Source organism: Natator depressus, chromosome 15 (assembly GCF_965152275.1).
Source record: "Natator depressus isolate rNatDep1 chromosome 15, rNatDep2.hap1, whole genome shotgun sequence".
Lineage (NCBI taxonomy): Eukaryota > Metazoa > Chordata > Testudines > Cheloniidae > Natator > Natator depressus.
The window spans coordinates 1792293-1935756 of record NC_134248.1 but is presented as its reverse complement, the minus strand read 5'-3'; the positions used below and the strand labels follow the sequence as shown (position 1 = coordinate 1935756).

The following is a 143464-nucleotide window of genomic DNA, read 5'->3' as shown; positions in this document are numbered from 1 at the left end:
GCTTTTACTGGAGCAAAGTGCTGGCTGCTAGGGATGAGCCGCACCCCATGCAACACAGTGAGTCAACTCAAGCTGACACACTCCTGCTTCCTTTGGCAACCCTGAAGCCAAGGCCCTGGAGACAGCGAGAGGGATAAGGGATCCACTGGCCTCAGAGAACATACGAACGGCCAGACTGGGTCAGACCAAAGGTCCATCCAGGCCAGTATCCTGTCCACCGACAGTGGCCAATGGCAGGTGCCCCAGAGGGAGTGAACAGGACAGGGAATCATCAAGTGATCCGTCCCCTGTCGCCCATTCCCAGCTTCTGGCAAACAGAGGCTAGGGACAATTCAGAGTCTGTGAACCTGGGGTCTACGTGACAGGGAAGGAAGACGGGATAGAAAGTGGAGCAGGAGCAAGGACTGGGGAATGAATATGGAGCTGCAGAAGGAAGCTGAGAGGCAGAGCTGGGGCTCTCACATCAGCCTGCTGAGGGTCTCAAAGCACTTTGGAAACACACAGGAATGAGACCCCAAAGCTGAGCGAGGGGTGAGTCAGAATCCCCTCCCCTATTTTACAGACAGGGAAACTGAGGCACAAAAAGGGGAAGTGATTTGCCTAAGGTCACACAGAACCCAGGAGTCCTGACTCCCAGTCCTGTGCCTTATCCCCAAGGCCCTTCCCCTCCCTACCCAGGGGCCCGTACAAGGAACAGCTCCATCAGTCAACTCCGCTAGAACCTATCGCACAGGAGTGTGTGTGGGGGAGAGACACTCACGTCAGGCTGTTGTAAGCATCCAGGCATTCGGGCTTCACATTGTGAACTGCAGCAGGGAAACAGACAGAAAAGTCACATCAGCAGGGCAGAAATTCAGCCCCAAGCCCCAGGGAACACAAGGGCAGGGCTAAGAGCAGCCAGCCATCTTTCTGGGCTGGGCAAAGCGATATGCGGGTGTCTGGCCTCCATGCAGCTCTCACCCTCTGAGCAGTACACTGCTTTCATATACCCACCGCCCCCATGATTCTCTGCATAACCCGGGTTCTAACGCACAGCGGGGTCAGGCCCTGGAGACCAGGAACCAGCCTCTGACTTGGCACGACTGCCAGTCTCAGCTTCAAGATGACCAGGAAGTGAACAGCAGGGGGTGCTGCAGGGCAGGACTAAGGTGCATCGGGGGAGATGGGCAGGACTGGACAGCAGGGGCATGCAGGGCAGTGTGGTGCACCAGCAGAACCTGTGTGCGCGCATCCCCGAGAAGGTTTATTAACCTCCTGGGCCAGCTGGGTGATTTGCCAGTCAGATCCCCCTCCCACATCGCCCCTAGCTAAGAGGGCAGAGGAGCCCTCCACACCCCCCGCTAACACCCCCCACACAGGGCCAGCGTTAAACACACACAAGGCAAATATCTGCTTGGGGCCCTGCTACGCTGCAGCTCACTGCATGGCCCATCTCTCCTGCAACCGGGGGCAGGGGGGAGGCGTGGCGATGGAGGCGCTCTCCCAACGGGATTGGCCTGTGGGGGGCTCTCAAGGCCCACCGCCAGCAGATAGGAGCCCCACAAATGACAAGGCCATCCCTGAACACAGACCACCCTCCCTGACACTGGCGTGCAGATTGCAGTGGCCTGGAAAGGAACTCAGGAGAGGAGCCAAGGGAGGGATAAGGAGAGGGGCAGCTCACACTGGATCTTGTACAGGTTGCTGGTTTCTTTCTTCGACAAGAGTGTGGAATGAGCGTCTGTTCGGGGATCCACTTTGTGGACAAAGAGTGAGCGGAACCAGCTGCCCTCGTTGTCCCTGGAGTATCCCCTGGAAGAAGGCGCAGAGGTCAGCAATGGCCGAGATGGGCCGAGGCGTAGAAGGGAGTGAATACGGGGCTGCAGTCAGGCCCCCTCTCTCTGGCACCCACAGGCTGTCAACAGCAATAGGAGGCATCTGCCATGCACTGCTGGGTTCCCTCGCAGTCTAAAGTCACTGCCCCGATAGATGCCCTGGAGGACCGACCTACACCCTGCCAGAAGCATTGTCCCAGTAGCCAGGAGCAGGTAACTGAACAAGGCCAGATGAGGAAGAAAACCCATAACACAGCCACCTAACTGAACTAGTCTTGTTACCTGTGTAAGGAACCAGCCCTCTGAGAACACCGAAATCCTCAGGGGATCAGAGCGCAGGGCACTGGCAGCGAGCAACATGTATCCCTCCTCCGAACTGCCCTCCTCCCGGCATTCAGGAATTGGAATCCCCCACCCGCACTGGATCAGGCTGGCTCGCGCAGCACCTCCAGGGCACGCTGGCCTATTTGTTGACGCAGGGTTTTGCCAGAGGCGGGTAGGGTCCAAGGCTCTTTTCGAGGGGAATGTGCCGAATCCGCTACCTGACACTGAGGCTGTTTGCTGCTTTAGTCCGGGGGTTTTAATTGGGTCCACTTGCTTAGAGAGGAGGACAAGCGCATTTTCTCAACCAAAAACAGACAGACATCGATTGCCACAGGCTCAAAAATACTTACACGTAAAACACAGGAAGTAACATTTCTTCAAGGAACCCTTGGTAATTAACAATTGAGGTCCTAATAGCAAAGAACTGGGATTAAAAAATACCACAGGGTTTCAAAACTCCACTCCCCAGCGCCACCAGGAAGGGCAGCATCCCAGCCGAGGAGAATGCGAAGCACTAGCGTATGTGGGCTTGGCTGCTGCAGCCCCCTTTCGGAGTCTGACAGCAGAGGCCCTGCAGGCAAGGTCTGCGCGCCTGTCTAATCTTCAGGGAAACGAGCACTGCTTCCATGTGGTACGGCGTAGAGAGGCCTGTGCCAGAGACACTTATCAGGCTGCCCCTGTTCAAGCCCCTCGGACACAGGGGGCGCCACCTTTGGTCCAAGACCTGGTCTAATAAGCAACTGCACAGTGGCCTTTCCGAACTCTTCACCTGCACGGGCAAAGTAAGAGGCTGTCTCCAGGGCTGAACTCACAAGGGGGTGAAAGGTGCACACAAGTGGGATATGGGTACTCCTCTCAAAGTCTGCCCCTAATCCCAGCAATTCATCATTGGTGAAACAAATCAACAGTGTGGGAGTGAGAGCGACATCTATAGCGCTGTTGGGCTTCAGTGCTAATGACCCAGGAAGCACCTCTCTCTCTGAGCTATTGTTGCAGGCTGGCTGCAGACTCAGGAAGACAGTGCTGCATCAGGACATCTTTGGAAAGTTATCTTCACAACCATAAGGGCCGGAAATCTCCTGGAGGTGCCAGAGTAGTGGTGCCATGGTACACTGATGCAGACACAGATCCATCTCCCCCCGTCTGTCCCTCCCATGAAAATCAGCAGAGATGCACAATTTGTGCCTGGCAAGACCTTTGCCCCAATGCTACAATCTCTAGTAAAGCATTAACATCAGAGAGAAAGATAAATAACCCTTCTCCTGGCTTCAAACAAACCTCCCAGATGCTTTCTGAACATTTCAAACCTCCACTTGGCCCCCTCCTCCATCCTTCCACCCTCCGAATCCTAACAATCCAGAGCAGCCAGGAGTGACCCTCCACCGAGGGACTAAGCTGCCCATCAATCCCTTGCCACATCATTGTTACAAAGGGCTTTGAAATCTATCTGGATGGGCAGGATCATTTACTATTAACCTGGGGGCTCTATTCTGCTGCAGATCTGCTATGCCCAGCTTAGGGGCTGCAGGCCTTTCTCCTCTTACTCCTTTGATTTCAGTGCAATTACTCCAGACTTGGAGGGCAGAATCAGGCCCCTTGGTTTAAGTGTAAATGACCCCCGTGTTTCCAAGTCGGCTCCTAGAGGAGCCCCCATCTCTCCCGCTCCCCTCAATTGTATCAAACTCATGGAAATTGATTCATCCTCTCTCCTAACACTACAGTACCCTGGGACAAGAGCGCGTGGCGTGGCATGCCCTGCCCTCTGGGCCCAACCCTGGCTGCCTGGGCATTGGAGAAGGGGCCACTTGCAGCTAATTGTTGGCCTTTCAAGCATGCAGAGCTCAGTCCGAGCTTGGGGCTGCCCTTCCCCAGCCATTCAAACAGCTTCCTCCGACCCCCCAACTTAGTGTGGGCATTTTGCAAACTCAGATACTAAAGTGCCTTAGGAAAAAGAACAGGAGGACTTGTGGCACCTTAGAGACTAACCAATTTATTTGAGCATGAGCTTTCGTGAGCTACAGCTCACTTCATTGGATGCTCACGAAAGCTCATGCTCAAATAAATTGGTTAGTCTCTAAGGTGCCACAAGTACTCCTTTTCTTTTTGCAAATACAGACTAACACGGCTGTTACTCTGTAAAGTGCCTTAGGTAACCAGAGGACAAGGCTCCCAAGCCAAGAGCAAAAGGTCACAGTGATGGAGGGGAGAGACAATGGGGGTGCAGAGGTCCAGGGTAGGAGTGGGGAATGGGGAGGGAAGATGATGACACAGAGGCCAGGGCAGAGGTGAGAAAGGGCCCACAGTGGCGCTAATGAAGGGACAGGTGCGGGGATGATGGGGAGGGCCCGGTGTCCCAGGTGTGGAGAGGCCCTTGGGAGAAGCGATGGATGGAAAGGGACACAGATGGGGGACATTGGAAGGGGTGGCACAGGGGCCAGAAGCAATGGGGGTATGAGGGGCAGGGATGGAGAGGATGGACACATTGGGGGGCAGGGGCCTGGGGTAATGGCGGTATGGGGGCACAGGGGATGGACAGGTTGGGGGGCAGGGGCCAGAGGCGATGGGGGCGCCAGGGATGGACACATCGGGGCACAGGGGCCGGAAGCGATGGGGGCGCCGGGATGGACAGGTCGGGGCACAGGGGCCGGAGGCGATGGGGGTGCCGGGGATGGACACATTGGGGCACAGCGGCCCGAGGTGATGGGGACACAGGAGATGGACAGGTCGGGGCACAGGGGCTGGAGGCGATGGGGGCGTGGGGATGGACACATTGGGTGGGGCACAGGGGCCGGAAGCGATGGGGGCGCGGGGGATGGACACGTCAGGGCACAGTGGCCCGAGGTGATGGGGACACAGGGGATGGACACATCGGGGCACAGAGGCCGGAGGCGATGGGGGCGTGGGGATGGACACATTGGGGCAAAGGGGCCCGAGGTGATGGGGGCGCCGGGGATGGACACATTGGGGCACAGCGGCCCGAGGTGATGGGGACACGGGGATGGACAGGTCGGGGCACAGGGGCTGGAGGCGATGGGGGCGCGGGGGATGGACACTTCGGGGCTGGACGCGTCGGGGCACAGCGGCCCGAGGTGATGGGGACACAGGGGCTGGACACGTCGGGGCACAGGGGCTAGAGGCGATGGGGGCGTGGGGATGGACACATTGGGGCACAGGGGCCGGAGGCGATGGGGGCGCAGGGGATGGACACGTCGGCCCCACACCCCATTACCCCACGCCCCACCCCCAACGTGTCCATACCCAGCACCCCCAGCGCAAGAGGTCTGGAGAACGGGGCGCAGGAGCCGGAAGCGATGGGGACGCTGGGGATGGACACGTTGGGGGCGGGGCCTGGGGTAATGGTGTCCAAGGCAGAGGGGATGGACACATTGGGGCGCAGGGACCAGAGGCGATGGGGGTGCCAGGGATGGGCACAGCGGGGTGCAGGGGCCGGAGGCGATGGGGGCCGCCGGGCACGTCGGGGCGCGGGGGCCGGAGGCGATGGGGGCGCCGGGCACGTCGGGGCGTGGGGGCCGGAGGCGATGGGGGTGCCGGGGGTGCCGGGGACGGGCACGTCGGGGTCGCAGGGGACCGGGTCGAGAGGGGCGATGCCGGAGCCGGGGGCACGGGGCTCACCGGGCTCCGCTCAGGGCCAGGCAGGGTCCCCGCAGCAGCCGCCGCAGCGCCGGGCTCCCGCCCGCCCGCGTCGCCATCTTCGCGCTGCGGAGGCTCAGCCGCAGCCCGGCGGTGCGCGGGCCGGCGCGGGGAGGCGGGGCGGGGCGGGGCAGGGCAGGGCAGGAGGAGCCCGCAGCGCCCGAGCCCCTCAAATACCCTCCCCGCGCCCCATTGCCTTTCCTGGCGCAGCCCCACCCCGGCTTCCCCGCCGCCCCCCAGGGTTGCCATTCATAGCACAGACCCAAACATCCCAGCCCCACCCCTTCCCCAGGCCCCGCCCCCTCACGCCCCTTCCCCAGGCCCCGCCCCCTGGTCACGACATTCCCCCTCCCTCGGTGGTTCACTCGCTTTCACTGGGCTGGGGCTGGGGCAGGGGGTTAGGGTTACCTGGCACAGCTCCCGGTCAGCGGTGCAGCGGGTCCAAAGCAGGCTCCCTGCCTGTCCTGGCACCACGCTGCGCCCCAGAAGTGGCCAGCAGATCCGGCTCCTAGGCGGAGGCGCGGCAGGCGGCTTTGCACGCTGCTCTCAGGCCCCCCCCCCCAGCTCCCATTGGCCAATGGGAGTGGGGAGCCAGTGCTCGGGGCAGCACGTGGAGCCCCGTGGCCCCTCCCAACCTAGGAGCCGGATCTGCTGGCCGCTTCCAGGGCACAGTGCGGTGCCAGGAGAGGTCGGGACTAGCCTGCCTTAGCCCCACAGCACCGGACTGGACTTTTAATGGCCCGGTCGGTAGTGCTCACTGGAGCCGCCAGGGTCCCTTTTCGACAGGGTGTTCCAGTTGAAAACTCGACACCTGGCAACCCTACCCCCCACCACCCCATTCGACTCCTACACACTCCCTGTCCCTAGCAGCCTCCTGCCCCCACCTCTCCCCTCCCTGCCTGGGTTATACAAACCTTTGTCTCACCAGGGCTTTCTTATCCTTCCCCAAAGCACCAAGCCTGGGTCCCCTCCCCCTGCTCAGTCCCGCCTGCCTTAGGCTGTTCCATTCCCTATTCTGCCCACCTGTGACCTTGCAGCACCTAATCCCCAGAGCCACAGTGCAGCAAAGGGGTCAGGGTGACCAGATACAAGTGTGAACAATAGGGACAGGGGTTGCAGGTAATAGGTGCCTATATAAGAAAAAGCCCAAAACCCCCTTGGGACTGCCACCTGATGTGCCAAGACTACTTCTGCTCCTGCTTTCCTGTCCTGTCAGCTTAGGACTTCGGTGCCCTGCCTGGTTTGAGCCAGACCCGGTAGCCTGCTGCAAACTCAGACCCAGGTCTGAACCACGTCCCCTAACAGCTGTAGGCTTAATTGAAAGCAGCTTAAAAAGAGTTCCTGCCTTTAACACTCAGATGCCCAACTCCCAATGAGGTCCAAACCCTAAATAAATCAGTTTTACCCTGTATAAAGCGTATACAGGGTAAACTCATAAATTGTTCGCCCTCTATAACACTGATAGAGAGATATGCACAGCTGTCCCCCCCAAGTATTAATACATACTCTGGGTTAATTAATAAGTAAAAAGTGGTTTTATTAAATAGAGAAAGTAGGATTTAAGTGGTTCCAAGTAGTAACAGACAGAACAAAGTGAATTACCAAGCAAAATAAAATAAAACCCGCAAGTCTATGTCTAATCAAACTGAATACAGATAAAACCTCACCAGTTGCAGTAAGCTTTCTTTTACAGACTAGTCTCCTTCTAGTCTGAGTCCAGCAATCACTCATATCCCCTGTAGTTACTGTCCTTTGTTCCAGTTTCTTTAAGGTATCCTTGGGGGTGGAGAGGCTCTCTCTTTAGCCAGCTGAAGACAAAATGGAGAGGTCTCCCAGGGGTTTAAATAGACTTGCTCTTGTGGCTGGAGACCCCCTCCTCTCTCCTATGCAAAGTCCAGATACAAAATAGAGTGATACATGCATACAAATAGGATTAATAGATTCAGTAGATCATAACCTTTACAGAGATATGTTACATGGCATATGTAGCATAAATCACATTCTAGTTATGTCATATATACATTCATAAGTATATTTCCATAAAGCCTTATGGCGGGCACCGTCACAGTGACCAGATACAAGTGTGAACAATTGGAAAAGGGGTGTGGGTAATATGTGCCTATATAAGAAAAAGCCCTGAATATATTGGGACTGTAACTATAAAATCAGGACATAAAAGCAGCCTGTGGGCAGAAAATCCACTCCACCAGCCCTCCACAATACCAGGAGAATGGAAATGCTCAGAAAACTTCTCCAGACCCCATTCCATCTTGCATTCCGGCTGTGCAACCGCACCAAGCCCAGCAAGGTTACTCGAGTCCTCATTTCGAATTCAGCCTTGCCGCTGGACCTCTGTTCAGTGTTGGTGATGCATGAACCAGAATAGCCTCTAGCTCCCTCTGCTGGAGCTGAGCTGGCTGCAGGGCTCACAGGTCAAAAAGTAGTGAACCCTTACACTTGTACCTCCTGTGTGTGCAGATGTTTCTGAACATGAACCAGGCAGATCTGCTGAGTTAGAAGGTGACAGTATACTTACCTTGTGAGAGTAAAGCCACACTTGAAGATGATCAAACATACCCTAGACCCCAGTTCTGCACAGATCCACGTGGTCAGTGTGATATTCTATACCTTGGGGGAGCACCCTGTAACCCCCATATTCCTTATTTATATATAATTGTGATATTGGATATAAAGCAAGACGTGAGGTATCAGGAGAAAGGTTATGATCTGCTGAAAGTCACTGTTGTATCTAAATATGTATATCATTAATGCACATGAAGTTATGAGATTGTGTTGTATGGTTGTCACTAAAATATGCTGTAAATTGGAGAATCGGCCACATGTTAGTTCCACAGAGACAACAGCAAGGAAAGTAAACAATGCCCAGGAGGGTGTTGAACAACCATCAACAGCCATTGTCCAGCAAGGGAGCTACAATGCAATGACTCACCTGCATAAGGCCACCCCAGGGAATTGCTCAACCTTGCCTGGGGACTTAGAATCATAGAATCATAGAATATCAGGGTTGGAAGGGACCTCAGGAGGTCATCTAGTCCAACCCCCTGCTCAAAGCAGGACCAATCCCCAATCAAATCATCCCAGCCAGGGCTTTGTCAAGCCTGACCTTAAAAAATTCCAAGGAAGGAGATTCCACCACCTCCCTAGGCAACGCATTCCAGTGTTTCACCACCCTCCTAGTGAAAAAGTTTTTCCTAATATCCAACCTAAACCTCCCCCACTGCAACTTGAGACCATTACTCCTTGTCCTGTCATCTTCTACCACTGAGAATAGTCTAGAACCATCCTCTCTGGAACCACCTCTCAGGTAGCTGAAAGCAGCTATCAAATCCCCCCTCATTCTTCTCTTCTGCAGACTAAACAATCCCAGTTCCCTCAGCCTCTCCTCATAAGTCATGTGTTCCAGACCCCTAATCATTTTTGTTGCCCTTCGCTGGACTCTCTCCAATTTATCCACATCCTTCTTGTAGTGTGGGGCCCAAAACTGGACACAGTACTCCAGATGAGGCCTCACCAATGTCAAATAGAGGGGAACGATCACGTCCTTTGATCTGCTCGCTATGCCCCTACTTATACATCCCAAAATGCCATTGGCCTTCTTGGCAACAAGGGCACACTGCTGACTCATATCCAGATTCTTGTCCACTGTAACCCCTAGGTCCTTTTCCGCAGAACTGCTGCCTAGCCATTTGGTCCCTAGTCTGTAGCTGTGCATTGGGTTCTTCCGTCCTAAGTGCAGGACCCTGCACTTATCCTTATTGAACCTCATCAGGTTTCTTTTGGCCCAATCCTCCAATTTGTCTAGGTCCCTCTGTATCCTATCCCCGCCCTCCAGCGTATCTACCACTCCTCCTAGTTTAGTATCATCCGCAAATTTGCTGAGAGTGCAATCCACACCATCCTCCAGATCATTTATGAAGATATTGAACAAAACCGGCCCCAGGACCGACCCCTGGGGCACTCCACTTGATACCAGGTGCCAACTAGACATGGAGCCATCGATCACTACCCGTTGAGCCCGACAATCTAGCCAACTTTCTACCCACCTTATAGTACATTCATCCAGCCCATACTTCTTTAACTTGCTGACAAGAATACTGTGGGAGACCGTGTCAAAAGCTTTGCTAAAGTCAAGAAACAATACCTCCACTGCTTTCCCTTCATCCACAGAACCAGTAATCTCATCATAGAAGGCGATTAGATTAGTCAGGCATGACCTTCCCTTGGTGAATCCATGCTGACTGTTCCTGATCACTTTTCTCTCGTGTAAGTGCTTCAGGATTGATTCCTTGAGGACCTGCTCCATGATTTTTCTGGGGACTGAGGTGAGGCTGACTGGCCTGTAGTTCCCAGGATCCTCCTTCTTCCCTTTTTTAAAGATTGGCACTACATTAGCCTTTTTCCAGTCATCTGGGACTTCCCCCGTTCGCCACGAGTTTTCAAAGATAATGGCCAATGGCTCTGCAATCACAGCCGCCAATTCCTTTAGCACTCTCGGATGCAACTCGTCCGGCCCCATGGACTTGTGCACGTCCAGCTTTTCTAAATAGTCCCTAACCACCTCTTTCTCCACAGAGGGCTGGCCATCTACTCCCCATGTTGCGATGCCCAGCGCAGCAGTCTGGGAGCTGTCCTTGTTAGTGAAGACAGAGGCAAAAAAAGCATTGAGCACATTAGCTTTTTCCACATCCTCTGTCACTAGGTTGCCTCCCTCATTCAGTAAGGGGCCCACACTTTCCTTGGCTTTCTTCTTGTTGCCAACATACCTGAAGAAACCCTTCTTGTTACTCTTGACATCTCTTGCTAGCTGCAGCTCCAGGTGCGATTTGGCACTCCTGATTTCATTCCTACATGCCCGAGCAATATTTTTATACTCTTCCCTGGTCATATGTCCAACCTTCCACTTCTTGTAAGCTTCTTTTTTATGTTTAAGATCCGCTAGGATTTCACCATTAAGCCAAGCTGGTCGCCTGCCATATTTACTATTCTTTCGACTCATCGGGATGGTTTGTCCCTGTAACCTCAACAGGGATTCCTTGAAATACAGCCAGCTCTCCTGGACTCCTTTCCCCTTCATGTTAGTCCCCCAGGGGATCCTACCCATCCGCTCCCTGAGGGAGTGAAGTCTGCTTTCCTGAAGCTATTATTCCCATGTTACAGATGGAGAACTGAGGCATGGAGAGGCGAGGTACTTGCCCAAGGTCAAAGAAAAAGTGTGTGGGTGAGCAGGGCATTGAACCTGAGTTGTCCCAAGTCCTAGACTCGGTCCCCTGCCCCAGGGAGCTCATCTGTCAAGAGTACAGACACACCCTCTTTTCCAGGCTTTAGACCAGAGGTGGGCAAACTACGGCCCATGGGCCACATCCGGCCCATGGGACCGTCCTGCCCAGCTGTTGAGCTCCAGGCCAGGGAGGCTAGCCCCCGGCCCCTCCTCTGCTGTCCCTCCTCCCCCGCTGCCATGTCTTCTCTTTGGCAAGGTGAGCGTAAGTGGCTTAACCTTGTCTACACTCTGGAATAGCCCCAGCTGAGCCACTGGTGCTCCCCTCCGTTTGTTAAACTTTTGAATATCTTATTTTTTATTGGTTTCAGAGTAGCAGCCATGTTAGTCTGTATTTGCAAAAAGAAAAGGAGTACTTGTGGCACCTTAGAGACTAACCAGTTTATTTGAGCATAAGCTTTCGTGAGCTACAGCTCACTTCATCGGATGCATAAAGTGGAAAATTGCTTTCTTAGCCCATTTCATGACTTTGATGCACGATTTGCATGGTAATTTATCCCTGTCATATAAGATGATAAATTTGCACACTAGGATCTGTAAATCTGCATTTAATCATGCCATATATAAGCAATCAAAAACATTTTTTTCCTTTAAGCTTATAGAAACATTTTAATTTTAAGAATAACTGAAATGTCCTAACATCAAGACATTGACCTGTGCCTCGACATATGGTGGGCTGGTGTTAAACAGTGTTACTGTAGGTGACAGCCTTAGAATGGTAACCCTCGTCCTTTTGTGCCAGGGGTGGCTTTTCTCGCCTTTGCCCTCGCGAACTGGAGCACAGCATCAGAGAGATCCAAAGACTGGCCAATGGCATTTTCAAGCGATAAAAGAACAAGCAATGTCAATCTCTCATTGGCCATTGTTGATCAAATATATGTTTTAATGAGCCAAAACTTTGAACAGCTGCGCTCACCACTCGCAACTGTGACTGGCAGCATGAGCAGACTCCTCAAAGCTATCCACACATAAGGAAAAGTGCCCTTCAGCTTTGCATCATGCATGAACTGGAGAATTCAGAGTGCAGAGTGCTTCCCATGTGGCAAAATGTGACGGATATTGTCCAATTCGACATAGAGATCTTATCATAGATGTCTGAAGATTCCCCATGTGTCAGCATCTGGTGAAGGTCCGTACAATTGTCTGAGCATTTTCCTGTCCACCGGCAGCTTACTAAGGTCATTCAAAAGCCCCAAGTCTTTTCGTGGTGCTTCATTTGTCCAAACCTTTCTTCAATGGACACTCGAGCAGTGTCAACGAGCAAGCAAAAAAACCTCCCTCTTGAATTTTTCTTCTGAGCTTCCCATCACCTCATCTCTGCTTGGTAACCAAACTGTCTCTTCTTCTGGTGGAATACTACAAGGAGTCCGGTGGCACCTTAAAGACTAACAGATTTATTTGAGCATAAGCTTTCGTGGGTAAAAACCCCACTTCTTCAGATGCAACTGGTGAATACTAGTTCCCTTGAAGACAGGCTCAACTCCTATGTTTTCCACCATTTCTTTGGCAGCAGTGATGGCATCTTCAAATACGTTGCCCTGTTGGCCACAGCGAAATCAAGACAGCGTCTCATCACAGTAGTAGCAGTCGCAATGTCCATTGACTGCGTTTGTAATGCCTGGCTTACAATGTTTACTTGGAACAGGATATTGGGCCAAACCACAATTGACACCAGACATTTGAAGTCAGTGATCTGGTTTGCCAGGTTTTGCGCTTTGTGTTAGATTCTGGCCTTGGCTTTACTCGACTACACCAATTCCATCAGAGCGTCGTAAACCTCAGTCTCTTGGTGCCTCACTGACCTTATGCTGTCAATGCAGCTCTCCCAGAGAGTGTCACTTACCAGCTTCACAGTCAGATTTGTAACATTGGCCGTGAGGCTCTTCCACCTGATAGTTGATGCTGAAAACAGGACGTATATACTTTGCAGTACTGCGAAGAGAGATACTGACTCAAAAAAAGATGATGCTGCATCTGACACAACCAGTTGAGGGAACGGCAGCCACAAGGCATGAAGAAAGCTCTTGGATTCAGTACAAGAATCCTTGCTAGGACGTCACTGTTTCTTCCCTTCATGTTTGTGCCATTGTCGTAGCCTTGGCTGCGGCAGTCCTGAAGTTTTATTTTATTCTCATTTAAAACGTTCATAAACAATTCTGTTAGGCCTTTTCCAGTAGAGTTTCCACAGACCCGAAGCAGATAAAGTGTTCCTTTACTTGGATACAGTCATCCTCGTCGTCAACAGATCTTACTGTAAATGGCATCTTTTCCCCGTGACTAATGTCGGGAATGCAGTGCATTATTACAGCGTAGTACTTTGCCGAGCCACATCAACATGTCATCAAGCACCTTTCTTGCCATAAGGTCAATCAGTTTGTTTGGAATTGTTTTGCTGCAGTAATGGTCCTTCGCTTCTTTACGAACTACTCGACATAGTTGCTCACGCGTGACATTGTCATATTTTCCAAGGAGCTCTGCCAAACCAAGGAAATTACCAGTATGTTCAGTGGACAACTTATCTGATGAGCCCCAGAAAGCCAAATTATTCTTTGCAAGGAAGAGGGTAACTGAAATCAGATGCTTGAGCACATTTCCCAAATCTGGGTTTCTACTTTAATAATGCGCTGGTCTTCTGCGTGTAATGCATTTATTCAGCGTGAGCCCGGTCTCTGCCAGGCCTGAGGGCTTTTTCTGCAGCCACATTAGGACAGCAGCAGCCATGAGCTAAGAAGCAGGAAGTTACAGCCTCACATTCCCTCTAAATTACATTAAAACTATGACATATCAGGCTGCTAAGCAGGCGCCTGTCCTAATAGCCTCACGAAAGCTTATGCTCTAATAAATTGGTTAGTCTCTAGGGTGCCACAAGTCCTCCTTTTCTTTTTGCGAATACAGACTAACACGGCTGCTACTCTGAAACCTGTCCTAATAGTGCCCAGCATCACCAGAGAAAGAAACAGATCGTAAGATGTTTAGGGAAATCTTTGTTTGACAGCATTCTGCCTGGCAAGGAATCACCTAACAGATGTGATTGTGAAATCTATACTTCTTTATCGTTTTGCCTTCATGGGCCCTGCTTCTCTATTATTTATCTGTCTGGTCTCTGTCTGGTTCTTTGATCATTTCTGCCTGTTGCATCACTAACTTTGCAAGATTTAAATCAGCTCAGGTGGTGGGCTCTGATTGGGTAAAGAGTGGTTTCGTAATGGGCTAGGATGGGTGGAAAATGCCGCTTTGCAGGACTTTAGTTTACAATGGTTGGGGACGGTAGAGCTAAGCAGGACTCAAGTTTCACTATAATAACTGGGGTCCAACAGGAATTTCTTGGGAACCAACTCCAGGGCGCAGCCCAAGATCAGAGCTGTCAGACCTCAACACCCTGCCAACTATATCGTGCAGAAGCTGGAGTCCCTGGACGACCTGATCCTGGCTGGCCACAGGAAAAATTCGTCTGATTATGGAGGTGGTGAGCATTGTATGCTTAGTGTGTGTGTTCTGCTTAGGTAACTGTTAATAAATAGAAGTTAAGGATATTACTGTGTAAGGTTCTTTCACTAGTAAAAGGCCTCTCAAACCCACAGAAGATTACGCCCTGAGCCCTAGGAATTGGGTATGGGTGTCCTGGAGCCCTAGGAAGCGGGTAAGGTTGGTGCCTAAATTAACTGGGTTATGCCTTGAGCCCATGGAAAGGTAAAGGTGGGGTGCCCTAGAGTGTGTGGGTAACAGACTCAACCTCTATCCATTTGGAGTAGGCCATGAAATGCCCGGGTGACTTTTTATGTTGCTTCAGAGCATCAGCTAAGTATACCCGGAAAGTGCAAGCAAACAATTTGGCATTCTTATGAAATATTTTGCAAGAAAACCAGAACACTTTGTCAGTTGATTTTGAGTAAACTAGCCAGTGCCAATTCAGTTTCTCACCATTCTTGAGCACTCTTTTGCAGTGTGACATTGAGAAGTGTCGATTCTGCTCATTTGCTGGAAACGTCATATCCTCAATTTTGCCCGGCCCGTTCAAAATTGTACGATCAAATATGGGCAGAGTTTAGGAGTGCCGGCCATAGAGCAGTATCTGATGTATCGAGTTACGGTGTGCAATTTTTCTCACTGCTGTTCCTGTCATCATGCGAGGCTGATTCTTCTTTATCGTTTCTCTCCTTTCCATGTGAGTCACATTCTTATTTATCAGCCCTCTCCTTCACGCCGCCAGGAAAACTGGACAATTCTCCATCACTTTCCTCACATTTCCATTCCTTATCTTCAGGTAAATCTGCTAATTCCTTAGTAATAGGACTTTCGTCATTTACACTTCGCTTCTCAATTTCTTCTGCACTGGGATGATCGCTACTGCCTAAAGCCTGGTCTATGTTGTTCTGTTTCAGATATTTTCCCATCAGATTTGCCCCTTGCTGCAAACTATTTTGCAATTGAGCTTTCTGCTTCCTATACTGAGCTCCTGAAGGCTTCTTCGGGGGCATCTTTTATTTTTGGTGAGGGAAAACAGTATTGGGAGAGCAAAAATCTATGTTACACAGTGTTAGAAAGTCATAAACATTACGTGTTAAGCCTGGCAAAAGCAGTACCAGTATTTTATATTGTTGTGTAGGTAGCGGTTTGATGGATATCTCTGGTGTCTCATTAAATATGTCCGTTGTTAGTCGCTACTGATACTCTTCAAGTCTTAAAACACAAATACACTCTCACAATTATACAATAAAACAAAGTTCACAATATCACAGCAGGGCTCTCACTTCACTTCGTTCTTGTATCTCCAGCGGGTCAGAGGCTGGACAAGAAGTATAAGAGCCCAACCCCAGAACTCACTCAGGAGGCAGCCGCTGAAGAGGCCAGACGCCTCTGGCCCAGCTCCTGCCAGGGAAACTGTAGCAACCAGCGGCGGACTTGGAGACTGGCCTGACCAGCCGATACTTGGCATGGATCAGCGTACACATGGTGGAGAATGTGGGCAGCGGTTCCCCGATCCCTGTGAGAAGGGATCTGAGGAGGAGCGTGCCCAGGTGGCCACGGACATGGACAAGCTTGTTAAGTTCTGGGCCAAAAGCCGCCAACAACCGTAGCAGGCGGCCCCGCTCCAGCAGCAGCAGCAGCTGGTCCAGCAGCTTGGAACACAACAGCTGATTTTGGGGCTGGGACGCCAGAACCGGGACCACCAGCAACAGTGCCTGCAGCAGTTGACGACTCTGCTGCCCCGTCCTGCAGAGCCCCAGCCTGGGGGTGCCACCGGACCACCCCGTGTAGCCCCTCCAATCTGGATGACCAAGATGGGCCCCAACGATGACGCAGAGGCCTTCCTTGTGATGTTTGAAAGGGTGGCGTTAGTCACAGGGTGGGCCCAAGTCCAGTGGGCTACCCTCTTGGTCCCGTATCTGACCGGGACCACCCAAACAGTGTATCGAGGCCTGTCTGCAGCGGAGGCATGGGACTACACCTGGGTAAAGGTGGTGATCTTAGATGCCTTGGATGTTAGCCCAGAGACCTTCCAGCAGTGGTTCCAGAGTCTGGTTTACCCGACGGGTGCCCAACCCCGGATGGTAGCACAGGAGCTGAGGGAGACAGGCAAGCAGTGGCTACAGCCCAAAAGGCGAACCCTGGACAAGCTCACTGAACAAATTATTCTGGAGCAATTTGTCCACATCCTCCCGTTGCGAGGGAGGGCCTGGGCCGGGCCGGCTCTAGGTTTTGCTGTCCCAAGCAAAAAATTTGCTGCTCCGAGAGCGCAACTGCCCAAGCACCAAAAAAAAACCCAAACCCCCCAAACCCCGAACCCCCCCAACCCTCCAACTCCCCAAACCCCCCAAACCCTCAAACCTCCAACCCCCGAACCCCCCAAACCCCGCGCATGGCCTGAGGACTGCCACACCCCCAAACCCCCAAACCCCGCGCATGGCCGGAGGACTGCCACACCACCAAACCCCCAAACCCCGTGCATGGCCTGAGGACTGCCACACCCCCAAACCCTGCGCGTGGCCGGAGGACTGCCACACCCCCAAACCCCCAAACCCTGCGCATGGCCTGAGGACTGCCACACCCCCAAACCCTGCGCATGGCCGGAGGACTGCTGCACCCCCAAACCCTCGCCTGGCCTGAGGACTGCCACACCCCCAAACCTCGCACATGGCCTGAGGACTGCTACACCCCCAAACCCCCGAACCCCGTGCATGGCCTGAGGACTGCCACCCCCCAAACCCCCGAACCCCGCGCATGGCCGGAGGACTGCCACACCACCAAACCCCCAAACCCCGTGCATGGCCTGAGGACTGCCACACCCCCAAACCCTGCGCGTGGCCGGAGGACTGCCACACCCCCAAACCCCCAAACCCTGCGCATGGCCTGAGGACTGCCACACCCCCAAACCCTGCGCATGGCCGGAGGACTGCTGCACCCCCAAACCCTCCGCCTGGCCTGAGGACTGCCACACCCCCAAACCTCGCACATGGCCTGAGGACTGCTACACCCCCAAACCCCGCGCATGGCCGGAGGACTGCTACACCCCCAAACCCCCGAACCCCGCGCATGGCCGGAGGACTGCCAAACCCCCAAACCCCCAAACCCCGCGCATGGCCGGAGGACTGCCACACCCCCACACCCCCGAACCCCGCGCACGGCCGGAGGACTGCCAAACCCCGCATGGCTTTCGGAAGCCACCCCGGAATTGTGCCACCCCAAGCACGCGCTTGCTTTGCTGCTGCCTGGAGCCAGGCCTGGGCCTGGGTCCTCCGCCCCCGGCCGGCAAGGCCAGCCACTGCCATCACCCTGACGGAGGATTTCCTCGCTGCCGAAGCCCCGGTGTGACCCACTATGTGGGTTGCTCCACCTGGACCAGAGAGCCCTAACCCAGAGAAAAAGAGGGCCACCCGGCCTGAACTGCGAAATCCTTCACGGGGCCAGGAGCCCCGACCCAGACCTGCCAAGGTCCTGGTTCAACAAGCCTCGGCCAGGTATCAAAGGGACCGACCGAAGCCCCACCAGGGGCCTAGCGGGAGCACCCGCACAGCCTGGGGCTCGGAGCTCAAATCCTGCTTTCCCTGCGGGAAATATGGACATTTACAGCGGGACTGCACTGAGATGGATTGCAGCTTCGACCAGGTCTGCACGGGAGAAGCCCACGCCTGATGACCACAGGCTGCCAAGATTACGGTGCCAGTGGTTGTCGGGGATCGCCCAGCCTTCTCCCTAATTGATTCAGGCTGCGGCCAGACCTTAATGCGTCAAAGCCTAGGCCTCCAGGCCGACCCAAGCCTAGGCACAATCCAGTTACAGTGCATTCATGGTGCCATACGACCCTACCCCAGTGCCCAAGTCCAGCTGGCTGTGGATTGTGGATGGGGTCAGGCGGCCGATGGTGGTCGGTCTGGCTCCTAGACCCGCCTACCTGGTGATCCTGGGGCGGGACTGGCTAGACTTCCTGGAAGTCCTCTGCTCAAACGCTGAGGAGAGCCCCGCGATCGCCCTCGTACTGGAAGGGGGGCCTCCCTGAGGCCCAGTCAGAGGTGGAGGCACCTGACCGCCCCATACAGGGAGAAGCACCTGAGGACTGCCCTCCCTCCTACCGGGAGCTGCTTCTGAGCCCCTGCTTCACACCGATTTTTGCCGGGACCAAAGGGAGGATCCCACCCTCAGTCGTGCTTATGAGCAACTAGCCGCTGTCAACGGGGCTGTAATTGACCCGCGCTGGGCGAAGCAGTGGACACACTTCGAACAGCATCAGGGCCGGCTCTATCGGGTAGTACGGGACCCGCGCACTGGAGCACCCAGACCCAACTACTCGTGCCTCGACGTCACTGGCGAGCGGTAATGAAACTCGTCCACGCCCAAGTGCCCGGCAGCAGGGAAGACCCTAGTCTGGAGACTGACTCGGTTCTTCTGGCCCGGCGTGCATCAGGAAGTGAAGAACTATTGTAGTTCCTGTCCAGAATGCCTGCTAGCCGCACCCCCGTGGACACCCAAGGCCCCGCTGGTCCCCACGCCCATAGTGGAAACGCTATTCGAGAGCATTGCCATGGACCTGGTGGGTCCCCTCCCAAAAAGCATCGCCAGATTTCAGTACATATTGGTCATGGTGGATTATGCTACCCATTTCCCAGAGGCAGTACCACTCCGGAGCATCACTGCCCGAACCATCACGGGGGAGCCCGTGAAGGTCTTCGCTCATGTAGGCCTGCCCCAGGAGATTCTCACTGACCAGGGCACCAACTTTACCTCCCAGCTGCTGCAGAAGGTGTGAGAGCTCCTGGGGAATCAAGTAGTTGCGCACCTCTATCTACCATCCGCAAACCGACGGCTTGGTTGAACGGTTTAACTGTACCCTGAAGGACATGTTGTGCAAGTTCCCCCCAGAAGAACCATGGCGATGGGACCAGCTACTCCCATCCCTGCTCCTGGCGATATGGGAGGTGCCCCAGTCCTCTACAAAGTTTTTCCTCTTTGAGCTGCTGTATGGTTGCCGCCCATGGGGGCTGCTGGACCTACTGTGTGAAACCTGGGAGCAAGCTCTATCACCAACCCAAGGCCTCTTGAAATATGTCCTCCAGCTCCAGGAACACCTCACTCAGGCCAGAGCCCTCGCTTGGGAAAATTTAAGGGAGGTTCAAGCACAAACCTATAACCGAGATATGCGGAGCCGTGAGTTTAAACCTGGTGACCAGCTCCTGCTTCTCCTGCCTTCGAGGGAGTCAAAGCTACTGGCCTACTGGCAAGGACCCCATGAGGTGGTCTGGAAGGTTGGGCTCATCACCTATGAGGTCAACCAGTCAGACCGACGTAAGTACCAGCAGTACCATGTCAACCTCCTGAAGCCCTGGCGGGAGCGAGAGGGCTTATTAATTAACCCCTGCCCCCTGGAGCCAGAACTGGAGCCCCGCGCACCCTGGACCGAGGACCCACAGCTTGGGGAGATCCTCACAGATGAGAAACATAGACAAACGCAGTGCCTCCTGCAGGCTTTCCCACTAACCTTCACCATCCAGCTGGGCTACACAACCCTAGTGTATCATACCATTCAGACAGAGCCTGGGGTAGTAATCAGAGAGACGACCAGGCCCTTGCTGCAGTGAACGCGGCAGGTCGAAGGAGAGGTACAGGCCATGCTAGAGCTGGGAGTTACTGAACCCTCACAAAGTGAATGGTGCAGTCCGGTAGTGCTGTACCCAAGCCCAATGGCATGTAGTGCTTCTGCATCGACTTCCGATGTGTCAATTCTATCTCCAAGTTCGACGTGTATCTGATGCCTCGCTTAGATGAGCTGCTTGGCCGGTTAGGGGAGGCTCGCTTCCTCACCACACTGGATCTCAGCAAGGGGTAGTGGCGGATCCCCCTTGACCTGCTTCCAGGGAGAAGACTGCATTTGCTCTTCCCTTCATATCCCACTCTGCCCCCAGGCACTGAGACAGGTCAGCCAGCCTGTATAGGGGAGAGATTGCAGTGTGTAAGCCCTCTGGGGCAGGGACCGTCTCTGTCCTGCATTTGTACAGAGCCTAGCACCATGAGGGCCTGGGCCGTGACTGGGGCTGCCAGGTGCTCCTGCAATACAAACAATATGTTAGGACTTTAAGTGGCCAGGACAGTGGTGCAGAGCATTAGCTTACGATAAATTGTCAGGCTGTGCTGGGTAGGAGTCGGTACTCTGTCCTTGTATTTTTCACAGTGGAGGCAACACAATCTAGTGGCCAGGGGGAGAACTATCATCCCATTTACAGCTGGGGAAACTGAGGGATGAGAATGGGCTGTGTAGGGCTGACTCTGGTACGGGCGGCGGGGGGGACTGAGTAAAATCCCTGTATGGGGGGGGAGGGGGGAGGACAAGTAGGGCTGGGGATTGATCTTTGAAGGGGGAGAGGGCAGCAGGAGCTAGGCAGGGGTGGCTGAGCAGTTGCTGAAGAGCTGCTCTAACTGGTCAAGCGAAGCCCCACATTCAACAAACGGGCACGTCTCTCTGTGCCCCTAATGGGAACATGGGGCCATCTGTTACGTGGGGGCTGCATGCTGCATGCATATGAAAGCAGAGCAGTACACCCAGCCAGGTCCCTTGCCCCCATTCCAGCTAGCCCCCCGCAGCCAGCTGCCCTCCCTCTCACCTAGGACACTTGCCTCCACTCTGGCCAGGCCCCAGCCAAGCCCTCAACCCCAGCACAACCAGACCACCCTCTACTGGCCCCTGGCCCCGACACCAGCCAGCTAGGGTTACCAACTTTCTATTTGCAGAAAACCGAACACCCTTGCCCCACCCTTCCCTGCCCTATCCCTGAGGCCCCACCCCCACCCACTTCATTTGTCCCTCCATCCCTCACATGCTCTTTCCCACCCTCACTCACTCACTCATTTTCAACAGGCTGGGGCAGGGGGTTGGGGTGAGGGAGGGGGTGAGGGCTCCGGCTGGGGGTGTGGGCTCTGGGATGGGGCTGGGAATGAGGTGTTTGGCCTGCAAGATGGGGCTCTGGGCTGGGGGGTGGGGCCAAGAGAATTGGAGTGGGGGGGCTCCAGGTTGGGGTGTGGAAGGGGGTATGGGCTCTGGGCTAGCGGTGTGGGCTCTGGAGTGGGGCCAGAAATGAGGGCTCAGGGTGTAGGAGGGGGCTTCAGGCTGGGGCAGGGGGCTGGGGTGCATGAGGGGGTGAGGGGTCTTGCTGTGGCTGTGGGCTCTGGGGTGAGGCCAGGGATGAAGGGTTTGGGATGCAGGAGGGGGCTCTGGGCTGGGGCTGAGCGGTTCGGAGTCTAGGAGGGGGATCCAGGCTGGGGCGGGGGGAAGGGCCCTGGAGGGGGTGAGGATTCCAGGAGGGAGTTGGGGTGTGGGACGGGGCTCAGGGCTGGGGCAGGGGGTTGGGGTGCGGGGCTTGTGCTCCAGGTGGTGCTTACCTCAGATGGCTCCCGGAAGAGGCTGGCATGTCCCTCCAGCTCCTAGGCCAGGTGGCTCTGCAGGCTGCCATCACCCACAGGCGCTGCCCACGCAGCTCCCATTGGCCATGGTTCCTGGCCAATGGGAGGTGCACAGCCAGTGCTCAGGGCGGGGGCAGCACACGGAGCCCCCTTGGCTGCACTTGTGCCTAGGAGCCAGACGGACATGCCAGACGCTTCTGGGAGGCATGTGGAGCCACGGCAGGCAGGGAGCCTGCCTTAGCCCTGGTCTATACTAGGACTTTAGGTCGAATTTAGCAGCGTTAAATCGATGTAAACCTGCACCCGTCCACGCGATGAAGCCCTTTAGTTCGACTTAAAGGGGTCTTAAAATCGATTTCCGTACTCCACCCCTGACAAGTGGATTAGCGCTTAAATCGGTCTTGCAGGGTCGAATTTGGGGTACTATGGACACAATTCGACGGTATTTGCCTCCGGGAGCTATCCCAGAGTGCTCCATTGTGACCGCTCTGGACAGCACTCTCAACTCAGATGCACTGGCCAGGTAGACAGGAAAAGAACTGCGAACTTTTGAATCTCATTTCCTGTTTGGCCAGCGTGGCAAGCTGCAGGTGACCATGCAGAGCTCATCAGCAGAGGTGACCATGATGGAGTCCCAGAATCGCAAAAGAGCTCCAGAATGGACTGAACAGGAGGTACGGGATCTGATCGCTGTATGGGGAGAGGAATCCGTGCTATCAGAACTCCGTTCCAATTTTCGAAATGCCAAAACCTTTGTCAAAATCTCCCAGGGCATGAAGGACAGAGGCCATAACAGGGATCCGAAGCAGTGCCGCTTGAAACTTAAGGAACTGAGGCAAGCCTACCAGAAAACCAGAGAGGCGAACGGCCGCTCCGGGTCAGAGCCCCAAACATGCTGCTTCTATGATGAGCTGCATGCCATTTTAGGGGGTTCAGACACCACTACCCCAGCCGTGTTGTTTGACTCCTTCAATGGAGATGGAGGCAACACGGAAGCAGGTTTTGGGGACGAAGAAGATGATGATGATGATGATGAGGTTGTAGATAGCTCACAGCAAGCAAGCGGAGAAACCGGTTTTCCCAACAGCCAGGAACTGTTTCTCACCCTGGACCTGGAGCCAGTACCCCCTGAACCCACCCAAGGCTGCCTCCTGGACCCGGCAGGCGGAGAAGGGACCTCCGGTGAGCGTACCTTTTAAAATACTATACATGGTTTAAAAGCAAGCATGTGAAAGGATTAATTTGCCCTGGCATTCGCGGCTCTCCTGGATGTACTCCCAAAGCCTTTGCAAAAGGTTTCTGGGGAGGGCAGCCTTACTGCGTCCTTCACGGTAGGACACTTTACCACTCCAGGACAGTAACACGTACTCGGGAATCATTGTACAACAAAGCATTGCAGTGTATGTTTGCTGGCGTTCAAACAACATCCGTTCTTTATCTCTCTGTGTTATCCTCAGGAGAGTGAGATATCATTCATGGTCTCCTGGTTGAAATAGGGTGCTTTTCTTCAGGGGACATTCAGAGGAGCCCGTTCCTGCTGAGCTGTTTGCCTGCGGCTGAACAGAAATGTTCCCCGCTGTTAGCCACGGGGAGGGGGTAGGGTTGAGGGGGTAGCCACGCGGTGGGGGGAGGCAAAATGCGACCTTGTAACGAAAGCACATGTGCTATGTATGTAATGTTAACAGCAAGGTTTACCCTGAAAGACTGTAGCCACTGTTTTATAAAATGTGTCTTTTTAAATACCGCTGTCCCTTTTTTTTTCTCCAACAGCTGCATGTGTTTCAATGATCACAGGATCTTCTCCTTCCCAGAGGCTAGTGAAGATTAGAAAGAAAAAAAAACGCACTCGTGATGAAATGTTCTCTGAGCTCATGCTGTCCTCCCACACTGACAGAGCACAGACGAATGCGTGGAGGCAAATAATGTCAGAGTGCAGGAAAGCACAAAATGACTGGGAGGAGAGGTGGCGGGCTGAAGAGAGTAAGTGGTGGGCTGAAGACAGGACTGAAGCTCAAATGTGGCGGCAGCATGATGAGAGGAGGTAGGATTCAATACTGAGGCTGCTGGAGTGTGGCGGTTCAATGACAAGACAGAACACAGCTTTAAGCAAGCAAACAGGCTGGTTTGCTAACCGACTTCTGCCTGTCAGCTTTCCACCTTCCCCTTTATTCTCTCTCTCCCCCGTGCATTACATTCTCCAACAGATAAAAGGAATACACTGGCTTTGTTTAACATTCTTATTTACCAATTTCTATCTACCGCATTCCTTGCTCTCGGGCCTTGAGCCCAGTCCTGGGAGGCTTCCCACGGTTCATGTCATCTGGGCGAGATTCCAAGGTTCATGCCCTTGAGAGGAGCTGTGTGTGCACAGATCCAGCACAACACTCCGGGTGTGCCTTGAATGTTGCCAAGCGCATGAACCCTGTATGAATCCCACACTGGAGGACCAAACCAGTATGCTCCAGTGTATGGTTGAGCTGCAGCAAAGGCAGCTGGAGCACAGACTGCCACTACAGCCCCTGTGTAACCAACCGCCCTCCTCCCCAAGTTCCATAGCCTCCACACCCAGACGCCCAAGAACGCGATGGGGGGGCCACCGGCCAACCAGCCACTCCGCCACAGAGGATTGCCCCAAAAAAAGAAGGCTGGCATTCAATAAATTTTAAAGTTGTCAACTTTTAAAGTGCTGTGTGGCATTTTCCTTCCCTCCTCCACCACCCCTCCTGGGCTACCTTGGTAGTCATCCCCCTATTTGTGTGATGAATGACTAAAGAATGCATGAATGTGAAGCAACAATGAATTTATTGCCTCTGCAAGCAATGATTAAAGGGAGGAGGGAAGGGTGGTTAGCTTGCAGGGAAGTAGAGTGAACCAAGGGGCGGGGGGTTTCATCAAGGAGAAACAAAGAGAACTTTCACACCGTAGCCTGGCCAGTCATGAAACTGGTTTTCAAAGCTTCTCTGATGCGTAGCGCGCCCTCCTGTGCTCTTCTAACCGCCCTGGTGTCTGGCTGCGCGTAACCAGCAGCCAGGCGATTTGCCTCAACCTCCCACCCCACCGTAAACGTCTCCCCCTTACTCTCACAGATATTGTGGAGCACACAGCAAGCAGTAATAACAGTGGGAATATTGGTTTCGCTGAGGTCTAAGCGAGTCAGTAAACTGCGCCAGCGTGCTTTTAAACGTCCAAATGCACATTCTACCACCATTCTGCACTTGCTCAGCCTGTAGTTGAACAGCTCCTGACTACTGTCCAGGCTGCCTGTGTACGGCTTCATGAGCCATGTCATTAAGGGGTAGGCTGGGTCCCCAAGGATAACTATAGGCATTTCAACATCCCCAACAGTTATTTTCTGGTCTGGGAATAAAGTCCCTTCCTGCAGCTTTTGAAACAGACCAGAGTTCCTGAAGATGCGAGCGTCATGTACCTTTCCCGGCCATCCCACGTTGATGTTGGTGAAACGTCCCTTGTGATCCACCAGTGCTTGCAGCACTACTGAAAAGTACCCCTTGCGGTTTATGTACTCGCCGGCTTGGTGCTCCAGTTGCAAGATAGGGATATGGGTTCCATCTATGGCCCCACCACAGTTAGGGAATCCCATTGCAGCAAAGCCATCCACTATGACCTGCACATTTCCCAGGGTCACTACCCTCGATATCAGCAGATCTTTGATTGCGTTGGCTACTTGCATCACAGCAGCCCCAACAGTAGATTTGCCCACTCCAAATTGATTCCCAACTGACCGGTAGCTGTCTGGCGTTGCAAGCTTCCACAGGGCTATCGCCAGTCGCTTCTCAACTGTGAGGGCTGCTCTTATCTTGGTATTCATGTGCTTCAGGGCAGGGGAAAGCAAGTCACAAAGTTTCATGAAAGTGCCCTTACGCATTCGAAAGTTTCGCAGCCACTGGGAATCGTCCCAGACCTGCAACACTATGCGGTCCCACCAGTCTGTGCTTGTTTCCCGAGCCCAGAATCGGCGTTCCACAGCATGAACCTGCCCCATTAGCACCACGATGCATGCATTGGCAGGGCCCGTGCTTTCAGAGAAATCTGTGTCCATGTCCTGATCACTCACGTGACCGCGCTGACGTCGCCTCCTCGCCTGGTATCGCTCTGTCAGGTTCTGGTGCTGCATGTACTGCTGGATAATGCGTGTGGTGTTTAATGTGCTCCTAATTGCCAAAGTGAGCTGAGCGGCCTCCATGCTTGACTTGGTATGGCGTCCGCACAGAAAAAAGGCGCGGAACGATTGTCTGCCATTGGTCTGACGGAGGGAGGGGCGACTGACGACATGGCTTATAGGGTTGGCTTCAAGGAGCTAAAATCAACAAAGGGGGTGGCTTTACATCAAGGAGTATTTCAGGCAGGACTTCACGGAGGGTTCCAATAAGAAATGGTGCACCTAAGTTATTGTTCTTATTGGAACAAGGAGGTTAGTCTGGCCTCTGATTGATACATGGCTAGATTTACCTCGCTGCACCTTCTCTGTGAGTGACTGCAGCGTGACCTAGAGGAATGAGTCCCCTAGACAGGGGAGAGGGGGGAAGCAAATGAGTACAAAACAAATCTGGTCTATTTCTTGTTTTGATCCACTCCATCTATCTTTTACATCTTTGGCTGGCAGCAGACGGTGCAGAAGGACTGCATGCCATCCACATCTCATGGCTGCTCGGCAGAAGATGGTGCAATACGACTGCTAGCCATCCTCATCTCTTGCCTGCCCGGCAGAAGATGGTGCAATATGACTGCTATCCATCCTCATCTCTTGCCTGCTCGGCAGAAGATGGTACAGTACGACTGCTAGCAATCCGTATCGCCTGCCTGCTCACCATAAGATGGTTCAATAGGACTGACTGCAGGACTAAAGAGAATGACCTGGTCAAGTCACTCCAAATTTAGTCCCTGCGCCCATGTCTGCCCAGGCACTCCTGGCCGACGTGGCCAGGGGCACCTCGGACATGACGATGACGACTACCAGTCCTATTGCACCATCTGCTGCCAGAAGGCAATGGGTTGCTGCTACTGTGTAGCAATGCAGTACCACGTCTGCCAGCACCCAGGAGACATAGGGTGACGGTTACCTGAGCGGGCTCCATGCTTGCCGTGGTATGGCGTCTGCACAGGTAACTCAGGAAAAAAGGCGCAAAATGATTGTCTGCCCTTGCTTTCACGGAGGGAGGGAGGGAACGGGGGCCTGACGATATGTACCCAGAACCACCCGCGACAATGTTTTAGCCCCATCAGGCATTGGGATCTCAACCCAGAATTCCAATGGGCAGCGGAAACTGCGGGAACTGTGGGATAGCCACCCACAGTGCAACGCTCTGGAAGTCGACGCTTGCCTCGGTACTGTGGAAGCACTCCGCCGAGTTAATGCACTTAGAGCATTTTCTGTGGGGACACACACACTCGAATATATAAAAACGATTTCTAAAAAAACGACTTCTATAAATTCGACCTTATTCCGTAATGTAGACATACCCTTAGTCCCGCTGCTGACGGCCAAGAGGAATTTTAATGGCCCGGTCAGCAGTGCTGACCGGAGCCGCCAGGGTCCCTTTTCAACTGGGCATTTTGCTTGAAAACCAGATGCCTGGCAACCTTACAGCCAGCCCCAGGCCCTCACCTCTGTTTGCCCTTAAAATAATGGATAACATGCGGAGCTCGACCTACAGGAGCAACACAGTGTGTGACTCTCTAGTTCAGTAATAACAGTCCAGTGTCCTAGCAGTGACATGGCATGACGGTGCGTGGCAGTGGTAGGGTCAGGATTAGAACTTAAGATCTGCTGCCTCCCATCCCCCTGCTGAGTTCTCCAGGCCTGGTAGGAGGACCCTCAACCCTGCACACACACATCTGAAGCGATGAGGGTGTTCTTCACATTCTGTCCCTCATCAAATGCAGTGTGGCCCATGACAATGCCCAGTTGGAGCTGTGGGCGCTGCAGCACAAGCCATGCTTCAGTAAAGATGGAGGCATCCACGCCCACAAGCTTCACTGGAGAACTTTGTAGGCTGCATGTTTGACCACCCCTGAAACATGGAATCACAGAAACGATGCTTTGCCCTCCTCTGCCTTCCTGCTTTATGTGACATGTTGCCCCTGGATCGGGCATTGTCACGGGCTGTGCAAGGCTGGGCTGAGTGGGAAGCAGCCACAGCTGAGGCCACGCCCCAAGCAGGCCACACCTGACCCTGTTATAAGGGCTCCGGGTGGAGCTGGGTCAGTCTTTCTCCTGCTGTGAAGAGAGAAGAATCTAGCTGCTGGGGAGAAAAGGTTACCTGAAGCAAAGCAGAGTAGGGCTGGGGAAAGGCCAGAGGAGCTGGGGTGCTCCAGCCTGGCAACTCCCCAGGCTGAGGCCTTGGTAAAGCCCTATGCAGGTACTGGGGCTGGGAGGTGCAGCCCAGAGATCAGCAGAGGCAGCTGGTCTAACCTTGTTGCCGGTGATGAGTGGCCATTACACTGCAGTCTGCTCCTTGAGAAAGGAGCTAGATGATGGCTGGCAATAGCCACTGAGGCAAGGTGGGTGTAGAAGGTCGGGGGTTCTCCTGGGAGGGGAGATCGTGTGTGTGGGGGGGTACTGTGGTGGGCAGAATCCCAAGGTAAAGGGCACTGGGGTCTGGGAGGAACATTGGGGGCCAACGGCAGGTGAGACACTGGCCAGTAGGAGGCTCTCTGTATGCTGGAGAGCTAATTTCTGAGAGGACCAGCAGGAGGCACCATACTGGTGGGTCTCGCACTGCTACAGTCATCGAGTGCAGAGATTGGGCCTGGGACTTCAGTGTGTGAAGCTCTATTACCTGGGTGAAGAACAGCCTTGGCGCTAGTCTGTGAAGTGGACTCATGAACCCCTATATGTGGTGTGACGCTCCCAAGAGTGTGAGTACAATCCTTGCCGCAGGCGTTGGAAACCAGGGCACAATCCCCAGATTGGGTGTGAGTTCTAAACTTCGATTGCACCAAGTGCAAACTCCTCAGGCACCTTCCCAGCGTGAACACGGAGTCACAGACAGTCCCTATGCGTGCTCTGGTCTGTCTTGCCACCAGGTGAGTGTAGCTCTGTGATAGATGGCCCCTTACACCCAGAATCAAAGCAATATTCGGGTTACTCCTAATCCCAAAGGACCAATCACTTGCCTTGGGCCAATTGCTCTTTAGGTCTCATCCAAAGACCATACTTGCAGCTGATCCTATAATAAACTATATGAAGATTTATTAAGCAGGAAAAGAACATCGGAGGGTTATTTACAAGGCAAAAGCAAGGGAACATAGACACACAAATGAGTTACAAGCTCAAGTTTCAAAAGGTAATATAGGCTTCTATCATCAGCAAGCTGTAATTGTCCTTTAGGGCTAACCCAGGCTAAGTTGCTGGGGAGCTCTTGCTTATGCCTAGAAACCCCTGCCCTCCAAGCAGCATAGAGGTGCTAGGTCCTTTAGCTTGGGATTTTTTTATCCCCCTCCTGCCATGTGCTCTGAGCTTTTAAAATGATGGTGCCATGCCCCCTGTTATGATGCCCCTGGGACCAGGGGTGCTGGAACAGTTTGTATAGTGGGGGTGCTGAGAGCCATTGAAACAAACTGTAAACCCCGTGTATAATGGAAACCACTTCATGCCAGGGGATGTTGCAGCACCCCCAGCATGCCGAGTTCCAGCACCTATGCCTGGGATAGGGTGACCAGATGCCCAATTTTTATAGGCACAAGTCCCAATATTTGGGGCTTTGTCTTGTATAGGCTCCTATTACCCCCCCACCCCCTTCCTGATTTTTCACACTTGCTGTCTAGTTGCCCTAGCCTGGGACTAGCCACGACAGGGAGCCAGAGATACCCAAGTTTCCACAGTGGAACACCGTTTTTAACTCAATAAGCCTCACAAACCCTGGGAGTCAGGGAAGGATCAGGATCCCTATTTGTCAGATAAGGAAGCTGACACACATCGCTCATGGCATTCCAGCACCAGAGTTGAGCTCAGCACAGGGCCCAAGGCTGGGCCTCCTTTGTGCCTTGCCTGTCCTGAGCCAGCTGTGGGCTTCATAGAATATCAGGGTTGGAAGGGATCTCAGGAGGTCCTCTCGTCCAACCCCCTGCTCAAAGCAGGCTTCTTTATCCCCCAGAGCTGATCAGAGCAGCCCAACTTGTCTCCTGGCTGCCTAGGGTCCATATGACTGTTCCAACAGCTTGGAATAACTAGAGGGCGGTTGCACTCTAGTCACACCCCCATTTTTCCACCATGTCATCAGGGAAAGCGCCTTACATTGCGGGAATTCCCTAGGGCCTGGATCCATCAGGATAGTGATCCCTTATGCTAGTAAACCCACAGCACAAGGATGAACTAGAGACCCAGTGAAATTAAATGCCCTGTCTAAGATCTCATGGTGAGCGTGGCAGAAGTTGGAATAGAATCCACGAGTCTGTAGCCACTACTCTTGCTACACGTAAAATTCCTAGGAGCATAGGTTTGCCAGCCACTTTTGGGAGTTCGCTCTACTAGTACTAGCTTGTTAGTAGACTTGGCAGAATTCAGCTTCAATTTTTTTCAGTAATTTCAACCAATATTGCTTCTCAGCCTTCTGGCTAAAATCAAGTATAAACATTTTGATGGATAATATCAACATTTTGGACTATCAGGTGGATAGAAAGCTGGCTAGATTGTCGGGCTCAACGGGTAGTGATCAATGGCTCCATGTCTAGTTGGCAGCCGGTATCAAGCGGAGTGCCCCAGGGGTCGGTCCTGGGGCCGGTTTTGTTCAATATCTTCATAAATGATCTGGAGGATGGTGTGGATTGCACCCTCAGCAAATTTGCAGATGACGCTAAACTGGGAGGAGTGGTAGGTAGGCTGGAGGGCAGAGATAGGATACAGAGGGCCCTAGACAAATTAGAGGATTGGGCCAAAAGAAATCTGACAAGGTTCAACAAGGACAAGTGCAGAGTCCTGCACTTAGGACGGAAGAATCCCATGCACCGCTACAGACTAGGGACCGAATGGCTCGGCAGCAGTTGTGCAGAAAAGGACCTAGGGGTTACAGTGGACAAGAAGCTGGATATGACTCAACAGTGTGCCCTTGTTGCCAAGAAGGCCAATGGTATTTTGGGATGTATACGTAGGGGCATTGCCAGCAGATCGAGGGACGTGATCGTTCCCCTCTATTCGACATTGGTGAGGCCTCATCTGGAGTACTGTGTCCAGTTTTGGGCCCCACACTACAAGAAGGATGTGGAAAAATTGGAAAACGTCCAGCAGAGGGCAACAAAAATGATGAGGGGACTGGAACGCATGACTTATGAGGAGAGGCTGAGGGAACTGGGATTGTTTAGTCTGCAGAAGAGAAGAATGAGGGGGGATTTGATAGCTGCTTTCAACTACCTGAGAGGTGGTGCCAAAGAGGATGGATCTAGGCTGTTCTCAGTGGTAGCAGATGACAGAACAAGGAGTAATGGTCTCAAGTTGCAGTGGGGGAGGTTTAGGCTGGATATTAGGAAACACTTTTTCACTAAGAGGGTGGTGAAATACTGGAATGTGTTACCTAGGGAGGTGGTGGAATCTCCTTCCTTACAAAGAAAAGGAGTACTTGTGGCACCTTAGAGACTAACCAATTTATTTGAGCATAAGCTTTCGTGAGCTCACTTCATCTGTAGCTCACGAAAGCTTATGCTCAAATAAATTGGTTAGTCTCTAAGGTGCTACAAGTACTCCTTTTCTTTTTGCGAATACAGACTAACACGGCTGCTACTCTGAAACCTCTCCTTCCTTAGGAGTTTTTAAGGTCAGACTTGACAAAGCCCTGGCTGGGATGATTTAGTTGGGGATTGGCCCTGCTTTGAGCAGGGGGTTGGACTAGATGACCTCCTGAGGTCCCTTCCAACCCTGATATTCTATGATTTATTTATAAGAATTTATTTTTAAATTTTGTCTATTTACGTTTTCTTGGTGTGCAAAATTATGGATTTTAAGCATATTTTTCAATTTTTGATCCATCAAAATTTTTACAGTTCCAGGAAATTCTGGATGGGGCAGCTGAGACAATAATTATTTAACGGCAAGAGATGGTGAAATTCAGAATGTTAAAGCTCTGACCGTTAAAGGATCAATTGTCAATATCACATGTCAAAATAGACAAAGTATCTTTCATTCAAGCTCTGATAAGTTCTAAGGCAGCATTTTTCTTCTTTTGCCTATCTGCCAGTTTTGATTATTACCGATGGGGATGTTTTTGCATGGGTTTGTATGTAAACGGTGAAGTTGACGTTTACCGATAAAAAAATCAAATCCTTCCAAGGCTACGTTTAAACCATGTTTTCACTTTGCCATGCAACATCATAGTGTCTTGCATAGCTGTCATCCTGGTGTGATGCAGATGTGACAATGACACATAGGATAGCACGATCAGCCTGCTGTGGTGGGCGCAAACATGACCACGCACAGATCTGTGAGGCCTGCCACGCCATGGGCAGTTGTGCTGGAACTAGGGATGCTGGGGTTGCTCATGCACCCCCGAGTTGAAGTAGTAATAACAAACACCAAATGCATGGTTTCCATCATCAACACCCCTGTGATGTTGCACCCCATAATGCTTTATGGGAATATGCTTATGAATGTATATATGACATAACTGGAATATGTTTTATGCTACATATGCCATGTAACATCTCTGTAAAGATTATGATCTACTGAATCTATTTATCCTATTCGTATGCATGTATCATTTTTTTATTCAAAGTTATGAAAATTGGCTATGTACTTGTTTAAGTAGCCTCAGTGAAGCAGTTGGTCAGCTTCCTGATAAAAGACTATTCTCAGTAAGTGCCTAATCAAAAAACACTTAAGCCAACAATGAACTTGGAGATGCCAATCCACATCTGAGCTTTCCCAGAAATGTTGCCTGGTTGGTAAGGAACTCAGTCATGCATGGACATGTGACTTGCCCATGTGAGTCCAAAACTCCATCTTTGAGCTGAATTCTGGATAGGAGAGAGGAGGGGGTCTCCACCCACAAGAGAGACTATTTAAGCTCCTTGGAGACCCCTCCAGTCTTCAGCTGGCTCAAGAGAGAGCCTCCCCACCCCCAAAGTTTACCTGAAAGACTGGATCAAAGGACAGTAATCACAGGGGTGGGAGTGACTGCTGGACCCAGACTAGAAGAAGACTAGTCTGTAAAAGAAGCTTACTGGAACATCTGAGCGTGAAATTTCATCTGTAATCACTTTTACTGTATTAGGCATAGACTTGTGTATTTTATTTCGTTTGGTAATTTACTTTTTTGTCTGTTTCTACTTGGAATCACTTAAATCCTACTTTCTGTATTTAATAAAATCACTTTTTACTTATTAATTAACCCAGCGTATGTATTAATGGGGATGGGGTGGCAAACAGCCGTGCATATCTCTAGCCCTGTTATAGAGGGCAAACAATTCATGAGTTTATCCTCCGTAAGCTTTAATCAGGGTAAAACAGATTTATTGGCGGCGTGGACCCCTGGAGCAGCGGAGCGTTAGAGACAGGAACGCTGCTCACGCTGTTTTCAGCTAAGCCTGCAGCTTGTGGGGCCGTGGGTCAGGTCTGGGTCTGGGTCTGCAGCAGGCTCAGGGGTCTGGCTCAGACGGGCAAGGCTCTGGAGTCCCAGGCTAGCAGGGAAGGGGGTTAGAAGTAGTCTCAGCACATGGGTGAGCAGGTCCCGAGGGGTGTTCTGTGAGCCAACCCCCCCCCGGACAGTTATTCCCGCCCCCCTGCCCCGCCCACGTGGCGCTGCGGCGACGTGTCCTGCCGGTTCACTGTCACGGGCGGGACCGCAGGGCTGAGCACGGTTCGGGCCACCACTAGGGGGAGCCAGAGCCCGGGCTTCGCCTTCCCGCCAGGGGCCCGCCGCGCTCCGCTGTCTCTCAATCAATCCTGCTGGGAAGGCGGGACCCTAGGGGAACCAAGGGCTAGCGCAGGGCAGCGCCAAGAACCAGTCAAAGTGTAGATAGCTCCGCCGTCGAGGAGGGCGGAACGGCCTATTGGCTGCGGTGCCCCTCCAGGAGGCGGGAGGAAGGGCTCTGTCCCGCTGCTGGCCAATGGCGGAGAGCGGTGGGGTTAGGGTGTGCCCGCTGAGGCGAGCGGAGCTGTGTGAGGCAGGTAGCGCGGGTTCCTGCCCGGCTCGGCTCCTCGCGGCCCCCGCCCCCCGGTAGGGCCCGATCCCGCAGCGGCCGCCGGAGCTGGGAGGCCGCCTGCGCCGCGGGCCAGGGCCCCGACTTCCCCGGGCCCGGTCCCCTTCCGCCCGGGCCCGGTCCCGGTCCCGGTCCCGCCGGTCCCCCCGCCCGGCCGCCCAGCTCTCGGGGCAGCCGCGCTGGGGTGAGCTGCGGGCCCGGAGTCAGGCTTATGCAACGTCCCTGCCCCCGCTCGCCTCGCGCTGCCCCCCGCTGCCAGCCGGGGGGGCTGGCGGACCTGCTCGGGCCTTGTGTTGCAGCCGGCCCCGACTCGGCCCCCCGGCTTGCCCGACTGGCCCGCTGAGCCTGCCGCAGGGGCCTGGGGCTGCTGGGGCAAAGGGGGGGTCCTGCCTGGGGGGCCGCACTCCCCAGCGCCTCGCCATGGCCGGCGCCATCGCCTCTCGGATGAGCTTCAGCTCCCTGAAGAGGAAACAGCCCAAAACCTTCACCGTGCGGATTGTGACCATGGACGCCGAGATGGAGTTCAACTGCGAGGTGACCGCCGCCGCGAGCTGGGGGCAGCGGGGTGTACACCGCGCCTCTCGCTCCCGGTCCCCGCCTGCCGCGAGCGGGATCCCTGGCTGGCGCCGGGACCCCCGCTGCTGGGGTGGGGCGTGGCCGCGGCTGGGCGGCGCACGGCACCCCCGTGCCACGCGATGGTTTGGGGCAGGCCCTGGAGATGAATGCCGCGACAATTTGACTGCAGGGGGCATTGAGGGGGGCAAAATGTAGCTTCCCAAGGTGGAATTTGATCAGGATGCCGGGGCTAGCACACCCCTGCGAAAAGCTGCATGTGAACTTTATTGAACAAAAAGGGGCTTGATATCATCTAAAACATAGTACTTCCAGCACCACAAACGGCCAGTTGCATCCTGTTGGGGCTCAGGCTTATTGGTAAATCACAGAAAAGTGCTCCCCACTGAATCCACTTTCTGGTGCCCCCGCCCCATCCCCCCTCCTGATTTTCCTGTCTACCAGTGGTGGGGAGCTGCTTGCTAAATACAGATCCTCCAGAGTTTCTCTGGAGAGATGAACGTGTTTGTAGCCAAAGATGGAACATGCAGGGTTTCAATTTGAATGTCCTTGGATCTACTCACAGCCACCTGCATCTGTTTTGTTTAGGAAGCCCTGTTCGTAAATGGTGCTGTTTTTCATTTGCCTGCATTGTACAGGCACTGGAAGACTATAGGGAGGCCCTCTAGGAATCCATTGTTAATCTAGCATTGAAGTGTAATGTTTTACGCAAAAGATGTGTTGGGATAGAAACTGTATGCATATAAGTATCAGAGGGGTAACCTTGTTAGTCTGGATCTGTAAAAGCACTTGTGTCTCAGTGCAGGAGGTTCCCTGGTGCTGTGCTGTGATATAACAGAGGGGATGCAGTCATGTCTCAGTGCCCGTGGTTCTGGGTGCTGTGATATAGCTGAGGGGAGGCAGTCGTGTCTTGTGGGAGGTTCCAGGATGCTGCACTATAATATAGAAGAGGGGAAGTCATGTCTTTGCACAGAAGGTTCCTCGATGCAATTCTCTTGTGACTCCCAACCGCTACTGGAATATGGTACAACACATCCTTGAGCGAAGGAATTGGGGGTGGGGTCAAAAATAATTCCTCTGATTATATTGCAGAATAACAGTCGGCTCTGGGTTGCCCCCTATTATGCTGTTAAATTAGGTACTTTGCTCCCCTCTAGCCCCTAAAGAAGAATAGCTTGCAGGTACTCTGTGTAGAATAGGTAAGCAGAAAGCTGTGAACAAATAACTCTTTAATTTACATGAGGTTTTTGGATGACTTGAAATATCTTTTGGGGACTCTAAAGGATAAACTTTGAATGAGTGCTCTAGTATCAATATGCATTTGGCCTTTCATCCCCTTCATTATCACCCCAGCAACATCACTACTTTAGCCTGCTCCAGAAGTGTTGTCCTTGATATGAAAATGCAAATGATTATCTGCTTTGATCTTACTAGCTAGCAGACAGCAAATTCCAGAGATGAAATTTTGCAAAGCGCATAGCAGACCTAGTGATTTGCCATTGTAAGTTGGCACTACAGCTATGTGGTGCTAGCAGTCTGCATGATGCAGTTCAAAATAGGAGCAGGATGAAGTATCCAAGGGGGTGCGGGGAGGGCAGTAATAGAGACCAACCATAGGCTGTGAGATTTCTTGAGTGTCTTCACAGCATGATGGGGCCCTGATCCTGAGTCAGGCCTGTGGGCATTAATGCAGTATAAATAACTTATTCCTAGGCAAAACATGTCACTAAACTGGAGTCCTAAGAATGTACAGTATCCAGGCGCTTGCTATCTGGAGAATGATGCAAACAATGTGAGGGAGGATTTGGAGGGGTCCATCAGATTATTCCAGAGGCATTGCTCTGATGAGAAGTTTCCACCCCTCAACTACTGGAAGGGGTGGCTGCTGAGATTCCTGGCAGGTGGTTGTCTCCAGACTTGGTTTGGGCCTCCATCTGTTTTATTAGTTGACCGCGAGAAGGTGTATAATTACACTTGAAGTTTCCTCACCATACTCGCGTCAGGTTGTTGCTGTGTACTGGGGCCACTCTGCTGCTTGCTCTCCCTAGGTACTCCTAGCACACTGTCTCTAGTTTGAGTGCTTTTCTTATTCTTCGAGGCAATTATAATTAAGGCTATGATTTAGTCATGGAATCTGTGACTTCCAGCAACCTCCATGACTTCAGCCTGCGATGGATGGGAGCTGCAGGGTCCCCCGCTGCCCCCAGAGCTCCAAGCTGCCACAGGCAGCAGGGTACCCCACAACTCCTGGCTGCCATGGGGTACCCCTGAACCCCCGAGCTCCCAGTTGGTGGCGGGGGAACCCCTGAGCTCCCTGCCACCACGGGAGGTGGGGAACCCTGAGCTCCTGGCTGCCACGGGCCCTCGGAGCTGCAGGCGGCAGAGGTATCCCACAGACCCCAGTTGCTGCAGGCGGCTGCTAGCCCCTGTGCAGCTGCCTGCTTCAGGCGGTATGGGGACCCACAATTCCTATTTTTTCATGGATCGTTTTAGTGAAAGTCGTGGACAGGTCATGGCTTCTGTGAATTTTTCTTTTTTGTCCGTGACTTTTACTAAAAATATCTGTGACAAAATCTTAGCCTTAATTATAATATACTGCCTTGGGGGACGCTATCTGCGATCCTCCTCAGTCTGAGCGATTGAGAGAGGAAAGACACTGCTTAAAAACTCTTGGGTTTTTTTTAAACCCCATCTCCTGTTTAACTCAAATATTGACAAACAGTAAGAAAGAAAAAAAAAAATTGTTAAAAATTCAACTCTTCTCCTTCTTCAGTTAAGGTCTGAGAAAGCTTTGTGTGTTCTCTGGTCCTCCACGAAGACCTTCAGAAAAGGGAAGAGAAGACTTGAGATTACTTATTTCTAAGAAAGAGTAGCTCCCCTAGTTAAAAAGGCCACTTTTCAGGCCTTTATGCCCACCCTGAACAGAGAGGGTATAAATCCATTTTTTCCCCCTATTTGTGAGTCACCTTTAAGAATAAGGAAAGTTAATATCCAACACCCGCGCCTTGGCCTGATTTAACTATAAACAATTGAATGGATTCTTTCCATATGTTCTTAAATAAATATATCATGTTTCAGCTAAGATCAAGCATGGAAAACTTGAGCCCAAAACGAGTTTTTCAGTAAGGGGGGACAAAAAGAGGTGGGGTTTTTTGTGGTTTTTTTTTTTTTTTGTTTCAGAACAGTCTTTTAATAGGCTTCATAAAGCCAGAGAATTGAATGCAGGAATTCCTTCACCACTTCAAATACAATACCAATGGAATGGGTTACCTAGGGAGGTGGTGGAATCTCCATCCTTAGAGGTTTTTAAGGCCTGGCTTGACAAAGCCTTGGCTGGGATGATTTAGTTGGTGTTGGTCCTGCTTTGAGCAGGGGATTGGACTAGATGACCTCCTGAGGTCTCTTCCAACCCTAATATTCTATGATTCACATTTCTTGCAGTAAAAAAAAGGACAATATAAACAAACATTTTCAAGAACCTCTGGTGGAAAGTTTTAGCAAGTCTTAGTTCTGAGGGTTGTTACATTGTACAGTGAAAATACCTTTTTTTCTGAAGATTGAATTTATGAGTCACTTGTGTCTCTTTAGATATACCAAAGGCTGCCATGCATTTCGCCCCTCCCTTGCTATACACTAAAGGAACAGAACTTTGTAACTCGGTTATTGTGCACTTGCTACTGAGCAACCGGTGAATTGGCTTTTGCAGAGCTTGAGTTATACTGGCTGGTGTAGTTTAAATCTAGCACATCTAACAGCTCCTAGAATGACTGATCAAATGCTGCCTGTGACAATGATAAACAAAGCCTTCAAATCTTATATGGCTTATTGGGCCTCTCTACTAGCTGAAAATTGTTCAAGAAGATATGTGTAGGCTAAAGGGCTTTTATTACGGCTTTCTCTTCCTTTTCCATCTGTTGTTTCTTCAGTATTTCCATTTTCTAGCTCATAATAGTTCATAAACACTGTTTTTTCTTTGTGGTTGATATTTAATCCTCATGAGCCTAACTCATTATATTGCTGTGTTTTCTTATGATCCGGTGGACTTCTAAATTGGGCATGGGATAATAGGAAGCTGATGTTACCCTCCATTTAAAAAACCGCAACCTTTTTACAAGTAGTTTAAAAAAAGAGTCATGGGTCTGCTGTAACTCCGTTGACTCCAACGCAATTATGCCAGGGTGAGTTTGGCCTTGTATGTTTTTATCATTTGTAAAATGTCATTAATGGCCCTGGAGAATGAAATCCTCAATCCCCAGAAGAGGTAGAGCTAATAGACCATAGCAATGCAAACTTTCCTCAGCTGTGTTTCTCAAACTTGCTTTGGAGGACACCTCTTTCCCCTCCGGGACAAAGAGGGAGTTGTCTTCTTGTCTCCCTGTAAAAATGTCAGTTAATAACATATGTAGTGGCTTTCTATGGTGAGAAAAATTGTCACTTCCTATAGGCTGTGGAGTATTTGTCAGATGATAACAATGTGGGTTGGATTTGAACTGGCAAGTCTTGCGTCTTCCAATGACTCCTCAGGGACGCTTCTGCTAAAGAAGCCCTATTTTTATCATTGCAGATGAACTTCCACAGCCTCTCCTGAAATCACACAGAGAAACTGACAAGAATTGTCAGTGCTGTTATAAAAGCAGGACCTGCGGGAACTCAGCTGCAATCCTTTGCTGCTGTTGTTGGGGAGCCCTATCTTCGTGGGGAAGGAACAAGTGAAGGGAGGTGACTTGTGGCCTGGTGGCACAAGAGCTTGCATTCCACCATCATCCCTTGTCTTCCAGGCTAGAAACAATGTTGGAGGGATTATGTTTAGCTGCAGGGGATTTGATAACTACCCACCAGCCAAAAGGCAGTCTGCTGCAATTTGAGTCTTTGACGATGTGGATCCTGGAATGAACCCTGAAAAGATCGTTGGGACATGGGGTGAAAGAATGATATGCAGCTACTAACTGCCACATGGTTGTCCTGGAAACCCACCCACATGCAGAGCTGTAATGAAGAGTCTGTCTTCAGGTTGGAAGGATGGTCACACTCCAAAGCAGCAAGACTTTGTGGTGAGGGAATGAAACTGCCAGTGCAGTGGCTTCCTAGAGATTTGTTCTCATGGGAGAAATGTAGGGTGCAGATTTATTCTTGCTCTTCCCATTCACTTGTCATATGTGCACAAAGCAACTTTTTCCTTTGTACTGGCTGGTATGGGAGGAGCTAATGGCCAGTTAGGCCACGCAGAGGGAGAGCTGCTGCAGTATTCCTGCTATGGCTGGCAGTACAGGGACTCCTCTCCCTGATGAGCCATGGCAGCTCTATTGGGTGGAGAAGGCAGGGAATTACTACTTTTCGGCCTTCTGTCCCTCCCGCATTTGCTTGCCCCTCCCCATGTCTTTCGACATTGCTGTTCACTCCCAAGGCTTCTGGCAAACCATTGGGGACCCTATTGCTATTGAGGCTGTGAAATACTGAGAAGGATTAGTTAGTTAGTAATTGCCTTAGATCGGTGGTTCCCAAACTAGGGGCACCGCTTGCTCAGGGAAAGCCCCTGGCGGGCCGGGCTGGTTTGTTTACCTGCCACATCCACAGGTTTGGCTGATCGCTGCTCCCAGTGGCTGCGGTTTGCCTTTCCAGGCCAATGGGGGCTGCGGGAAGCGGTGGCCAGCACGTCCCTCGGCCTGAGCTGCTTCTTGCAGCTCCCATTGGCCAAGAGCGGTGAACCGCGGCCACTAGGAGCTGCAATCGGCCGAACCTGCGGATGTGGCAGGTAAACAAACGGGCCAGGCCCGCCAGGGGCTTTCCCTGAACAAGCGGTGCCCCTACTTTGGGAACCACTGGCCTAGATTGTGAGCTCTTCTGGGCAGGGAATGCCTTTTAGTTCTGTTTTTACTTCCTCCCTGCTTCAAACCCCTTGGTATCCCCACAGCCTCCCGCCCACTCTCCTGATATCCACCTGCCTGCCACCATCTGCTCCCTTGCCTCCCTCCCTCTCTGCCCTTCACTGCATGCAGCTTCTCTTACTCCATCCTCATCTGTCTTTCTGCTGCCCCTTCCTCCACCACGAGTGTAAATGAATTGGCTGTGTGTGTTGGCAGCTGTATGGTGATGTAGAGGTGAAGAGTTTGAGGAGATCTGGTAGTTATGATGCTGACTGGTAGACCATGTGTTTGAGGTTGTACTGTATATTCTGTAGCTCTAACTGGTGGCTTATATGCTTTGTATTGTTTCTGGGAAACGAACTTCAACAAACTTAACTCTTATTTTAAAAGGTCTTTTTTGTGGGAATAATATATTTCTTTGCTTTTCTCTAGTGCCTTTAATCCAAAAATCTCAAAGCCTTTATCAAATGTAAATGAATTAAGTGCCTCTGACCCCTGTGGGTGTGACATTCCCCAAGGTACAATCTGTACTGTTGACCATTGGTGTCCCCTTAAGTCTCTAGCCTGGGGTGCCTTTTACACTGCTTTGTTGTCAGAACAGCCACTCCTGACTTACTTCCACAGCCTTCAGCACGCAAATTCACTCCCAGCGAAATACATGAGCATGCTGAGGAATCACTCATGAATTACATACAGGGCGGCACCTGCAAATTCTTACTCCCAACCTTGTCAACCAGAAATGTGTGTCTTGTGCTGTTCAGTACCTTTCTGAACAGTACAAGCTCATAGAAAGTCCATCACTTCATCAAAGGAAAATGATATATGCACCAATAATACATGCAAATGGAGTTTCCCACATACTCTAATCCAAACATACTGGATAAAATAAAACAATAAGATAAGTTTATTAACTACAGAAAGATGGATTTTAAGAGATTACAAGTGATGATGCATAAAAATCAGGATTGGTTACAAAAGAAATAAGAGTAGTATGCAAGCTAATATTTAACAAGCTAAATGAACTTAAAAGCAAAGGTTTGTCTTGCCATACACTGTAGTAAATTTCACAGGCTGGGTCTCCTTCCAACCTGGGACCACTTCTCCTTATTTCAGTTTTTTCAGAGTAGTTAATATGAGCAGAGAGAAGGGAGGAGGAGATGTGAAGTCAAGTGTTTCTCTCCCTTTATAACTTAATTTCTTGTGCTAGAAACATCCTTGCTGAGTCATGGTGATGCAGGACATGAAGTTTGAATGGTCCCTATTGCTGAAGAATGGCTGCTTAAGCCGTGACAGCTCTTTAACACCTGGCTGGGGTGCTAGCGTGTCTTTGTCTCTGAACACTTGTTTGAGCCTGCTTTTCTTAAACTTGGAGCATGTTACAGCAATGATACGAAGTAGAATCTTATAACTCCACATACAATGTTGACGCATGTATTTTACCAGGGCAATAATGTTCAGCAGATTGAGTTTTCAAATGATACCTCACAGGGCATAATTTTTTGTACAAGGCTCTCTCATGGGCTCCTCCTCTCACTTTATACTAAACCTCATAGAGCACTAGTTTTGGTTTCTTTAAATATATTCTGTTTTAAATCTGCCCCATAGCAATTCCCAGATTTATATTTTTGGAGATTAAACCTCTTCTAAATTAAACCCAAATCTGTAATAATTCCTAGACATGGAAGCTTAATGTCTTTTACACTATAAAACTTAATAAATACAGTTGGGGTTTTATTTTAAAGCTTTTAATTTGTTTAGGGAAATATTAAAGGCATAAACCCACCCTCTCTCCCTGTTTTCTACTTTTCATTATGGCCATTGAAGTGTGAAGTTTAATTAATCAGCAGCATATTAAGGATGGAGACCTAGGGCTGGTTTACACTAGAAAATCAGATCAACCCAGCTATGTCGCTCGGGGTGTGAAAAATCTGCACCCTGAGTTTGTAGTTAAGCCAGCTTAAGCCCCCTTGTAGAGAGCACTAGGTTGATGGAAGCGTTCTTCTGTCGACCTAGCTATTGCCTCTCGGGGAGGTGGATTTACTACAGTGATGGGAGAACCCCTCCTGTCGCTGTAGTCAGTGTCTACACTTAAGTGCTACTGCAGTGCAGCTGCAGTGGTTTAAATGTGAACATACCCTACTTGCATATCTTATAATATCACTGCATTATGGAGAAGCTGGGTTTGCCCCACCTCCCTGAGAACTAGACCACAGATGTTTTATAATACAGCCAGAAGGCTTTGTAGGGGAACCTGCTTGGAGATCAACATAGTCCTTCTTTCAGCAAGATTGTCTTATTTAAATGTTCCAGTACAGTTAGCACTTTGCCGTGATTAAGGTTAAGATTCTGTCACAGTTATTTTTAGTAAAAGTTACGGACAGGTTGCAGGTCTGTGACTTTTACTAAAAATAATGGGGAAGGGGCTGACAGGGAGAGGGCTGAAGCCTGAGCCTTGCGGAGTGGGGTAGAGAGTTCAAGCTCTGCTGTGGGAGAAGGGAGTCTCCCTTCTGCAGCAGCTGACGGCTCCGGCACCGGTGCTGCAACCCCAGTGGCTCAGAGCTCTGGGGTTCCCCTGCTGTCCGCAGTAGCTGGGCACTCCGGCTTCCCCCACCGCCCATGGTGGCTCAGAGCTCCAGGGTCCTCGCTGGCTGATACCTCCAGCCCCGCCGCCATGGGGCTGAAGTGGGAAATGTCACAGAGGTCTCTGAAAGTCACGGAATCCATCACATCCATGACATCTTATCCTTAAAAGTCATGATGTAAGATGTTAAAGTAATCTAGCAAAGGTAATGCGGTTCTGTCAGTAGGTGAGACTCCCAGATGAGATACTGTAATATCCCTGATTTCTGCTGCTGTATCTAAACTCCTGTCCCTGCGTGCCATTGTGAGATGATCAAATTCATTTAGGAAGGAAATTGCATCTTTCCATGCTTTTTGGGGGGTGTTCTTTCTCCCCATGAATTTGGGCAGGTTGGTCTCCTGACCCCCTCTGATTTTGTCGCTGGCCAGGGACCCAATTTGTTTTGCTCTTCACTTGTGTGTCTCCTTCCCTGTCCCACTCTCTCCTTTTCTCTGCAGAGTTATCTATTTGTGTCACTACTTCCACATCTGGTAGGGTGACTGTCCTTTCAGTAGGGTGGGCTCTCCATTCAACCATTTCTGTAAGGCCTGGGATCTTGGACTCAAAACTCTTCTTTGATTCTTATGTGGAGATTTAGCTGCTGCCTCAGCTGGTTCCCTGACCTTAATAGAATCATCGAATCATAGAATATCAGGGTTGGAAGGGACCTCAGGAGGTCATCTAGTCCAACTCCCTGCTCAAAGCAGGACCAATCCCCAACTAAATCATCCCAGCCAGGGCTTTGACAGCAGGAGCTTTGTGGGTCTTGTATTAAAAGTGAACTGAAAAGCTTTGCAACCAATACAGAGAAATAATTTAAGCTCCCAAACCAACAAGATGCAAGTTTAGACTAAACATATTTGTCAGTCTAAACTTGCATCTTGTTACTGGTCTGGGGCTTAAACTGATTCTTTATTGCTTGGAAAGCTGTTCAGTTGACTTTTAAGTAGACAGGGCCCAATGCTGGTACTGTATGGTGTAATATTTGTCATAAGATTCCTTAGCAGAATGTTGAGAGCTACTTAGCTGAGCCATGACACCTATGTTTCAACCCAGGAGTAAACCAGGGTTCTCTTTCTGGCAATTTGTAGGGCCAAATTGACTTCATGGGTGTTGCACAGGAAGGGATGAGGGTGTAAATCAGGGCAGAATTTGGTTCTTAGTGCTAAAAAGTGATGGCAGATGAGTAAATGGGAGATGAGTGAAATTCCCCTTCCTTTGCACAATACTCAAACAAAGTTGTGTACATCACTCCCCACGTGTAGATAAACACCAAATGACAGCAATTTGACAATGGTGTACCAATACCGTAGTAACAACGAACTCTGTAATGCAGCTGACCTTCAACAAATGGCTGGCAAGTTAACAGCTCGGGGAAAAACGTGTGGTTGTCAGCAGCAGTAAATGCTCTCTTTAAAAGGTAGGAGAGGAAAAAAACCAAACCCTTCCCTGACTGCAAAGTGAATTTCAGTGAAGTAGCTGAAATGCCACCTGCCAAATCAGGGTGTGATTGCCCAGTGCTCTTAGGGTACTCGGAGACTGTCTGGGAGGTGGGTGCGATTCGGAAGCTGCTGATTTTTTTTTCCTTTTTTTTTTTTTTTTTTTAAATACAGGAAATGGAGGAGAGGCTCCTGTTTTCATTTGAACTTTCTGGTGATACAATGAGGAGATGTGCACACAAAAAAAGAACATAATGCCCATTGAATTCTAACAGGTTATGTGATTTGGGAATTAGTTTATCAGATTTCAGAGTAACAGCTGTGTTAGTCTGTATTCGCAAAAAGAAAAGGAGTACTTGTGGCACCTTAGAGACTAACCAATTTATTTGAGCATAAGCTTTCGTGAGCTGTAGCTCACGAAAGCTTATGCTCAAATAAATTGATTAGTTTATCAGAGACATCTGCCTTGCCTGTGGTATAATTCAGCTCTGCTTCCCCCTTCTTAGAATACTTACAAGTCATTCACATAAGACATATTCTGTGGTTTATGTGCCTTTCTTTGTACTGTCCCCTATGAACGGACGGCCCTCTCTGATCCTGTGTGCCCCGTAACCATCTTCTCCTCCCAATTTTTTCCTCCAAATTCTACCTTTTCTCCCACAGTCCTCAAATTCCCTATAAACCATGACAGTTTCTCTGGATCTGACAGACTGTCTTTATTTTTAAGATAGACATTCTTTTTTGAGTTAGAAATTCATCTATCTGGTTTTGTGCGTGTATTTTTAATACTATATAATGCTCTTGTTTTGCTTGCAGTGGCATCCTACAGGCAGCAGCTGCAGCCTAGGAGATTCAGGGGTGGTCTACGCTACAGCCGGGATCGACGCTCTGAGATCGATCCACTGGCAGTCGATTTAGCAGGTCTAGTGAAGACCCGCCAAATCGAAAGCAGATCGCTCTCCTGTCGACCTCTGTACTCTACCCCTGACGAGAGTGTTTCTCCCGTCGACCCCTGCTGTTTAGACTCCGCAGTAACTTGGCCTAAGGTATGTAGCTGGAGTTGCGTAGTGTAGGTTGACTTACCACGGTAGTGTAGGCATAGCCTCAGTCTGAGCAATTTGGACAAGGAAATGATTTTACTGATGGCTTATCTTGCTTCCAGAAAGCACTGCACCAGAACTAACAAACAGTATTTCTCCAACAGCTGTCTATCCTATTATTATTTGTATTATTGTAGTGCCTAGGATTTCCAGGTGTGGGCCAGGCCCCCATTGTGCTAGATGCTGTACAGACACAGCAAAAAGACTGTCCCTGCCCCAAAGAGCTTACAATCAAAGGATAAGACAAGACATACCAGATGTCTTAGTAATCTAAGTTCTGTTACACAATGTGTAACAATGTCTCATTGTTTCTTTGTGCTCCCCAGTCTGTCTGTCTGTATCTGTGTTAATATTACAATATGTGTAAATGCCCAATTCGCTTTTAAAAATGCACAATATGAAGAATACAGAGGAGCAAAAACTTTGTGGCTACAGTGCAACATAAAACTGCAACAGTGCCTTTACTGCGTAGTACCACAAATGCTGGGGAATGAATTGCAGAGATCCTATGAAGTTGAGTGTTCCACTCTTAGGGTTGTCTACACTACAAAATTAGGTTGAATTTATAAAAGTCGAATTTTTAGAAAGCGATTTTATACAGTCGATTGTGTGTTCCCACTTAAGATCATTAAGTCAGCGGAGTGCGTCCACAGTACCGAGGGCTAGCATCAACTTCCGGAGCCTTGCACTGTGGGTAGCTATCCCACAGTTCCTGCAGTCTCCGCCGCCCATTGGAATTCTGGGTTGAGATCCCAGTGCCTGATGAGGCAAAAAACATTGTTGCGGGTGGTTCTGGGTACATGTTGTCGGGCCCCTCCTCCCTCCCTCCGAGAAAGCAACGGTAGACAATCGTTTCACACCTTTTTTCCTGGGTTACCCGTGCAGACACCATACCACGGCAAGCATGGAGCCTGCTCAGCTCAACGTCACCATATGTCTCCTGGGTTCTGGCAGACGTGGGACTGCATTGCTACACAGCAGCAGCTCATTGCCTTGTGGCAGCATTACGACTGGTAGCTGTCCTCGTTGTCTCCTGGGTGCTCTGGCCAGCCTTGGTCAGGTTGGTCGGGGCGCCTGAGCAGACATGGGTGCTCCTGGTAGATCTCAGTGAGGTCTGTCAGGGGTGTCTGCACATAAATGGGAGTGACTCAGGTCATTCTCTTCTTTAAGTTTTGTCTAATGGAGAATCAGTCCTGCCTGGAATATTGGCAGAGGGATAGCTCAGTGGTTTGAGCATTGGCCTGCTAAACCCCAGGTTGTGAGTTCAATCCTTGAGGGGGCCATTCTGCTTCAGGCTGCTCTCCCAGCCAGCAGCACCATCTGCTACCAGCCTACCCCTCCCTCCCTCCGTGAAAGCAACGGCCGACAATTGTTTTGCGCCTTTTTCTGTGTGGGCGCCATATTGCTGTCAGCATCGTCATCCCCCCGCCGCTTCCGCTGCCACTCTGCTCTCCTGCTCACACCATACCACGGCAAGCATGGAGCCCGCTCAGATCACAGTGGCAGTTGTGACCGCTCTAAACACCATGCTCATTATCATGCAGTATATGCAGAACCAGAACCTGCAAAAGCAGGCGAGGAGGCAACGGCAGCGTGGTGAGGAGAGTGATGAGGACATGGACACAGACTTGCCTCAAAGTACAGGCCCCGGCAATCTGGCCATCCTGGTGGCAATGGGGCAGGCTCATGCCGTGGAACGCCGATTCTGGGCCCAGGAAACAAGCACAGACTGGTGGGACCGCATAGTGTTGCAGGTCTGGGATGATTCCCAGTGGCTGCGAAACTTTCATATGCGTAAGGCACTTTCATGGAACTTTGTGACTTGCTTTCCCCTCCCCTGAAGTACCAGAATACCAAGATAAGAGCAGCCCTCACAGTTCACAAGTGAGTGGCGATAGCCCTCTGGAAGCTTGCAACGCCAGACAGCTACCGGTCAGTCAGGAATCAATTTGGAGTGGGCAAATCTACTGTGGCGGCTGCTGTGATGCAAGTAGCCAACGCGATCACTGAGCTGCTGCTATCAAGGGTAGTGACTCTGCGAAATCATAGAATATCAGAGTTGGAAGGGACCTCAGGAGGTCATGTAGTCCAACCCCCTGCTCAAAGCAGGAACAATCCCCAACTAAATCATCCCAGCCAGGGCTTTGTCAAGCCTGACCTTAAAAACTTCTAAGGAAGGAGATTCCACCACCTCCCTAGGTAACGCATTCCAGTGTTTCACCACCCTCCTAGTGAAAAAGTTTTTCCTACTATCTAACCTAAACCTCCCCCACTGCAACTTGAGACCATTAGTCCTCGTTCTGTTATATGCTACCACTGAGAACAGCCTAGATCCATCCTCTTTGGAACCTCCTTTCAGGTAGTTGAAAGCAGCTATCAAATCCCCCCTCATTCTTCTCTTCCCCAGACTAAACAATCCCAGTTCCCTCAGCCTCTCCTCATAAGTCATGTGTTCCAGTCCCCTAATCATTTTTGTTGCCCTCCGCTGGACGTTTTCCAATTTTTCCACATCCTTCTTGTAGTGTGGGGCCCAAAACTGGACACAGTACTCCAGATGAGGCCTCACCAATGTTGAATAGAGGGGAACGATCATGTCCCTCGATCTGCTGGCAATGCCCCTACTTATACATCCCAAAATGCCATTGGCCTTCTTGGCAACAAGGGCACACTGCTGACTCATATCCAGCTTCTCTTCCACTGTAACCCCTAGTTCCTTTTCTGCACAACTGCTGCCGAGCCATTCGGTCCCTAGTCTGTAGTGGTGCATGGGATTCTTCCATCCTAAGTGCAGGACTCTGCACTTGTCCTTGTTGAACCTCATCAGATTTCTTTTGGCCCAATCCTCTAATTTGTCTAGGTCCCTCTGTATCCTATCCCTACCCTCCAGCGTCTCTACCTCTCCTCCCAGTTTAGTGTCATCTGCAAACTTGCTGAGGGTGCAATCCACACCATCCTCCAGATCATTTATGAAGATATTGAACAAAACCGGCCCGAGGACCGACCCTTGGGGTGCTCCACTTGATACCGGCTGCCAACTAGACATGGAGCCATTGATCACTACCTGTTGAGCCTGACAATCTGTCCACCTTATAGTCCATTCATCCAGCCCATACTTCTTTAACTTACTGGCAAGAATACTGTGGGAGACGTATCAAAAGCTTTGCTAAAGTCAAGGAATAACATGTCCACGGGTTTCCCCTCATCCACAGCCAGTTATCTCGTCATAGAAGGCAATTAGATTAGTCAGGCATGACTTTTGCCCTTGGTGAATCCATGCTGACTGTTCCTGATCACTTTCCTCTCCTCTAAGTGCTTCAGAATTGATTCCTTGAGGACCTGCTCCATGATTTTTCCAGGGACTGAGGTGAGGCTGACTGGCCTGTAGTTCCCAGGATCATCCTCCTTCCCTTTTTAAAAGATGGGCACTGCATTAGCCTTTCTCCAGTCGTCCAAGACCTCCCCCCGATCGCCATGAGTTTTCAAAGATAATGGCCAATGGCTCTGCAATCACATCCACCAACTCCTTTAGCACTCTCGGATGCAGCGCATCCGGCCCTATGGACTTGTGCTCGTCCAGATTTTCTAAATAGTCCCGAACCACTTCTTTCTTCACAGGGGGCTGGTCACCTCCTCCCCATGCTGTGCTGCCCAGTGCAGTAGTCCGGGAGCTGACCTTGTTTGTGAAGACAGAGGCAAAAAAAAGCATTGAGTACTTCAGCTTTTTCCACATCCTCTGTCACTAGGTTGCCTCCCTCATTCAGTAAGGGGCCCACACTTTCCTTGACTTTCTTCTTGTTGCTAACATACCTGAAGAAACCCTTCTTGTTACTCTTAGCATCTCTTGCTAGCTGCAACTCCAGGTGTAATCACCTTCCTGATTTCACTCCTGCATCCCCAAACAAAATTTTTATACTCTTCCCTGGTCATTTGTCCAATCTTCCAATTCTTGTAAGCTTCTTTTTTGTGTTCAAGATCAGCAAGGATTTCACTGTTAAGCCAAGCTGGTCGCCTGCCATATTTACTATTCTTTCTACACATCGGGATGGTTTGTTCCTGCAACTTCAATAAGGATTCTTTAAAATACAGCCAGCTCTCCTGGCCTCCTTTCCCCCTCATGTTATTCTCCCAGGGGATCCTGCCCATCAGTTCCCTGAGGGAGTCAAAGTCTGCTTTTCTGAAGTCCAGGGTCCGTATTCTGCTGCTTTCCTTTCTTCCCTGTGTCAGGGTCCTGAACTCGACCATCTCATGGTCCCTGCCTCCCAGGTTCCCATCCACTTTTGCTTCTCTTACTAATACTTCCCGGTTTGTGAGCAGCAGGTCAAGAAGAGCTCGGCCCCTAGTTGGTTCCTCCAGCACTTGCACCAGGAAATTGTCCCCTACCCTTTCCAAAAACTTCCTGGATTGTCTGTCTGTGCACCGCTGTATTGTTCTCCCAGCAGATATCAGGGTGATTTGAAGTCTCCCATGAGAACCAGAGCCTGTGATCTAGTATCTTCCGTTAGTTGCTGGAAGAAAGCCTCATCCCCCTGATCCGGTGGTCTATAGCAGACTCCCACCATGACATCACCCTTGTTGCTCACGCTTCTAAATTTAATCCAGAGACACTCAGGTTTTTCTGCAGTTTCATACCGGAGCTCTGAGCAGTTATACTGCTCCCTTACATACAATGCAACTCCCCCACCTTTTCTGTCCTTCCTGAACAGTTTGTATCCATCCACGACAGTACTCCAGTCATGTGAGTTATCCCACCAAGTCTGTGTTATTCCAGTCACATCATAACTCCTTGACTGTGCCAGGACTTCTAGTTCTCCCTGCTTGTTTCCCAGGCTTCTTGCATTTGTGTATAGGCACTTGAGATAACTTGCTGTTTGTCCTGCTTTCTTAGTATGAGGCAGGAGCCCTCCCCTTTCACGTTCTCCTGCTTGTGCTTCCTCCCGGTATCCCACGTCCCCACTTACCTCAGGGCTTTGGTCTCCTTCCCCTGGTGAACCTAGGTTAAAGCCCTCCTCACTAGGTTAGCCAGCCTGCTTCCAAAGATGCTCTTCCCTCTCTTTGTTAGGTGGAGCCCGTCATTGTGCAGGTCATAGTGGATGGCTTTGCTGAAATGGGATTCCCTAACTGTGGTGGAGCTATAGACGGAACACATATCCCTATCTTGGGACCGGACCACCAAGGCAGCCAGTACATAAACCGAAAGGGGCACTTTTCAATGGTGTGGCAAGCACTGGTGGATCACAAGGGACATTTCACCAACATCAACGTGGGATGGCCAGGAAAGGTACATGATGCTCGCATCTTTAGGAATTCTGGTCGGTGGGAACAGCTGCAGCAAGGGACTTACTTTCCAGACCAGAAAATAACTGTTGAGGATGTTGAAATGCCTATAGTTATCCTTGGGGACCCAGCCTACCCCTTAATGCCATGGCTCATGAAACCATACACAGGCAGCCTGGACAGTAGTCAGGAGCTGTTCAACTATAGGCTGAGCAAGTGCAGAATGGTGGTAGAATGTGCATTTGGATGTTTAAAAGCGCGCTGGTGCAGTTTACCGACTTGGTTAGACCTCAGCAAAACCAATATTCCCACTGTTATTACTGCTTGCTGTGTGCTCCACAAAATCTGCGCATCGGAGAAGCTTTGAAAACCAGTTTCATGACTGGCCAGGCTACGGTGTGAAAGTTCTGTTTGTTTCTTGATGAAACCCCGCCCCCTTGGTTCACTCTACTTCCCTGTAAGCCAACCGCCCTCCCCTCCCCTCTTTGATCACCGCTGGCAGAGGCAATAAAGTCGTTGTTTCAAATTTATGCATTCTTTATTAATTTGTCACACAAATAGGGGGATAACTGCCAAGGGGTGGGGGAGGAGGGAAGCTCCATGTGGGGTGCAGGAGGGGGGGAGGATGGAAGGACAGGGCCACACTGCACTTCAAAACTTATTGAATGCCAGCTTTCTGTTGCTTGGGCAGTCCTCTGGGGTGGAGTGGTTGGGTGCCTGGAGGGCCCCCCAGCGCGGTCTTGGGAGTCTGGGTGAGAAGGCTATGGAACATGGGGAGGAGGGTGGTTGGTTACACAGGGGCTGCAGTGGCAGTCTGTGTTCCTGCTGTCTTTCCTGCACCTCAACCATACGCCAGAGCATATCAGTTTGATCCTTCAGTAGCCTCAGCATTGCATCCTCCCTCCGGTCCTCTCGCTCGTCCCTCCGGTCCTCTCGCTCGTCCCTCCGGTCCTCTCGCTCGTTTTGTGCTTTCCTGGACTCTGACGTTGTCTCCCTCAACGCATTGTGCTTGGCTCTTTCAGCATGGGAGGCCTGCATGAGCTCAGAAAACATTTCATCACGAGTGCGTTTTTTTCCGGCTTCTAATCTTTGATAGCCTCTGGGACGGAGATGATGGGGGAGTGTTGAAATATTTGCAGCTGCGGGAGGGGAAAAAAGGGAGATTTAGTTTTTAAAAAGAGACATTTTAGATAACAATGAGTAGACTCTTTCACGGTGAACCAAGCTGTTAACATTACATAGCACGTGTGCTTTCTTTACAAGGTCACATTTTGCCTCTTATGTCGAGGCCTGCTGGTATGGTGTGAGATCACACACATGCAGGGCCGGCGGGCAACAGAATTCAGCTTGTAGGCAGCCATGGTAAGCCACAGTCTTTTGGCTTCTTTAACCTTCCTAACGTGTGGGAATGGTTTCAAACAGCAGCACCCTCATTTCCCATACCAAGCACCCATTGGGTTGGCCATTTAAAAGGAGGGGCTGCGGTTTTCGGGTTAACATGCAGCACAAACCCAACTAACCCCCTCCCCATTCTTTGGGATGATTGCTTCACCCCTCCCCCCATCGCATGGCTAACAACGGGGATGATTTTTGTTCAGCCGCAGGCAAACAGCCCAGCAGGAACGGCCACCTCTGAATGTCCCCTTAATAAAATTCCCCTATTTCAACCAGGTGACCATAAATGATATCACTCTCCTGAGGATAACATACAGAGATAAAGAACGGATGTTGCTTGAATGCCAGCATACACCAGGACCATACGCTGCCATGCTTTCTTATGCAGTGATTCCAGACTACGTGCTGCTGGCCTGCCGTGGTAAAGTGTCCTTCCATGGAGGACGGAATAAGGCTGCCCTCCCCAGAAACCTTTTGCAAAGACTTTGGGAGTACCTCCAGGAGAGCTTCATTGAGATGTCCCTGGAGGATTTCCGCTCCATCCCCAGACACGTTAACAGACTTTTCTAGTAGCTGTACTGGCCTCGAATGTATCCCAAGTCTTCAGGGCAAATTAATCATTAAACACGCTTGCTTTTAAACCATGTATTATATTTACAAAGGTACACTCACCAGAGCTCCCTTCTCCGCCTTCAAGGTCTGGGAGCCCGGTTTGGGAGGGTATTGGATCCAAGGTGATAAACAGTTCCTGGCTGTCAGGGAGAGCGGTTTCTCCGCTTGCCTGGTGTGCGCTATCTTCAACCTCCCCCTCCTCGTCATCTTCCTTGTCCCCAAAATCCTCATCCCTGTTGTGTGAGAGTCCCCTCTTGCAGGAGTCCATGTACAGGGGTGGGGCAGTGGGAGGGGCACCCCCTAGAATTGCATGCCGCTCATCAGAGAAGCGGCATGTCTGGGGCTCTGACCCCGAACGGGCATTTGCCTCTTGGGTTTTTTGGTAGGCTTGCCTAAGCTCCTTAAGTTTCACTCGGTGCTGCTGCTGGTTTCTGTAACAGCCTCTGTCCTTCATACCCTTGGATTTTTTTTTTTCAAATATTTTCGCATTTCGTCTTTTGGAACGGAGTTCTGATAGCACGGATTTCGTCTCCTCATATAGCGATCAGATCCAGTACCTCCCATTTGGTCCATGCTGGAGCTCTTTTACGATTCTGGGACTCCATGGTCACCTGTGCTGAAGAGCTCTGCACAGTCACCTGTGCTGATCAGCTTGCAACACTGGCCAAACAGGAAATGAAATTCAAAAGTTTGCGGGCCTTTTCTGTCTACCTGGCCAGTGCATCCGAGTTGAGAGTGCTGTCCAGAGCAGTCACAATGGAGCACTCTGGGATAGCTCCCGGAGGCCAATACCGTCAAATTGCGTCCAGGCTACCCCAAATTTGACCCAGCGAGGTTGATTTCAGCACTAATCCGCTCGTCGGGGAGGAGTACAGAAACCGATTTTAAGAGCCCTTAAAGTTGGGGAAAAAATGGCTTCGTAGTGTGGATGAGTGCAGGGCTAAACCAATCTAACGCTGCTAAATCTGACCTAAATTTGTAGTGTAGAACACGGCTTATGTGCTTTACATAAATCAAAATATCCTGGGCTTTTTTTTTTTTTTTGTTGTGTGTATGTAGCAGTTGCTAGAGAATACTTGACCTGAAAATCAACTAGAACTACATTTGATCTCACCAACTTGGAAGGTTTTGGCCCTTGTGAAGCTATTCCAGAAATTTTATTTTCTTTGCTTTAGAACCGTAGTAACATCATTAGCACCTTGCGACCCCGTCTGATTGCCTTTTGCAACCTACCTCCAGGGATTGTGACCCATTGATTGTGAAACATAGCAATAGTATATCAGTGTTAGTTAGTGAAAGATTGGTTGCCTTCTCCTTAAATTCCACCCAGAAACCAGTTGGCAACCAATGCAGATCACGGAGTACCAGTATGACGTTCACAGTGAAGAACCTCACTTAACAAGCAGGTAGTTGCATTCTGCACCAGTTTCCGTCTCCAAATGGATTTCAGGTTCATCTCCTTGTAGGGCACATTATTGTACTCTAATCTCAAGGCGACAAAGGCACAGTTTGCAGAACTGAGGTGTGCTGACAGATGCACAAGTCCATGGGGCCGGACGAGTTGCATCCGAGAGTGCTAAAGGAATTGGCGAATGTGATTGCAGAGCCATTGGCCATTATCTTTGAAAACTCATGGCGAACGGGGGAAGTCCCAGATGACTGGAAAAAGGCTAATGTAGTGCCCATCTTTAAAAAAGGGAAGAAGGAGGATCCTGGGAACTACAGGCCAGTCAGCCTCACCTCAGTCCCCGGAAAAATCATGGAGCAGGTCCTCAAGGAATCAATCCTGAAGCACTTACACGAGAGAAAAGTGATCAGGAACAGTCAGCATGGATTCACCAAGGGAAGGTCATGCCTGACTAATCTAATCGCCTTCTATGATGAGATTACTGATTCTGTGGATGAAGGGAAAGCAGTGGATGTATTGTTTCTTGACTTTAGCAAAGCTTTTCACATGGTCTCCCACAGTATTCTTTTCAGCAAGTTAAAGTAGTATGGGCTGGATGAATGCACTATAAGGTGGGTAGAAAGTTGGCTAGATTGTCGGGCTCAACGGGTAGTGATCAATGGCTCCATGTCTAGTTGGCAGCCGGTGTCAAGTGGAGTGCCCCAGGGGTCGGTCCTGCGGCCGGTTTTGTTCAATATCTTCATAAATGATCTGGAGGATGGTGTGGATTGCACTCTCAGCAAATTTGCGGATGATACTAAACTGGGAGGAGTGGTAGATACGCTGGAGGGCAGGGATAGGATACAGAGGGACCTAGACAAATTGGAGGATTGGGCCAAAAGAAACCTGATGAGGTTCAATAAGGATAAGTGCAGGGTCCTGCACTTAGGACGGAAGAACCCAATGCACAGCTACAGACTAAGGACCGAATGGCTAGGCAGCAGTTCTGCGGAAAAGGACCTAGGGGTTACAGTGGACGAGAAGCTGGATATGAGTCAGCAGTGTGCCCTTGTTGCCAAGAAGGCCAATGGCATTTTGGGATGTATAAGTAGGGGCATAGCGAGCAGATCGAGGGACGTGATCGTTCCCCTCTATTTGACATTGGTGAGGCCTCATCTGGAGTACTGTGTCCAGTTTTGGGCCCCACACTAGAAGAAGGACGTGGATAAATTGGAGAGAGTCCAGCGAAGGGCAACAAAAATGATTAGGGGTCTGGAACACATGACTTATGAGGAGAGGCTGAGGGAACTGGGATTGTTTAGTCTGCAGAAGAGAAGAATGAGGGGGGATTTGATAGCTGCTTTCAACTACCTGAGAGGTGGTTCCAAAGAGGATGGTTCTAGACTATTCTCAGTGGTAGAAGAGGACAGGACAAGGAGTAATGGTCTCAAGTTGCAGTTGGGGAGGTTTAGGTTGTATATTAGGAAAAACTTTTTTTCACTAGGAGGGTGGTGAAACACTGGAATGTGTTACCTAGGGAGGTGGTAGAATCTCCTTCCTTGGAAGTTTTTAAGGTCAGGCTTGACACAGCCCTGGCTGGGATGATTTGATTGGGGGTTGGTCCTGCTTTGAGTAGGGGGTTGGACTAGATGACCTCCTGAGGTCCCTTCCAACCCTGATATTCTATGCATAACCTCCTGGACACATCCGGGGTGGGGGTGGGAAGAGAGCCGTCCTAGTTACTGTTGCTATCTGATCATCTAACTCCCAAATTACAAACTCAAGTGTTAAATGGTGGGAAACACCCTCAGGCTAGGGGTCTGTTATAATTTTCAACATCTCTTCTGGTTACTTTCTCCTAAGGTACCTCTGTTACCTGGATAGAGTTTCCAGCACCACTCCCTCATCTCTAGATCCCGGGCAGACGCTGAGATACATGCTCAACTGCACCATCTGGGTTGACGTGCCTTCATGCATTTTCGACCTCCTTGGTGGTTAACTGAAATAGAGTTTAATTAAAATCTCATTATCAAGTTGTCCTACAACATTAGTAAATAAAAATAACTTTTACAGCTGCCTCTTGTGGCTTAGTAAGTGGCAGTTTAAAGGATTTGACATCTGTTCATTAAAAAAGAATTTGAAGAATATTGAATATTTTTATTCCCTGTCTGCTCTCAGGTTTTAAATCCAACTATGTTGTGGTTTTTTTTTTCCTACTGCTGCTATAGTTTAAAATTCCCGATGAGAGGGGAGTACACCACATAGCAAGCTGCCTTGTTTGGATTTATAAGATGCCTTGGGAGTCATTTGGACATCTCCCTATGGGGGGGGGGGGGCTGTAGATGTATCTGTTTTGTTACAGCCTGCTATTTGATGCACCCTCCGTTTTACTATCCATTATTTGATGTACCCTGCTGTTTTAAAAATCACAGCTAGCAATGTTCAGCCAGTCTAATTTTTCTCCACTTCAACCTACTTACTCCAACCAATCCCATTACTTTCAGTTTTGCTAGTGAAACCTGCTTACTTTCTCCCCTCCTCTTGTCACTTCTATTTTATTCTGCTCCCTACACCTGGATCCTCCTCCTTATTCCATCGTGATAGGTGCTCATCTTTTCATTCAAGTATGTCCTCAAAGCTCACTTCATCCATGAGGCCCATAAACACAAGTGTGTCATGTTAAGAGTTAGCGCTATTCTCTGGGACTCTGTTTCACTCCTCTGTGTCTGATCTTTGTCTTTTTAGACTGTAAGCTCGCTGGGCCAGGACTGTGTCCTTTAGGGCTGGTACGGGGCTCAGTAGAATCTCGATGCTTAGATAAATAATAAAGTGACCTGCTTGACTGAGGATCCATTTTCTGCATTAGTCACCTAAGTAAAGTAGTACAATCAAAAATGTTTGTTCTACAGACTTGAATCATGTCTTAAAAGTCACACTTTCAGCTGGCTGTTTGACCACTACAATTTGATTCTAACAAGTGACTGTATAAATAGCTCCTTCTTACATAACAGGTCTTATCCCTGTTTCATATTTGGGGCCATACCTGCTTACTTTAGTCACAAAAGTAATATTTGACTCCTGTTCCCTCTACTGAGCCAACACAGCTACAAGCGAGCGAGCTGGATTCTGTTGTGGCTCATGTATCGTCAATTACATTCCAGTTGCTGGGCCCAGTTGTGCTCTTGGTTAAACCTGTGCAATCCCAGTGGTGTTGCACAAATGTGACTGCGAGCAGAATTAGGCCCGCGGAACTGTGTTCCCGATGAAGCTCCAGTAGGTAAGAACTCAGCTTGACTCTCGGATGGTAGACTTTGCAGAGTTACCAGTTTGCAGGGCTGGTAGTTAGAAAACCCATTTTTCCTTGTGAATTGAGTGAATTTGATCTGGAGTCATTGAAACAAAAAACACGGAACAGCAAGGTGCCTGCCTTATAGTCCATTTTGCAGAGTAGATCCATACATGAACTTTCTCTCACAGCAACTGGATTCTCTCCCTTGTGTGTGTTTTTCACTAAAATGTGGCCTCCCTACCATTAACCCTGCAGTATTTATGGAAGCTCAGCTAACCTCTCTGCTCATATTTGAAGCTACTGTGTAGGCTGTAATTGCCTAAGAAGCAGTTGTGACACTTCTAGTAAGGCTGCAATACCAAAATAGATTGTATTATCAGAAAGAAAAGGAGTACTTGTGGCATCTTGGAGACTAACCAATTTATTTGAGCATGAGCTTTCGTGAGCTACAGCTCACTTCATCAGATGCAGTGAGCTGTAGCTCACGAAAGCTCATGCTCAAATAAATTGGTTAGTCTCTAAGGTGCCACAAGTACTCCTTTTCTTTTTGCGAATACAGACTAACACGGCTGCTACTCTGAAACCTGTATTATCAGAGTGATGCTTTGGCTGCCTGCCAATTGCATATGACTCCTGGTGCAGATTAATAGATAACGTACCCCCTGTTAATAGATCCCAAATCTGATCATGTGAATAGACTGGAAGTACTGTATTCCAGCAACCAACTGCTGAGTTTTTAAGTGCTTAGTGCTGTTTACTTAATGCACTCTATGCTGATAAATTACAAGTACTCTGCACTTAGTAAAGAAAATTCCAGCCCCACAAAATAAAAGCTTTGCAGCACTTAGCCCTGTTTATAGAGTAGTTCATCCACTATTCCTTCAAGACTCGCAAATATAGCTAATAAACCATGTGACGATAAAGTCCGTGGGATAAAAATCAAGACCACAAATGCCAGACCATTCTTTTTGAAGGCTCCGGCTCAACAGCGACGTTGAAGGAGCATGGTGGCCCCAAACTCCATTGTGCCTGGACAGTAGCAGAGCCATTGCTGTTAGTTTAAGGTTACTTGCCTAATGTAGTTTTCATTTGGGGATTTAGCTTTTATTACAGCAACCGTTCTAGTTTATGGCCGAGGTGGAGAATTATAATCCTTGCTTTCAGGCACTCAAACTTTCTAAAAGATGATCCTTTATGCTAAAACTTCCCATGATTAATATAAGCAGGGGGATGGTGTTGTAAAGCACATGTTAGAGAGTCAAGAAGTCTTGAGTTTTATTCCTGGCTGTGTGTCAGGCTCTCTGTGTAACCAGGACAAGTCATTTCACCTCTCTGTGCCTTTTTTATGTTCCTTGATTGTAAAATGTAACTTGCCTATCTAATAGGGTGCGGGGGCTTAGATTGGGAATGTCTGTAAAGCATTTGGAGTTCATGCTGTCTAAATGCAAAGTTTTATAAGTAGGGCACGGTGTTTGTCATGGAGGTTGCAGGAAGTCACGGATTCCATGACTTTCTGTGACTTCAGCAGCCAGTGTGGCTGACCCCAGGGCCGCCCAAGCAGCTGGTCCCAGGAACAGCCACACCGGCTGCTTCAGCTCTGCAGTTAGCTGCTCCGGGGGCCCCGCAGCCAGCCACACCAGCTGCTGCTGGAGTGGCCATGGCGCTCAGGCCAGCTGCACTGGCTGCTGCTCTGGTGGTCCTGGACAGCTGGACCCCGGGACCACCCCCCCACAGCTGCTGGTGCTCCCGCTCTTAAGATTCAGTCACGGGTATTTATGTTCAGGTCGCGGGCTGTAATTTTTTTGTTTCTTGCCCATGACCTGTCCATGACTTTTACTAAAAATACCCATGATTAAATCGTAACCTTAATTATAAATATCAAGGTGTGGAATTCAATCATATATGTTGAAATAAACTGGATTCCTGTTCAACTATTATTTTCAATTAAAGTGTGTGTGTGGGGGGGGTGTATGCTAATGTGATGTGGTTGAAATTTTAACACCACAGTAAAATGTATAGTTCCCACAGCAGCCATAACTCTGTCATTCAAAATACTTTATACACAAAGGGCGAAATTACATTTGTGGGGAGAAAACACAGATCTCAGTTAAATTCTGGCCGCCGATATTTTAAACTAACCATAGACCTCTTTCTGGAGAGGAGAGAATCAATTTACTTACTTGTGATAGTTAACTTTGTGCAAAAACCTATGTTAAAATTCTCAACTACAAACACTGAGTTATGTAACTGCAGATCATTTGTAGTCTGCAGGCTGGTTTAAACTCCAGCTGGGGTGCCTCAGTGTAGTTTGCAGTCTAAAGCACAGCTGGAGTTTCAAAACATTGATTCCATAGAGTACAAATTGCATCTGTGGATGAAAGCCTCCAAATGGCAGTGCGCAGTAACTTGAATTTGTGAACGCTTTCTTTCTCATCTCTGGTGGATAAATGTCTGTACGTAAACATTAATTGGTTCTTTAAAACAATAGCCATAAAGATGGCCTTTTACGCAAAGCAATTTAGTCCTAGTTAGGAAATAACCTCTTGCTAAAAATGTTCTGAATTTTAGAAGCGCAAAATAGCATTTTGAATTTTTTATTCTCTCTGTTTTGTTTAAAACCTCAGATTAAACTCCCCTTGAAAAAACTGGCCAGAAAAAACTCCCTCCCAGACTGAGTCCTCATACACCAAGTTGTATCCCATTGCAGGAGGTGCGTTTGAACCCCTGGAATTAGGGCCTTCTAATGGCAACACTGGAAAATCAACCCTGGGTCCTTTCAACCTCACGGTTTGATTGTATCTTATGTGGATCACAGAGATGCTCTCTGACATTTTGATTTGTTTTTATTTGAGCATCTGCATTCTTCTGTTCTTCGGAATGCTCTGGTAACATTTGTGCATGTATTGGGTGAAGGAAGGAGTTCTGATATGTTCCTTTTGACTCAAAACAGCCGTGGAGTAATGAAAGGGACTACATATTCCTTGACTGTATTACCCACAAGGTGGCAGTGTGTCACAGCAGCTGGTGTGGGTGACGCACGATCTCTGCTGTTCTTTAGCATTAATAGTGAAGCTGTCCAGGTGGTACTAAGATTGAGCAGCTGTGACAGGGAGGTGTGCTGAGATTCTTCTGCCCTAGGGCTTTGAAAAAATGGCCATATGTCCCTGTCCAGCAGTGTTTCCATCCATGCAAGTGGAAAAACGAAGTGGCTTTGGAATATAGGATCTCCTGTTTTATATCCCTCTTCATCTTCCTCCTCCCCCCTCTTCATTTTTTAAAATCAAACTTTAACAAGGCTGAGGCAACTGTGGAACTGTTGGAAGGTCATGGCTTGTGGCCTGGATCAGTTTTCTCGGCTCCAGCAATTACTTTTTATTGCCAAATGTCTCCAGTGTAAAGTGTGGTTGTACTCTTTAAAAGTGGCCCTTTGTTACTCACACCACAGCTGCTCCTTGTGTGTGTCTAGAACAGAGTTGCAGACTTCAGTGATAAAAATGAGGCTTTTGTTACTTTTTATTCCTGTCAGTCCTGCAGAGCTAATGACTCTGCAGGAATAAGCTGGTCTATTCTTGTTTGTGCATCATCATTAGAAATAGTTTAAGTTCCAGTTTCAGGGTCGAATGGTGCTCTGTGTCATCTGTGAAACTCTGTAGAAGATATTGAAGTGCGTCTAGGGATAGCTGGGAACAGGATTTGAAGACATTGGGGTTGCACACGTGCAATTAAGGGCAAAATTTTGCATGCTGAATATTGACCACTGAGGGTGGTGCGGGCGTTGAAAAGAACCCAGATTTTTCAGATCCCAGGTGAGGTTTGGTGCATTAGCAGTAAGAGAAACTGACTTCTTTCTTCTAAACTGAACCAATTTGATATGGTTTCACCGAGACGTGCTCAACATGGGACCTCCATAAAGTCATGTTTGTGGTCGATTTCCAGAGTAAAACCACCCTTTCATGCAGTGCAGGGTAAAATTGCCGATCTGCTATCTGCATTCTATGGGAGGATTTAATGTACAGTGTGATTGCAATAGGATAACATTGGCATTCCTAGTGCTGTATCTGCATTACAAGGCATGACAGTGGGAGTAGTGGGAGAGGGCAAGCACACATGCAGGAGAAAGTGAATTGGATGTGTCTGAATGGAAAAAAGGGGCGGAGGGGAAGATTATAATTCAATCTTTCAAATGCCATTTGCTGTTTGCTCTCTTGCTGCAGGTGAAGTGGAAAGGGAAGGATTTGTTCGACTTGGTATGCAGGACACTAGGACTTAGAGAAACCTGGTTCTTTGGACTTCAGTACACGATCAAGGATACAGTGGCCTGGCTCAAAATGGACAAGAAGGTTGGACTAGAACTTTCCTTTTAGGGGATGGGTGTGGTGGAGTGGGAGGGTAGATCTTTCCCTGGCTGTCCATGCATGAAACATGGAGATGCATCAGTGGGAGTTCTGGGGGTGCACCGGGAGCAGAATTAGGCTTTGGCTGATTTATAGATACATCAGTCAAGAGATCCAAATACAATATGATTGTCCTCCAGCACAGTTAGTGTTAGGTCGGACCTTTAGTCTATCCCTGAACCATCACAAAGCCTTAGACTATACATACAAGGTCCTTTCTACATTATAAAACTGGTACATTACCTGTTTCAAGGGACAGCCATGTTATAACCATACCCCCAAGATGATTGTAATGTAAATGGGGTCTAATATCTTATTTGGAGAATCTCCATGTGTACATAAAGGGCAGACCCTTTAGAGACGTTAGCTTTCCAAAATATACTGTGCAAATACTGGAAAAGTGAGGTTGAAGTATGACATCTCATTACTAACAGTCTGCCAGTGTTTGAGATATGGAAGTGCCTAGGAAGGAGACACAATAGCGAACACATATGGGAGATGAAGTTAAGGAAAGGAATACTTCCCAACAATGTGATCCTCTCAACTGCTGAATAGTCTCCTGATGGAACCATCATTTCCTTTGCTTGTATGATTTAAAACTAAACTGGGCAAACCACTAGAAAATGTACAAAAGGGAATAATCCTGTACACTATTCCTCCCTCCGCCCCCAGGGAATTCTTCCTTCTGGTGTCTGAGATGAACCTTTCTTGAGCAGTATTGAAATAAAGGTCTGGTTGAGCCTCTGTTTCCAAACACAGGATATTTAGTTCAGTGAACAGAAGTTAGGATTCAGAGTAACAGCCGTGTTAGTCTGTATTCGCAAAAATAAAAGGAGTACTTGTGGCACCTTAGAGACTAACCAGTTAGACTAGTTAGAGAGTAACTAAGTACTCCTTTTCTTTTTGAGAAGTTAGGATTGTATCTCTCTGCCTAAGAAAAAATATGAAAGCAACTTCCAGGCTCACCAGTTGTCTTTGTAGCAGGAAACTGCATATTTTGACGAAAGATTCGTGTGTGTTGGTAGGACCTCTATGTGCTCAGCAGGGAAAAAGAAAAACGAATCCTCTGCCTCATGAAACATTGCACACCATAGCATGCAGGATGATTTGTTTCTGCTTTGAGTTTGTTTTATAAATATGTAGAAATTGCAAACTTCTTACAAGCCTGTGGGGCAATGGTTCCTGAACTTCCCAGATTGCATCATATTGACCAGGTGACTGGAAAACCTGGAGAGGGGGTACTGCAGTTTGAGGGGAAGTAAAAGTTTGGCACCTGTGTCTAGGCTGTAAGAGGCAATGGTGTTGGGGGGGGTTGGAGTTACTGATTGACTGTCCAATCCTGCAGGTCCTGGATCATGACGTTCCAACAGAGGAGCCGGTCACTTTTCACTTCCTTGCCAAATTTTACCCTGAGAATGCGGAGGAGGAGCTGGTTCAGGAGATCACACAGCACTTGTTCTTTCTGCAGGTATGTGCTTAAGCAACTGGTTGTCCTTCCCAAGGGCTGGGAAATGTGGTGGGTGGTAGGGCTGTAGGTGTGTTTCTTAATGGTGACTGGCTCTGGTCATCCCAGCATGGCTTCTCGTCTTTAAGTTCAAACCCACTCTGAAATGAGCAATTTCAATAAGCACATGGAGATGTAAAAATAGAGAAAAGATAGTTTGTGTAAACCTAGCAGCATTCAACATAGTCTGTAAATGAGGTGACTAGCAATATTAATAGGTTATACTCTCCCGCTAGGAGGGTATCTGTGTGAGAGAGGGGCAGTTTCAGGAGCTAAGCAAAGTGCGGGAGGTGTCACACCCTTGCAACGAGTGTGAATGTCTTGTATCAAGATATGCCAGCTGTCCGTAATGCATGGCTAGCATTTTTATTGTAAAAAACACAGGCGCATCCTTCTGAAGGAGAGCAGGACAAGTCCAGCCCATGCCATATTCAGGGTACACTATAAAGCTCTCTTCTTCACCAAAGTAGGCCCCAAATAACTGGAGCAGAAGAAAATCCCATAAGCCCAATGGAGTCAGAAGCTGATGACTAAGACGGAGTGGGATGGAGAACTAAATGTTTCAACTGACCCACTGTAGTTTGCAGTCTGTGATAACGACACCTAGCTCTTATGCAGCACTTTTCATCAGTAGATCTCAAAGTGCTTGACAAAGGAGGTCTGTGTCATTATCACTCTCTTTTTAGAGATAGGGAAACTGAGGCACAGAGCGCCAAAGTGGGTTGCCCAAAGCCACCCAGCAGGCCAGAGCTGGGAATAGAATCCAGATTTCTTGAGTGCCACTCCACTGTGCTGTCCACTAGGCTAAATTTATAGTAATAGGCTCTTTAGCTTTTCTGGAGAGAAGGGAAATGCCATGCAACTTTGTTTTGGGGCAATCTGCTCTGATGCTGTTGCACTCTACTTCAGGTTAATGAGGCACTTTCATCAGAAGTCCCATTTTTCAGGCAAGGATGATTTCTGAAATAACTACCTTTTGGGCTACAACATTCCAGGTTTATTTTCAGCCCATAAAGGGACTTGTGTGTATGTGTGAGAGACTTATAGGACTGGGAAAATTACAGTGATGTCTAGTGGTTACAGTAGGATTCCTTAGTTCTATTCCCAGCTGCTTTTCCTTGGGCAAGTCATTTAGGCTTAAACTTTCAAGTGTCTGCTGATTTTCTTTTTGGGTGCCTCAGGTTGAAGGAGGTTGGATTTTCCAGTGTCCCAAGTTAAAGCACCCAAAATTAGTAGTTGCGGGGCTATTTAGACCTTTATAGCCCCCAAACTGAAGCCATCCAGGTCAGTGAACACTTGCAAATGTAGGCTTCAAACCTCACTGTGCTGTTTCCTGTCCCTCTGTAAAATGGGTATAAAAGCTACCTCAGTGGGTTGTTGTGAGGCTTAATGTTCATGAAGTACTCTGTGCCCTTCTGGTATCTTTACTCTGGGGAGCAAAGTATTCATGTTAATTTTCAAGTCCTTTTTGTTGCTCAGATACTTCACATAGGTATTTTAAAATTATTTTAAAATGGCAAATTTGCCACGGGTTTAATTCTGGATGAAAACTGCATCTCTCAACTGCAGTATGTGACTTTTTACTGGGGTTTTTAATAACATAGTGGGGTAGCGGTGCTCTAACTCTGTTTGTGATATAGGAACATGTATAAGTCTGCAGACTCGCCTGATTATGTTAATGCAGAAGTATAGCCTCTGTGATTGGTAAGGAAAGGACTTAAATGCAAATCACACTGTAAGTGCAAAGTGATGTTACTGTAGCTGATTGTGTGTTAGTGTGACAATCCATTTAAAGCTTACATTGAAATAAAATGCACTTTTTTTCCCTTTGGAAAATTAGTTTTAATACAAAAGTAATCAAACATGACAAGTTAATTTTTAAATGCATGAAAGTCAGGAAATGCAAAGTAGTGGTCCTCAGTAGCTGTAATTTGGCCCTTGTGGGAGTGTGTGCAGTACTGTGCATGTCGCTAAAAGTACTGTCACAAAGCGACCCACAACTCTGATAATGGTCAGTGGAATTTGAGGATGGTTGGCACCTCCTGGATGAAGATCAGGGTTTCCAGTAATCAATAATTAATCCATATCTAGTAGCCATTTATTAATCAATAGCCAATAGTTAATACAGATTGAATTTATGAAGGAATTTAAAAAAACTTGGATAAGTCAGTGATTGAATGTATTAGATGAGACATATTAAAACAGTGCATGATGGAAATAGATATCAATCATGGTTGCCAAAATCTGGAGAAGCAACACTACAGCGATGACAAACTGATCAGTCTTGTCTTGGTCCTGATAATTGCTTATCCCTTGCCAATATTTATAGTAAGGTTGTTTACAATCCCATTAGTTCCTCTTTTCCTATCATGGATAAAAATAAATATTTGTCTGGTACATTTCATAAATTTTCAAGCACGTGATCAGACAGACATTTGGTTACTCATTACTTTGATATTTTATATATTGCTGTCTGTTGTGGTTTAAGACATTACTTGCTCAGTCACAAGAGCAGGACACTGTGTTAAAAGGTCACTATATCTTAAGTTTAGCAAGCCTGTATTTTCTCTTCTTAGCATGACCATAGAGGATCATAGGAGTCTAGTTCATGAGCAAGCTATAGGCCTTGTAAAAGACTGGTTCGTAGGTCAACACTGACTGGGCACAAAAGCAATCACAATTAGTCCTGTATATAATAATACAAAATCCTTCATGTGCTCAAGGGGAAGGAGCTGTAGATGCTGTACAAGTCATCATTTTGAATTGTGTGTGTTTATTAGACGTAAAATGTTATCTTTAACAAAGGGATGGGTTTAGTTTTCACTCAGTAGTTTTGCATGTTGAACTAAAGTTCTTCTCATGAATCCAAAGGTGGATTAAGGTTTCCCTGGGCCAGAGCAAGTGGGGGGCCTCTCCCCATCCCTTCCACTTGCGGCCCTGCCCACAGCCCCATCCCTTTCTGCCCCTTCCCTGGGACCCTGCCCCTGTTCCATCCGGGGTCCCCCCCATTCCGCCAGCTCCACAACCCATTTCTGGTCTCCCCCACCCCCCCGGTGACCCCAAGACAGGAGAAGCTCTGTCCCTGCGCCACAGCTTCCCCTGCCACTCCCTGCACTTCTTCAGGGGACCAGGGTTGGGGTGCTGGAGTTTCTCCTGCCCTGCCCGCCCAGTGCTTCTGCTGGAGAGTGGGATCGGGGGAGGGGTTTCCCTTGGTGCCCTCAGCTTCTGCCGGGATGGGGTCAGAGCACTGGGGGCTTCCTCTGCCAGGGATGGGGTCAGGTGTTGCTGGGGGGCCTTCCCCCTCCCAGGGGCTTCTGCAGGGGATGAGGATGGGGGGTCGCTGTGGACTGAGTTGGGAGGTCCCAATTCCATGGCTTCTGCCGAGGACGGGCTGCTGGAGGGGCTTCCCTTGTCCCATGGCTTCTGCTGGGGACAGGGTAGGGGTATGTGCTTGGGCAGGGGAGGGGCTTCCCCCATTCCGTGGCTTCTGCCAGGGACCTGGTCGGGGGGCACAGGGGCTTCATCTGCCGGGCAGCAGAAGCCAGAGCCCCCGGGCCCTGTGGGTCCAGTGACTAATTCGCCACTGCATGAATCCATCTGAAAACAGTGGCTTGTGGAAACCTGAGCCTGTTCCCTGAAGAGTGCCAGAGTTTGCATCAGGCAGAATTGTGCCCTGTATGAGGAAAATCTTTAACTGGCTGGTTGGCAGCCCTAGTTAAAACAAACTGCAGCCATCTGCTGTGATGGTTGCGCCTTGAATAGCTCCACTAAAGCAGTTTTCTATCTCCTTTGCTGCTTTGCTCAGGTAAAGAAGCAGATTTTAGATGAGAAGATCTACTGTCCTCCTGAGGCATCTGTGCTGCTGGCCTCCTATGCCGTCCAAGCCAAGGTAGGTACAGAGGAATGACGGGAAATCTCCCATGAGCCCATTGGTGTCTGAGTGGTTTGGTTTTATTTCCTCATGCCTTTTGAGGTGTCAGATGCTCCGTGATAGACCATCATCTCCTGAGGAACTGGGGCGGTGCTAGATTTGTGCAGACTTGAGTGAATGGCAGGAATGCCAGCATCATAGCCTAATCTGTGCTAGTGACCCTTCGGTCCTTAGGATAGACCCTGCATCCCCTATTAGGACTCTGCAACGAGGGCAGAGCTTATAAACTGCAGTACCCATGCCAGCTGGTGTTGCTACAGGAGATAAGTCATCATACCCCACTCCTGCTCTCTGCAGTAGCCATTTCTACCCCCTACTCTTGCGCTTTTCAACTCCTCTTTCTGCCAAAGACCCTCCAGCTGGACTGCCACCATGGAATTAAATAAACCCTCCATTGCTGGCCCCAAGCCTTGCTTGAGTCCATCTTACGTTGTTAGTAGTGCAGATTTGTTGGGGTGAGGGAAATAACTTTAGTGAGGTGTTTTTTTTTCCCCTCTTCCTTTCTCTTAGGCATCAAATCATGGGTTCTCTTGTTACAGCTGGCCTAGCCAGATCACAGGCTCAGCAGACATTGGGTTTCCTCCCTTTGAGCCAAATTCTTGTCTTGCATACTAAACCTGAATTGTGCTGGGGACCGATATGAAAGTGACTAGCAGGGAGGAGAAGGGATCACAGAGTCAGAACTCAGAGCAGCCACAGTGACACTATTCGCAAAAAGAAAAGGAGTACTTGTGGCACCTTAGAGACTAACCAATTTATTTGAGCATAAGCTTTCGTGAGCTACAGCTCACTTCATCGGATGCATTCAGTGGAAAGTGTAGAAGATCTTTTTATATACACACAAAGCATGAAAAAATACCTCCTCCCACCCCACTCTCCTGCTGGTAATAGCTTATCTAAAGTGATCACTCTCCTTACAATGTGTATGATAATCAAGTTGGGCCATTTCCAGCACAAATCCAGGGTTTAACACGAACGTCTTGGGGGGGGGGGGGGAGGAAAAGACAAGGGGAAATAGGCTTGAATAGAGACTGGGAGTGGCTAATTCAATATGCAAGGTAAACTAAGTTAATTGTATCTAATTTGCAAATGAATTCCAATTCAACAGTTTCTCGCTGGAGTCTGGATTTGAAGTTTTTTTGTTTTAATATTGCGACCTTTAGGTCTGAGATCAAGTGACCAGAGAGATTGAAGTGTTCTCCGACTGGTTTATGAATGTTATAATTCTTGACATCTGATTTGTGTCCATTTATTCTTTTACGTAGAGACTGTCCAGTTTGACCAATGTACATGGCAGAGGGGCATTGCTGGCACATGATGGCATCTATCACATTGGTGGATGTGCAGGTGAACGAGCCTCTGATAGTGTGGCTGATGCTATTAGGCCCTGTGATGGTGTCCCCTGAATAGATATGTGGGCACAGTTGGCAACAGGCTTTGTTGCAAGGATAGGTTCCTGGGTTAGTGGTTCTGTTGTGTGGTATGTGGTTGCTGGTGAGTATTTGCTTCAGGTTGGCGGGCTGTCTGTAGGCAAGGACTGGCCTGTCTCCCAAGATTTGTGAGAGTGTTGGGTCATCCTTCAGGATAGGTTGTAGATCCTTAATAATGCGTTGGAGGGGTTTTAGTTGGGGGCTGAAGGTGACGGCTAGTGGCGTTCTGTTATTTTCTTTGTTAGGCCTGTCCTGTAGTAGGTGACTTCTGGGAACTCTTCTGGCTCTATCAATCTGTTTCTACCCACCTGCGGAAGTGAATGGTAGTTGTAAGAATGCTTGATAGAGATCTTGTAGGTGTTTGTCTCTGTCTGAGGGGTTGGAGCAAATGCGGTTGTATCGCAGAGCTTGGCTGTAGACGATGGATCGTGTGGTGTGGTCAGGATGAAAGCAGGAGGCATGTAGGTAGGAATAGCGGTCAGTAGGTTTCCGGTATAGGGTGGTGGTTATGTGACCATCGTTTATTAGCACTGTAGTGTCCAGGAAGTGGATCTCTTGTGTGGACTGGACCAGGCTGAGGTTGATGGTGGGATGGAAATTGTTGAAATCATGGTGGAATTCCTCAAGGGCTTCTTTTCCTGGACCCATGGAATTCCCGTTGCCAACTGTGCCCACATATCTATTCAGGGGACACCATCACAGGGCCTAATAACATCAGCCACACTATCAGAGGCTCGTTCACCTGCACATCCACCAATGTGATAGATGCCATCATGTGCCAGCAATGCCCCTCTGCCATGTACATTGGTCAAACTGGACAGTCTCTACGTAAAAGAATAAATGGACACAAGTCAGATGTCAAGAATTATAACATTCATAAACCAGTCGGAGAACACTTCAATCTCTCTGGTCACTCGATCTCAGACCTAAAGGTCGCAATATTAAAACAAAAAAACTTCAAATCCAGACTCCAGCGAGAAACTGTTGAATTGGAATTCATTTGCAAATTGGATACAATTAACTTAGGCTTGAGTAGAGACTGGGAGTGGCTAAGTCATTATGCAAGGTAACCTATTTCCCCTTGTTTTTTCCTCTTCCCTCCCCCCCCCCCCCCCAGACGTTCGTGTTAAACCCTGGATTTGTGCTGGAAATGGCCCAACTTGATTATCATACACATTGTAAGGAGAGTGATCGCTTTAGATAAGCTATTACCAGCAGGAGAGTGGGGTGGGAGGAGGTATTTTTTCATGCTTTGTGTGTATATAAAAAGATCTTCTACACTTTCCACAGTATGCATCCGATGAAGTGAGCTGTAGCTCACGAAAGCTTATGCTCAAATAAATTGGTTAGTCTCTAAGGTGCCACAAGTACTCCTTTTCTTTTTGCAAATACAGACTAACACGGCTGTTACTCTGAAAAGTGACACTATTGAAACTTACAGGCTGTAGTCACACTTACAGCTTTCTACATGCCTACTAATCAGAGCTCTTGGCCAAAGGAGTGGTGTACTTCATGGATCCACTGGCTACACCACTGGCCTGCCCCCTCCACCTATGTATGAGAAAGTGGCTGTGGAGCAGTGCTTAGTGATACACTGGGCACAGAGACATCTTGCTTCTCTCGAGCCATCCATGATGGCTCCTCTTCTTTATGAACTGCAGTTGCAGAAGGGAGAATTTGTCTCACTGTCTTTGTAGAGCCAACACTTATCCCCTTGTCTTTCCCTACCTGCCTGGCCCTTTGCCTGTCGTGTCATCCTACCCCTTTGTTCAGACTACCTATGTCATTAGTGTTGTTAACTCTGCATAGTTGGGTGGCATTTGACATAAGTATATATTGATAAAAATTGGGACTTATTGAGGAAAAAAAAGGTATAAGGCTTTTGGATTTTATTTGTTTTATAACTAAAATATCTTGTCTCTGTTTTTAACAAAGCATTATAATTTTGTTTAGAGCAGTTATCAGCCAGGGAAATGGATCTTTTAAAATATTTATTTTCTAAGAAGCATTGTACTGAATATTCATTCAGCACCCTTGTATTCAAGAGCATGAGCAAACCATTTGTTTTGATTTCTCTCATTTCCTGTTTCATGCAGAATATACATACAGGTTGTGTCTACACTACAGCTTATGTCGGCATAATTTGTGTCATTCAGGGGGGTGACTAAACTACCTCCCTGAGTGACATAAGTTACACGGACATAAGCACTCATGTGGACAGTGCTATGTTGGCAGGAGAGCTTCTCCCACTGATGTAGCTGCCGCCGCTTGCAGAGGTGGTTTTATTATGCCAACGGGAGAGCTCTCTCCCATTGGAATAGTGTGTCTTCACCAAACGCGCTGCAGCAGTGCAGCATGTATGTATGTCTAGACAAGCCCACAGTGACTCTTTTGATCACAAAAATAGTAGAACTGTTGAGTAAACACTCTGTGCCATTAGTTTCCCAGCGACTGCCATTACAGTTCACATGCTCAATGCCAGGCTGAAGTTAGGTAAGACATACGTGGTCTTTTCACTGTACCCTCTCTCCAGCTCCAGCCACTTTTGCAGTTCCTCTATTGGCCACATGCTTATTAACACACTATTGAATTGTGCTTGATGTTTAGTTGTTTGTAAGGTGCAGCATGGTTTTAAGCAGGGTTTCCTACCTCTGCTGTGATATCTTAGAGAATCACCAGAGGGCAGCAAAAAATCCCCCTTGACTTTCAGGATCTGGACGATCGAGATACAAAAGGAGCACTTAAAGACGATAAAGTCATTGCAGAGAAAGTAAATGAATTCTTTGCTTCAGTCTTCACAGCTGAGGATGTTAGGGAGATTCCCAAACCTAAGACATCTTTTGTAGGTGACAAATCTGAGGAATTGTCACAGATTGAACTATCACTAGAGGAGGTTTTGGAATTAATTGAGAAACTTAACAGTAACAAGTCACCGGGACCAGATGGCATTCACCCAAGAGTTCTGAAAGAACTCAAATGTGAAATTGCGGAACTATTAACTATGGTTTGTAACCTGTCCTTTAAATCAGCTACTCTACCCAAAGACTGGAAGATAGCTAATGTAACGCCAATATTTAAGAAGGGCTCGAGAGGTGATCCTGGCAATTACAGACTGGTAAGTCTAATGTCAGTACCGGGCAAATTAGTTGAAACAATAGTAAAGAATAAAATTGTCAGACACATAAAGAACATAAATTGTTGCGCAAAAGCCAACATGGTTTCTGTAAAGGGAGATTGTGTTTTATTAATCTCTTAGAGTTCTTTGAGGGGGTCAACAAACATGTGGACAAGGGGGATCCAGTGGACATAGTGTACTTAGATTTGCAGAAAACCTTTGACAAGGTCCCTCACCAAAGGCTCTTACGTAAATTAAGTTGTCATGGGATAAGAGGGAAGATCCTTTCATGGTTTGAAAACTGGTTAAAAGACAGCACTGGAAGAAATACTGGAATGCGTTACCTAGGGAGGTGGTGGAATCTCCTTCCTTAGAAGTTTTTAAGGTCAGGCTTGACAAAGCCCTGACTGTGATGATTTAGTTGGGGATTGGTCCTGCTTTGAGCAGGGGGTTGGACTAGATGACCTCCTGAGGTCCCTTCCAACCCTGATATTCTGTGATTCTCTGACAAGGAACAAAGGGTAGGAATAAATGATCAATTTTCAGACTGGAGAGGGGTAACTAGTGGTGTTCCCCAAGGGTCAGTCCTCGGACCAATCCTATTCAACTTATTCATAAATGATCTGGAGAAAGGGGTAAACAGCGAGGTGGCAAAGTTTGCTGATGATACTAAATTGCTTAAGATAGTTAAGACCAAAGCAGACTGTGAAGAACTTCAAAAAGATCTCACAAAACTAAGTGATTGGGCAACAAAATGGCAAATGAAATTTAATGTGGATAAATGTAAAGTAATGCACATTGGAAAAAATAACCCCAATTACACATACAATATGATGGGGGGCTAATTTAGCTATAACTAATCAGGAGAAAGATCTTGGAGTCATCGTGGACAGTTCTCTGAAGACGTCCACGCAGTGTGCAGCGGCAGTCAAAAAAGCAAACTGGATGTTAGGAATCATTAAAAAAAGGGATAGAGAATAAGACGGAGAATATCTTATTTCCCTTGTATAAATCCATGGTATGCCCACATCTTGAATGCTGTGTACAGAGGTGGTCCCCTCATCTCGAAAAAGATACACTGGCATTAGAAAAGGTTCAGAAAAGGGCAACTAAAATGATGAGGGGTTTGGAACGGGTCCCATATGAGGAGAGATTAAAGAGGCTAGGACTTTTCAGCTTGGAAAAGAGGAGACTAAGGGGGGAGATATGATAGAGGTCTGTAAAATCATGAGTGGTGTGGAGAAAGTGAATAAGGAAAAGTTATTTACTTGTTCCCATAATATAAGAACTGGGGCCACCAAATGAAATTAATGGGTAGCAGGTTTAAAACAAATAAAAAGAAGTTCTTCTTCACTCAGCGCACAGTCAACCTGTGGAACTCCTTGCCTGAGGAGGCTGTGAAGGCTAGGACTATAACAGCGCTTAACCCCCATGAATTTATCCAGTTCTCTTTTAAGTCCATTAATGGCTATTAGCTAGGATGGGTAAGGAATGGTGTCCCTAGCCTCTGTTTGTCAGAGGGTGGAGATGGATGGCAGGAGAGAGATCATTAGATCATTACTTGTTAAATTCACTCCCTCTGGGGCACCTGGCATTGGCCACTGTCGGTAGGCAGGATACTGGGCTGGATGGACCTTTGGTCTGACCCGATATAGCCATTCTTATGTTCTTGTGTTCTTATCTTAATCCCAGTGCTTCCATGACTGCTTCCTTTAGTGACCTCACCACTGCCCTTTACTGGCTGAGCAGAAGCTGGGACTCCTTGGCTTACTTCCTTCAGTTGGGCTGGTGCTGGTCAGAGCTAGGAAGAGAGAAAATTCTAACTGCTGGTCTCTCACCTGAGTGGCCTCTAGAGGTAGGGATGAAGCCACTAAAAGAGGCATTTATTTCCCTAATGATCAGCTGGCTGTTGTAGGCAGGTGCTTAACAGCAATGCAAACGGATGCATTTACGTTTGATTTCGCTGACTGAAAAGTGCATGTTTGTGTTGCTGTTTTACCTTTATAATAACAATGTAGCCATTAGGGAAATAAAAAAAAAAAAAGTCTTTATTTGTAATATTGCTCTGTTCATTCTGGGAATTACTGGGAATTTTTCCCTCCAGTGTTGCTTTCAAATCACCTCCACCATTTTCAAATGTTGGTATAGTCTTCAGTTTTAAATAGCAAATGTTAGGACAGAATCTACTGAAAAATACATCCCTGCTGAAAACAAAAAAATCAGAGAGATTTTCCTATTTTTTTCAGTGAGTCATTCTGACACTCAGCCCATTCAGCCTCTCTGATGTTGTAGGATTCCAGCACCTGCAAGAGTTATTTTTTTCCGTATTTGTTTTCATTTTTTTCCTAAATAAATAATGCATTGCATGTATATTCAAAATATTAACGTACACAGATTTATACAGTACAATATAAACCGGATGTCTGAGTGATATAAAGATAATCTCAAAGTATAAACACAAATATTAATCATATAGTTCAATTAACAAGAACTAAATTGCCATGACAGTTTTTGAGTTAATTGAATTGAAAGGGTTTTTTTAATATGTTTGCCAAATCACTTGAACCAATATATCCTCATATATTGCTCGGGCATGTAGGAAAGATATAAGGAGGGCCAAATCGCACCTGGAGCTGCAGCTAGCAAGAGATGTCAAGAGTAACAAGAAGGGTTTCTTCAGGTATGTTGGCAACAAGAAGAAAGCCAAGGAAAGTGTGGGCCCCTTACTGAATGAGGGAGGCAACCTAGTGACAGAGGATGTGGAAAAAGCTAATGTACTCAATGCTTTTTTTGCCTCTGTTTTCACTAACAAGGTCAGCTCCCAGACTGCTGCGCTGGGCATCACAGAATGGGGAAGAGATGGCCAGCCCTCTGTGGAGATAGAGGTGGTTAGGGACTATTTAGAAAAGCTGGACGTGCACAAGTCCATGGGGCCGGACGAGTTACATCCGAGAGTGCTGAAGGAATTGGCGGCTGTGATTGCAGAGCCCTTGGCCATTATCTTTGAAAACTCGTGGCGAACGGGGGAAGTCCCGGATGACTGGAAAAAGGCTAATGTAGTGCCAATCTTTAAAAAAGGGAAGAAGGAGGATCCTGGGAACTACAGGCCAGTCAGCCTCACCTCAGTCCCTGGAAAAATCATGGAGCAGGTCCTCAAAGAATCAATCCTGAAGCACTTACATAAGAGGAAAGTGATCAGGAACAGTCAGCATGGATTCACCAAGGGAAGGTCATGCCTGACTAATCTAATCGCCTTTTATGATGAGATTACTGGTTCTGTGGATGAAGGGAAAGCAGTGGATGTATTGTTTCTTGACTTTAGCAAAGCTTTTGACACGGTCTCCCACAGTATTCTTGTCAGCAAGTTAAGGAAGTATGGGCTGGATGAATGCACTATAAGGTGGGTAGAAAGCTGGCTAGATTGTCGGGCTCAACGGGTAGTGATCAATGGCTCCATGTCTAGTTGGCAGCCGGTGTCAAGTGGAGTGCCCCAGGGGTCGGTCCTGGGGCCGGTTTTGTTCAATATCTTCATAAATGATCTGGAGGATGGTGTGGATTGCACTCTCAGCAAATTTGCAGATGATACTAAACTGGGAGGAGTGGTAGATACGCTGGAGGGGAGGGATAGGATACAGAAGGACCTAGACAAATTGGAGGATTGGGCCAAAAGAAATCTGATGAGGTTCAATAAGGATAAGTGCAGGGTCCTGCACTTAGGATGGAAGAATCCAATGCACCGCTACAGACTAGGGACCGAATGGCTAGGCAGCAGTTCTGCGGAAAAGGACCTAGGGGTGACAGTGGACGAGAAGCTGGATATGAGTCAACAGTGTGCCCTTGTTGCCAAGAAGGCCAATGGCATTTTGGGATGTATAAGTAGGGGCATAGCGAGCAGATCGAGGGACGTGATCGTTCCCCTCTATTCGACACTGGTGAGGCCTCATCTGGAGTACTGTGTCCAGTTTTGGGCCCCACACTACAAGAAGGATGTGGATAAATTGGAGAGAGTCCAGCGAAGGGCAACAAAAATGATTAGGGGTCTAGAGCAAATGACTTATGAAGAGAGGCTGAGGGAGCTGGGATTGTTTAGTCTGCAGAAGAGAAGAATGAGGGGGGATTTGATAGCTGCTTTCAACTACCTGAAAGGGGGTTCCAAAGAGGATGGCTCTAGACTGTTCTCAATGGTAGCAGATGACAGAACGAGGAGTAATGGTCTCAAGTTGCAATGGGGGAGGTTTAGATTGGATATTAGGAAAAACTTTTTCACTAAGAGGGTGGTGAAACACTGGAATGCGTTACCTAGGGAGGTGGTAGAATCTCCTTCCTTAGAGGTTTTTAAGGTCAGGCTTGACAAAGCCCTGGCTGGGATGATTTAACTGGGAATTGGTCCTGCTTCGAGCAGGGGGTTGGACTAGATGACCTTCTGGGGTCCCTTCCAACCCTGATATTCTATGATCCTGCAATATTTCGGCCATTTGTTGATTTTCATTTTTGAATAATGAATGTTCTCATCCAGACTTGCTCCCTGCACACACATTCCTTTGGGATGTGGTGACATCCTTGACAGTACTAAAATCACATAATCCACACGTAGTCTTGGGTCCCCATGATAGATCACAACCTAAAATAATCATATTAATAATATTTATCATTTTTTTCCAACCAGAAATAATTTATTTTCTGCCTGTCCAAGTTTATAGGAGTTGTTTTCCCTCCCAACTCCTGCATTTTTATTATTATTTCTCAGTTTGACATGTGTTCAGTAGATCCATATATGCAGCCTGTTTTTTGAGAAGCACTGAGCACCTGCAGCTATGATTGAAGCCAGTGGGGAGTTGCCAGGTGCTCAGCACCTCTCAGGATCAGGCCAGTGGTATCTCTGTTGTATTAATTTACATCTGAGTCAGCTGATTGTTGCATCTTTGCAACCTTTTCCTCTGTCTTGGCTCTAAATCAATAATTCTGTCTTTAATCTCCACTTGTATGAGATGTTGACCATTTTGCTGCTGAGGGGTTATATGTATATATTGTTGATTCTGAGCTGTGGTGTTTGTTAGTGTATGTCGTTGCAGCTCAGGCGTTAAATGGAGGCTGATTTGGAATGTCTCTTGACTTCCTATTGTTGCTGTGTGTTATTATTTGTCTGTCTTATAACAATTGCTACTGTGTGTTCTTTCCAAGCAACGTTCCCCTCAAGAAAGAGAGATGAAGGGCATTTTCATCATGAAATGACTGACGTAGGGAAATGGTGTCCTGTCTTTAATTGGATGATGCCGTATTGTGACTCTTGCATTGAGAGATGAATTAAAATCTAAGTATTTCCTGTACATATCACTTGTAAATCATCTCCTTTTCAGTCAACTGACTCTTTCAGGCACTGTGGCTTGGCCATTACATGACCTGCGTACTGTGCAGGAGGAACGTTGAATTTTACACACATTGCAGAGGCATTCAGCATTTGAATCTTTAACAGATGCTCTTTATCTGAAGTGGTTGTTTTGCCAATTTCATTTTATATGAAGCTTGAAATGATTTATAATCTAAACTAGCGTGAATAATTATTGGGCACACTTTTCAAATAAGAATAGTATTTTGTGACCTAATTTGAGTAAGAGAACTTCTGGCAGTGGGACAAACTCCTGTCTGGGAAGTGTCCCCAAGTGTCCATTGAAATCTCTCTTTAAAAAAATGTTCCTAATGTTAAACTTATTAAATAGGACATTGAGACGTGACTGAAAGGGGGTGCCAGCTGCATCAAATGACTTGCTGGTCTTGGTCCATGCCACAAAAACCACTGATGCAACTGGACCCCTTGTGGACAGCATCAGCTAAGAGGTCAAGGTCTGAATGACTATGAAGAGCAAACTCCCCTCTTGCTGCTAAAAGGTGACCCTTGAGGGCAGGGCTGAGGCCCACTGCTGGGAGCTGTAGAGGGGTGTTTGCTGTACTACTATCCAGCTGCTCTGGAGATAAAAGAAGGTAGTTGGTCTCCAGGCCTGTACCGAACAACAACACTAACATCACAAAGAAAACCTATGGGGCTGACACACTGGCCAACGTGTACTCTCTACTCTTGCACAGTGGTTATTTTAAGGGTGTGCGATATTGAATTAAAGTTCAAGAGTGTAGACAGTTTCTATCGCATCTTCAGAGGGAGTCTTTGTGTGTTGTCGCCATCTTAAACATGCAGCGTTTGCATTTCTTTTCAGTATGGTGATTACGATCCCACTGTTCATCAGCGTGGCTTCTTAGCACAAGAGGAGTTGCTTCCAAAACGGGTAAGGAGTTCAACCAGGCAGAAGCCTACATTCGTGGCTGGGTCTCTAGGACTTACTGGCATCTTCTGTAGAATAGCCCTGTAGGACTATCTACAAAAGCCACAACGGTAAATTATTTTTCTCTTGATCAAAGTTCCCTTATTAAGGCAAGTTATACAGTGTGCTGTGCCCCTTGGCCATAAATAGTCTTCTGGGTAAAGCTGTACCAGCACAGCAGCCTAGTGTAGACACAACTTATACCGGCAGAAGGTATAGAAACACCACCCCCTCACCAAATGACAGTAGCTATGCCAGCAGAAGCACTCTTCTGTCGGCATAGCTGCATCTACGCTGTGGGATTTGCTGGCATAGCTCTGGGTATGCCTACGGTGCAGCAGGGAGTGAGCCTCCCAGCCTGTGTGGCCAGACTCTTGCTAGCAGGGCTTGAGTTGGAGCGCTAAAAGTAGCAGCGTGGAGATTGTGGCTCGGGCTCTTAAGCCCACATGACGGTTGAGCTTGAGAGCCTGAGCTCCAGCCCAAGCCACAGCCTCCATGCTGCTGTTGCTAGCGTGAGCCCTGCTAGCACAAGTCTGTGTCCCCAGGCAGGGAGGACACAGCTCCCTCCCAGCTGCAGTGTAGACGTATTCTCTGTGGCTGGCAGAGCTATGCCAACAGAACTTTGTAGTGTAAACCTGGCCATACTGAATGAGGAAACCTTAATCTGTATCTAGAATATTTTAATAAATATGGAAGTGAATGTTTTCTGCCCACTGGCTTTTGCCAGAATAGCAGCTGCATTCTGCAGATGTCCTGGTGTTGCCTGCGGGGGTGGTTGGAGTGTGATGTGCTCAGGAAGGCTAACTAAGAGCTGATTAATTAGAGTGCAGGGTTGAGCTTAGCTTAGTCACAAGGGAGTTGGAAAGGCATCTGAACTGGAGCTCAGATGTTAGGGTTGGGATGGTGTATGTGAGGGGACAAGAAGGGCATTTTGAGCTTGAGGCTCTCTGTTTCTGGCTCATTCATCAGGTGACAAGTCAAAGCCACAGGTAGGACAATGTGAGTTGAGGATTTCTCTGCCTGTCTCTCTCAGGTAATTAACCTGTACCAGATGACTCCAGAAATGTGGGAGGAAAGAATAACAGCCTGGTATGCAGAACATCGAGGCAGGGCAAGGTGAGTGTCTGTTAAGGTAGGCCACTGACTGGTGTAAATTCTCTAGCCCCTCAGTGAGCAAGCAGTCAGAGAGTGAATGGGGTCTCCAAGATCCCTAGCAGGCTATGGGCGAGTTCTGCTAAGAAAGTGCCTCTGGTAGGTCGTGGTCAGGGCTCTGCCAAATTCACAGCCATAAAAAATGCATCACGGACCATGAAATTTGAACTCCCCCCCCCCCCCCCCATTAAATCTCATCTTTTGTGTGCTTTTACCCTATACTATACAGATTTCATGGGGGAGACCAGCGTTTCTCAAATTGGGGGTCCTGACCCAAAAGGGAGTTGCAGGGGGGTCACAAGGTTATTTTAGGCAGGAGTCACAGTATTGCCACCCTGACATCTGTGTTGCCTTCAGAGCTGGGTGGTCGGAAAGTGGTGGCTGTTGGCCGGGTTCCCAGCTCTGAAAGCAGTGCCCTGCCAGCAGCAGCACAGAAGAAAGGATGGCATGGTGTGGTATCAATACTAATAATGGGGGATTTCAGCTATCCCCATATTGACTGGGTACATATCACCTCAGGAAGGGATGCTGAGATAAAGTTTCTTGACACCTTAAATGACTGCTTCTTGGAGCAGCTAGTCCTGGAACCCACAAGAGGAGAGGCAATTCTTGATTTAATCCTAAGTGGAGCACAGGATCAGGTCCAAGAGGTGAATATAGCTGGACCGCTTGGTAATAGCGACCATAATCTAATTAAATTTAACATCCCTGTGGCGGGGAAAACACCACAGCGGCACAATACTGTAGCATTTAATTTCAGAAAGGGGAACTACCCAAAAATGAGGAGGTTAGTGAAACAGAAATTAAAAAGGTACAGCACCAAAAGTGAAATCCCTGCAAGCTGAGTGGAAACTTTTTAAAGACACCATAATAGAAGCTCAACTGAAATGTATACCACAATTTAAAAAACATAGTAAAAGAACCAAAAAAAAAGCCACAGTGATTAAACAACAAAGTAAAAGAAGCAGTGAAAGGCAAAAAGGCATCCTATGAAAAGTGGAAGATAAATCCTAATGAGGAAAATAGAAAAGAGCATACATTCTGGCAAATGAAGTGTAAAAGTATAATTAGAAAGACCAAAAAAGAACTTGAAGAACAGCTAGCCAAAGACTCCAAAAGTAATAGCAATTTTTTTTTAAATACATCAGAAGCAGAAAGCCTGCTAAACAACCAGTGGCCCCACTGGTTGATTGAGATGCTGAAGGAGCAGTCAAAGACGATAAGGCCATTGCGGAGAAACTAAATGAATTCTTCGCATCGGTCTTCACTGTTGAGGATGTGAGGGAGATTCCCACACCTGAGCCATTCTTTTTGGGTGACAGATCTGAGGAACTGTCCCAAATTGAGGTGTCATTAGAGGAGGTTTTGGAACAAATTGATAAACTAAACAGTAATAAGTCTCCAGGACCTGATGGTGTTCACCCAAGAGTTCTGAAGGAACTCAAATGTGAAATTACAGGACTACTAACTGTCATCTGTAACCTATCATTTAAATCAGCTTCTGTACCAAATGACTGGAGGATAGCTAATGTGACACCAATTTTTAAAAAGGGCTCCAGAGATGACCCTGGCAACTTCAGGCCAGTAAGCCTCACTTCAGTACCAGACAAATTGGTTGAAACTACTGTAAAGAACAAAATTGTCAGACACATAGATGGACATAATTTGTTGGGAAATAGTCAACATGTTTTTTGTAAAGGGAAATCATGCCTCACCAATCTACTAGAATTCTTTGAGGGGGTCAACAAGCATGTGGACAAAGGAGATCCAGTGGATATAGTGTATTTAGATTTTCAGAAAGCCTTTGACAAGGTCCCTCACCAAAGGCTCTTAAGCAAAATAAGCAGTCATGGGACAAGAGGGAAGGTTCTCTCATGGATTGGTAACTGGTTAAAAGATAGGAAACAAAGGGTAGGAATAAATGGTCAGTTTTCAGAATGGAGAGAGGTAAATAGTGGTGTCCCCCAGGGATCTATACTGGGCCTAGTCCTATTTAACATATTCATAAACAATCTGGAAAAAGGGGTAAATAGTGAGGTGGCAAAATTTGCAGATGATACAAAACTACTCAAGATAGTTAAGTCCCAGGCAGACTGCGAAGAGCTACAAAAGGATCTCACAAAACTGTGTGAATGGGCAACAAAATGGCAGATGAAATTTAATGTTGATAAATGCAAAGTAATGCACATTGGAAAACATAATCCTAACTATACATATAAAATGATGGGGTCTAAATTAGCTGTTACCACTCAAGAAAGAGATCTTGGAGTCATTGTGGATAGTTCTCTGAAATCATTCACTCAGTGTGTAGCGGCAGTCAAAAAAGCGAACAAAATGTTGGGAATCATCAAGAAAGGGATAGATAATAAGACAGAAAATATCATATTGCCTCTATATAAATCCATGGTATGGTCACACCTTGAATACTGTGTGCAGATGTGGTCTCCCCATCTCAAAAAAGATTTTTTGGAATTGGAAAAGGTTCAGAAAAGGGCAACAAAAATGATTAGGGGTATGGAACAGCTTCCATATGAGGAGAGATTAATAAGGCTGGGACTTTTCAGCTTGGAAAAGAGGCTCCTAAGCAGGGATATGATAGAGGTCTATAAAATCCTGAGTGGTATAGAGAAAGTAAACAAGGAAGTGTTGTTTACTCCTTCTCATAATACAAGAACAAGGGGCCACCAAATGAAATTAATAGGTAGCAGGTTTAAAACAAACACAAAGTATTTTTTCATGCAACGCACTGTCAACCTCTGGACCTCCTTGCCAGGGGGTGTTGTGAAGGCCAAGATTATAACGGAGTTCAAAAGGGAGCTAGATAGATTCATGGAGGATAGGTCCATCAATGGCTATTAGCTATAATGGGCAGGAATGGTGTCCTGAACCTCTGTTTGTCAGAAGGTGGGATTGGGTGACAGGGCATGGATCACTTTATGATAACCTGTCTGTTCATTCCTTTTGGGGCACCTGCCATTGGCCACTGTCAGAGGACCGAATACTGGGCTTGATGGACTTTTGGTCTGACCCAGTATGGCCGTTCTTATGTACTTCTGTGCAGCTGGATTCCAAGCTGGGTGGCTAGAGAGTGGTGGCTGCTGACTGAAGACTCAGTTCTGCAGGCAGCAGCACAGAAGTAAGGGTGGCAATGGCATACCATAGCACACCATCCTTACTTCTGTGCCACTGCTGGTGCCAGTGCTGCCTTCAGAGCTGGGCTCCCGGCCAGCAGCCGCCGCTGCCCAGCTCTGAAGGCAGCACCACCGTCAGCAGCAGTGCAGAAGTAAGGGTAGAAGTACCGCAACCCCCCCTGCAATAACTTTGAGACACCCCCACAACTCCTTTTTGGGTCAGGACCCCTATAATTCCAACACAGTGAAATTTCAGATTTAAATAGTTGAAATCATTAAATTTATTATTTTTAAAATGCTATGATCGTGAATTTGACCAAAATGGACCGTGAATTTGGTAGGGCTCTAGTCATGCTGGATACTGAAAAGGAAGAGACTATGGAAGTGTGACCTGAGTTACAAATACTGTATTGTGGGGAGGGCGGAAACATGAACAGTGGTGGTTTGGATCAGCCCTTTGGACTAGAAGTCAATTTTGCAAGGCAGCCTCCCTCTCTCTCTAGGCTGCCAGCACAGTGGAGATAATGCTTACAACAAAGAATGGGTCTACGCAGTTTTTTGTGTGTAATACAACTATCTCAGCTAGGAGATTTTTCTACCAGAATCATAAATCAGTACAGCCCCTAGTGTGGATGCAGTTATATCACTATAAGTGATCATAGTCTATGATTCTTCTTCGAGTGCTTGTTCATGTCGCTTCCATTCAGGTGTGCACGCACGTACATGCATGTTGGCCAGAAGATTTTTCCCTTAGCAGCATCCGTTGGGTCGGCTTGGGCGACCCTTGGAGTCGCGTCCTCATGGTGCCTAATGTATAGCCCTGCCGACCCGCCACCCCTTCAGTTCCTTCTTACCGCCAGTGACTGTGGCTGGAACTTCTCTTGGCTCTTGCTTAGCAAGTTTCTTCTCTGTTCTGTTGTATATAGTTAGTTATTAGTAGTGTTCAAGTTAATAGTTTAGTATAGTGTAGTGTTTGTTGGGGGTTCCCCCCTCACTCCGGCCCCGGTGCCGTGGCATGCCGCAGTCCCCAGGTTTCAAGAACTGTGTGGCCTGCGCCAAGCGCATGCCAAAAAGCAACCCGCACTCGTCATGTCTACAATGCCTGGGGGAGACCCATCAGGAAGATGATTGTAAGATCTGCCGCGAGTTCCGCCCGAGAATGCTTAAAGAAAGGGAACAGCGGCTCAAGCTGATCCTCATGGAGGCAGACCTATGCCTCCACTCTGACCTGGGCTCGAGAGACCCAACCCCTACAGCGTCGTCTTTGACGCAGAGCGCCCCGGCGCCGTTGGCAAGTTCGGTGCCGAGGAAGGGTTCCTTCAGAGACGCTTGGCACTGCTATGGCTCCTCACGGGGCCTGTCTGACAGTAGGCACTGCTCCCACTCGCCGGTGCCTCAAAAGAAGAAAAAGCCGGATGACCGTTCTCCTCCAGCTAAGCCACGAATGTGCGACCCCAGAGCCTACCCGCTTCCCGAGCTCTCGACGTTCGAGGCATCGAGGATCAGCTCCTCCGTGGTCTTCAGTGTCTGAGACCTCGGAGTTGGAGTCCAACTCCTATTGCTCGGGTAGGAGCAGAAGTCATAGAGCGAGGTCAGGTAGAGACAGCAGGGAGCATCAGGCATGGCCTCTGCAGTGGCAGAACCCGCTTCAGAGGCCCTTCTGGACCCCTTGGGCTTATTACCAGGGCCAGGGAGGAACCCAGGGCCCACACTCAGCAACATCTTCAGTGGCCTCCACCACTTTTTTAGCGCCTTCCACTGCGCATCTGCCCTTGGCGCCTGCAGTCCTGACGCCTTTTCCTCCGGCCCCGTTGTCGACTCCAGCACCGTGCTCAGCTCTGACTTTGGCACCAGCCTTCACGGCGTCTTCGCACCCGTCTCCCATGCCTGCACCATTGTCGAAATCGACCTTGATGCAGGCACCTACGGCCCTGATACCGATGTCGGCACCGGGCCCCCCGACCCCGACGGCTCCTGTGAGTGTGCCAGTGCAGCTCCCTCTGGTGAGACTGATGCCAACACCGGTTACGATGCCTATGGCCCTGGCACTGTCATCAGTACCGCTTCCTCCACTGCTGCCCTGGGAGTCACATGATCCCTCTGGGGCAGACGGTAGGGAGCTTCCACTACCAGCACACACTTCCCCCTCCTCGTCGCCGGACGAAGCGTTGGTAGGGACAGCCATAACTCCTGCTTTAGAGGACAACAGAGTCCTACAACAGTTGTGCCGCAGGGCTGCCCAGGATCTGGGCATCAAGGCTGAGGAGGTGGTAGAGGAGGCAGATCCCGTGGTAGAGGAGGCAGATCCCATGGTAGACATCCTCGCACCCTCGGGACCTTCACGGGTAGCATTGCCCCTCATAAAGATTGTTGTGGACACCACCAAGACCCTGTGGCAGACGCCATCCCTGCCACCCACTGCCAAATGTAATGAGCAGCGGTATTTTGTGCCCTCCAGAGGCTTTGAGCATCTCTACTCCCACCTGCCTCCGGACTTGCTGATGGTCGATGTGGCTAACCAGCGGGAGAGACAGGGTTTCCAAGGTCCTTCCCCAAAGAATAGGGACTCTAAATGTCTAGAGCTTGTGGGTAGGAAGATCTGCTCCACTGGTGGTTTGCAGCTCCGTATCGCTAACCAACAGGACATTGTGAGCAGGTACCCTTTTAACACCTGTGCAGCAATGGCAAAATTCACGGAGCTCGTCCCTTCGGATTCTTGGTCGGAGTTCACCGCCTTGGTGGAAGAAGGGAAATTAGTCTCCTGGGCTGCCTTGCAGGCAGCTTTAGATGCTGCAGACGCTGCCACAAGAGTCATGGCGACAGGGGTGGCTATGTGACGGGGCCTAGCTGCAAGTCTCAGGGTTGCCCTATGAGGTCCAGCAAACCATTCAGGACCTCCCGTTTGAGGGAGGGACTCCGTTTTCAGAGAAGACAGACAAATGGCTCCACAGCCGAAAAGACTCCTGAGCCTCTCTCCAATCTTGGCTTGCATACCCCCGCCACACAGTGGAGACATTTCCACCTGCAAGCTCCTCAAAGGTTCCAGCAGCAGAACCGCCAGGACAGTTCTCAGAGGAGGAACCGGAGTGGCAGGAGGAGGCAACACCTCTCTGCTAATCAAGGCCAGCCCAAACCGCCCTCTGGCCCTAAACTGGCCTTTTTGAAGGTGCAGTCGAGGACGGCACACCAGATCAGAGACTGGATCTTACCTTTTCCTCCCGACTGTCCCCTTTCTACCATGCACGGTCCCGTATAACCTCAGACCGCTGGGTGCTTCGCACGGTAGAGAAGGGATACTCCATCCAATTCTGTGCCCTCCCGCCCTTCCACCGCCCTTCCCTGTCCCTCTTCAGGGACCCTTCTCATGAGCAACTTCTCATTCAGGAGGTGCAGTTGCTCCTAGTGGAGGAGGTTCCACTGGAGCCACAGGAGTGAAGGCTTCAATTCCCTCTATTTCCTAATACTGAAGGCCAAAGGTGGCCTCAGGCCTATCCTGGACCTGCGCGACCTCAACAAGTTCATGAGGGCCAGGTTCCGCATGGTTTCCCTGGCTGCCATTATCCCTTCACTGGATCCAGCAGACTGGTATGCTGCCCTCGACTTGAAGGATGCATATTTTCACATAGCAATCTCACACAACCACAGAAAGTTCCTCAGGTTTGTGGTAAATGGTTCCCATTATCAATTTACTGTCCTCCCTTTCAGCCTGTCAGCAGCACCTCAAGTATTCACCAAGTGCATGGCAGTCGTCGCCGCCTTTCTGCGGAGACATCAGAAACAGGTGTTTCCGTACCTTGGAAAGGCCGCTCCAGGGCTCAGGTGGAAGCTCACGTGGCATTTATCAGAGCCACCTTCGAGAATCTGGGACTGCTACTGAACAAAGCCAAATCGACTCTGTCGCCAGTCCAGAGGATAGAGTTCATAGGGGCAGTACTGGACTCAACTCAAGCCAGAACATTCCTCCCACAGGTGAGATTCCAGGCCCTCAACACCATGATCCAAGGACTCATGCAGTTCCCTACTACCACTGCAAGAAATTTCCTGAAACTTCTCGGGCACATGGTAGCCTGTACATATGTGGTACAACACGCCAGACTCAGGCTTCGGCCGCTTCAGTCGTGGCTTGCGTCAGTGTACAGACCTGCCAGGGACAGCTTGGACAGGATTGTGACCCTGCCTTGCCCTATCCTCGACTCGCTCCTGTGGTGGACGGATGTTCAGCAGGTGTGCTCAGGAGTTCCCTTTGCTGCCCATAGCCATCTCTAGTGCTGGTGACGGATGCATCAGATTTGGGATGGGGAGCCCATCTGTGGGACCACAGGACTCCGGGCCTCTGGTCACAAACAGATCTCAGTCTTCATAACAATGTCAGGGAGTTCAGGGCAGTACGCCTAGCATGTCAGTCATTCTGCCCTTATCTAGCAGTTCGATGTGTATCGGTCATGATGGACAATACGACTGCGATGCTCTATATCAACAAATGGGTGCACACTCCTCTCCCCTGTGCCAGGAAGCCCTCAGGCTATGGGACTTTTGTACAGAACACTCAGTCGATCTTCAAGCGTCGTACCTTCCCGGGGTCCAGAACGAGCTGGAGGACTGCCTAAGCAGGTCCTTTCACAGCCATGAGTGGTCTCTTCGCCCAGACATCGCATGTTCGGTCTTCCAGAGGTGGGGCTGTCCCCTGATCGACCTCTTCGCCACGTGACACAGCAGGAAGTGTCAGCAGTTCTGCTCCTTCAGACTCACAGTCCGGGCTCCACAGCGGACGCATTCCTCCTCCATTGTGGGGGACCTCTTCTATACGCCTTCCCTCCCATACCGCTCATCCACAAGGTCCTGCTCAAGATCCACAGAGACCGGGCTCGGGTCATTCTCATAGCACCCGCCTAGCCCCACCAGCATTGGTACATGTCTCTCTTAGACATGTCAGTGGGAGCCCCGATTACCTTGCCGCTCTTCCCGGACCTTCTCACTCAGGTTCATGGGCGTCTCCAGCACCTGCACCTGCAGTCGCTCCATCTCACAGCATGGAGGCTCCATGGCTGAATCTGTTCGAGCTCTCCTGTTCAGAACAAGTCAGACAGGTTCTTCTTGGCAGTAGGAAACCCTCCACTCGGGCCACGTGCCTGGCCAAGTGGAAGAGATTTTCAGTCTGGTCAGCTCAGCGCGACTTGCCCCCGGCACTAGCCTCAGTGCCCCAGATTTTGGATTATCTTCTCCACTTGAAGCAGGAAGGTCTCTCCTTCTCCTCTATAAGAGTGCACCTGGCTGCCATCTTGGCTTTCCATCTGGGGGTACAGGGCCATTCGGTTTTTGCTAACCCTCTGGTCAGTCGCTTCCTGAAGGGCCTCAACAGGTTGTACCCCCACGTCCGCCAACCAGTTCCTGCTTGGGACCTTAACTTGGCCCTTGGTAGGCTCATGGGGCATCCCTTTGAGCCTCTAGCAACATGCTCCCTGCTCTACCTTTCTTACAAGGTCATGTTCCTGGTGGTGATAACTTCAGCCTGGAGGGTGTCTGAGCTCAGGGCTCTAACGTCAGAGCTGCCCTACACCGTATTTTTTAAGGACAAGGTTCAGCTCAGACCCCATCCAGCCTTCCTCCTGAAGGTTGTGTCGCAGTTCCACATCAACCAGGACATTTTCCTCCCAGTTTTCTACCCTAAGCCTCATGTGAATAACAGGGAGCAGAGGCTCCACACTCTCAACGTCTGCAGAGTGCTGGCTTTTTACATCGAGAGGATGAAACCGTTCAGGAAGTCGGTACAGCTCTTTGTAGCAGTAGTGGACAGGATGAAGGGTCAGCCTATTTCGACCCAGCGCATTTCATCATGGATTGTGGCCTGCATTACAGAGTGCTACAATCTAGCAGGGATTCCGATAATGGCGCACTCTACAAGGGCGCAAGCTTCATCAACAGCTTTCCTGGTTCAAGTCCCCACCCAGGAAATCTTCAGGGCGGTGACGTGGTCATCCATACACACTTTTGCTGTGCACTATGCGGTTACTAGGCAAGCCAGAGATGATGAGGCCTTTGGTAGAGCAGTACTCTAATCAGTGGACAGCTCTGACCACACCTCCTAAAATTGCTTGGGAGTCACCCGATTAGAATCGACATGAACAAGCACTCGAAGAAGAAAAAATTGTTACTCACCTTTCGTAACTGTTGTTCTTCGAGATGTGGTGTTCATGTCCATTCCAATACCCACCCTCTTACCCCTCTGTCGGAGTAGCTGGCAAGAAGGATCTGAAGGGGTGGCGGGTTGGCAAGGCTATATATTAGGCTCCATGAGGGCATGACTGCAAGGGGCGCCCAGGCCGACCCGACGGATGCTGCTAAGGGAAAGATCTTCCTGCCAACATGCATGTGCGCACGCACACACCTGATTGGAATGGACATGAACAACACATCTCGAAGAACAACAGTTACGAAAGGTGAGTAACCATTTTTTCTATATCACTATAAGGCAAGTACATAGCAATATAGCTTATACCCCTTCCCCTACAGTAGAGGTACCCACATCTGGCCCGCAGGACTGTCCTGCCCAGTCCCTGAGCTCCTGGAGGGGGAGGCTAGGCCCCGGCCCCTCCCCTGCTATCCTCCCTCCCCTGCAGCCTCAGCGCGCCGCACTGCCAGTGCTCTGGCCTGCCGCTCCTGCCAGGCAGCACGGGCAGTGTGGCTGGCTTCGGCGGGGCTGCGAGCTCCTGCTGATCTGAGCAACATGGTAAGGGGGCGGGGAGCGGGGGGGTTTGGATAAAGGTCGGGGAGCAGGGGACAGTTGGATAGGCGTTGGAGTTCCGGTGGATGGGGTCGGGGCAGACAGGAAGCAGGGGGAGATTGGATCGGGCGAAGGTTCGGGGGGGCGGGGGCGCAGTCCAGGGATGGGGAACAGGGGTGGCTGGATAGGCATGGGAGTCCCGGGGCGCCCTGTCTGGGGCAGAGGTGTGGATAGGGGTCGGGGCAGTCAGGGGACAGGGAGTGGGGGGGGGTCCTGGAGGGCGGTTAGGGGCGGGGGTCCCAGGAGGGGGCGGTCAGGGGACAAGTAGCAGGGGGGGTTGGATGGGTTGGCGGTTTTGAGGGGGGCAGTAAGGGGGCAGGAAGTGGGAGGGGGCGGATAGGGAGTCGGGGGCCAGGCTGTTTGGGGAGGCACAGCCTTCCCTACCCGGCCCTCCATACAGTTTCACAACGCCGATGTGGCCCGTGGGCCAAAAAGTTTGCCCACCCGTGCCCTACAGGAATAAGCTATACCAGCATACGCACCATTATATCGGTAGAACTGTAGCAAAGCAAGAGTGTTTCATAGAATCATAGAATATCAGGGTTGGAAGGGACCTCAGGAGGTCATCGAGTCCAACCCCCTGCTCAAAGCAGGACCAATCCCAACTAAATCATGGTTTGTACCATTGTAGTTATGAGTGTGGCTAATTTGGTACAATTTTGTATATAGACAAGTCCTAAATGAGCAGTTGGAGAGAGCTTTTACCACTCCTAGTGCCCTCTGCTGGCCAGTCATAATAGTATGTTCATGGGATTCCAGCGGGAGGCTTTGGAATACCACTGCAGCAGGGCCATGCATGTGGTAGGGCATCGCAGCACTCCTGCTGCTGACCCACTGAAATGATCGCTGAGATGGGAGTGATGCTCAGTGGGCAGGAGAGAGAAATAGGAGTCTAAGTGAGTGAAATCTCACGAATCCAATGATTCCTTGTACCTCAAGCTAGTATGGGTAGTTATACCCTTACTGGACAATACACTTCTCCTTGAGGATGAGCACAAAGCAAGAGATATCTGAAACCATAGCCACACAAACTGAGTCTGTTCAGGGGATTGGGGTAGAGACAAGGCTTGAAACATTGCATCCTCTGTGCTGTTATTAATAGACATTAGGATGCAGGTAAGCTGCAAACTGGGATTTTCTGGGGATCTTTATCGATCTTGCTGGTAAGCAGAGACTTGACCCTTGCAATAGAGAAGTCCTGGCTCGAGTGCACTGCATGCCTGTAAGGCTTAGAAGGTGTCTGTTTCCCCCTCTCTCTTCCTGTCTGTAACTTTGGCCTGTATTTACCTGACAGAGATGAAGCTGAAATGGAATATTTGAAGATCGCTCAGGACTTGGAGATGTATGGAGTAAACTACTTCGCGATTAGGGTGAGTTCAGAGTTTGGGTCATGTTTTCAAAGCATCTTGAGTCCATTGTGTGTCTGGGGCAGGGGAAGAGGTATTTGAGAGGAATAGTCCTCTCGTTAAAGGTCCCCTCACCGACTTGCCTTGAGACGACTGTGTGAAACTCAAAGCTGGCTGCACTCCTGCAGTATTTTACCTGTGGGTGGGGGGAGGGGAAGGGGAAGGCAGCGGATAAGCTGCTGCCAGAAGCCTCCCAAGAGGATGAGTGAATGAATGAGTTACCACTGCAGTGCACGGTGCCTGGCGCCTGGGAAGCAGGATCCCCTCTGGCATAGTTGGTGCTGCATCCCTGGTCAGGGCTGGATGAAACTAGTAGAATGTGACCATTTGTGTCAGATCCTCCTCAAATCTTCTGGCTTCAAATGGAAATGGTTTGTTTTGCTTTGTTCTTCCCTCCTGTAGAATAAGAAGGGCACTGAGCTGTTGCTTGGGGTTGATGCACTGGGGCTTCACATCTACGACCCAGAAAACAGACTGACCCCCAAAATCTCTTTTCCATGGAACGAGATTCGGAATATCTCTTACAGTGATAAGGAGGTAGGGCACCTTTATCCTATGTACAAATACCAATAGGAATGCAATAACAAATCAGAGGGACTTCTCTTCTCTCCCGCTTCACTTGCATTTGCTCTCACAGTCACAGCCAAAGCTATCTCAGTCTTTCCAATAGAACCCTTCATTCCCAGGCTTTTGTATGGGTTTGAAAGCAGGCGTTCAAGAGCTCAGCCCAGGGGCTATTTTTTTTATTTGCTATTTTTAGAGCCCTCTGTTTAACTATTTTAAGAAGAAAATTACCCATAGCGTGCTCAGCCCAGCCAGCTGAAAGCTCAGAAAATGAGAATCTTGTCTTACTGTGACTATGCCCTGGCATAGTGAAGTATAATTAAATGCATTCCTGGTAAGAAGAGCTTTTGGCTCTCACTGCTTCGTTATATTACTCTGAGCGTCCAAACTTCCAGAATGCCAGGCTCAGTGCAGCAGATTGAATCTTTTCTTAGGTGTCAAGTAGTGTAGGCCCAACATCTGTGGCTGATTTTGATTAAACTGTTTATGTGAATAGGAGTGGCTTCCTGAGTAGTTGTGATCCCAACACCACTAAGACTAGGATAAGGAGGTAAAATTGGCTACAGAAAGTGAAAATGACCAATTCCCTGGGCAGTCTGAGGGAATTGCACAAAGGAAATTAGCTACCTTCGTGATAGGTAAACAAATTAGCTGTTTAGTTTCTGTTTTATTTTTAATTTAAACATGATATTTGATGAGGGCAAAGAGCGAACGATTTCTCACTTCAGTTGAGTTTATGCTTGTTTTTCTTAAGTGATTCATGCACAATTTAATCCCCCCCTTTGTTTAGGAATTAAAACGAAAGCTCTCCATAACTTAGAGCACCAGCCCAAGCACGGCAGGCTTTCTTCTCCTACGCCTCTTTTCTGCCCACACCCAGGTCCGTGCAGCGAGAGCTCCCTGTTCATGCGTTACTCTAGGACTCTGAGGGCTGAAGCAGCTGCAAGTAGGCCTTGACACAATAGACTGTAATAGATCTTTCTCCTGGAGGAAGGCACTGTCATCTTCTATCATCATATCTATCATTAATCTTTATGCAGTGATCTTGTGAAGTATCCTTTTGTTAACTGTGAGTCCCCATCCATTCAGCTTATGATATGGGCCCCCAGCACCATGATCCTTGAACCCCCATCCCTGGCAGTACAACCAGTACTGTATCACCTGAGGCTGGAGTGGGCTGATTGTAGTTGGGAAGTACTTTGAATGCAGTAAGCACCAAGGAGGGGATGAAATTCTTTAGGGTGGCACAAGATTGTGTAAATACACTTAGGAGTAACAGGATAACATTTTAGACTGCAGAATAGTCTCCCAAGGGAAGTGGGACATAAGGCCTGTAACATAAAGTTAAGTTGGCCAAAGTCCTGGAGAATAGACTGGAGCAATCACATACTGGCTCTCAGGGTTGGGGGAGATAGGCTAGAGGCATGGATGGAATATAACTGGCTTGGAAGGATTAGATATGTCCTTGATATTAGATATGTAAATGTCAGTTTCACCGCATACACACAAACCAATTAAAAACTATTTCTGTCGATGATCAAAATTTACAGATAGGCAAAGTAAGAATAATGCTGCTTGAGAACTTCTTAGAGTTTGATTTTTAAGGATATTTATTTTGTATATTTTGCCATGTGCTGTTGACAATTTGTGTTTTAATGATCAGAAAGATAAAGATTTATAAATCTCAACATCTACTGAGATTAAATTATTATTGTCTGACCCCCTGTTTTCTGAACCTCCCGGTTTCCTGCAGCTGTGAAAATTTAAATCGATAAAGGTTGAAAATTTAAATTGATAAATGAATGTTCAAAGTTATAAAAAAAAAATAAAATAAAAATCCAGTTCTGCCAAGCCTAAATAGAACTGTTTGTTTCCATCTCTGCTTTCTATAATTAAGCACCAACCCACTGGGCAGTTCAAACTAGTTCTTCTACTCTGATGGGCCACAATTGTTTTTAATCCTCCCTGTTCCTAGTTCCCCATATCCTGCTAGACAGAAGCACCTTGCCTTTGGTTGTAAGGGTGGGTATACAACCCCATCCAAGACCTGTGAGCTGGTCATCAGAGAGCACTCGCTGAGCAGACAGGAATCGCACTCTCCTCTTGCAGCTTAAGGACATTGCTTCTGGGAGGCACTTGAGCTTTCCTGATGGGGGAACAGCAGTTCTTGATTGCTTTTTGATCCTAGCTGGCCTGCTTGGCTGGAAGCCATGAGGACTGCTTTCAGGCTTGTTTATCCGGCACTCCATTTACCTGCTCTTAGCCAGCATGCTGTGTAATTCTTTCTGCTACCCTGTTTTGTTCTAGGCTCTGAGTTTGATAACTTTTTTTTCTTTTTCTCTCCTTTCAGTTTACAATTAAGCCATTGGACAAAAAGATCGATGTCTTTAAATTCAATTCATCAAAGCTGCGTGTGAATAAGCTGGTAAGTTCGCAGGTACAGTGATTTTATTATTTGTAGCAGTAGCTCTTGAGGAAGCTTCTGTAGGCAATGTGAGGGAATGTTCTTTCAGGGTTTTCCTTATTCACACATCTTGGCTACTGTCAGAGGTAGCACACTTGACTTGAGGGACTGCACGTCTGATCCAATGTTTTGGATCCAGTCAAGAATTTATAGCCTCTGAGAAAGGGTGGGGGGAAGAGTCAAGCTCCTTCATGGAATTTCTCCCCATCTCTTCCACTGATCTCTTTTTTTGAGCCTTCTGGTTACATCTGCCCTGCGCTGTAAATACAAAATTCTTCTCATCTCCCTCGTTCCCCGAATGTCCTTTTGCTTCTCCTGGGCTTCCCCTTGCTGCTCTGCTGATGTATTTCAGGATGATCACAGTGTCGAATAGAAAACACTAACTGGTCTGTGCTCACTCAGTACTCAGCCTCTATCGGGACACATCGCTTGAGTCGTGACAAGTGGTTGTCTGAAGAGAAGAGACTAACTCATATCCATTGAATTCATGTACTTATGGCCATTTATGCAAGGTGGAAAAAAAAGTCACTCACTTTAGACATTAGTGTCTGTTTTGACTCTAAAGTTTACAGCCAGAAAACCATGTAATAAATCTAGAGCCAGATTTTCAAAATTGGTCGGTAGCCAGCAGCGCTGCTTGAGGCATCCTGACTAGTGACCAGACTTTCAACAGCACTCTGCATCAGGAGAACAATAAGAGCTGCTGGCTCTTGAAAATCTGACCCAGAATCTGTAATACCTATTACTCAGCTATATTCTCTAGAGGAGAGTACAGTATATTTTGGGTTCTTTTGGGGGTAGGCAGAAGGATTTCTGTCCTGACTCTGCCAACATAGTCTGCCCTGTACCTACTGTAGACTCAGGAAAGATACTGTTACCTTACCAAGGCAGGGCCTAATCCTTGGGCCTTATACTTATTGTACTTTCCTCAGTCTCACACTGATGTAACTTCACTGTACTCTAGTCCTGATTTATGCCAGCACAAGTGAGGTCTGAATCAGGCCCTTAGAGATGAGTTTGAGGGAGACTGTAGTTTTCACCTACCCCTTAGCTTTTTCCTACCATTCTTCCCACCAACGTCAGTTTCAGATCATTCTCCTCTGCCCCTAAGGGCTAGAATCAACTACATTGCTCCACAAGTCATGCAGTAGGTATGGCTGAAGGCCTCCAGCGAGGCTGATATTCTGCTCCAGACTGGTTGGTGTAAGCGGGTTGAATGCTGTGCATTGGGTAGCCTTTCTGTCTCTTCATCTCCCCTCCTTCCCGAGAGTGAAGATATGTTTCTTATGGTACCTCATCCCATAGTGCTTCTTTAACCTGGAGGGGCATTTTGATCCAGCGCATAGGAAAATGCACTGGGATTTAGAAGACCCGGGTTCCATTTCTGAGAGTAACTCACTTCACCTTTCTGTGCCTTGATTTCCCCATCTGTAGAATGGGGATAATGATACTTTGTAAAGTGCTTTCAGATCCATGGATGAAGGTGCTATATGAGCACTAAGTATTAATAACTCTGGTCTATGTGCTGGCAGTACAGATCATGTCATCTAAGTATATATGTGTTCATTTCTTTCCTTTCTTCCCCCTTATTTTTGGCTGGAACAGATTCTTCAGCTGTGTATTGGAAACCACGATCTATTCATGAGGAGGAGGAAGGCAGACTCGTTGGAGGTCCAGCAGATGAAAGCACAAGCCAGGGAGGAGAAGGCCAGAAAGCAGGTGAGAGAGACCTTGTAATACAACCCAGATATGAGCCAAAATCAGAAATATAAATATACCAGGAGGGAACAGAATAGCAAAAAGCACCAGCACTAGGTGTGCAAGGCAGGCTCTGCTGAGCTGCTCATCTAGTAGCCTGCCCTGTTACTACATGTAGTTCTTACACTTCGGTATGTGGGCTGATGGCAGAATGGCTGACAAGTCACCAGACTACAGGCTCGGAGGTATAAGTAGATGGGGAAAAGGATAACCTGTGCGCATGGTACATATGGTTGCATCCATCCCTGCCTAGCCCTGTTGCAGGAAAGTTGTAGTGTCTTGGGGAAGTTGATTGTAATTAAGGCAGGAGTTGTGCTTTGCCATTGCTTTGTGCTCTCATTTCCTAATTAGATGGTGATGGAATGCATGCTGACATTTCGGGGCATGCAGCCTGCATGCTGATTTAGTCCTGGCCTCTATCCGCCACAGGTCAGGCGGCAGGAACAACACATCGCAGGCACCAGCTTGTAGCCAATGAGAATATATCAGCAAATTGGATTGTATGAATCATTGTTTTCTGTTCATAGACCTTTTCTACTCACTGAAACCCACACAGCTAATCTGAGTGCTGCTGCTTAGAATATAAACGTTCGTTTCTGGATAAGCCACTAGATAGCAGCAGTATCAGCCAGCTGTACCAAGAGACTTTAAACGCAGATGTACTGCTCTTGGATTCAGACATGTCTACTGGGATTTATTGCAAAGAATTGGGGGTTAGAACTGAGTACCTTGCCCAGCCTTCTACTATGCTCTGGAGTGTCATGCAGGAGACCTGTGTCCAGTTCTCCTTTCAAGGGCAGCACCCTCGTCTTTGATTGGGAGGAGAGAATGCTTGCATCTAACCTCGGTGCCTCTGGCCACTATAGGAATGGTGCTGGCAGACTAAAAGGAGCCCCAGGCAATCCTCCTTGAGGTTGAGGATGATGAGTAACCTGGAATCTTCAGGAATTAGTGGGGAAGGGGGCAGCGTTTGGAATTTGATGGGCTCCTTGAGGGATATGGAGGATCTGTCTGAATGAAGCCAGGAAGAACTGAGAAGCCTTGGGTGACTGCCTGGTAGGGGTTCAGGGGCTTGGGAAGAGTTACCAGGGAAGTGACCACCTGGCTCTGGAGGTGGGGGGTGGGTACACGTTTATCACTGACTTTGAGATGAAACGGGTAGAGCTTTTGCAAGTGGGCCCAGAGGAGGAGGAATAATACCTGGCTTATAGCTAGTGCTTTTAATCCATAGATCACAAGGTGCTTTGCAGAGGAGGTCAGGCTCACGATCTCGTTTTACAGAGGGAAAGTGACTTGCCCTAGGCCACCCAGCAGGCGTGTTAATTAAACCCAGGTCACCTTAGGCACAGTCCAGTGCCCTCGCCACTAGGCTATATAAGAAATGTGGAGACTTGCCACCTTCCCTTGGATTAACTCCCTTTATTGTATCTCGCTGCCTACACTCCAGGGTTACTGTGTGAACTGGCTCCGAGCAGTTTGCTCACATTATGAGCCCTGAATGGGATCCTGATCATAACAAGTGGTGATTGATGAAGGGTACCTTTAGTAGAGAGAAGCACCACTGTTAAAGCAATGGGTGTCCTGCTTTCAGAACATAGCCAGTGCCTGAGGATAACAGGGAGATGGCTTGCTTCCTTGTTCGGCTCATTAAACTCAGTATGTGGCCTGAGTAATACAGTGATCTATACGGGTAACCAAGGTACTGTATTTATAATGGGCCCATCACTGTGAGATCTGGGTGTTAAGAGGTGGTGAATTGACTGGTTTTGCAGTTCCCTTCCACCGCTTGGTTAGCAAAGGGCACAAGTTGTACAGTGTGCAGCTGCTGCCTAAACTACTGACTGCAGGGTGCTTTCAGGGGTAGTATAGGTGCTGCACATTCTCCTGGGAGCAGGTGGAAGGGATTCCGCTAGATTAGGTTGTATCAGAGAGGACCTGACTGGCTCTCACATGTACCGTGACTACTTGTACACTGTGAGAGGAGGTAGCTTGACTTGTATAGGAATCTTACTGTTGGTAAGCATACGCTTTCCGGCCTACCCATTAAATGAATAGAATGGGGAAGAATTTCCAGTGCATTAGGTTTTAGCTGCTGTTGTAGCTGATGTTTGAATTTGCGGTTGACAGTGCTTGTCATCCTGGGGTCACAAAGTGCTTCACACACATTAATAGGCCTGTCCCCTTTCGGTAGTGAAATATCCCTAGTTGACAAATGGGTAAGTTGAAGCAGAAGGAGGAGATCATACTCATCCGAGTGCTCTCCGACCCGCAGACAACATTCCCATCCTGTCTGTGAAATGCACCATACCTAGGGAATTGTAACAGGGTTGGGGGGAGACCCCGTCCAGTGTAGGGAGAGTGTGTGCCGTCTCTTAGGGCGTAGGGGTGGAACGTACATAACCTACGTCTGTGCCTCCTTAGCCTGAGTCAATATACTTGCTGTTCTTAGCAGGGCAATGAGGCCTAAAGGCAAAAGTCAGTGTACTTGCCTCTAATAGCTGGGCAGTGTGGCCCAACGGCCAGTGTCAATAGCCTTGCCTCAGTTGGCAGGTCAGTAAGGCCTAGTAGCTAAAGTCCATAGGTTCGCCCCTCTTAGCAGGGCAGTAAGACCTAATGGCCAAAGTCAGTAAATTCATCTCTGGTAGCGGGGTAGTGAGGTCCAGTGGTCTCAGTCGGGAAGGGGGCCGCCACGCACAAAAAGGGGTCACCGGACCACAGCCCAGGGCCCTGGATGTGCCCGGAGTACAGGCCACTGCATCAGCGTGGGGTTCAGACCGAAACATGCTGTCTCAAAATTCAGGTTCACTAACCAGGCCACTATTTAGTTGCTCTGGGCTGCTTCCTACTGTAGTTTCCACTGCTGCGGTCTGGGCATCTCAGCTGTCTCCGGGTTCCCTGGTCTGCACTGTCCCTGACGACTCCGGACTCTGTGGGGCCTCTGAGGGTAGCTTGGCGTTTGCCTGGGTTGCGGTGTCTCTGACTCCCACGGCTTTGGGCTTTTCAGCTGATCCTTGGCTGGAGCCGGTGGTGTCCTTCCTCCCTGGCAGTGAGAAGTAACTGAGCTGAGCTGCTCCCTTTTATACTAGTGCATTTGGAGCATGCCCAGTAGAGTTGAGAGGGTGTGGTTAACACAGTGTAGTGTTAACCCTTCCCTGTCCAGTGTGGGGCGAGTGTGCCCCATCACAGGAATACACTGAACGTTGGTTATTCTAATATTTGTCATTTCCTTTCCTTTGTCTCCTCTCATCTCCCTAGATGGAACGACAGCGGCTGGCTCGAGAGAAGCAGATGAGGGAAGAGGCAGAGCGAACAAGAGATGAGTTGGAGAGGAGGTTGTTGCAGTTAAAGGAGGAGGCGACAATGGCCAATGAGGCTCTGGTATGTCTTTATGGTGGTTGTTCTCCAGTCACTGCAGACGTTTGTGACTCCCTTTGCTGAAGTCAGCAGACATACAGTGTGCATTCTGGGGCTATTCGTAAGCCCCGGCTGGTGAACAGTGATTAAAAAGACAGATGGGTCAGCTGAATGGTGTGGTGCAAGGGCCCTGCTATGACACCGTCTGAGTGGAGGATTAACTGGAGGCAGAGAGCCTGAGAGTATCAGAGTCTTGGTTGGGAGCTTATTGCACAGTGGCCAGAGCACTGCAAGGATTGTGGAAATGGGGAATTTGCGCACACGTGAGTCATAGTAAAAAGGTGGGGCAGGGGACTTAGGGTCCCTACCACAGGAATCTTGGACATGTCAGGGTGGGACCCTTGTGCATGCTGACACTGCTGTATGTGTTGGTTCCCAGATGAGATCTGAAGAGACAGCAGACTTGCTGGCTGAAAAAGCCCAGATCACAGAAGAGGAAGCCAAGCTGCTGGCTCAGAAAGCAGCTGAGGCGGAGCAGGAGATGCAGCGGATCAAAGCCACGGCAATCCGGACAGAGGAAGAGAAACGGTTGATGGAACAGAAGGTCCTGGAGGCAGAGATGTTGGCGTTGAAGATGGCAGAAGAATCGGAGAGAAGGTCAGAGGGAGGAACCCTACACCTGCTTCCATGCTCCACTTTCCAGATCTGCCAGTGAGATTGACCAAGACAGTATCCTGGGGTCACACCTTTATACAGGCCTTCCAAACGGTGTGCAGTGAGCCCTTGGTATCTCAGACACCTGTGAGGGCTAGTTGGCCACAAGACTGAGCTGTTTTCTTTCTTTAGGCAGCTGTGTTTGTCAAAAGTAGGCTTCTGCTGAAGGGTAAATGAATGCTAATGTACATATTGGGCCTCCCTGATTTTCTTGTATTTGAGCCTGATGCGGAGAATTCTTATGAGAGAGATGCAATGAGGAAAGAGTGACTAGGAGAGGGACTTTCAGCTACTGGCTTCTGTGGGTGGCTGGAATATAGTCTTCCTTTCAAACTGTCCATAGGACTCTTCTTCCCTGGCTCTTCTTGGAGCACTAACTAGAATGTGCAGCCATTGGCTCAGATTATCACGGAGCTGTAGGATCAGCCAGAGAAACACCTGCCATATTCTCCAAAGTATTTGGCTCCATTAATTAATAACACTGGAGTTTTGCTTCTGGATATTAAACACAATTCATCATTCTCGCCCTTGCTCTGGCATTGCACTCCCAGATCTCTCGCCTTCCTGACTAGTCACGAGGCTTCAGTTGCATGTTGGGCCTGGGGACCCTTTGTGCCAGAGTCCCTGTTGTGTGTTATTCAGAGCCTATGGTATGCCAGAACTCTTGTCACACGTTGCATTTCGTTAGTGGGTGAACTAACTTCCTCCCTGTTATCACTTATGAGTGCATTGAGCTTCAGCCCTCTCGCTTGTTCAATAGCTTTATCCCCAGCCATCCCTTCTCTATCTTGAGCTCCTTGTAAATTCTGATGCAGCAAAGAAGGCTTCCCTCTCTCTCTCTCCTCATCTTTTCTTTTGCTTTCTACCCAGGGAGTGTCCTCAGGAGCTGCCATATATCAAGGATAAATGGTAGAGTTAGAACCCTTTGGCCCTGAGATTGGCATGTTAAAGTCCATATAGGACTTGTTGGGCATTTTCTTCTGTTCCTTTTAGACAACCCTCAGTAGATGATTAATATTCAGAAGACCAAACCTTCTGCTCCCCAAGCCAAAGCTTCCTACCTCTGCTCTGATTTTGATCACTCACTGTATTCCCAAGTTGTCCTCCCCACTCTAGCAGCTTGACCTTATTGTCCAGGTGTCAGTCTTTTTGCAAATGCTAACACAACATCCAGATTTTAGATCTTGCCCTTTTGTGATGTGGATCTCCTGCCGCTTCTTTGTTTGGGTTCTCCACTGCCCTGTAGGCCTGAGACCTGATTAGCCCCTCTCCCACCCCATATTAAACCAGCCTTGGGTGAAACTCGAAGTTCACCACTAAAATTGGGGGGGGAAAACCCTTAAATTTAGGGTGCCCTAAATTGAGCGGGTAACAGCCCCACCTGCAGTATCAGATCCTAGCTAGAAGGAGAAGACCTGGTAGGTCATCTAGCCGGTCTTCTCCATCCTTGGTAGTCAGTGCAGGTTTGTTTTCTTCAGTATTTGTCCAGTCTAGTTGGAAGGTCTCACGTGATTGGGTTTCCACCATTTCCCTTTTGGAAATTATTCTTCAGCTTAATAGATCTCATTTCCAGATAAATCCCAACCCCCACTACACCCACACTTTGGTGTTGCTCCATTTTCCCTTCTCTGACTTTCATCCCACTCCATTCCTTCCCTGTCCATCTCTGATTTGATATTTGTCATTGTTTGTTACTGTGCATAGGGCAAAGGAGGCTGATCAGCTAAAGCAGGATCTTCAGGAGGCTCGAGAGTCCGAGCGGAGAGCAAAGCAGAAGCTCTTGGAGATCACCAGCAAGTCATCCTACATGGTAAGAGTGTTTTGTATTACAGCTCCATTTTTTTCCCAGGAAGAGGGCAGCATCCACTTGAGGGCTTTGAAAGAAGTTGGGCTGTTTTCCATAGTGCCATCTCCTCATCAGGGGGGTTATGAGACTACTTTGTTGTGGAACTCAGTAAGGGGAATTGCAAACTATTTCCTGTGCTCCTCAGCCAAGTCCAGATCTGGTGGTCTGCAGTTTAGCAGAGAACAGACTGCTTCACTCTGTCTCCCATCTACCCTTTTTCTTAATACAAGAACAATGTGGTACAAATGAAATTGAAAAGACAACAGATTTAAACTGAATAAAAATTGTGTTTTGTTAACCTGTGGAGACAAATATAAAGTATTGAGGCCAAGGGCTTAGTAGCATTCAAAATAGGATTAAACACTTTTGTGTGAATAAGGGCATCCTCTGTTTCCTTATATCAGATAAAAATTGATCAGAACCTATAAACATATGCTTCAGGGCATTAACCCAACCTCCCTGTGTTCAGGAAGAAACTTCCCCTGTGAGAGATTACTCTACTCTATAACTGCTAGTAAGAGGATTGCACACCTTCCTTTGATGGATCTGGTACTAGTTGCCATTGAAGACCAAATACTGGGTTAAATGACAGTTGTTCTGATCCAGTCTGGCAATTCCTTTCCTCCTGGCTTTGCTGCTTTTGCTGTAAATCTTATTGGGACCTGTGAATGCCATCAAGTGGTCTCTACCCTGCAGCATACACCTGGTGGCCTTGCTATCCATCCTGTTGTTTGTTAATCCCAAGAGGTGGGAGATTGTGGCGTGAAGGGATGTGAATAATTTCCACAGATACATCCCATGTGGAGCAATTACCAAACCTTTCACCATTTCAGTTTTTCTTTGAAATGCCATCACCTCAAGTAAGTGTTTAAACAAGCAGCATGAAGGTGGTTAGAAGTAAATGACTTCTCGTCCACATTCTTCAAAGCTATCTGCAAATGATCAGAAACTTTTAAGAGACTGAGAAGGAGTACTAGTGGCACCTTAGAGACTAACCAATTTATTTGAGCATAAACTTGCATCTGATGAAGTGAGCTGTAGCTCACGAAAGCTTATGCTCAAATAAATTGGTTAGTCTCTAAGGTGTCACAAGTACTCCTTTTCTTTTTGCGAATACAGACTAACACGGCTGCTACTCTGAAACCTGTCATTATTTTAAGAGACTGCAATGATTAAATGTCTGATACTTCCAGACTTAGGGCCCCTCCACTGAGTGCTAGTTGCCTCTGTGCTTCATAAACCTACTCTTTGAACACACCTAGCTTTACTACCCTATGGACCAACAGACTGCTGGGGTCCAATAACTCTAATAATGACTTTGTCGTACCCAGATGGTGGAGGATTGTGATTTGCAAGCTCAATGGTCATATCAGCCAAGTACCAACAGCTGTGAGGAGATTGCAGCTCCAAGCTCCCTCTGGCTGGTGGGTCTGTCCTTTGTTAAACCCACAAAGCAGAGACTAGTGAGTTCTCTCCTCTCCTGCACACACCCCTCTGTCTCATTCTGTGCTAATCGGCTGCCAGCGTAGATCTATTTTGCCTATAGAATGGAAGTATAATTAAGGGGAAGATTGTTGGACAGAATCAAGCTTCACTCCACCCCTCCAGCTGCATCTGTCCTAGAGGCACTGAATAGAGAATTGTTTTTCCTGCTGTGTTACGTTGCCTTCCTTCCACATCCCCTCCTTTCCTTAGAGGCAGGGGACCTTCTCCCACCAGAGCTCCCAGTATGGAGAAAGAAATGGAATGCCTCACTCTCCTCCCCAGTTACATTGCAGAGGTTCCCTGTGGATTTGCTGGTGCTCCTGCTTCTGCCCTTCGGGTTAACTCTGCAGGTACCAACACGTCACACCAGCTCAGAGGCTGCTATTTTCCAAGGTGCCAAATATCAGTAGTATGCGAGTATGGCCACTGTAATTTCATAAGTACAGCAATACTTTGCTATGTACATATTTTTAAAGCTCTCTCTCCTGTCCTTCCGTTGCTGTGCCTGTCTGTTTTGCTTTTCCCATGCGGTCTCTCTCTTGCTGCTCTGCTCTGCTGCATGTGTGTTCCAGGGCAGTCAAGTGATATGTACTGAAATCCTGTTCTTGCACATTGCTTCAGCGAGCTGGCTTCTGGTAAGTCCTCCTTCCTTGCCAGCATGCAGAGGGACCCAGCTGGGCAAGAGCCTTCAAAGAAAGAGAATAAGAACATAGTGGCTTAAGGGGGATCAGGAGATGTGTCCCTCAGGTGAATGGTAGCTCTGTCTAATACACAGTACAGTACCCAGACTTCCTCTCTCTGTTAATCAGCCTGTCCCACTGAACATATTCATTCTTGTCTCATTCCTGTACTTTGGTTACGCAGTCCCTCAACTCCAGAGCCGGCAGGACCCAATACCTCTGTGCTGCCTAAGGAAGGAGAGGAGGAATCATAGAATATCAGGGTTGGAAGGGACCTCAGGAGGTCATCTAGTCCCTCCCCCTGCTCAAAGCAGGACCAATCCCCAACTAAATCATTGGAGGAGGAGAGCAGGAGGTGGCTAAGCTACAGAAAGGACAGGAGGAGACTGTTACTATTTTTGTAACTCAATCTTCCACCAAACAAACTGGTGGTAGATATGCTTTATAAAAGTTGCTAAGTTGTTCTCAGAGCTCTTGAAGCCCATGGCCAGCGTGCTTTTAGGTTTTTTTATGTTACCAAGCAGAGAGAATTAGGCTTATTTAGGGCCAGTATGTGAATTTGAGTCTCAGATCAGCAGGAGTATGAGGCTTCTTTGCACGACTCTTCAGTGACTCAGTTGGGGCTGATTGGCTCCAAAGGGAGTGTTATCAGGTTCCCATCAGTGGGAAGGCGAGAGGGTCTCTACGTAGCTAAGGGGGGAACCCCCTTGAGACTCTGAGAAGAGCGTGATGGATCCTTTACAATCAATGATATCATGCTTTTCAGATGCGACTCTTGATCTCGGCTCTCAGCAGCTACCTTCACTCCCTCTCCTTGCTTAATGATCTACCCCAGCCCTTTGTTTTTTTCCATTCATGGTACCTCTTGTATCTCATTATTTCAGTGTGCCCTCAGCCTACTTCACTTCCCTTGGATACTGAACACTCCAGGCAGTTCTAAATATTGTCTACCTTTCTTTGATCTTTTTAGCATAACCAGTTCTCCTGTGCTTGCCCCAAATTTTCCAGCTGGCAAGGACAAAAGAAGACGGCAACTTACAGGGCATGACTGTGACATGGCTTTGTCTTCATTCCTTCTGCCAATCAGTGTCTTCCATGCCTTCAGGCACTTAAACCTTACCTCTTGGTATATTTATATTAATAAATATAGACTAACATGCAGACTGTTAGTGTATATTTATTAAGTGCAAGAGACTGGTAGTGTAGCATTAAGGTTGTGCAGTTAAAATCACTTCAAGGGAGGAAAAGCAAAAGTTCTTCAATTGATGTCCCTTTTTGTGCTCCACTTCAGGTGTCAGTGAGGCCCAGCACCATCAACTGGAGATTTTCGGCAGCAGTGTCTGTCAGGGCCATGTGTGCATAGTAGTGGTTTCGTGCTCCTGTTGGCACCTTGACTAGTGCGCGACCTGACCCCCTCAGTTCCTTCTCAACCATCCTCAGCCTGAGACAGAGCTCTGGGGAAGTGTTCCAATGTCATCTTCTACAAGAAATAGTTTAGATAAGTTAGTTGTATACTTAATAAGAGATTAGTTAGTTTAAAAAATTTTTTTTTCTCTTCTTCATTGTTCCCCCTGGGAACACTCAACTGCCTGAATGATGCTTGGTTCCCCAGGCTTTAAGAGATGTGGCCCCTGCCGCGAAGCGATGCCGGTCTCCAATGGATACTCCTTGTGTTTCCGATGCCTTGGTGAGTTGCATCACCCTCAAAAGTTTGCTCACTGTAGTAGTCTCAAAGTGAGAACCAGGTGTGACCATGATCTCCACCTCAAACCGATTCTTATGGAGAAATTGCTCCAACCGAACTGGAACAATAGACCTCCCCATCCACTTCGGAATCAACTAAAGACAAGGCTCAGTCCTCGACAGTTTCGAAGAAAAGAGTATCGACCTCTCCGCAGAGAGAACCACAAAAAAAGACTTTCTCCTGACTGGTCGCTGTCCTTGGTTCTGACCACCACACGGGTGAGCACCTTTAAGGCACTGGGCACCTCCAGCACTGTCTGTACCGGGCCATCTGCTGAGCCCAAAACAAGAGACACGGAGTCAAGGCATAAACATAGACATGCCTCCTCCACGGCACCGACTACAATGGTGTGAGAAACTGCACAGAGACCCTCGCTGACAGTCATGCCGCCACCACCTGCACCATCGACTTTGTCAGCATCGATGGACAGAGTCCAAGATGGTGCCGCCCACACAGGCTAAATCGAGCTGCAAGACACTGGCTCACTCTATGGCTCCATCTAGGACTACATTGTCGGTACCACAAGTACTGCAAGCAATAGCATCACAACAATTTCTCAGTCAAACAGACATTTCAGCCTCCTCAGTACCTCAGTCCCCCTTCTTCAGTACTGATGGCTCTCCAGAATGCATCGCCACAGACCAGCCTATACCGCCTATTGCACCATCAATGCTGAGTGACGAAGAGAATGACGAAGAGGAGGAGAGTGCCTTTTCTTCGCAGCATTCCTCCCCTACAGAATGCGGAGTACCAGGGGTACCCTTTACGGTCTAAAACTCAGCATAGGCACGCAGTCCATCCATGGTATAGACAGCCCTGGATGTGTCCCCCTGTGCCAATCCCCATGCAGTGGCCACCCTAGGCCCCATAGGCGGCATACAGGGCTCATAATATCGGACCAGTATCTCCACCTACAGGCGAACTCAGATCACCTCCACCATCTCCCAGTCCACAAACCTCAGTAGCCGAGGAGGACACTGAATAAGAGCCCGTATCACCGCTGACAATTCCTCTTCATCGCCAGATGAAGCCATTATGCCACCACCTCCTACCGTGGCATATGATTTCAAACAGTTTCAAGAACTGTTCAAAAGAATTGCATTGAGCAAGGACAGCCCCCTGGAGGAGGTCCAGGACACACAGTACTAACTGTTACAGATTTTACAAACCTCATCCACTTCTAAGATCCTCTTGGCCATAAATGACACCATCCTGTAAACAGCAGAGAAGGTATGGCAAACGCCAGCTACCATCCCACCAACGTGCAAGAGGGCAGACAGGAAATATTATGTGCCAGCCAAAGGAATGGATTTACTCTTCTCCCACCCACCACCCAACCCTCTAGTAGTTGAGGCAGCAAACTAACGTGGCAAGCATCCACATTACAGGTCCACTCCGCAGGGCAAGGACCGCATGAGGCTCGACCTCTTTGGGAGGAAAGTATATTCCTCAGCAACTTTGCAGTTCAGAGTAGCCAATTACAGTGCTCTCCTACAAAGTACTACCACAATAATTTTGGCAAATTATATGAATTTACCAACAGTCTGCCGGAAGAGAAGCAGGACCAATTTAGAGCCATATTGATGGAGGGACAACTGGCAGCCAGAAAGGCCTTGCAAGCATCCCTGAACGTCGCTGACACAGCAGCACAAGCAACAGCTACAGTGGTTGTCATCTGTAGGGTGTTACGGCTACAATCTTCAGGAATTCCAAAAGAGTTGCAAGTGAAAGTAGAAGATCTCCCTTTCGATAGGGAAAAACTATTTTCCACCAAAACCAATGAGGTCTTGAGCGACTCTCTGCACACTGGGTACTTACACACGTCCCACCAAACGGAAGCGCTACCAACCATACCCACAACATAGAGACGCATCATTCCAGAGACCCTATGAGACGCAAAGACAAAGACTGAGACCATCTCTGGCTACCAACAGTCTCATCACAGCTGACAGCGAACAAACAGTTTTGAAAGATTGGTCCAGGGTCTGAACAACCTCCCCCACCAGACAGCACCACTGACAAATACATCTCACTTATTTGGCCATCGATTGCGACCATTCATGGGCAACAATCACCATGGACTGTTGGGTCTTAGAAGTCAAGATTGGCTATGCTATCCCCTTTACCTCTTGCCCACCCACCTTACTCCTGTCCCCATCCCTCTTCAGGTACTCTTCTCACGAGCACCTTCTATGACAAGAAGTAAACCATCTTTTTCAACTTGGTGTTGTGGAACTAGTACCTCTGCAATACAGGGGGAAGGGTTTCTACTCCCACTACTTCTTAACCCAGAAGAAAAACTGGGGATGGAGGCCTATCCTAGATCTCAGGACGCTCAACAAGTTCGTCCAATCCCAGAGATTCAAGATGGTCACACTAGGTATGAGAATACCTGCGCTGGAATGTGGGCACTGGTTTTCAGCCCTCAATCTACAAGATGCATATTTCCACATTACCATACACCCAGTTCATAGACAATTCTTGCGATTCACAGTAGGAAGCAACTACTACCAATACAGGGTTCTACCCTTCGGTCTTTCCACTGCACCAAAGGTCTTCTCCAAAACTCTCAGGGTAGTTGCAGCACACCTCTGTAGACAAGGAACAGTGATTTTCCTGTACCTAGACGATTGCCTCATGAAAGGCCCTACCCAGATGGCAGCGACAGAGATCACCCAGAGAGCCCTCACACTCTTCCGGAACCTAAAACTATAAATAAACATACAAAAGTCAACCCTTGTGTCCGTGCAGCAGTTGGACTTCATGGGGGTGCACCTTGATTCCATACAGGTCAGAACGGCACTACCAGTGAACAGATTCATGACAATGATCAACCTCATCTCAGTATTCAACACTAGTCCACGAATCACTGCATGAACCTGCCTGTAATTGTTAGGCTATAAGGCAGTTACAACCTTCATAGTAAGACACACAAGACTACACATGCACTGCCTTCAAGAGTGGCTGAGTTCGGTGTATACACGCAACAAACACAGCCTAAACAGAAACCTAACACCACCACCAAAGGTACTGGAATCCCTACAGTGGTGGACAAGACCAGAGAATGTGTGTGCGGGGATCCCCTTTCATCAGGATCTGCCATTGATGATAATCACAACAGACACCTCATCTGATAAGCTTGGGCGTCCTCCTGTACCACCATACAATTCAAGGCAGATGGTCACATGTGGAGACCCAACTCCATGTCAACCTACTAGAACTGCAAGCAGTACACAATGCCTGTCTCTACATTCTGCCACTCATAAAGAAAGGAACAGTACGAGTGATGACCAACAACATTGCATGCATGTTTTATATCAATCAACAAGGAGGGGCAAGTTCCCACTCGACATGCAGTGAGGCCATGAAATTATGGAACTAGTGCATCCACCGCCACATAAACATCTTGGCCTCCTTCCTCCCCGGATGTCAGAACATGACAGTGGACACTCTGTGCAGACAGTTCTCTCAAGACCACGAATGCGAAATGAACCACACAGTCCTATAATCCATATTGCAGCAATGAGGCTTTCCTCCTATCGATTTGTGTGCAACATCACTACACCACAAGTGACCACTCTTCTGCTTGAGAGCAGGATTGGGACCTCAGTCATTAGGGGATGCCTTCCTCATCACATAGAATCATAGAATATCAGGGTTGGAAGGAGGTCATCTGGTCCAACCCCCTGCTCAAAGCAGGACCAATCCCCAGTTTTTGCCCCAGATCCCCAAGTGCTCCCCCCAGGATTGAACTCTCAACCCTGGGTTTAGCAGGCCAATGCTCAAACCACTGAGCTATCCCTCCCCTCCTATATGCATTCCCACTGATTCCACTGCTCTTGAGGGTGATACACAAGATACGTGCCAACAAGGCCAAGGTCATACTGATAGCCCCAATCTGGCCCAGACAGACCTGGTATCCCTACCTAATGCGCATGGCGGTATGTGTCCCACGAACTTTCCCATGAAGAACAGACCTTCTCTCTCAGGACAACAGTCAGGTTCTCCACCTGAACCTGGAGAAACTTCACCTGAAAGTGTGGCTCCTTCATGGTTCTATCACCACAAACTAGCCTGTTCGGAACAGGTTAAACACATGTTATTGAACAGCAGGAGGTCAACCACATGTAATGCTTACCTTAAAAAGCAGAAAAGATTCTCCATATGGCGCCAGAACAAATAGTTCACTACAAGCACAACACTACTTCTGCTAGTGTTGGACTACCTACTAGAATTAAAGAATTTGGGCCTGTCCATAAGCTCCATTAAAGTACATCTCATGGCGATTACAGTTTTCCATCGTAAGATTGACAGAATATCGATATTCGCGCATCTAATCACCAAACATTTCCTCACTGGCATACAGAATCTCTATCTGGAAGTGCAGCAACCTGCATGGGATCTAAACCTGGTTCTCAAACGCTTCACCAGACCCCCATTTGAAACTCTGGCTATTTGCTTCTTGCTCCATCTATTGATGAAGGTAGTATTATTGGTCGCAATCAGCTCCGCCAGACGAGTAAGTGAGATAGGAACACTAATGGCCAATCCCCCATACACTGTATTTTTTAAGGACAAGGTCACATTGAAACCTCATCCAAAATTCCTCCCTAAAATATCATCATCCTTCCATCTAAACCAACCTATTCACCTTCCCACATTTTATCCCAAACCGCATGGGAGCACACGAGACTGTTTTGCACTCTCTAGATGTTAGATGCGCAATAAGTTTTACCTGGACAGAACAAAGCCTTTCCGAAAATCTCTAAGGCTTTTCGTCTCCACGATGGAGTGATCCAAGGACTCTAGTATATCTACAGAGACACAGTCTAAATGGATCTCCAGGTGCATCCAACTCTGTTACCAAATGAATAAAACAGAACTGCCAAGAGGGCTCAGATCTCACTCTACCCGACATCAATAGCTTTCATGAACAATGTACCAGTCCCAGACATCTGCAGAGCTGCTACTTGGGCCTCTGAGCATATGTTCGTCAACCACTATGCAATTACCCAAGACTCATGATCAGACTCTATACTAGGCCTAACTGTGTTTTTCTCCACTATGCACACAACTCCAAAGTCCGTCCCTGCACTCTGTGTCCATAGCAGGGCACAGCTCTACAATCACCTGAAGTGGAGCACCCACACGGACAGCACTCGAAGAAGAGGAGAAGGTTACTCACCTTGTGCAGTAACTGAGGTTCTTCAAGATGTATGTCTCTGTGGGTGCTCCACTACCCACCCTCCTCTTCTCTACTTGGGAGTTCGCAGTAAGGACTCTACAGTAAAGAAGGATTTGAGGGGCATCTAGTCGTACACACACTAGTCAAGGCGCCAACAGCGCCGCAAGATGACTACTGTGCACATGTGGTCCTGATGGACGCTGCTACCGAAAATCTCCAATTGATGGCACTGGGATGCACCGACATCTGAAGTGGAGCACCCACAGGGATACACATCTTGAAGAACCTCAGTCACCACACCAGGTGAGTAACCTTCTCTTAAACCGCCTCAGTTTAGTAATCACAGTTTGCGCTGGGAATTTCTCACCTTCACTCGTTTCAAGTTTCAGAGTAGCAGCAGTGTTAGTCTGTATTCGCAAAAAGAAAAGCAGGACCTGTGGCACCTTAGAGACTAACCAATTTATTTGAGCATAAGCTTTCGTGAGCTACAGTTCACTTCATTGGATGAATTTGTTAGTCTCTAAGGTGCCACAAGTACTCCTTTTCTTGTTACAAGTGTAACCTAGGATTACTGCAAATGAGAGAAGTGAGATGGGAAAATATTTCCCCCAGATTTGAAGCTGTTGTACCTGATAGCACTTTGTGTATAATTGGTTTCACTGTTCTTTGCTCCCTGTCCATTCTCCGGTGCATATGATCAGTTAGCCTGTTCTTCACCTGCTTAGGTGGCTCTTCCATACAGCAACAGTGGAGAGAGAGAGGAATGTAGTTGTATAACCACAGAAAGTTGACATGGGAGCTCAACAGATGTAATATCTGAAACTACTGTTAAAATTTGTAAAACTTGAAATCTAGTAATTTTTTAACAAAATATTTAAGGGCAAAAAAGGAACCATTATCATCATCTAGTCTGACTTCCTGCATAGGCCAGAAAACTTCATACAGGTAAAGCTGTCCAAAGTGCCTAAGTCCCACTGAAAGTCCATGAGATTCAGGGTCTGTCTACACTGCAGTCAGGAGGTGTGACTGCAGCAAGTGTAGACTTGCCCAAGCTAGCTTTCAGAGTAGCAGCCGTGTTAGTCTGTATGTGATCTAGCTAGCTTGAATAACAATAGCATTGAAGCCGCGGCAGCATGGGCTGAACAACGCTTCCCAGGACACTGGATATATACCCAAGCAGCTAGCTCACGCTGCCATGGCTTCATTGCTATTGTTGTTCAAGCTAGCTCGATCATGTCTATGCATGCCGCAGTCACACCTTTGATTGCAGTGTAGACATACCCTTAGGCTCTTCAGTCACCTAGGCACTTTTGTCTATTTTGTCTCTCTCTGAGATTCTGGAATTTAGAGTCACAGGTGTCCCTTTGAAGAGTCTCACAGCAATATTAACTTGACTGCACTGCACACAAAAGCAGCAGGATAAGCTGTGTGTTGGAAAAGAAAGAGGAGTAGGAAATGGTATTTACACTGCATGCACAAAGTGGGTAAATTAACATAACCCTTGTGCCAGGCCAAGCATCTAGCTTCAGCTGCCTTGTTCTCACTGCTTTTGCTTATACAATATGTTCCCATTTCAGCTCCAGTTCTTCAGGACAAATGAAATGATGTCCCACTGGATTTGCTCATTGCAAGCGAGGGACAAGCTCCTATTGCCTGTGAAGTTTATGCCTATGGCAAGGGAGGGAGGATTATTGTGCAGAGTAAATCCATTGCTATCCCAATCAGACCTGCTGCTGCCAGCCTTGGACTAGCTATAACAGTCCTTGGATTATCTTAATCTAGGGAGGAAGGGAGGGAGACCAAGCACAGTATTCTAGTCTGTGAAATCCGCAGACAGTTCCTGCCCTCGGTCCCAGAGTCAATACACACAAAGCATGGCCTTATTCTTGACAGTTATTGTCAAACCTCCCACCAGCCTGTAGTCCTTTATAACACCTTTTGCTATGATCCCCCAAGACAAACAAAGTTGGGGCAGGTCAGCCTTTGGCTAGGAGACCTTAAAGGAATAGTGTGTGCAGGAATTGGTGTTGGTGATTTTAGTACATGGCGCTCTTTCCTTTGAGTCAGTAATGAGCCGGTTCCTCAGCATAATACTAGAGGATGCTGTGTGAGATGAGGTGCCATCTTCCAGATGAAGCTTAAAACGGATGTTCTGGCCAATCGTGACAATTGAATATACCATGGAACTTTGCAAGGGTCAGGATGTGTTTGTGTCTGAGGTCCTGACCGGTTTCTGATTTGGATAATTCCATTCTGCCACCCTTTTCTCTGCACTTCCAATTGATTCTTCTGTCATAGAGGGTTTTGTACTAGCACCCTTTGCTTCCTGTCCTTAACTGGTATGCAGTTTTACTGTTAAATAGCTGCCGAGTTTCACCCCAGAGGCAGCTGCCTTCCAGCAGTCTTTAGTGATCCTTGTGTATATATATATTAAATAAAAATAATACCTAGCTTTTATATAGTGCTCTTCTTCAATAGATCTCAAAGGTCAGTATTATTATCCCCATTTTACAGATGGGGAAACGGAGGCATGGAGAGGCAAAGTTACTTGCCCAGGGTCACTCAGCAGGCCAATGGCAGAGCTGGGAATAGAGCCCATGTCCGTTGAGTCACAGTTCAATTCTCTATGCACTGGGCCATGCTGTCTCTCCTAAAGCGCTTAAAGTGTTAGAAATCCTTCAGCATGAAAGGCACTATGTTTAATATAAGTAGTTATCTTTTATTTCCGCTGTGGCATATGCTAGGTTCTTCCGATGGTTTTGATAATGAAGGTATGAGTCACATTGTCCCAGCAATACTCTCAGACCCCTGTACACAGTAAATGAGATACTTTCTTGATCAATGTCGTTGGAGGCAGCATAACGTCCTTCAAAAGGGATGCAGTGAATTAGCACATAGCCAGCATTGTCCATGCAGTCAGTGAGCCAGCTCTTCACTAAAGCACAATTACGTAGCTTCTTGTATTACAGGGTCAGCCATTGTCTTATCTTTTTAGCTTTCTGCTACAGAGTGCTTCCAGATAGCAGTGGCTGTGTGTCCAAAGATGATTAATCTGTGCTTTCTCTTTAGCAGCCCATGAACTCAGGTATGACAGCGCTGCCTGCTGACCTGCCAAGTTTCAACCTCATCAGTGAGAGCCTCTCCTTTGACTTCAAGGATACAGACATGAAGAGACTTTCCATGGAAATAGAGAAAGAGAAGTATGTAGTTGCTTCCACAATCTGTGTGCACAAGTCAGAATAGTTCCTTGTGTAGCACAACTGAAAATGAATGTTGTTACGCCTGATGAATTTGGCCTATTGTTCTGAAATGGTAGATCTCTGATTGGTGGCAATGTGAGGCAAAATGGGAAGGCCTCAACATTTCAATCTGCTGGAGCAGACCAACAGAGTCCCTGCCAGGCATGTGGTGTAGTTAAGAAACTTAGTCTCCTGTCCTCCAGGATGGGTTCTCTATGTTGCCCTGGTGGATCCTGATTCATTGAGACCAAGAGCTTAGCAGGATTCAAAACAGGTTTGAACAATGAGACCTGTTCAGTTACCATGTTAAAAAACAGACGGGATATACAGTCATCTGCCGTGGACATGAGCTAGCCACTAACTTCTTGGGATTTGAATGAAATTTCTCCTATAGTCCGGTTAGTCCATAACTATCCATTCTGGGATTTCTTGAACCTCTCAATTATCTGGTGCTGACCACTGTTGTGGTGAGATATTCAACTAAATGGACCACACTCTGATACGGTATGGCAGTTCCTATGTTTTTACCGTTTATGGGAAACTTGAGATACAGAGAGGTTAAATGACTTGTCCAAGGCCACAAAGGAGAGGATTAGAGCTGGGATAAGATCTCAGGAGTTTCCAGTTTCCAGTCCAGTGCTTAAATCACTAGATCACATCATCCCTCTCTAACCACACAGCTCAAATGATAAGGACAAAAATATTCTGTCTGTGTTGATCCACTGCAGGAATGTCTGCACTCTTCAGGTGCTTGGGTGCAGTTCGTAACAGGGCCTCACGCTTAGCAAGGTAACTGGGGATGTGCTGGTATTTTGCAGTCTCTGCATGCTTGGCCATGTGTTATTGCTTGGGTCTCGGTACTGAGTCACAGTCTTGGTTGCCTAGAGTGTGCTAGGCAATGCATTATGGGAGACAATTAAGGTCAAGAGTGACTAACCATTTTAGGGTTCAGAGTAGCAGCCATGTTAGTCTGTATTCGCAAAAAGAAAAGGAGTACTTGTGGCAACTTAGAGACTAACAAATTTATTTGAGCATAAGCTTTCGTGAGCTACAGCATCCGATGAAGTGAGCTGTAGCTCACAAAAGCTTATGCTCAAATAAATTTGTTAGTCTCTAAGGTGCCACAAGTACTCCTTTTCTTTTAACCATTTTAGGTGCATCAGTTTTTGGGGTCCTTGACACCTTAAGGAGACCTATATTTGAGACAGTGCTGAGCCCCCACCCTCTAAAAATCAGGACCCTTTAAGACATTTTAAGGCACCCAAAATCACTAGTCACTCTTGGGAAATCTGGCCTAGATGAATTGAGAACTTCATACATTTTGGTAGACTGGGTTTATAAATACACTGTAGCGTAGAACAGCATTGTTCAAACCGGTAGCTCTCGTTGGAATTGCAGAGGACTAACCAGCATCATGCTGCAGCTACTAGCAGAGATGCGGAGGTGTATAAACATCATCTGGCCATGCTAAACTGGCTATTTTTTCATACCTACATGACATAGTTTTGCTCTTGAATTGGCTGTCTGGCATCTATTTTTAATAATGAGCAAACTGCTCAGTGTAGTTCACCGTACAGCATAAACTAGTGTAATCAATTTCATGCTCTGGGCATGATGAAATTAAAAGCCCCTATCAGTTGTCATGGAACCACGTAACCACAAGGCTGTGTATTGGGTGTGCCAGAGTGGAGTACATGGAGAAGAGCAAGCACCTGCAGGAGCAACTGAACGAATTGAAGACCGAGATTGAGGCGCTGAAACTGAAGGAGAGGGAGACAGCGCTGGATATACTGCACAACGAGAATGCCGACCGAGGCAACAGCAAGCACAACACTATTAAAAAGGTACCCAGGTTCCTACCTTGCTCCTCATGAAATCTTCCTATGTTTTTAAACAGGGCTTAGACTTTGCTCAAGGAGTCAATAATAATATTTTGATTTAGGTGTTTGTCCATGAATGCTTAATCCAGACCATGATTTAGAGAGACTCTGTGCAAGAACTCTAGGTAGTTCAGACTGGTGTGTGTGTGTTAGTTACAGCTTGTCTTCACTATGGGGGTAAGTCAACCTAAGTTATGCTACTCCAGTTACGTGAATAACCGTAGCTGGAGTCGACATAGCTTAGGTCGACTTACCCGGGTGTCGTCACTACGCTGTATTGATGGGAGATGCTCTCTGGTCAACATACCTTAACTCTTCACAGAGAGCTGTACCGGAGAGTGCTCTGCCGTTGATTTAGTGGGACTTCACTAGATCTGCTAAATTGATCCTTGCTACATCGATTGCAGCAGCATGGATCTTCCCTTAGTGAAGACCAGCCCTTAGTCTGGGAACTAGAGAGCCAGGAAAAACCACAAGGGTCTCTTTTTGTCCAGCAGCATCAATAAAGCTTTTTGTTTATATTCATCACAGCCGACTCCTGTCTATTTCCATGCTGTGAGAGATACTACACTATATGTTCCTGAATTATGGATCCTAGGTGGAGAAGCCTAGTCTGGATCTAGGCAGCCAGTAGTCTCAACCCTTCCCATCTCACTTACCATAGAAAGACGAAAAGGGGGCAGGTGGGTGTGTCAGGTTGACTGGTCCTAAATCTTGTAAAGCTTTAAAAACTCATAGTAAAATTCTTGAATTGCACCTATTCCATGAGGTAATTGTTCATTACCCCTTGTTTCAAGTCACTATCTGGATCCAGGAGCTACCTGTACTTGGCCAAAGGATTTAAAATGACTCTGCCTTACTGGCATCAGCATTAAGCAAATGAAAAGGTCCCAACAAAACTTATCCCTTTTTAAAAACTGATCCAATTTCTTCTGTTGCTGAGAAACTCTGCTACTCAGTCCCCCCAACAGGGGAAATTTTAACAAGGGGCTGATTTTATTATTATTTTTATTATAATGGGAAATCCAAGCATAAGGAGTGGCTTCCACCCAGGCTTTCTTACAGTCTTTCTTTTGAAGGGTTTAGAACTCCTAAGATATATGCCAGAGGCTACAATTTAAAGGGGACAATGCCAGTGTTAAAATCATACTTTAAAAATTAGATCTTCCCTGTGTTACTAATCCCACCTGAAAGTATTAAAACAAAGCATTTCAAAGTTCTGATTTGCTCTGCCTTTCACCATGGAGTGTTTGATTTTACTGTCCCAACTGAATGAGGAACAAAGAGTAAAATAATCTAGCAGTTTCACTTCCTAGTTCTCCTGTTCTAGCCCTATGGTGCCTGGGTTTCCAGTTGAGAGAGAGAGATACTGATACTTAAATGCTCACAGACCTTGTGTTTTTAGAGTCTGGAAGCCTTTTTGTTCATATTAGACTTTGATAAAGCTCTCAGTTTACACTGCTGGAGAGTCCCCTTTTAAGCTGAAAATGCTAAATTTGACCTCTGTACACAATCTCAAAAGCTGTTGGCAGAGAGGAGAGAGAGTCCCATTTGTCTCATTCAGGAAGGTGGCTAGGCATTCATAAATCGTGAGTGAATCGTCATTGCAATCAGGACGGTCTACTCAGTCTTTGTTCACTAGCTGAAGCTTGAGTCTTGTCCTCTCCACTTGTCTTCTGAAGTATTTTCTAAGGGGGCAGCAACAGAGAAGCTCTGGCACCACTAGGTCATGTTGCCTAGTGGATAAAACACTGGACAAGGCCTCAGAAAATTAGGGTTCTGTTCCCAGGGCAGCCACTGCCTGCTGCCCTTGGGCAAGTCACTTCACCCGTGCCTCAGTTTCCCCATCTGTAAAATGGGGCTAATGCTACTGACCTGCTTTATAAAGCGCTTTTGAGATCTGCCAACGAACAGCACTACCTAAGAGCTAGGGATTATTGTTATTTATTATCTCAGTCAGTGGAGCAAAGATTTTTAAAAACTGAGTCTGTTAGCAAGAGGAGTTAAACTAAATACTCAGACAACTTGTTTCATGCCATCTGGGTATGAGGAGGGGTTTAATCTTTACCACTATGACGGAAGGGGAGATTTGAGACACCTGACATAGAAAATTATATCAATAGTTTTTCCCTACTTAACTAATAACCCTCTCACCTCTCCTGGACACTGCTAAACACTCCAGCCCGACAGGCAAACTGTACAGATTGCACAAATGACTTGGCGCTGCTCAAATCACAGAGGAATTTGTTTTGTTTTGTTTTTTGTTTGTTTTTGTTCATTTTACTTTGCTGGTTTAGCCTCAAGCCCAAGGCAGAAGACCTATCTGCATTTGAGACTTCAAAGTAGGTTATTCCAAGGTACTCTGTGTGTGGTGATGGGATCACCGTCTGTAATACTAACCTGCGCATGAGCTTGCCTGTGAAACATGCTGCTATAGCCAACTGTCAGTGCTGCAGCCCCCAAAGTGCACCATGAGCCTGAGTCACCTCAGCAGTGTGCTTTGCAAGCGCAAAAGCCAGTGCCATGTCCCGTCCCATCCTTATGTGGATCAGAAGAGCATGTAATAGACAGCAGGATTGTTGTGTCTCATCTTGTTTGTGGGGTTCACAGCTTTTGTCTATTCACTTCTGTCCAAAGTCCTCTTGGTGGTGTCCTCCTTGATGAAAGCTGAACTGGGACAGTAAGTGGGGAGTGGAATAAATGCGGAATGCCTCACATGCCTGATCCCACTTCACTGCATGTGGGTGGAAATCTACCAGAGAAATGGATGACCTTTGCAGACTCCGCAGGGTGTTGCAAAGTAAAGTGGAAGTTGCTTCCTCCTCCATTTGCTGCAGATGAAAATTCATGAGTTTAAAAAAAAAACAAAAAAACCCCAACCTCAACTTAAATTCACTCTTGATGCTGCCACTTGTGCTTCAAAACTGCCCTGTGGAAGCCATGCCTCTGTCTCGGAGCAGAGCAACCGGTGAACATAGAGTCAGCATCTCTCGGCTGAGAGTTGCTTATTCAAGAGTAGCGTCAAGGGAAACAACTGAAGCCAGCCAGTATCTGGAAGCATCAACCAGGCAGGCGTGCAGCTAAAGCTAGTCCTGTGAGACTAGCACAGTTAGAATTGTTTGCCACAATTGGTACGCAGAGACTGGTATTCTCAGTTTTAAGGGCCGCATTCTCGTTCCTTGTCTGCAGTCCTGTAGAATCCTGGAAATGGAAAAGACCTTTAAGTCCCATCTTGCCCATCCCATTGGGAGCACAGTTGTTCTCTATAATCCGTTCTCCAGGGCGTTATCCAGTCCATTTTTAAATGATTCTGGTAACGGTGCTTCCTCTGGGAACCTGTTTTATTGATGGAATGTTAGCTGAGTAGCAATACTGCCTTTGTCTCTTTCATAGCGATGCCTACATTTCACAGTGTTAGTACCATGGGGGGGTAGCGTGGCCAGACTAGGAGTCTGGACAGGGAACCAATGAATCTTTCTTTATTGCCCTAATCTCTAGGGGCCAAATTCTGCTCTGTAACAGGCACACAACTCCGTTGCAGTCAGTGGGATCAGAATCTGACCATTGCAGCCTAAATTAACGCTACCATCTCTCAGATTTTGTCTCTTTCTCATCTTTCATGCCTCTGCTGCAATGCTCTTGCCCTACTTCCTCTCCCCGAGTGTACTAATGCCTCCTGCTCAGTTAACACCATGTCTGTTGTCTACAATATGTGCTTTTCTCTAAAGACTTAGCTTCTTGGATTAGCCTCAGTCTGTGACGGCATGTATGCAGTTTACTGACTTGTGTACCTTTGTCAAGATCCTTTTGATACCTCAAACAGCTTCAAAGGTGGTATCTCTCTTTACCATAGCCAAAGAGAAAGCAGTTGTGTCCTGATCTTCAGACACCGGAGGGCTGCAGTAGGTCCTGTTGTAGCATTGAAAGAAGAAACTCTGTGACTGCGTGCCACATTAGTAGCCTCTCTCAAATGCAAGCAGAAAGCCTCTTGGCAAACTTATTTTGAAACGCAGTGTTCTGTAGTGTTGTGGGGATCAGGTTGGCCTAACACATGAAAGGCCCCTGGTTCAAAACCAGGAAGAGATGCTTCAGTCTTGGGAGGCAGTGCAGCCTGTGGATAGAGTACTGGGTTTGGAATCGGGAGACCTGACTTTTTCTGGCTCTGCTGCTCTGTGCCTCAGTTTTCCCATCTGTAAAATGGGGATAGTGGTTCTTTTCAGAGTGCTTAGAGTTGTGTGGATGTGTAAGAGCTAAGTATTATTTGGAATTTGATTTTATCATTGTATTTTAGTTCGTTTCCTATTTAATGATACACTATTACTAAAACTGGGGGAAAAGAAAGATGCCCAGAATTTCACCTTTCTGGATGTTCAGTTTTGAGTCATTTTTCCTTCCCTGCCATATTTTATTTTTCAAATTGATCAGTGTTGTTGCAGGATCTATTTCTGAATCAAAGATGTTTGCTCTGTGCAAAAAGTAGCAGCAGTCAGTGTAGGCAAAAATATTAGTGCTTCTTTTATAAAACAAATAATCTGCAACTCCAGTTTTACATGTGTGAGTGGCATCTATAGGCTGAGTGTGTGGAGAGCATTCTGTTCAGTTAGAGCTCACCCAGAGGGATGATGTGATACAGGTTAAAGTGTTAGCCATAGACCATTCAGTACTGGATCTTGGATCTGCATTGTTAATGGAGTGGTTTGGATGCTTATTTGAGCTGTCCAGACCTCTTGCATCTACATGGCAGGACTGTGAATCATTCAGTCAAGGTTTTGTATAAGCAATCTGTTCCTTGCTGCTCCTGGCTGAACTGCAGGTGCCCTAAGAAAAGCCATTCTCATTGTATTTTGGCATTTCCTGCCCTCAGGATCAAAGAGGCCAAAAAAATGAAATGAAAGTGTGTAAAGTGGCATTGAATGACTTCATTCAGATTTTGTCACCCCTCTGAAAGGTTTGGGTCAAGTGTTCAGATGGGGCAGGATGAACATTTGTGCTGGAGCCTGCTGTCCCATCTCTTAATCTGCAGTTATTTTTAAGAAATTCAGTGTCATCTTTTAATTTGAGCAATATCCAGTTGTGGGCACAACACTGGGATAAAATGAAGCACTGACATCCCTTGAAAGAAATAATCCATTAACTGTAAGAAATTCTGGTTCTGGAAGGAGCCCCTTCTGTAATTAAACCTGATTCACAGCAAATGTTGTTTTTGTGACCTCTGGGTTTTTGTTGCCTGCCTTTGAAGATGCCTGCTAAATTTTTCATGTTTAATTATGTGGTTAACATGCTAATCCCTTTTTATGAGCTCTGTGGGCACAGCACAGGCATCTCATCTGGAAACTGATTTCCTTCCCATGTAGCTTGTTCTCTCTGATGCCGATTGGCTCTACTAACTCCAGCTGGCTCAGCTTCAGGAGGGTTTGCTTCTTAGACTGCTGTAGAATATAAAACTCAAGGCATTTTCTCTTCTCCACACTCTTTGACTTAAGGGGCCCCTCTCAGGACAGATAACAAAGCTCTGCTTAATGTCAACAGGATTGAACAGAATTTGTTGAGGTGTTGATTTTTCCCTCACTTCCTTTTCTCTTGCCTGGATTTCTCCACAGGGGGTCAGTGTGATAGGTGAAGTACCCAGTCTGGGAGCAAGGCACTGTATGTTCCTAGAGCAGTTGTCTTGTTGTTAGTCCATGATCTGGTAGTTCTGCAAATGGGAATCTTTTTTCATGCAGCTGCCGTGTTTTCCAGTGCCCAGGGTTTCCATTCAATGATTGAAGCAAGGTGTAAGTCAAGGTGCATTCTCCGATGGGTTCCTCAGGTGAAGCTTGGAGATCCCTTGGTACTCTGAGAAGAGGGGAAGGGATGTAATTCCTTTTGGCCAGGTTGACATTCCTTTGCTCGGTAAAAGCCGAGCCTGATGTTCATGGCGCTGTGTAAGCTCTTGCTCACTGTGTAATGGCTGTTTTGTACCAACCCAGTCAACAGCTGATTGATTCCTTTTCAGAGAAGCTCTGAAAGTGGAAGTAAATATATAAAATTTGTCTTCTATTTGTGAAGAGCCCTCTCTGTGTTGTCAGCTGGAGTTTTGGTAGCCCACTTCAATCGTCAATTATTTACCATCAATAGGCTGGCCTTGCTTACTTTGTGTCTTTGGGCTGGGGATGGTAGCCCTGCAGCGTAGCTCCAAGTATAGCATGTTCAGCTAGTTTGGATATCTGGAAGCTGACTGGATATTAAGCAATGGAAGGGGTAAGTCAGGTTCAGAATCAGGAGTCAAACTTATAGACTCAACCTACTTTTGTGTAATCCTCTTGACATTCCCCTGCCAGAGCCCTCACATTGACACTGATAATGTGCATGTTAACAATGCAGTCTCATGGGGCAGTGCACCCTGGCACTACAAACACACATTCTGGCAGCAAAAAGAGGAGTGTGTGACTGCAGGGTAACATCCCTGTAAGAGCAATCCCTACTTCACACTATCATCTCCCTGAGAACTAAAACGGCAGGTAAGGTGCAAGCCCAGCAAGTCAAAGGAGTACAGCTCTGAGTGCTCAGTGGCTCTGAAAATCAGGCCTGTAGAGCATATCTAGGGGTCCCATAAGGCCATATCCTCACTAACCTTTTCTTTCCCATCACGGCTACCTGATGCAGCTTCATTGGTATGAGTATTTGTGTAGACAAGGCACTAGCTTTAACAGCCATGTGCTCTAGACCTCCTCTGAGCCAGAGAGTGAAACTGACTAGAAACATAAAGGAAACTGACTAGCTTTTTTTTTCTTGTTCACACTGAATGAAATGCAACAAGTAAAAATCAGGGTTGTCATCTTGCCAGCATTTGGAAGGTATCACCTGCAAATTGACTTTCATCTGCTCCCATCCAACACATTCCTCACCCAAGTTGGGAGGACAAGGAAGACCTGTGCTCTGGCCCCCAACCTGAGAGGAGTAAAGGTGGTGTGGGAGCAATAGAAATAGAGAGATCACCAAGGGGATTAGAAAATGGGGGTGGGGGAGAGGAAAAACAATGGGAGTCTTTAAAATAGAGAGGGACAATTAAAGCATCCAGCTAGAAGTGGAGACTAAGAAGGGCAGATGTGGGAATGGGATGGGAAGCAAGAGGGAGCGAGAGAGTGTTTGTTTTGAATTCATGATTTAATAGAGACTGTAGCTCTACCAACAATCTGAAGATGTGCCTTGCCATGCTTCGACTGGGGTGCTGGGTGTAAGACCTGCCTCTCTTGGGGGGTATATGTCACTCGCCCTTTGAGGCTGGCAGGGATGCAGCATAAACAATTAAATCATAGAATCATAGAAAATTAGGATTGGAAGAGGCCTCAGGAGGTCATTTGTCCAACCCCCTGCTCAAAGCAGGACCAACCCCAACTGTGAGAAGTGGGGTTTTTTTACCCACGAAAGCTTATGCCCAAATAAATCTGTTAGTCTTTAAGGTGCCACCAGATTCCTCGTTGTTTTTACCAACTATGAGAATTCTCTGTTGCCGTCCTCAAGGTGATGCTTGTATCACAGGTAAGGAAATTGCTGTTTAAAATCAGGCTGGTAATATGAGCATCCCATAAAGCAGAAGCCTCCTCTGTCCCCTCTTTTGTACCCCTGAGCGAAAAGGGAATGTTTATCGCGTGTGTCCAGGCTTTTAGTTTTTCCCCGAGCTTCTTGGTGGTTTTGCAGCATCCTTGTGCTGTAAACAGACTCCATGCCTGGAGGATTGAGCTCCTGCCCTAAAAGATTTGCATTTTATTCCCAGTACCTCTTCCCCTCCTCCTTTCAACCCTTAATCTCCAGAACATTGGGGAGGGTATGTAAATGGATTTGGTGGTCTCATTTCAATGCCACACGATTTGCTGTGCCAGCAGAAGTTCTGAACGTGGAGTTATTGGGTTAGCTGCTGTAAAATGGGTTTGGATGTGAGGGACTTATTGTTTGCTTTAAAATCAAATAAAAAATCTGGAACTCCTGGGTAAAGGCAGATGCTCCGCAAAGCCCCAGCAAAGAGAGACAGGGAATGAATCTCCATGTTCTCTTTTCCTTATCTTGATGCATTTTAGCACTAGCTGCCTAATTGCCCTCTGTTTCTCCCTCTACATTTTCTTTGATGGCTCTAGTAGTATATTGTGGAATCCATCTCCCCTCCCCTTCCTGCGAGAAGATTATCATAATACTGCCTTGTAAATCAATTTTCTGTCTGCACTGACGGAAATGTAATTTGCTCTTAATCACTTGGCTTTGGCTGCACAATCTTATGTTACACATAGACAATTATTTATTCTTGCATCACTGTGGGGAAATGGAATTGGTGTATGGAATGCTTTAGGAGGGCAGCAGGGAGAGCGTGCAGCTGATCCAGGGCCAGGCTTTCCAAGCAGGACGTGCTGGAGTTGTTGCTAACAGCTAAACTAGTACCAGCCAGGAGGCACTGGGGGGCAGTGATGGGGCGCCTCTCCGTTTTAGTTGCCGGACTTAGGGGTGCTATAGGGTAGCTGTCAGCTGTTCCCGTCCCAGCCTCTGGCTATGGGCAGCAGTGTCGGAACACTGGCCATAGGAAGTACTGCAGTCTCCTACTTTTTATGTAACCATGGTGCAGGGCAGGTAAGAGTGAAACTTAGTGAAGAGTGGTTCCCAGAATAGGGAGTGGGATTTCCTAGATACCTGGTGCCTGTCTCTTTTGCAGCAGAAATAAAATGAAAACAAGCTCGGTTCAAGGAATCCCACTGCACCTCCCACTTACATAAGTCCTCTGGCCACCCAGCAGTGCTCAGTATGATGAGTCAGGCTTGTTTCCTCTCTGCAGAAGCTGAGGACAGAGCCTTCATTGGCTCTGACCTTCTTTTTACTTGAGTGGATGTGTCAGGCTTTGTCATGCCACTTGCAGTCTGGACGCAATTGCTATGTGTGACCCCAGAGTGAGTGTGCAGCTCTCTGGGCAGCCTGCAGCACGGTGGCTGTCAAAAGCAATAGGCAGGCTGAGTGGCAAAACACTGCCTGGGATCAGAGCTTCCCTGAGCTTATTCACCTGAGCATTTCTTTTTGATGCCAGAGGTGGGGGAGGGGAGCCAACCAAACACAGCCCTTCTGGAATTTCTCCACAGTGGAAGGACAGTAATAAATATATTTACAAGCTCTTTAAAAAGTTTTCTGTTCAGGAGCAGGATGTCATCAGTGACAGAAAGTAACAGTCTGCTCAGTCAAGAGCAAACTTAAATTCCTTCTGTGTTATTCACAGGACAGATTTTAATCAGATGTGAGAGGACAGCTGGATGAGAGATCTGGGTTAGCCCCAGGGTCTGGTGGAAGCTACTCCCAATTTGTGAGAGCCTGCTGATGGATGTCAAGAGTTGTCCCCACACCTAGAGTAATAGGGGTGGAGCAACTTGCGCTGCTGTCTGGATTCTTGGAGTGGAATTGCAGCCGGGGCCTTTAGCAGGCTAACAGGATGGTGAACCCTCACTGCTTGGAATAACCCACCTACCATTAGCATGAGGCCCTCTAGGTTACACCAGCTAGGAGGATAAGTCTGAGGCTTCTCAACTCTCCTGCATGTGGGCATAAGATGGGGTCAGGAAAGAATTTTTCTCCATGGAATTCTGGGGAGGTTTATTGCTTTCTCAGAACACCCAGCATTAACCATTGACCCAAACAGTGCCCCATTGGTCTGTTCTGGTACAGCCAATTCAATGTATATATGGGATTTCTGGCCACATTCGACTCTGTTATACTGGTGCAAGTTCCATAGAAATCAGTTGGGCCACTCGAATGTAACAGGGCAAAACTTGGCCCTCATTGCTCAGTGCTGTACTCTGATGTATGGCCTGTATCTCCTGGCCATTGTGGCCATTATTCTAGATTCTGCAGTAACTGACCCAACCTAGGAGGTTACAGGACACCTGCATTCTGTTTCCAGCTCTCCCATTGGCTCACTTTATGACCTTGAGCAAGTCACCTCATCGGTCTGTACCTCAGTTTTATTATATATTAAATGGGGAGAGCAATGCAGATCTGCTCAGGAAACGTGATGTGAGATCTACAGATCAAAAGCACTAATCAAGCACTGAGTGGCGTTAGTGCCTAGAAGGATAGAACAGAGCTATATTTTGTTTTTCTCCTTGCATCTATGTAGGATCTGCTCATTGCTGTGCTTTCCTATGCCCTGTCCAGATTTGCAGCAGCATTTACCCAGACTTGTACAGCCTTCAGCACTGAGGCTGCTGCAAAAAGAGTGATCGTTTTGGTTTAAGGTGTTACTAGAAACACAGAGTGGGGAGGGAATTGATGGAAAAGCCCACATACGTCAAAAGGTATCAACAACAGTGGAGAGTTGAATCAAAGTAGGTCAGAATCTCCCTCTGAAACCTGAGAGAAACATTATCTATTTCCCTTCACCTTAAATCAGTGTTCTTAACTGGCCCTTTTCACTGTAGTGTCTGAGCACTGAGTTCATGGTGGTCTCTCTTGAGTAGCACTTCTCAGTCACAATCATCTTCCTATAGGCCAGGGTTTCTTTGTGTCTCTCGATCCAATTAAGGGCTTCCAATATTTCCTCTTTAATTGAGCAGGTGCCTTGATGGCAGCACCAACCAAAGGATTTGCTAGTGAGTGGGGGATTGGAAGCTCATGAGAAATTTTACTCCCAGGCCATTCCTGTTCGCCCAGTGGTTGCAGAGCCTAATGGGAAGGGATGATGAATTGCTTCAAGCTGAGTTAAGCCTTGCCCATTTGCTAGACCAAGATGCTCAGAGGCAGTGGCACGTCTTCTCTTGCTCACGCTCAGCTGAGGGGGAAAACCAGCAAACCATAGTGAATGATTGTCTGATCAGGGCATGATAGGAGGAGAGAGAGGCTCCTCTCTTTGGAGCAGGGAGCTACTTCTGCAAAAATAAATACATCAAATGGACTCTGCGGATACACAAGACATCTAGTTTTGACTGACCTTTCTGCAACTTCCCAGTGGAGAGTGTTTACCTGAAATAATTTCCCTGCTTTTTCTTACTGCTCAGCTGACCCCTCTCTTCCTCACCCCCGTTCACTGCCAGTAGAATTTGGACTAGAATGATTCAGAGGGAGTATTATGGCAGCAGAGGCTTTGATCCAAGGGAAGGAAGAACCCAGTGAACTAAACTTGCATTGGGGGGGTTACATTTGCTTTTGCAAGCTGATCCCTTTTGTTTTGATATTGCAGTGTCTAGCCATAACCGAGCATATGTCTGTGAAGGTTGTCCACTGCTGTAAACATTTCTTCATGGGAAGTCCAGGACAGATTGGCCTAGAGCAGGTATTCTGCTGTCCTCCTGCTTCTTCCAGTGCCCAGCATTACCCTTAACCCTCTTTTATTGTAATGATTGGCTAAGAGCACTAAGTGATTGCAAGAGACCAGGTTTAGTTCTTGCTGGATCTCAGTGAGAATGTTTCTCCTGTGGAGCTGTCTGCCTTTTCCTCTTCCGGCCTCCTGCAAATTAATTACATTTGGTCTTGCAAGTATCTTGGGGAGGGCCAGGGCTTTGCAAGGGAAGTGGCTTGCCAGTAGAATGAGTCTTTCTTCTCCTTAGTGTGTGGATGGGACCAGCTGTCCCTGGGATAAGTAGCAGGCAGTTCTTAACCAAGGAACTGACTGTTGCCTGGAAGAGGAGGAGTTGGCTATTTGAGCAAGCCCTGGCCTGGAAATGTTCCAGCAGAGGATGTTAAGCCCCTGCAGTCATTTCCCCTGCAATACAGGCTTTCCGAATGGAATTGGAGACGTCAGGAATTATTGAGTAAGGGACTAGGGCAGGCACACAGCGGAAGGGAGGGTGGTGTTTAAACTGTATTGTATGGTGATTCGGACCCAAGATCCCTGTCTGAGCAAAATGCCAGTCCCAGGCACATCGGTAAATCTGTCTAAGTTTAAACCACCTCCACTGAGCATTGGGTTCTGTCAGCTGCTTTGGTCCCTCCCCAACTCATTTACTGATTCAGCCGCAGTTTAGAAGGCAGCCATTGTACTACGGCACTTTTTTCTGTGTCTGTATTTAAGTATAGTGACTTCCTTATGGAGCCCTAGTGTTTCCTTTATCTTGTTTCCAAAGAAGACTGAGTGGTGGTTCTTGCCAGGGCTATTATTTTATAAATACCCTCTCTGGCAGCATAAATAATCTGCTGCTGCTTCCCAGACAGGGATGAGAGACATTCCCTGCCCTGCAAAGGAGAAAGTGCCCTCTGAGGTGCTGCATGTCCTCCACTCCTTCTGCCTTCAGTGGGAGTCAAGGATGCTCAGCTCTTTGCAGGATCCGGCCCTAAATAAGAGCAGGCAGCCCTCAGGTGAGGGATTTGTTGAGGAGGAAAGTGTGTCTGGGTTTGAAGAAGGGGCCTGCCGGCTGAGGCAGATGTGGCTCGCAGCTATAGTAAGCAGTTACAGGTGGGCTGACATTCAGAGGGGCTTGAGACCTGAAGCTTCAGTAAGAGATAGAAGAGCTCTGCCCCTCTTGGATCTGTGCATTGCGGAAGTGGTGGAGAGGGAGTACTTGACAGTCTCCACCTGAACACCCATTCCCCTAGTTTTGGAGTAGCAGGACTGAACTGCACTAAACTCCTTGCTTGGGATCAGCAAATAGTACGTAGTATTGGATTCTTCTCAGCATAGCCAATTGGACCCTGGCTTTGGGAGCACCATTATCAAGAGGAGAATGCACTAAACTATCCCCACACAATGCAAAAAACCCAGCATGGGCGACAGCAGGTTCAAACACTGGCACCATGAGTCAGTTTGCCTGGCCTGCTGCCTTCTGAACTCCCTGTAGACCTTCACATCAGTCACACATTCAGCTGGCTGCCTGCTGTTCCTGCCTGTCATATTTAGTGAATGTGGAGCGTTCCCACCAGACTTTCAGCAGAGAGTCTCCAAGTTCCCCTGTAAACATGGAAAATGGTTCAAACTATGGCGGATTTTAATTGTTTGTCCCCATGGCTTGCAGCGAGGCAGCTCCTCGGACAGGGCTTTCAGCACTCAGTTTACAAGCCTGGATCACCATCTGTAGCCTAGTGAACATACAGGGAGCTGCTCCTACTCCTGCTCACTCAGTGCAAAACTCCTAGTGACTTTATTGGAAGCAGGATCTGACCCATCGCAGGGCCCCATTTTCTCCACGATATAACAAACCTAAGTGCTGCAGCAATGTTAATTACATTAATTACGTTAATTTATTCTGTTGCCATGCAGCACCCTTCTCTTCAAATGAGTTGTCAAAAAACACAGAGTGCACCTACTAGGTATCTACTAGGTCTGCCGCTCCTCCCAGCCTGCTGCTTGCCTCCTGCATCGCCTACCCAAGTATTACTGCTGGAGACCCCATGCCTCATTTTTATATGGGTCTCCCACAGTATTCTTGGCAGCAAGTTAAAAAAGTATGGGTTGGATGAATGGACTATAAGGTGGATAGAAAGCTGGCTAGATTGTGGGGTTAACGGGTAGTGATCCACGGCTCAATGTCTAGTTGGCAGCCAGTATCAAGCAGAGTGCCCCAGGGGTTAGTCCTGGGGCTGGTTTTGTTCAACGTCTTTATCAATGATCTGGATGATGGGATTAACTTGCTCAGGGTGCAATTTGCAGATGACACTAAGCTGCAGGGAGAGGTAGATATGCTGGAGGGTAGGGATAGGGTCCATAAGGAACTGGGGTTATTTAGTCTGCAGAAGAGAAGAGTGAGGGGGGATTTGATAGCAGCCTTCAACTACCGGAAGGGGGATTCCAAAGAGGATGGAGCTTGGCCGTTATCAGTGGTGACAGATGACAGAATAAGGAGCAATGATCTCAAGTTACAGTGGGGGAGCTCTAGGTTGGATATTGGGAAACACTATTTCACCAGGAGGGTGATGAAGCACTGGAATGCGTTACCTAGGGAGATGGTGGAATCTCCATCCTTAGAGGTTTTTAAGGCCTGGCTTGACAAAGCCCTGGCTGGGATGATTTAGTTGGTGTTGGTCCTGCTTTGAGCAGGGGGTTGGACTGGATGACCTCCTGAGGTCTCTTCCAACCCTAATATTATATGATTCTGTGATTCTGTTACCCTTGGGAAAGGAGGGGGATTGAGCGAGGCTGGGATGACAATGGACACTTGAGGAATCAGAGAGGAGCCATTGAAGGTGGCTTCCCTTTTACACCAAAGTGGGAGGGTGTCTCTAGATAGGGCCTCAGAAGTATCAGGCAGGATAGGCCAAGGGAGTGGGTCTAAAATCCATGCAGCTGTTCTAAAAGGCTGTTTGTAAATAGCAGCTTGGCACCGTCCCATTCCCAGCAACGCTGGCCACTCCTGACCAGACTCCAGCTCTGGCTCCTCCTACTCCCTGACTGCAAGACCTGAGCAGGCATCTTTACTGGCTCCCGAAAGAGCTCCTCCTCCTAAGCCCCAGCCATTTCCACTGCCAGGCTCCCAGGAACAGCACAGGGACATGCCCCACACATACCTCTTGCAGGGATGTCTAGCAATGGCTCGGGCGGGCTGGGCTGGGCTGCAGTTCCCCAGCCAGCAGGCCAGTGGCTGAAGAGATGGGGACAAAAAAAATCTCCTTTTTCTGTGCAGCACAGTGGAAACTGGGGCTGATCATGCAGCTAATATCCCCAGCCAGGGAGGTGCTGTGAGGCCTAGACAATGGTGGGCTCCCATGGTTCCAGCACAGTGGAGAAGTCTGCCGAATACTTAAGAACTTGCTAAAATACCAAAGTCCACAGCCAGTTGCTTAGCTGTGGAATCCTAGAGTGCGTGGGATCCCTGCCTGGGGTTGCATAGCAGTGTGTGGGGCAGGTCATGTGCTGATGTGGGAGAGGGAAGGCTATGCAGACTCATGGTCTCAACGTGGTAGCTTTGGTCTGAGGGATTCTTTCTCTGCCAGTCACAAAGTGGGGTGGCCTGGAGAGATCTTGGGCCCTTGTAGTTGGTGAGGTGAAGAAGGCCAAGCCGGGAGCATTCATAGTTGTCTGGGTGGGAGAGAGGAGGTCTCATTGATGGACTCATCTTCTGAGATGTTCCTCTAAAGCACCTCATTTAAATGCTCTTTCTGTACCTCCTCCCTCCTGCTATCTTGGCTAGATGGAATCTTGGGTCCAGGATACTCTCTGGGCTGAGTGATGGGGAATTCCTGCCCCAGTCCTTCCCCTGGCTGTTACAGCAGGTGTCTCATTGTAGCTCCACAACTGATAGCAGTGGCCAAGTGAGTCTAGACCCTACCCAAGTCTCACCAACTAGCTTCCTGGGGAATCCAGTTCCATCACCCAACTTAGAGGAACAGCCGTGATAAACTTCTGATCTAAGTAATTCTGAGCTACAGTGCTGACTGAAAACATCCCCCCATCTCAATGAATATGCCTCATACAAAGGTACATTAGAAGGTATCAGGTTTCAGAGTGGTAGCAGGGTTAGTCTGTATCAGCAAAAACAATGAGGAGTCCTTAGAAGGTGTGTTACTCAGAAGCCTCTTCTGAGGAAGATGCTCATGAGTCAACAGCTGGCCAGAATGTTTCAGGACTCTTGAGGTGTTTTCTTTGTCTGATCAGACTGCCAGTATTCTCATGCTGTAAGACTGTTCTCAGATGCGGAAAAGGTGAAGACTGTAAATGTTTGATCAGTGTTTGTAATCTGGAACAGCCTTTCTGTATCTGTGTGTGTGACCTGTCCTAGGGTCCTGGGATTGAGTGAGATGGAGGCGCCAGGCAGCAGGTTGTAGGGAGCAGATCTTGACTGCTGTCACTTGCCCCACAGAGAGGAGGGCACAGTGGCTTGTTGCCTAGTTCATCCCCAGCAGAGTCTGCCTGGCGGTGTAGTTAGTGGCAGCAGGCTTCCACACCTAAATATTCCCGGGTTGTGTCTATTAATTCCATGAGCTTCAGTTGAAATGCATTCTATCCATCCTCTCTCTAAACAGCTCTCTCCATTTTCATATGTATTTCAGTGGATAATATTTCTCTTTGTGGGATGACTCTTTATTTTGTTTAAAGATAGTGTGACTTTACTATCTCACTGCCTTCTGAAAGATGGCAGCATAAACAGCCTTTCAAGAGGGCTGGCCCCATCGTAGTGTTCCCCTCGCCTCATGCTTGCAGACGCCTCCCTATTTAAGTGCCAGCTGGTTGGCTGCTCAGTGGCCTCCGTAAAATGGTTGGCGGGGCCTCAGTCCAGTTCCTAGCAGATGGGAGCCAGCGTCGCGAAAGCCATCCTGGTGGGAAGTCTCGAGGGAGAATCTGAGGGCTAAATGTGTGAAGTGTGGGTGTCCTTTGTGACTGTGGGGCCTTTTTCTGGTCCCTTGTCCATTCATGCATCCAGGCAGAGCTCCTCTGGGTGGTGTCCAGTGGCACCTTGGACTCCATGAGGCAGTTGGGCGATCTCTGAGATTCTTTGCTCAGTGGCCCTTCAAATGCGTCCTTTTGACCCTGTGACCTGCACCCTCATTCCCATTTATTCATTTTTGACCTCCATGATCTGTTGAGGTCTGGGCCCCAGGGCCTTTTGTTGCCCTGGTGAGTACCACCCACCAATCCCAGTTGTCAAATAGGCTCTCATGTTTAAATCTCCTCAGTGTGGATGGGTGGGTGAGGAAATTCTTGTCCTGATCATGGCTGACGCCCCCTTCCATTGGGCTACCAGGAAGAGCTGCTTTCACTCAGGCAGAAACTTGTGTAAAAGGACTCCTCTGGATGTTCCCAGCCTGGGAAGGACAATGCTGTTTGGGACTTGATTAGATTTCCTGAAGTGCGGCCTGATCCTGAGGGTTCTGAACACCAGCAGTACCAACGGACCTCACCAGTAGACACAGGCGCTCAACGCTTGTGTGTGTCAGGCCTCTGAACCTAAACTCATGTGGTATATTGCAGTCCCCCAGAATGTATTGGGATAGCATTGTGGAGGGCTGATGGGAAAGCAGGTCAAGCTCTTTCTTCAGCCTTTCTCTCAACTCTCTTGCAGCTCACCTTGCAGAGCACCAAGTCCCGCGTGGCCTTCTTCGAGGAGCTGTAGGAGGTGACCCAACCATCGTGCACTGCTGCTTCCAGCGAGCCAGCCACTTGCCAGCCAGAACCTTCTTCAGCAAGGCCATGTAGGCACATCCCAATGGCTGGGGATGGATCCCCTCTACCTGCTGGCTGGGTGCATTCTGGGACATGATGCTGCTCCTGTGCAGTGGACTTGGTCCGTCAGCAGTCCATGGATTTCAGCGTGATGTTCTCTAGTTTAGTCTATCCTAATCCCCCCTGTAGGTTTTTAACTAGCTACCCTCTTCTGCCATTTATAATGCAGAGCTGTGGTATCCCTTGCAGTCTTTTTAAGCAGCATTTGTATTTGGTCGTGACTGTCATGTGACCTCCTGGGAGATGGTGAGCAGGCGCGTGTGCCTTGGAAGGGCGCCTTTCCCTTCCGGCCCTGCTTTAGGGAATGCCACAAATAATGTGCGCTCCTGCAGGCGGAGCTTTGGTGCCTTTGGCAGTTCGGGAGCCAGGGGGTGGGATGTGTGCTACTCTTGTCAGACCCCCAAGCCTTGCAGTACTTCTGCCTGACTTTCAGGGGGGCTGAGTACCGGTGGACTCATTGGTGACACGCACATTGATGTAATGGAATGCTGTAAATCGGGGGTATAGCCTCACCTAGGAGAGCCTGGTTAGGTCTGGTCTTCCCGCCTGTTAGAGGATCTAACAGACATACGCCGTGGGAATAGGTTTGGAACGACTTCTGTACGAGGAGAGATTGAAAAGACTCTGGCTGTTTACCTTAGAGAGTTGCCGCATAGAGGGGACATTACAAAGGTGTGCAAACTAATGTATGGGATGGAGAAGGTAGATCTACCCTCTCTGGTATGACCTAAGAGCAAGGATATAGTCAAGGAAACTGAAAAGTGGGCTATTCAGCACTGATCAAAGGAAATACTTTCCCACACAGTGCAATGAGCCTCTGGAACTCCTTGCTACAAGATTCTATTGACACCAAGAAATTTGCAGGATTAGATCTTTGTCTGGCTACAAAAACAGCCAGAAATCTAGCAGTGAACATTTTAAAAAGTGAAGGGATATGAACCTTCATGCTTGTACCTAGAAGCTGACCTCTAAATAATGTAAATCAGGAGGGAATTTCCTCTGTGCCTTGGTCATCCCATAGCTACCTACTATAGCCTTCTTTTCACTTTCCTCTGAAGTATCTGGCACTGGCCACTGCTGGAGATGGGCTAGATGGACCATGGGTCTGATCCACTATGTCAGTTCCTGTTCATGGGAGCTGCATGTGCTCAGCCTCTCTGTACATCACCTCCCTTGCTCCATTTTGACTCCTCTGGTAGAGTGGTAACCAGCACCCCATGAGCTGGGGCTCCACTGAGAGCAGTTCCAGTATCTCTTTGCTGCTGAGTCCTGTTCAGCAATGTTCTCTCTAATTTTTGACAGGCCCTGTGCCCCAAAAATTTCTTCTGTGCACATTTTTGTGCGTGCGGTGTTTTGCCGTGTGCGTGGGGTTTAGGATCTGTGTGCACGCGCACAGCTTAGAGGGAGCAGTGCTGTTGTGTGAGAGTGGCAGGAGCAGCCTTGCTCTGGCTGGGGCAGAGTCTGTGGTTTCCAGTCCCTGAAGGAGCATGCTGTGAACACTCATGCGTCCTGTGCCTGCCGTGAGACAGAGCCAAGCAACAGGGCTGAGGTACTAAAGCCGCCAAGGCGATGTTGGCTGCTAAATGAAGTAGCTCTCTCCTAGCAAGGGACTCTAGACAGCTATGTCGAAGAAGTCAGTGGCATCCTCAGCTCTTGAAAGGGCCTAGGTCTGCTGCCTTGGGAGGAGAGGGGTAGCTCCTGGCACATGCTTTGTCATCCCCCTGCCTCCTTTGCCAGTGCTAGCCCCTGTCCTGCTTTGTATTCTCTGGGGGATGAGTGGGGAGAGGTGCTAGAAATCACTTACAATTTATCTTCTAGGTGCTGGAAGTAGGGGGGCTGCCGCACCCCCTGGCTTGAAGTAGTTTCCACGATATCCAGGGTTTACAGTTTGGTTCAATGCCTCCCAGCACCCCCACTATACAAATTTTTCCAGCACCACTGTTGGCAGCCCCTCATATAATGCACTTATGAAATATTGGGCCCTGCCTTTGTGTAACGGCCTCTGGTATACCCCCCCCCCCCCCACACACACACTACCTACCCATAGGCAGCTATTATCCCATAAGCTCACCCCTTTGCTGTTCTGTGTTTTGTCCTGCCCCAGCATAAAGCTTTCATGTCCTGGTGGTTATATTCATTACATATAAAGAAATACACTATTCAACCCTTAAATGCTGCTGTTTCCCAGATTGCCAGCCAGTTCGAACGGTGCAGCTTCTAAAGGGTTAATCCAGGTGCTCTCCTGGAATGCACAGGGTCAGCTAAGGCCCAGGTTTAAAGCAGGATCTTTCCTGTGACTTGGGGACACTTGGAGAGTAGGGAAGCATGATTCCTCTCTGTGCAAACATCATCGACTCCCCATGTCCTCTTGTCGATGCTGCAAAGACAAGTGCTAGGCAGGTCTCACCAATGGCTGATCTTTAATCCCACCTACCCATACAGCCTGAAGTCTAGAGTGAGAGCTTCTCACACATATACCACCCTCAAGTGTTAATGCCATGATGCTAAAAGTTTGTGTATCTTTTGTATAAATGTTCTTTGCCACCCTAGAGAGCAGGAAGAACACCCAATGGTCCCAGCAGAAACCCCATTGCTACCTGCAAGGCTATCTCACAGGTTGGAGCAGGCTGCAAAGTTGCAATAACATTGGGTGACGGATTAGCTTTTCTCCTGAGCTGGCTCAGTTCAGGTGGCTGGGATTAAGTCCTGCTCGGAGTCTCCATCCTAAATCCTACTTTTTAGGGGGTTTACAAATCAGCTGTTAACACTCCCTTGAGGCTATAACCTCAGCAGATCTGGGCTTGGCTTAGGAGCAGAGAGATGCTAAATTTAAAGGGGAAAAACTGTTAAGCCATTTTCAAGTTATAAGAGCAGAAAAGTGACCTGAGGTGAGGGGTTGGTTTCCAGGCTTGGCTGTGGGGCACAATACAGCTTTTGCAGGAAACTGCAGGCATGTATTGCATTGATCTGTAGCACATCCCTCTGGCCAATTCAAGAAGAGCTCTTGCCTGGCTCTGAGGGAGCCCTAAGTGGTCCTCCACTCCAGAGGGGGCATTGTGAGATAAGACAGTAAAGGAACAAAAGGGAAGAGGGGGAACAAAATCTTTTAATTAAAAAGTGCTTTTCCATCGATCAGTCTCTCTCCCTGCTCGTTTCTCTCCCTAGTGATTGTGTTAGTTATGTTTACTGCCCCTGTGAAAGGTTGGGCTAGTGCCCTTGGGGTGATCGAAGGGCTACACAGAACCAGCAGCCATTTCAGCTTGAAATAGTGACTCCTGGCTCCAGTGAGTCAATGGGAATTCAGTGGAGCCAGGATTGCACCCAGAGTTTGCAGCCATTTCATTGGTGCTAGTTAGAAACACACATTTCATGCTAGCGTTTTACATATACACGTAGGTATATGATTTCCATTGATTTCAGTGGAAGTTAGGAGCCTAAATACCTTTTGAGGATCTAGGCCTTAGATCATGATCCCACAGCTACGTATACATATGGCCAACTTTGAGCTTATGCCTAATTCCGGTGAAGTCAAGCCTGATTTTAAGCTGGATCCAAATTGCAGTTTATCTTATTGACGCTTGAGGTTTACAGTAGAGCAGCTACATGGCTGGCTGGGTATAAATTGCTGGAATCGGGCCAAATTCCCACTGGAGCTGAGGCCAATGAGGATTTCTTTCCCCATCCCTCTCCCCTTCTTAAATCCAGCACTGGCCTCACACAAGAGCCAGGGGTCTCCCACGGAGATTAACAGGCCGGTTTAAAACAAATATAAGGAAGAACTTCTTCACATAGCACACAGTCAGTCCGTGGAACTCATCAGGAAATGTTGTGATGGCCAAAATGGGGCCTGGGTTCAATAAAGAATTTGGTAAATTCATGGAGGATTGGTCCATCAATGGCCATTAGCCAAGATGGTTAGGGATTAAGCCCCATGCTGCGGGTGTCTGTAAGCCTCTGACTGCCAGATGCTGAGACTGGCCCATGGGATGGGCTCACTCAGTACCTGTCCTGTACCATTCATTGCCTCTGAAGCCTCTGGTAGAGGTCACTGTCAGAGACAGGACACTAGGCTAGATGGACCATTGGTCTGACCCCATATGGCCGTTCTTATTTAAACAACATAACAATCGTGTCCTCGCTGCCCACTCTCAGCAATGCTGAGCAAACACTAATGGTCTGTCTTTAACCCACCCAATTCACTTGCCTTTATTTTACTTTTTTCAACAGCCTGGTTTAATCACAGAGAGCTGAATCTAGTCCTATGGTGACTTCAGTCGAGTCATGGACAGGGTGGATTTGACCCAGAGTCAGCCCTTGGCTCGGCATAGTACAGGTGTTCTCAAACTTTTGTACTGGTGACCCCTTTCACATAGCAAGCCTCTGAGTGCGACCCCCCCTTATAAATTAAAAACACTTTTTTATATATTTAACACCATTATAAATGTTGGATGCAAAGCGGGGTTTGGGGTGGAGGCTGACAGCTCGTGACCCCACCATGTAATAACCTCACAACCCCCTGAGGGGTCCTGACCATAGAACCCCTGGTATAGTATATCCTGGCTTTTATCAGATCACACCCTTGAATCCTTTTATTTAAAAGGTCCCTGATGTGCATTGAATCTCCTCCCATTTGGAAGTGTATGTGTCTGAAATTCAGATGGATAAAGCAGTCTTTTCCTTGGGATGGGGTCTGGGACAGAAAGGCCTTTTTTTTCTATTCCCGTGGATTGTTGTATTCTGAAGATACCATTGTTTTCTCATGTGTTTTAATAAAAATTGAAAGCAGTTGGAGGTGCAGTTGTTTTTTTTGGGATGGGTTAAAAAGAATAAAGAGCACTTTGTTATTGTAATATTACAGCGTGTCATAAAGCAGGTTTAACAAGAGACATGATTGCATCATCTCCAGAGTATTAAATGCACCATAAAGGCATGTCCAGAACTGAGACACGACTGCGTCCCCTCTGCTGTATCACAGGAAGCCTGAGCATTGAGATATACCTGCCTCCCCTCTGCTATATCCCAGTCCTGGGAATCCCCAGCACTGAGACGTGACTGCATCCCCTCTGCTATATCCCAGCACGGCAGCCGGGAACCCCCAGCACTGAGACACGACTGTGTCCCTTTTGCTACATCTAAACACTATGGGCCATATTCTCCCTAGTCCTCCATGTCTGCTCAATAGAGTAAGGCATAAGGCAGCCTCTGCCTCTCTTGCATGGGCTATTCGTACCGCAGTTGTAGTGCAGGAGGGGAAGGAGGCATTGCAGATCCACTATCCCCTTTCCCCCATACAGGAGGCATGCCTGTGGACATGCTACTTGCTTAATATATTGGCTCATTCTGGCTCATAAATGAAGTGGCTAGATGAGGTGGAAGCTGTTCATTAAATGTCAGAGGGAAGTTCTTGGCAGCTGTGGATCCTGATCTGACTTGACTTGGGAAAACTCAAGTCTTCCTTTGCTTTGATCATAGCTGTCCTGTTCCCTGACAAGTCCCCAGAAGTTGTGTTCGTACTGGCCTGGCAGCCTCTCCCTGAGTTTTTGAGTAGCACCAAGCACACTGTTGGCACATAAATAATACCAGCTCTGTGGCATGAGCCCCCTTCAATCAGCTGTCATTTCTTAGCCACTTGTGCTGTCCTTGAACGCATGGGTTTGGGGTGCAGGGAGCTGCTGCAGAGCTGGGTTAATAGATATTTGCCCCAGCTGCTTCTGAGCTAGGCTGGGATCAGGAAATGTTTAATTTTCATTATCCATCATTCAGGCCTTTACAGAGGGCATGAGGACATGCACACAAAAAGCAAGGAGGCTGTTCCCTCTGACTGGCCCCTTTCTTCGCCATCTAAGCCACAGACAGGTTTGCAGCGGGGTGTTTGCATATGTCATTTAATGAATTCAGCAGCAGAGTTGTTTATCTGCTCTGTGTTTGCACAGCCCCGGCAGCAAAACCCCTGGAGATGAAATTTAGCTCTTGACGACGGCTTGTCCTAGAACGATGGTTCTGTTTGTCACATTTATGTACACTTTTTTCAGTCAATAATTGACTCAGCAGAAGTGGGTAGGCTGATGTGACTCTTCTTTTGCTGGTTTGTGTCAATGTTGGGCCTGCCCCTAGGAGAGGAGTTGACTTTACTTTTTTAAGAGATGCTGAAAGGAAAAGTGGGGGCTGCCTGCACTGCTCCATAAGGATGAGGCTGCAAAAGAAAGGGAAAATAAAGAGACACTGACCTGATTTCACTGGTATCAAACACAGAATATTTCTATGTAATATAGCTCACGTGTGTGCATGAGTGTGACAGGCAAGAGCCTCAGATCTCAAGGAATTTAGCTGGTACACAAAGACTAAAAGGTTTTTATAAATGCTCCCTGCAAGTCCCAGGTTAGGATTTTCAGCTGATGAGTGGTGTATTTTGTAATGCACTGAGGAGTTAACTATGTGAAACTAAAGGGGAAAGAGATGTGGGAGGGCAGCCCTGAAAGTGATGGGGAGGTAGCAATAGCCTGCCTCTGACATCAAGGCTTGTTTCTTCTCAGCTGCCCCAAGGCCTCCTGCGGGGTAGAGGTGAGGAGATGGGCTTGCAGGAGTAGCCTGATTGAACCCCAATAAAGTTTTGCATAACAGCCATTCCTACACATGAAGCATGTCCAGCCAGCCAAGGAAAATAAAGAACACGCAAAAGAGAATATGCTGAAAGTTCTGGGGAACTACAGGCCAGTCAGGCTCACCTCTGTCCCTGGAAAAATCATGGAGCAGGTCCTCAAGGAATCAATTTTGAAGTACTTTGAGGAGAGGAAAGTGATCAGGAACAGTCAGCATGGATTCACCAAGGGCAAGGCATGCCTGACTAATCTAATTGCCTTCTATGACGAGATAACTGGCTCTGTGGATGAAGGGAAAGCGGTGGACATGTTGTTCCTTGACTTTAGCAAAGCTTTTGACATGGTCTCCCACAGTATTCTTGCCAGCAAGTTAAAGAAGTATGGGCTGGATGAATGGACACTAAGGTGGATAGAAAACTGGCTAGGTCATTGGTCTCAACAGGTAGTGATCAATGTCTCCATGTCTAGTTGGCAGCCAGTATCAAGTGGAGTGCCCCAGGGGTCGGTCCTGGGGCCGGTTTTGTTCAATATCTTCATAAATGATCTGGAGGATGGTATGGATTGCACTCTCAGCAAGTTTGCAGATGACACTAAACTGGGAGGAGAGGTAGATACGCTGGAGGGTAGGGATAGGATACAGAGGGCCTTAGACAAATTAGAGGATTGGGCCAAAAGAAATCTGATGAGGTTCAACAAGGACAAGTGCAGAGTCCTGCACTTAGGATGGAAGAATCCCATGCACCGCTACAGACTAGGGACCGAATGGCTCGGCAGCAGTTGTGCAGAAAAGGACCTAGGGGTTACAGTGGACGAGAAGCTGGATATGAGTCAACAGTGTGCCCTTGTTGCCAAGAGGGCCAGCAGATTGAGGGACGTGAGCCTTCCCCTCTATTCGACATTGGTGAGGCCTCATCTGAAGTACTGTGTCCAGTTTTGGGCCCCACACTACAAGGATGTGGAAAAATTGGAAAACGTCCAGTGGAGGGCAACAAAAATGATTAGGGGACTGGAACACATGACTTATGAGGAGAGGCTGAGGGAACTGGGATTGTTTAGTCTGCGGAAGAGAAGAATGAGGGGGGATTTGATAGCTGCTTTCAACTACCTGAAAGGGGGGTTCCAAAGAAGATGGCTCTAGACTGTTCTCAGTGGTAGCAGATGACAGAACAAGGAGTAATGGTCTCAAGTTGTAGTGGGGGAGATTTAGGTTGGATATTAGGAAAAACTTTTTCACTAGGTGGGTGGTGAAGCACTGGAATGCGTTACCTAGGGAGGTGGTGGAATCTCCTTCCTCTGAGGTTTTTAAGGTCAGGCTTGACAAAGCCCTGGCTGGGATGATTTAGTTGGGGATTGGTCTTGCTTTGAGCAGGGGGTTGGAGTAGGTGACCTCCTTAGGTCCCTTCCAACCCGGATAGTCTATGGTTCTGTGACCGATCAATCTCAGGCCTCTGAAAAATGTTCTGACAGCTCCTGAGCAAACAGTGTTATTTTTAAAACATTGGGAAACAACCCATCTCTAGAGGATCCACGTGTCAGGTGGTGGTTACCTGGGTGAGCGCACACCTGAGTCAAGAGCCACCTTGATCATTTGTGAGACATCAGCACCATGGAGAGCAGTGGGGGAGGGGGGAGTGAAATCCAACCATGGCTTCTTAGTCTTTCCTTGTCTCATGTTATAAGGAGCTGTCAATACTCAAGATTCAGGGCACAAGTTGATCACAAGAGTCAGGAAGAAATTTCTGGCTGTGCAAAAGTATTGCAACATGGTGCTTCCCTTCTCAAAGCCTTCAGTCCTTCTCTCATCACCCACATCCCATCCCTGCTCTGCGTTTCCTTCCCAGCCTGTATATCACTTCAGCATCTCTCTTGGATTCCCAGCTGTTAACAGCCACCAGAAAGAAACCCTCACTTTAGTCTTTGCTGCAACATGTTTGCATCAATGCCTTGGGATTCCTGCCCCTGACGCCCCCACGCCCCCACGCCCACCGTACCATTTCAAGGCAGAGCTGGGGTTATTCCATCTGCTTCTCGTTGTTTTATTTAAATCAGTTTTCCCCCATTCCTCCTCCATCCGTTCCTTTCTTCAGTGTGGGATCTCATTTGGTGTCTTTAGAGGCCTAATTTCCCTCAGAAACCAGCTGGGTGGGAAAGGGGGGAGAGCAGTGGGGGAGAAGGGACAGAGGGCTCCAAGTCTCCCCTAGTTTCAGCAAGATGAAGTTGTGTGGAGGTGGAAAGCTCCAAGCTCAAGATCTCACTTAGCCTGGCAGCCAGAAGCCCCATTTTGCACCCAGCAACAGAGACATAGATCCTGGACAGCAAATCCCCAGCTGAACCTGCAGTGACTGGGGAAAGGACCCTGGCATGGCCCGTACCAACGGGACACAGTAGGAAGCCTGCTAGAGAAATGGCTTGGTTTGGCATTCCAATGCAGCCGGCATTTCTCATCCCCCTTCCTATTTGAGTCTGTTATTGGTCTTCCCAGGAGCAAGCTGAGTTTTCCGTTTGGCACCTGGGTAAAAAGGTGCCTTGTATTTTCCAGAGACAAGCTCTGCTTTGGCTAATAAATATTCCGAGCCAGCCCCAGCCTTGCCCCACCCCTCTCTTGGAACAGCAGAGTGATTAATGGCAGCACTAATGATCAGGATGGCCCGTGTTCCTCGCTGCTGACTGCACCTGCATGCTAAGCAGATTAGCCTGGGCCAGGACTGCTCAGCCAGCCCCTGCTGTTCCCAGGGCCCAGTCCAAGCCTGCATGCTGGTGGTTCAGTACTGAGGGCCTGAGCCAAACACCGCTGCAGCCAGAGTTGCTTGCTAGCCTGCTGGGGCATGTGGTGAATTTGTGACATAATGGCTGGCCTCTCAGACAGGAGAAGCTGCGGGGGTGGGCTCTCGCAAGCAGCAGCGGGAATGGCCTGCAGTGTGTTCTAGTGGGGAGAGCAATGGCCAAGGGCACTCAGAGATCCCACGGCCAAAAGGGACCATTGTGACTGTGGGACCTGACCTCCTGCATAGCACAGGCCAGAGACCTCCCCCACCATAATTCCTGCCGATCCTTTAAAAAACAGCCAATCTTGATTTTAAAATTGCTACTGATGGAGAATCCACCACGGCCCTCAGTAAATTATTCCAGTGGCTAATTACTCTCGCTGTTAACGACTGACACAATATTTTCAGTCTGAATTTGTCTACTTTCAACTTCCAGCCATTGGATCTCGTTATGCATTTGTCTGCTAGGTCGAAGAGGTAAGTATCAAATAGTTGTTCCCCATGCAGGTACTTATAGACTGAGATCAAGTCACCCCTTCGTCTTCTCTTTGGTATGCTAACTAGACTGCACCTGTTTCTATCACTATAAGATGTGGGTTCTGTTCTTGGCCCCACCACTGACTCATTGTGTGATGCACAGTCAACCTGTGGAACTCATTGCCAGGAGATGTGAAAGCCAAAACTATAAAAGAGTTCAAAAAAGAATTCTATAAGTTCATGAAGGATAGGTCCATCAGTGGCCATTAGCCACGATGGGCAGGAATGAAACCCCAAGCTCTGGGTGTCCCTAAGCCCACAACTGCCAAATCTGGGACTGGATGACAGGGCATGGACCACTCAATGATGGTCTGTTCTGTTCATTCCCTCTGAAGCTTCTGGCACTGGTCACTGTCAGCAGACAGGATACTGGGCTAGATGGACCATTGGTCTGACCCAGTCTGGCTGTTCTTACGTTCTTGGACAAGGAACTTCACCGCGACCTGCAAGGGGGGAAAACAGCTTTATGCCCATTAGGAATATCAGCAAAATGTTACCTGTTTTTGATGGACTAAAGACCTGGAATGGGAGCTTTCTCTGTCATTATGGGATCAATCCAGCTCTCATTAAAATCGATGAAGTTAGAGCAGTCCTTAATTGACGGGGTTGGGGTAGATGTTGAATCTTCAAGCAACAGATCTTTATTCCAGCTGTTTATCGTGTTGGAGATAAAAAGGTGTCAACAAAACCAGAGAGTGGAGCAACAACCCTATCCTCTC

General features: G+C 48.2%; 2 protein-coding genes across 8 annotated transcripts in view; one reads left to right on the top strand and one right to left on the bottom strand.

Annotated features, from left to right (window-relative positions):
* NIPSNAP1 (nipsnap homolog 1) overlaps positions 1 to 5882 on the bottom strand; it is an 18260-nt gene extending 12378 nt beyond the window's left edge. Inside the window, exons 1-3 of the mRNA XM_074973271.1 lie at positions 5772 to 5882; positions 1664 to 1791; positions 761 to 806 (exon numbers count right to left, since the gene is read on the bottom strand). Coding sequence (XP_074829372.1) covers positions 761 to 806; positions 1664 to 1791; positions 5772 to 5848 — 251 coding nt within the window. The 5' untranslated portion in view covers positions 5849 to 5882. The remainder of the gene's footprint in view (positions 1 to 760; positions 807 to 1663; positions 1792 to 5771) is intronic.
* A 28614-nt stretch (positions 5883 to 34496) lies between these two features.
* Positions 34497 to 137610, top strand: NF2 (NF2, moesin-ezrin-radixin like (MERLIN) tumor suppressor). 7 transcript variants are annotated; one of them, XM_074972872.1, is made up of 17 exons: positions 34498 to 34659; positions 61893 to 62018; positions 63418 to 63540; positions 67382 to 67465; positions 78262 to 78330; positions 79400 to 79482; positions 90725 to 90800; positions 91239 to 91373; positions 93751 to 93825; positions 95470 to 95583; positions 98878 to 99000; positions 99416 to 99633; positions 101395 to 101500; positions 113703 to 113830; positions 115554 to 115713; positions 118047 to 118091; positions 132684 to 137610. In XM_074972872.1, exons 1-16 carry the CDS (start codon positions 34546 to 34548, stop codon positions 118080 to 118082), a joined length of 1770 nt encoding a protein of 589 aa, XP_074828973.1. In that variant the 5' UTR covers positions 34498 to 34545; the 3' UTR covers positions 118083 to 118091; positions 132684 to 137610. The 7 variants fall into 7 exon arrangements, with proteins under 7 accessions (XP_074828976.1, XP_074828973.1, XP_074828971.1 ...); XM_074972871.1 differs by having other exon boundaries at positions 34499 to 34659; positions 113700 to 113830; positions 132684 to 137609; XM_074972873.1 differs by lacking the exon at positions 118047 to 118091 and adding an exon at positions 45438 to 45667 and having other exon boundaries at positions 34504 to 34659; positions 113700 to 113830; positions 132684 to 137608.
* Positions 137611 to 143464: the final 5854 nt, after the last annotated feature.

Coding starts and splice junctions, on each gene's coding strand:
- NF2 (XM_074972875.1), top strand. CDS start 34,546: ATGGCCGGCGCCATCGCCTCTCGGATGAGCTTCAGCTCCCTGAAGAGG. Junction 62,019..63,417: donor GGCTCAAAATGGACAAGAAG/GTTGGACTAGAA, acceptor CCAATCCTGCAG/GTCCTGGATCATGACGTTCC. Junction 101,501..113,702: donor CCAGCAAGTCATCCTACATG/GTAAGAGTGTTT, acceptor TCTCTTTAGCAG/CCCATGAACTCAGGTATGAC.